Source organism: Mercurialis annua, linkage group LG2, assembly GCF_937616625.2.
Source record: "Mercurialis annua linkage group LG2, ddMerAnnu1.2, whole genome shotgun sequence".
In the NCBI taxonomy this organism is placed as follows: domain Eukaryota; kingdom Viridiplantae; phylum Streptophyta; class Magnoliopsida; order Malpighiales; family Euphorbiaceae; genus Mercurialis; species Mercurialis annua.
Genome location: NC_065571.1, coordinates 45,886,541 through 45,998,308, shown reverse-complemented (window position 1 = coordinate 45,998,308; position 111,768 = coordinate 45,886,541). Strand labels below are relative to the sequence as shown.

Here is a 111,768-nt window from a genome sequence, read left to right as displayed (position 1 = left end):
CTAATCGCCTTTTCTACTCTATAAAAGAAATAGGTGTCTACCCTATAGTAACTAAATTGAATATAATTAAAGCTTTAATTGATTTGAAATAAATTTAGGGGTTGTTTGGTTCAAGGTTGGGAGTCGAAATCGGAATGGGAATCAGAATGAGAAGGAATGAGAATAGAAATGATTTTTTCATTTGTTGTTTGGTTCAATAAATTAGTGTAGGAATGAAAATGAATAAATTTTGTGAAAAAAATTATTTATTATTTATTAAAAAAAATTATTTATTAAATTTATTTCTTTTTAAAATATTTTTTTATTTTTTGAAAAAAAAATATTTTTTATTATTTTAAATAAAATTTTTTAGTTTTTAAAATAACTATTTGAAAATATTTTTTTAATAATTATATTTTTTTATTTATTATAAAATATTTTGTTAAATTTTTGATTCTTATTGGAATGAAAATTTCATTTTCATGGGTGAGGAGAGGAATGGGTGATTCCTATTAAAAGGGTAATAACATTCTCATTCTCTAATACATTTTGACAAAACAAGTATAAACAATGGGAATTATTCATTCACATTCCCATCCTCCCTTTGTTTTAAGACGAACCAAACAGCCCCTTAGTTTATGAAATTAATTGAAGATTTAAACCTGTAATAATATAGTTTATTTGATTTAAAAAAAGGTGATTCTTTTTTGCAAAATTCTAAAATTAATTTATGATATCAAATAAATTAAGAAATATTATATGTATTTATTGAAGATTTAAAAATAAGGGTTAATTATATATAAAATCACCACCTTTACACGAATTTTCAAAAATAACACTACCTTTACAACGTGTCAATTCAGGGCATCACCTTTCATTTTTTTTCAAAAACAACATGGGCACATTTTTTGATAAAATTTTGCTGACTTGGACACCCAATGAGAGTGCCACGTGTCACGCCACGTCAGCAAAAATGCCACTAAAAATGCGCCCGTGTTATTTTTGAAAAGAAATGAAAGGTGGTGCCCTGAATTGCCACGTTTTAAAGGTCGTGTTATTTTTGCAATTTCGTGTAAAGGTGGTGATTTTATATGTAATTAACCCTAAAAATAATTCAAACAAGTTATTCTTTCAAAATCGAAAATCACTCATTCACTTTGAGCTAAACTTCTTTATAATAATTTTTCTTCTTGTCGAAGTGTTCAATTTGATGGATATGTGTCCCAATTAAGGAAGTGTGAGCAATGGTTTGGCTCAGCAAAAGAAATTTTTCAAAATGACTCATTTCACTTTGATTTGGTTTTTAAAAGATTTAAGCATTAGAAAGTATTTTACTTTTTTTTTTTTTTTTTTATGTTTTCACCTTTCAAAATCATCAATTTTAGATAATTTTTTAATTTTCAGTTTCACACTTATTATCGTCTGTCAATATTTGAATAGAACAAAATTCAAATTACATTTTATAGTACTTCATATTATTTAAATTTATATTTTTATTATAAAAAATTTAAACCTAGCTTGGCTGGGGAAAAGTTTTTTCGGGTTGATTTACATGTAAAATAGTCGGAACCTTTTTTTCCACTCAAACCAAATCGAACCGACCAACTGAATTTTTTTTACAATCTTAAATCGAACCAAACCGAATTTGTCGGTTCGGTTCGGTTTTGCACACCCTTAAACTCTGTGGTTCGCATATTCAAGTAACCAAATAGATAAAAAAGTATTTTTATTATTTTTAATTATACAAATTTAATAAATCGACTATTTAAACTCATTTGATATTAGTATATTTTATCAAAGTATTGTTTACTTATGCCGAACAAATTTGACCTAAACTTTTTTCATAAATAAATTCATTTTGTTTAATTTATAAATAAATAATAATTGTTTGTATTTTTTTCAAATTAAATTAATTAGTTTTTTCAAAGTTAAAATAATTAAAAATCAAAATATATTTCCAACAATATAAATGTTAAAAAACTTTAAAAACTAAAAATCTAACCCTTAATTTATGCAAAGATGAGTAAATTAATATAATATAAATTATATAATGAAATTTTAATAGTGCAAATAAAATAAATAATTATCATTTCTATATAATGTTTTAATAAATTGCTTTAAAATGTGAATAAACATTAAAAAAAACAATTTGATCGATACAAACGACACATCGCATAGTGGCCTTTAGTACTTTAAGTGGCAAAGAATAATTATAGACATCGGAAATTTCTGGGAAAGCAGCAAAGTACTTTAATCAATAAATTAATTACATCTCCAACCAGTGGCCCGCCTTTACTGCCACCATAACAAACGGAACTTGGACAGGATAATTTTGAGGAGTCAGACAAATTAATTTTTTAATAGTAGTCTATATTTAAAACTTTATCGCATGTTTAAAAAAATAATTAAAAATCAATACTTCTTCTATCCCGTTTAAGAAAGGATAAAGTATGTTTTCACATATTTTAAAAAAGCATTAACTATTATAATATTTTCTTATTTTACCCTTATTTATGTTAGTGTTGTATTTTGTGTATAAACTAATATTTTTTAAAAAGGAAAATTCATATAAATTGGCACAAAAAACACGATATGACCTTATTAAGTGGGACAAATAAAAATGAGATATGTGCCTTCTTAAATGGGACGGAGGGAGTAGTATATTCCTCCGTCCCAAATTAATAGGAGTTTAAGACAAACACAAGTATTATGAAATTTAGTAAATTTATGCAAAATGAATAATTTTATAAAAACATACCACACTTGTCCTTATTTAATGCAGTGTTAACTTTATTTATTAGTGCTTTTCCTCTCTTTTTAATGTAATATAATATAATTAATAAGGGCATATATGTCATTTAAGTATTTAAGCAATAAATTACTGCCTATAATTTGAAACAAAAAAAATTCAAAATAGTGCCTATCAATTTGGGACGGAGGAAGTAAGTAATTCTGCTAAATCCTCAACATCTAGCCTAAATTAATCTATCCTTAAAAGAAAAAAAAGTATTAATCATTCGGTAAAATCTAATTTAATATTCCCTCCGTCCCGTTTAAGAAGGGATATATGAATTTTGCACAAATATTAATAAAATAAGACAATAATTTACTTTGTCATGTCTATCCTTATTAGTTAGTATAGTTTCTCCTAATAATAGGATAAATTTACTGTAAATTGAGTTGCATTTAATGCATATTAAAATAACTAAAGGGATAAAAGTGGAAGTTTAATATAAATTGGCACAGAAAACATGATACGACCTTCTTTGATGGGACAAATAAAAATATGATATGTCCTTTTTTAAACGGGACGGAGGGAGTAGTTAAATTTTTTAAAAGCATTGCTGAAATTTCAAAACTCTAATTCATTAATTTCTTCCATAAAACTCTTCCTCTTCAATTATTAAAAAAACAATTACTATTATAATAAAACAACTAATGTTATTAAATTGTATACCTACTGAAAAAATAAACTATTCATAATTAGATAACAAAAATTACTAGTTAGTAATATATTCCTTATATTTTAATAGAATTGTTCATTTTAAAAAAAAATTATTTTAAAAATATTATCCATTTTTTAAAAATATGTTTTTTTTTAAATTATGTATAAATATAAAGTGTACAACTCTATTAACACGTATGAATTATAAATTTTTTAGTCCCCTGGCCTTCCAATTAGTATAATTATTGTTTATAATATGAATTGATTTCTCGAATAAAAAAACACGCGCTTTTTTTTTGGAAGAAAACAATTTCATAAGTAAAAAACACGCGCTTAAGACCGTCTTTTGGTCTCACCATAGAGACACTTGTTGCTTGTCCTATCCCAGAATGTTTTCAAATTTTAGCTCCGTCTAGTAACGGACCTAACGGTAACCACCGCTGCCACGTCCTTTCCTCTTCCCTCCATATCTACTTTTTTTCTTCGATTCCTCCATTTTCACACACCTTCTGAATCATCAAAGCACACATTTAATTTATCAGTCCCTAATTTATTTAATCAAAAGTACAACATGGAAAAGGAAAAAGAAAATAAAATTCATCTATCATGTCACACAATATTTTGAAATGAGATTGATAATTTAGTTATACTGTAACTTGATTCGATTGATTAACAAATTAACAAAAATGTGGAGGAGCTTTTTAATCAAACACGTTTTGTCCGCCGCCTCTCCGCCACGGACGGCGCCTGTGGTGGCCACTGTGACTCATCCGATTCGCTGGTCAATTCAGCAACCTAACTGTTACTCTCTTTTTAATTTTAATTTTTCGTCCGTGTCATCATCTTCGTCTTCCAATGGTGAAAAGAAAGCGGACAGTGATGAAGAACAAGGCGGCGGCGGTAGTGCGACGGAGAACATAACGTGTGGGGAAGTGAAGAGGCTGATGAGGTTAGTGAACGTGGAGTCGTTGAAAATGAAGCTGGGAATGGAAGGTAAAGAAATAATAACGTATTCGGAACTGATTAAAGAATGTGAAAAAACAGGAGTAGCTAGATCTAAAGAGGAAGCGATTGTGTTTGCTCGTGTTCTTGATGATGCTGGTGTTATTCTTCTTTTTCGTGATAAAGTTTATCTTCATCCCGATAAGGTATAATCGAAACCCTAAATATCTGATGTGTGGGGCTGTAAACATGATTGATTGATTGATTTTTTTTTGTTATTATTATTGCTTTTATTGATTTACCTTTCCTTTTCAGTTTGATTTTGCTGGCCCTCTTTGCAATTTGGATTAGTGCCTTTATGCGTTTGCTTTATTGAGCTTGTCATGGGATTTTCATGTCTGCTTTTACTGTTAGTAATTACTCCTATAGGTAGAGTGAGATTAAATGGAAGCTTTGAGTTTATTTAACTTAAGACGTCGGTAGAGGGGGATTTTACATGGGACTTTTTCACTGATTTACATTGTTGCTTACCGTAATCTGAAGTCTGCACCTTTTGTTAGTATGAACTCTGTAAAGCAAGAAACTCAGGTTTTTCTTAATCTGAAAAAATTTCTCTTTTTTAAGGATGTTTAGTGTGTTGATATTTGATTCAGTTCCTTGATGTTCTTTTGTTAAGTATTCTGTTTGAGGAGTCTGTATGCTTTTCCTTCTAATTTTACTTTTCATGAAATCAAAAATGCTCATTCACCCACTTGTTTGCTTATTGAATGACCACCAATCATGGAATCAACCATGTTCCAAGATAAGGACCATACAGTTTTTCTTTTGAATGGCTTCACTGAATGAAACATGCGAATCACATTTTAGATAAAGTTCTGGCTTATGCTTTGTGTATTGGAATGGGAAACAGTGGAGGGATTGTGCTGGATTACATGCTATCACCTGCATCAGCATTCCTTTAATTTCCTGACTAGTTTGCCCATGCGGGTATTGTCAGCTTAAGAAACTTAATGGCTGAGTTTATTCTCTTTCTATCGCCTACTTGTTGAGATTTGGGATTTCTTTTTGATAGGAAAAAGAAATACTAATTGATTTTTATCTCTTTCCAAGTTATTTTCACCAGATAAAACTTGTAAATAGAAGTAAGATGTTTAGCAATATGCAGATTTGCATTAATCTTTTTCTTTGATCACATTGTATTTCTTGCTTGTGTTAAGATCACTGGTCTAACATGCTATTATACCTGTATTGCGTTTTCATGAATTTCTGATTTTTCTCAAAGAAGTGAGCACATTTAGTGAATGAAATTTGGACAAGTGTTCTTTATGTTTCTATAATGACAGTTCAAAGGCTGTATATTATTTTGTATCCTTGTATTCTGAGTATCATACTGTCCAGCTTTCCTCCACTGTCTACACATACTGATATGGATGTTTGTTTAATAAAATTGGCGCATTTCTGGCAATACTTTATACTAATTTTTGTGCAAAGAAACAAATCTACCTTGATTTTTGATATCTTTTTTTCTAAGGAGAGCACCTTGAAAAATGGGTGCTCATTACTCATTAGGACAAGGGTCATTTCTGACCGTGACTGCCACTTATAGATCATCTTAAAACAATGTATGCTTGTTCACCACTTGTCTTACAACATTTAAGGATTTAAACTGTTTCAATATTGCTTTATTATGGCTTTTGGGAAAACTAATATTTTGGAGGTCTATATGTCTTACCTGTTGTGGACTTCAACATTCAACTCAAGCACATAATTCTGTTTGAAGTGAAAAGGACTGTATTATTTACCCTTTTTTAATTGGTCATACAATGTGACTATATATTGACAGCTATTGGCTATGAGTACATTCAGTTCAATATATGTGTTTTTCTTGCCTCAGTACCACATTATTTGATCTCATAAGACTAAGATACACACTGCATTTCCACTACTAAGTTTGGCCAAGGTAGGAATTGTGGTTTTTTTGACAAATGACAAGGTGTTTTTTTGGCTGTTATACACAGTGAAGCAGATAGAAAATGCAACTTTGTGGTGCAATAAGCTGATTGAAAAACAATAAGTACAGAGTTATTGTATGCAGCTTATAGTAGTTTAATTTTTTCCCCAACTTTATTATCCAGGTGGTGTGATCCTTCTGCTTTTGTGTTTGTATTTATACTTTTTATTAGGTTTATGTAGCAGGTCTGATCTTAGAAAATTATGTGTTTCCATTATTTGAATAAGAACTAAAGATCTATGATATAGCTTTCTGGCTTTTCCTGTTTATTTTTTTCTATTGTTTATTTATCATTTTCTTCTTTTGATTATTGAAACTCAACGATTGTGAATGGACTTCACCTCTTACCTTTTCATGATATTCAGGTGGTAGAGCTAGTTAAAAAAGCAATGCCCCTGGCGCTGATGGCTGAAGATGACCCGATAAGGGAGGAGCTAAGGACACTACAAGATTGTAAAGAAAACATAGACATACTAGCACATAAGCAGGTTCGACGTATTCTTTGGGGTGGTCTTGGGTTAGCTGTGATGCAAATTGGACTATTCTTTCGACTAACATTCTGGGAATTTTCATGGGATGTAATGGAACCTATCGCATTTTTTTCCACCACAACTGGCATAATTGTAGGTTATGCCTACTTCTTGATCACTTCAAGAGATCCAACTTACCAAGACTTTATGAAGAGGCTGTTCCTCTCCAGGCAGAGAAAGTTATTCAAGAACCAGAACTTTGATGTTGAGAGATTTAAGGAATTGCAAAAGAAATTAAAGACACCATTGGATGCCAATGCCACTATAAAAAATCGAGTCGGAATGGAATTGGAGCTTGAGGATGCCATACACAAAGACTAACTTTTCTCGAGCTTAACCTAGTTTTTGCATATTTTATCAGAACCTTATAGGGTAACCTTTACAAGTCCCTCCCATTTTCTTGAAGGTTGGGCAGACATTTTAACTCCTGACCGGTATACTGAGTCTACCTCTCAATCAGTGGATACTTGTTATAACTTATAATGATATGAAGGGCATTAGGCAGGGTGGCGGGTCGCCTCCCTAACGGCTTTCATTTTCTGATTCCACTGTATTTCTATTTTTGATTCCTTGAATCATGTTGTAATGCTACAGCAAAATACTCTTCAAAATTTTGACTATTGGATACCGAAATTTCTTTGAGGGGACCTTGTTCAATTATGAATTATGGTTAGCATTGATGGAAATTGATGTTCTCAAATTGCGGGTTCTACACTGAAAATAGTCTTTCTGTTCATGTTTGGTATCAGCAAAAGAGGTGTAAATGGTTGTAATTGAAAGTTTGACGCCACCCACTTTCTAAATTTATTTTAGCAATTTATATCTATATCTATATTTATACTATAATTTTAATTTAAAATTGATTTATAATTTTAGTAAATGTTTTTTTATTAATTAATGTGGTTTTCCGTGGCCGGATTGGTTTCTTTGATTCAATCTGTAAAATAGAATAGGTTAGAATGGTTCGTACCTGTTTTGGTCCGAATACACTCGGAGCTTGAGGATGCCATTCTCTTTGATTTGCTGCTGCTATATTACAACGTGACTAGTGCAGTCTTGGAAAATCGTTGGCATTGTTAAAATGCATAAAAAGAATTCCAGAATCATAATTCTGGCAGATCATTTTCATCAGAAATAAACTGGTTTTTTATAGAGAAAGTCTGAGCAAGAGCCTCCTTAATCTGCTTCACAAGATTATTCACAACTTATGGTGCATTTATACATCCATGTCCAGATTCTTCATTGTACTGGATTCAAAATAGTCGAGAAACCGAAAGAACTACTGATCCAAGCATTAGGCAATAAAGAAATGCCAAGTATATTGTTGCAAAACTACTCCAGGATGCAATAAATACAGCTCGATCAGGCTCTATTTCCACTAAACTCTAACAGAAGTACAAACTCAATTCTAGGACAAATGAAATATTTAAAGTGATTACACAATAGCGATAGTGAGGCTATTACGACAGAGCGCCTAGATGTGTGGCTAATCACATTATGTCACTGAATACTCCACTAGCTGTCCCTTGAGCCCCATCACCAGGTCCACGGACTATTAGTTGTACCTCATAGCGGTGAACACTAAGATTGGTTACACGGAGAAAGAACATAACACAATAGATTACGATAGTGAGACAGAAATTCTCTGTATTTTTCGTTTTCTAATTTAAATTGATTTAAGATGCTTAACGAAAGTTTTTGCTTACGATCACCTTAGTAAACTTTCTTTTACATATCAAACAATCATCAGGAAAACGATAGAACTATGTTAACATTCTATAGAGTCCTTAAGAGTATGTTTATCGGCAACAATATACCTAGGAGGGTAATACTTGAAAAGACAGTATTGTACGGATATTGGAAAGTTATCGAGATTGGACCTTATATATCTATAGTTGCGTATGTGCACATGTATATCTGTAATAAAGAGAAAAGGAGGGGAATGTTTTGCTAATGTGAATTGTATTCCGTTTTTACGAGTGATCTACTTGATCAATCACAGCTAGATAGCTTCAACTATTCTACTAACAGCTTTCCGCAGATATCTACGGGTGAACTTATGGCTACAAAGTTGCTGAAACTAGATGATTTAAAATGTATTCTGACCATTGTATGAAATTATTATCCTATATAAATGCTGGTTTGGTTCATAATTCTGGTACTTTAAAAATATGCAGAGAGTGGCAAAGCATGTACTTAAATCCCTAGCATTCTCTGCCTCTTATCTTTCCTTAGCCATATCTTGATCAAATTTTGGTAACTCTTCAGCAGAAAACAACTATCTTTAGAGTCAAGACTTCAGAGTAGGCTAATTTTCATCAAATGGCAAGCTTTCATATGGTTCCTTGTTGAAGGGGCTAACAAGATCAAGTGCATAATAGCTCCCAAGTTTCTCCATATGTGATTCAATTTCAAAAAGTTTTTCAGCATTGCGCGATGATTGATGATTTAATTTCCGTAGAATATCCTTAACAATTCCCTCTACAATGTCAAATTCCAACCTGTAAATGTGAAGAAGGATAATAATAATAATAATACAATTATAATGCAAACTACAAATACATATAAAGATACAGATGCATTTATTACTTTCAATTTTGGTAGTCAAAAAAATGGAAATATATTGCAGCAAATTTTAAACCTAAAAAATGAAGATATGAGAAGAATTATGTGTGCACTACATTAATGATTGATTTGCAAATTAGAACCGCATGTATAGGAATATTAAATGTAGAAATATGTGTATGTAAAGAAAAACAACTCGATCTATTTAAATGGAATCCAAAACATAAACCAAAAATTTAAATTGAACTTGATTACAACTCTTGACTGAAATTGCAAAACTGCAATCTCAACTGACTCAAAAAAAAAAAAAACTACAACCGGTAAAACTGAACTGAATGGAAACAAAAATAAAGATCTAAAAACATAATAAACATTAAAAATATTATATGATCTAGACCATCAAATTAGATGATGGCTCATCTTGAAGCATGAATCTCCTCCAATACCAATGGTTCTTCCACACTTGAGACATTTCTTCAATTGGTATGTTCTTAGTCTCCGGCAAGAAGAAATAAATGAAGACGGTCATCAAAAGAACGAATACGGCAAAGAAGATGAATAGCCCAAACTTCATGGTGCAGAGCATGGCCAGGAACAGCTGAGCCACCAAGAATGTGAAGATCATGTTCACCGCCACCACAACGCTCTGCCCTGTTGATCGAATTTCCAATGGGAAAATTTCACTCGGCACTAACCATCCCAATGGCCCCCATGACCATGCGAATCCTGCTACGAAGATGCAGATACAGATCACCACTACGAACACATACCATGTTGGTAAATCCGTCACTTGCCCTGCCGTTCCGAATTTCAGGCCGATCAGTACTGCTAGCAAAGCCTGAAAGATGAGCATCTGAATTCCACCCTCGAGAAATAGAAACCTTCGGCCCCATTTATCAGTTCCATAGATAGCTATTGAAGTAGCCACCAAATTAACTCCACCAGTAACCAATGCGGAAAGGAGAGAAGCGTTACTGCCTAGTCCAATACTTTGGAAAAGCACAGGGGCATAGAACATCACCACATTGATGCCGGTGAGTTGCTGAAAGAATGGGATGAGTATAGCCATTACAAGATGTGGTCTGTACTGTCTCTTAAGAAGATCTTTATATGAATGTTCTTCTTTTTTAGCTTCTTTACAAGCAGCGACCAAATCTTGATATTCGCATTCTATTTCGTCGTCGTTTTTAGCTCCGCGAATACGCTTGAGAATTTCCTTAGCTTCTTTATCCTGACCTTTCTCTAACATAGAGTTGGGTGTGTTAGGAAGAAAAATAGCAGAGATGAAGATGAAAGCAGCAGGAACACATGCCAGCCCAAGACACACCCGCCATGCTTCGCCGTTCGTCATTAGCTTGGGAGTCACGTAATTCACCAAATTAGCAAAAAATATACCAATTGTTATGGCTAACTGAAACACATTGGTGAACAGACCACGGCTTTTGTATGGAGCCATCTCCGAGACATATAGCGGCACCGACTGAATAGAGAAGCCAACACCAACACCCAACAGAATACGACCGAGAATAAGCATCCAGACAGCTTGAGCAGCGGCATTGATGGCTCCTCCGGCCAAAAAGATCAAACCACCGAGCATCATTGAGATTTTGCGACCGAGTTTTCGTGTGACCCATGATGCGGCCAAGGAAGCAAAAAGTGCAGCCAGGTACAATGAAGACGTAAACAAAGTAAGCATATGGTCATTGAACTTACAATATTGACTGGTAGAAGTATCCAATGCTTCCTTGTGATAAACCGAGGGAAAGAATTTAGTGAGGAAGGGAACCATAGTGGTAACACCACCGGAGATTCCGATGTCGTATCCGAAAATAAGACCACCCATGGCAGCTACAACGCAAGTAAATACAGCGTGCCATGTTACCTTAGAAGAGTAGTTAGGCTTATGATCATCACCCTTACCACTGACAGCAGCGCTAAGAAAAGGAGCCATTACTTACAGAAAATTTTGAAAGCAAATTAGAGAACTGAATGAATTAAAGAGAAGGTTACGATGGGTTTATATAGATACAGCTTTGTCCGTCTCCGGTTAGTATTCTAAATTCCTTTTCCCTTTGGTTTTTGTACATTGCGTTACAAGTAATCCTAAATCCAAATTGATTTAACAACAAAACCCTCGTTAAAAGATCATTAATATAACTCAAATTGAATGTCATCTTGGGTATTAATAAAATAAAATATTTAGTTAGATTAAAATTACTTAAATATAATATAATTTAAGCTATTCTAAAAACAATTTTTTTATAAATTAAACAAATTTATATTTGTTACTTAGAAATATCAAATATACAAAATTTAAATTTATCAAAAATAAAATTTAAATAGAATTTAACCAACAACATATGCGTAAACATAGTAAATAATTTTTATGTAATTCAAATCATTGAAAAATTATTTTAACTAACATATCTAATTTAATTATAATAATATTATTTCTTAATTAAATTAATAAAATTATATTTATAATTTAATAATCACGAATTTATTAAAAAGATTTGAACATCAAATTATAATATCATATAAGTCTCATGTATCCAACAATCTAATTTATATAAAATTAAACTGTATAACATCCAATTAAACCAAAACATTTTGCTTATATAATCAGATTGATTTTTCAAGAAAACAATTTACAAATATCAAATTTTTATAGCAAAAAAAGATTATATACACCATATATAGGTACATATTTTGGAATGTCAAATAAAAAAGGAAAAATTACAAAAATAACCCCAACATTTAAGGGTTGTAACGAATCAAATCCTATCGGATATTTTATAATAAAATAAACCCTAACGTTTAAAAATATTTCAAAAATGATACTAGGTCAGAAATAATGTCAAGAAAAAGTTGTATCGGCTCCCTAAAAATTTTGTAACAAAATCAATTTAGTCTTCTACTCTACATTGAGGGAGCCAATATAACTTTTCTCTAATACTTTTATTGACATGCAAGTGTCATTTTTGAAGTTGTTTAAATGTTAGGGTTCCTTTTGTTACAAAAAGTTTTATAGAGTTTGTTTCGTTATACCTGTAAATGTTGGGTTTATTTTTGTAATTTTCCCAACTTTTGTATACAAAATCAAACCGAACCAAAAAAAATCAATTTTTTATAAGATCAAATGGAATGAACATAGCCAAATTTTATATTTTTGCAATTTAACCAAACCAAAAATTATCAGTTTTTTCAAAACTGAATGAACAGCAATTTCAAAGACTTTTTTTAAAATCAAATTTAACTAGTCAGTTCAATGAATTTTTTGCTCGGTTATATGTTTACATTAGAAAATCACTAATTTTTTATGTTTAAAATAGAACCGAAATAAAAAAACTAATTTTTCTATAATATAAACCAAACCTAAAGTGAATTTTTTTTATTTTTTTTTTCAAAACTGAATGGAACCGAAATTTTAAAAAAATGAATGTGTTTTTCAAACCAAATCAAATTGGTCTATCCGGTCAACTTTTTGCCTGGTTATTTTAGTTCGGTTTATACTAAGGGATGATGACAAAAGTACCTAAAATTTTAAAAATATTTACAAAATTAATTGTGAAATTTGTTTATTTATAAAAATATCGGCTGATTTAAAATTAATTAAAAAATTACCAAAAAATAAAAATTATTTACAAAAGTGCGATGTATATAATGTCGGTATAATTATGGTATGATTTCGGTATTATTAAAACTATAAATCAGAGAATTTAAAAATAGTATTTGGTTTATTATTGGTATAGTTTCAGTATATTTTTGGTTAATTTTTTTATATATTTTCTAGTTGATAACATACATTTTTTTATATGTATTTTTCACTATAGTTGGTAATAAACTAGAGAATTTGTATATTGTTAGTATAATTTTAGTATATTGTTAGTTTAATTTTTAGTATACTATATGATGTAATGTTGGTGTAATTTTTATCTAATAATAAAATTTCAGTATATTTTGATGTGTATACTCTTAGTAAAATTTTGGTATATTATTAATTTAATTTTTAGTACACGATTTGATGTAATTTCGGTAAATTTTTATTTAATATTATAAAATCTCAATATGTATAATGTTGATATAATGTTGTTATAAAGTTGGTATAATGTTGATATAATGTTAGTTTATTAGTATACTGATATTATACCAACAGTATACACCGTATGTTTGTAATTTTTTTTCATTTTTTGATATTTTTGTAAATATTTTTAGGATTTTTGTAAATGAAAAATGTCAACATGTAGTTTTGTAATTATTTTTATTTTTTTGGTAAATGGTGTAATTTCCTCTACTAAACCTTAACTAAAAAAATTAGCTCGAAATCAAAATCAAACGAGAAACCCAAACCTTTTATAGTATCAAAGTTGATTAGAATTGAATTGACATCTTTTTTCAAAACCAAACTGAACTAATTTTTTTCAAAAATATCGGCTGATTTAAAATTAATTACAAAATTACCAAAAAATAAAAATTATTTACAAAAGTGTGATGTATATAATGTCGGTATAATTATGGTATGATTTCGGTATATTAAAACTATAAATCAGAGAATTTTAAAATAGTATTTGGTTTATTATTGGTATAGTTTCAGTATATTTTCGGTTAATTTTTTTATATATTTTCTAGTTGATAACATACATTTTTTTATATGTATTTTTCACTATAGTTGGTAATGAACTAGAGAATTTGTATATTGTTGGTATAATTTTAGTATATTGTTAGTTTAATTTTTAGTATACTATGTGATGTAATGTTGGTGTAATTTTTATCTAATAATAAAATTTCAGTATATTTTGATGTGTATACTCTTAGTATACTTTTGGTACAATTTTGATATATTATTAATTTAATTTTTAGTACACGATTTGATGTAATTTCGGTAAATTTTTATTTAATATTATAAAATCTCAATATGTATAATGCTGAACTATTTTTTTTTTCAAAACTAAAGTAAAACAAAAAACAAAAATTCTAAGTAATTATTATTTTCAAGTCAAATTGAACTACTCGGTTTGGTCTTTTTTTGGCTCAGTTATTTTGATTCGGTTTATATTAAAACTTAACTAAATTTGTTTATGTCAAAAATTGAACCAAATTGAAAAATAATTTTAATAGAGTTTATTAGTTTTAAATGTTCAAATTTTGGTCACATTGGCCAAAATTCATATTATTAAAATTTATAATTCCTTTTTGCCTTCCGAACCGAATCATATATATATATATATATATATATATATATATATATATATATATATATATATATATATATATATATATATTGATTTCAGTCGAACTAGTTAAACCAAAATTTGTTTCAAACAATACAGACAATGACTTAGAAATTGAAATAACTAAATTTTTGAATTATTTCAAGTCTTTAATTTTAAATATATGAAAATTGGTTTGAATTTGACACAAAACCAAATTCAAATACTATAAATTTTGTAATACGAATAAAATATTTGGCTTAAATCAAAATCCAAATTTAAATTCAAATTCACGTCATTCATGGACTAAACCAATCATATCATAACATCTCATTAAAATGAGGGTATCCTTGTAATTTCATTTGTTATTTGCATACACTTTTGAATAATGATATTACAAGAATACCTATTTTAATGAGGTGTTATAATATGATTGGTTTAGTCCACGGATGACGTGGTGGACTGAATCTACCTAAAAATCAATAATCTAAAATATAATTCTCATGTATACAAAAATTTTGTCATAAAAGTAAAGAGCAAATAACAAAATCAGTATTTTTAGAAGACCATAAAATAAGTTACTCTCTCCAGTTCATATGAGAAATTGTTTTGGTCTATTGGTTACTTTAGCATTTGAAGAGAGTATTAATTGCTATTTTTTCAAGTTCGCTCCCAATTAATTTATTAAAAAAATACAACAATACAAATAGAAATAATAGTCATAATATTAACAAGTTTCAAGACCGGGATAATTTAATAAAAATGTCTATAAATTAAGACAGTATTAATTACTTTCTTCATTCTTATATCAAAGTCATGAAACAAATATTATGAACCAGAAGGAGTAGTAAAAAAAAAAACTTTCCCAAATTAATTTGATTTTTAGGCAATTTTCTCTTGAGTTTTACCTATGGCGACATATCAAATTATTCATTTCTAGTTCTCAAATTGAAAGAATCACTCATATCCAACATAATCTAGTGTAAGGACATACTATTTGAATATAGATTTTTCATTGTTATAATAAAAAAAGTTAAAGTTGATTAAGCTAGTACTAGTAATAGAATAATCTCTCTGAATAACATTAAAAACTCTTTTACAAAAAGGTGCATATTCAGCAATGAAAAGACACATGTACAACTACTCTTAATGATATAATGCATCTGCTTATTACAAAATCCTATACAGATCGTTCTTTTTATAAATCATGAAGTCACCTTCAAGGCTACTTAATAGATCAATCAAAGATTCCTCTTTAGTTCCATTGAAGTGCTTCAGAATATCAGACAGTGAAGCCTGCATTTGCAACATAAATCAGAAAACAGACGGATAGCTCCGGCTGATAATAGGCTTATTGATCTATGTAAATGCTTACTTACCCCTTCGTCACAATTCTTTAGCCAATCTAATACGGAAGTTTCTGTTGCCTCCAACATACATCTTTCATCTGTTACGTAGATTTTTTGGCGTTTTTCCGGGGAGCACATATCTTCAAAATCAATGGGTTCTGCCTTTAGTTCTTTGTTCTTAATGTCATCAGCATTTAACGGACTTGAATTGCTAGGCGGCGTTACTTCGAGAGACATCCCACATTTTTGCATTGTCAGAAAAGTCTTGATGTGCAAATAACTTACCTGATATTGTTAACAAGATTTAGTTTAGTTTTGACTTTGAAGCAGTCCGTATACAAATATGATTCTTGTTAGGAAAGAATAAAAAGATGCAATGAAATTGTGGAAAAAAATTGCTCATCAAACTTACATCTTCTGGTAATTCATTTTTAATTGGTTTTAACTTGTCTGTAGAGCCAACCTTTGTGATGGCACATTGAATATCCAACGAAGCTTGACGTGTCAGTCCAATCTCACTACAGAATCTGATCCAATCAATCCCATATCCTTCTTGAGCAGCATCCAGAATATAGTCACAAACAGTTTGCTCTTTTATAGGTGCTGATCTACCAGGGAAGTTCTACAAATAAAAATATATAAGATTAAAGCAGAAAAAACAGTTGCAGATAAAACGTTTCTGAAGGTCTTCTGTATACTTACTGCTATTCTATGAACTGATAGCCCATCTTCATGCCACATTTTCCAAGTTTCAAACTTAGCTGGCGACAACTTTCTCTGGTTATTGGGTATCGCATGTACTTGTTTGGTATTAGCAGCTGTCTGTAAACTCGCTTCCCCATCCAAGGCAATATTTAGCTCTTGCGACAGCTGCCTAATAGATTGAAGAAGAAGATCTCCATGTCTAGCAACAAGATGCTGCATCAACATTGAATTCCATATTAGCCTAAAAAATTATAGGATAATCTAAGAGGAAAACAGTTTTTATTCTTTGACAATTTTCCTGATAACATATTTGATTCTATCAAAAATGTTACTTTAAACAGAGGTGATAAAACCGCACTTCGAACCATTGTGATCTGTGTCAGACATTCCTCTGCTATAGCAGATTTTATACCCGCAAGAATCAGTAGCTAACTCATACGAAGGGCACTTCTATGAACCAGCCAGTGGCATCCTACTATCATATGAATCTCCATATTAAGCACATGCAAATACTCAAGCAGAGCTTCACAAACAAAATTTAACCCTCTAGGTAGCAAGGGAAAAAATCTGTGAGCTATGATATTGATTGTCCAAATTGAAGGAATACGGAATATTAATAAATATATGCATCCATACATCTAATTTCTGGTAAATGAAAGACTAGATAAAATAAAAAACAGAAGTAAAAGTAATAATTATTTTTGTTGCAATGGTTTGTAGTTAACATACCTGGTTGACACCCTCAATGTTTGCTAGCCTAGCTTTGGTAGACGGTCTTGTCAAAGCAATTCGTTTGATTGTTTGATCACCACATATAGCATATCTACAAAAAAGGGAACATTCAACAGGAACAAATTGCATATGAAATTTTAAATGCCAATTAAGCTGTTTATAGTAAGTTGTAGCCTTGATAGCAAAACAAAACCTACGGAGCAGTTCCAATGCTACTTGCAAGCTTAATTCTCTCTTCCAAAAGCTTTTGATAGAGTTGTACCTCAGCCTGAAATAAGAAAAATAACGCAAATCGTATAATAATTAACCAGGATATGATAAAGGGATGCCAAACAAAATGCAACCTAACTAAATGAGTAGATTTATGCTCAATTACTGAGGTTCTAAAGCATCCAAAGCTACTAGATAGTACTTTAAAAGACAATTGAAGGATGCCAGAAAATAAAAATATGAATAAATAAAAGTAAAGGATTTCCACCAACTGGCCTCTTGAAATGATCCTTGCATGCAAAGGTTTGAAACCTAAGCATTTTGAAGAGTTCAAAATATAAGTTATATAAAGTAGAGAAGGGTGACAGAGGAGAGGCAGTTTTATGAAAAAGAAAATACAGTTTAGAGCATCTTCAGGTGCCTAGCTATATGCAAAACTATATACACTCCTTGACTCTGTCATTGAGCAACAGGTCAACATATCATGCTTCAAGAATAATAATGGAGAAAAGCATATTTTAACATGTGTATACTCCTTGCATGCTCGTCTAATTAAATTTGGACAAGCTAAAATGTATACAAGTCCAGAGAGATAGAGACACTAAATAGATCATAAGTTGGTAATTTCATGGGGCACTTTCAAATAAAATTAATATCTTGTGGCGCCAGTGCATTAATTCTAGATTTAGCATCAGCCTAGATGATAAACGCAGAAACCCAGGATCAGATTAAAAAGAAAAGAAACCTTTATTTACCAACCTCCGAAAAGCCTTCAGACTGCAAAGTCGCCAAACTCTTAAAATTTTCAACTGTGTCAGTTGTGGCTTGATTTTCTTCATCATCAACCATTTGATCAGTTAATGGCAACAATAGTGGTGGTTGATAATCAGTCCTGGCAGAGTTAAGATATTGCTCTCCTTTGGTACCAACACTGATGCATACCAGAGTTTATTCATATCAGTTTCCTTATGCGAATAAATAAGGGATGCATTTTCGCAAATGATCACCCACACACATCAGAAAAACCTAGCCTTGAATCCCCATTTTGTGGCTTAAAATGTTCGGTGGAATGGTTCTACAATATGGTAACATAGTTTTTTCTAAAAGAACTATTGGTTCACTAAATCATCATAATGAAAATTCAGGTCAAGATTTTTACAATATATTTCAGACGAAGTGGTCGCTTCACTCAGCTTGCTTAGGCAACACTTTCAGGCCAAATGAATTTTAGCTTATAGTTGTTAGAATAAAAATACGTTACACATGAATAGGGAAAGATAAGTTTAGCTAAACCTACCTTACAAATTTATATACATCTCTAATTGTCTCCACCAGGTAACCTGCATCAAGGATATGATTTGACAAATAAGATAAATTTGATTTTGCCATTCAAAAGATAACCAATATAGGGCATGATTATTCTCAATGTTCGAACGAACATTGCAAAGGAAAAACCATTGGTAAAAAAGAAAGAGAGAAACGTATTTATTTTCAACATGAAATCAGAATGCAATGGCCAATAGAATTTAATGAAGAAAGGATGTAGTATAATCCTTAATGCAGTTATGATATTAATATAACTCTTCGACTAGGTTATCTTGCATCTGTCACTAAAACTACAGTATCCAGTGTGCTAAGTTACCAATTACGATCATTATTTCTGAATCAGTTCTATGAACTAAATAGATTCTTGATAGACATATATTATTCATGAACTCGCATCCTTATTAAGTCATCAACTGTTTATCACAAATAATTCGATGATTTGCAGCCACCATAGTTTTTGATTGCATATGCTACATAGAGTGTCTCATGTTCTGAAGCACCTAACTCCAGATTGCAATGACTTTCATTCGAAAAACCTGATAAGTTTTAGATATGTAATCCATAATACTCACGGCCACCAACCAAATTCATTGAATGTATTCAAACTTTTAAAACATGTTCTTTAACTTATTATGTCAATGGAAATGAATTGAAGATGCACCTTAATTAACTTAAGAGACAGAAAACAGTACCCAGTCAATAATCTTTAAGTGAAGTACAACAAGCAGGTAAATATCAGACCATGTGGTCAACTGGCTACAGCTATTGTACAACCATAAGTACACAACCAATAACTCAAGGCATGCACAACCAAAGATGACTAGTATTCAATTCTAGAAGTTGTAAATAATTTTCAAGTCTATCACTTCAAATTACCATGGCAAATTAATTGGTTAGCCAGTGCTTTCCACCAATTTGATGAGTAGCCTTTCCCAAGTCCATGAAGTGGAAGCTTGTCAAAATGCATATCAAGAATTTTTTTTGCCTGTTACAAGAGAATGCCAACTCTTCAGCAATCATCCATGCAAGGAAAAAGCCCTAACAGACAATGGATGGAAGCTTAAACAAAATTTTGATAGATTAACACAGGATTTAGAGTTCTAAACATTTCCAGGAAAGGCAGATATTTCATCAATTGCTAATTATATGTTCCCACATTACTGAGGCAGTGACTTTAATCTTCTCTATTGCTAACCAAAGTCCATCAGAGAAGGAAGTGGTAGATAGAGTATCATGGTATTATCACTGTCCGTGAGATTCTTCTGTCTTTCATAATTTTCCCCACCATATGGCCTTTAAGTGAAAGAAGAAAATGAAGAATGATTATAAATCAATATAATGCGCTACTTATGACAAATTTGGAGGGAGAAAGGAAAAGAGGAAGTGCATTTTTTTTTCATCAACTGCTCTGCACTAAGAATTGATAATCGACATTCAGATAAAACACCAATTATTCTCAACAAAGTAATAACTTACTCTAGACCCACGAAGAACTTCTATTGGCGTATTGAGGCCCCAGTTACCCCTACATGAAATGATGCAAGCCATTAAAAGAAACGCTTCCTTGGATAGGTCACGCTCCCTTTTCGACTCCGTACAGTTATCACAATTTCCTGCATATAGAATGGCAATCAATCAAATAACAAAAGCAGTGCAAGCATAATACAATTAAAAAAATAAATCAGACTAATGTAATTAAAGAAAAGCCAAACCACATTTCTCGGCTGAAATAATTTCCCCAAAGTACTCGAGCAAAAACTTCCTTCTGCAAGTTGTTATTGTGCTATATTTCTTTGCAGTCATTAAAGACTCCATAACTGCTCTTCTCTGATTTTCCTGATGAAACACCGTGCGAAATTACTCCATGAGAAAACAAAAGAAAATAACAGAATTTTTATAGTAGCTTCTTGTACGAAAGAACATGCAGTGTAGAAATTTCAAATGCCTGCCCGGGGTGCAATTTTCAGAGCAATACCAATCAGCATTATTGTAATAAGCCACAAATGAGAAAAAATTATAAATAGTTTATACAGACAAGAACAAAGTTCACATACTGTCTTCAGTTCTCCACAATAGAAGTCGCCTTTTGCAAAGTCACTTCCTGTGTAATAAAGCCAACAGACAGAAGGTATACCATCTCTTCCACATCGTCCACTTTCCTGGTAGTACGACTCTAGACTCTTTGGACAACCATAATGTATTACTTGTCGTATGTTTGGTTTATCAATGCCCATCCCAAAGGCAACAGTGGCAACCATGACATGCAGTTCATCTCTTATAAATGATCTGAACAATAAAAGAGGATCCACTAAGACTAATAAAAATCAGTTCCTGGTTAACTAATAATGGAAAGCTACTTCAAAACTACAAGGAGGTCAAAACCTGTGGGACTCCTCACGAGCATTTTTGCCCATCTGGCCATGGTACATTCCAGCCCTAATTCCTGCCTGCTGAAGTAACTTGAACATCTGAGAAAAATATTAAACGAACAAAGGTTGTTCAGGAGTTAGGCAAATAAATCACAAATTAAAAGAGAAAACATGTAACAAATACCCATAGCATGAAAGAGAAGTGAACCCATCACACAGATATATCACCCCTCATACAGTATGGCATCCATATAGTATCTTGGCACAAAGACATCTATCAAGTATTTAATACAATACAATCAAAAATAGAGAAGATTGTAATTAAAATATATCCCCTATTTTTCTCCTCCTCGAATCAACAAGAAAAGATTGAGTACAAACCTATCTTAGTAGCTAATGACTTAAAATAACTTCAGACACCATTCTCTCACTCACTTGGCTTTCTCAACCCGCATTTACAAATCACAAATATCCATACGTGCATTTGAAATTTCTCCAGTGTCCAATCAGACCCATAATCTTTCACAAACAGGCCAGACCATTCTCATTGCTGGCCCAGCAATAAAAGCATTGTTTTGTATGCTAACTGACAGTCCCCCATCAATGCCGTTTTATTTGAAATCTCAGATGCACTCCTCTACCAAGAATTGAGGGGTGAAGGCCTTCCAAACATTAACAATGTGGCAATTTTATATTGCATCAAAATTAGCTAGATTATTCATAAACAAAGATGCATACTTCCAGAATGCAGACTGCGATTATTACAAGAATGAAAAAAGGAGAAGTACCTCTGCTATTACAAGAATGAAAAAAAAATTACCTCTTCAACATCTTTCACTGTTGTACAGTAAATAATTGTGGAGTCACCATGTGCTGCAAATTTTGAAATATCTTGCACAAGCCCATTTGTGAAATGGGGACCTCGGTTAAAATGTTTGACGCCATAAAACAGATTGTTGCGATCAAATGAGCCAATGGCAACATAAGGATCATTCAAGTTTAAGGAATTGATGATGTCGACTCTAACCCTGAGATTGTGCGGGAAAAAAAAGGTAAAGAGAGTAATTAATATAAAGGCCTCATTACTTAAAAAAACCTCACTTTGTAACATTTTTTCGTTTATACCCTTACGTAGGAAAAAGTTCATTTGTACCTTTTTTTTTGATTTTTCGTTTTCATCTCTACCCTAAAATTTAAATTTTTGACAATTAAATTAATTAAAGGATGAAAACATTATAAATGATTAAGAATATTAATGTTTAATTAGAATATAAGCTAAGAGCATCCACAATGGAGTGCTACTTTTTATACTAAATTTAGCATGAAAAAATGACAAAATGCTAAATTTAGCATAATTTTTAAATTTTAACTCCAATGCAAAATTTTAAAATAAATGCTATAATTGCTTACTATGATAATTATTATTATTATTTTTATTATATTATAAAAATTTAATCATATGTTTTATAATTTTTTACAATATACTACGACCACGTACAGAAGTGATGCTCTTCGGCTTGGCAATATGGAGCAAATAATAATTATTTTTTATTTGATATAATAATGAGTTATTTTAGATAGAATTGTTATGTGAATCAATAAATTAAAAATAAAATATTTTAATATATTGGCGTGCGGTCTAAAATTAAAAAAATTAATCAATCGAGATCGTAAAAATAAAAAAAAGAGCATAAAATTTAAAATAAAAATAAACAAAAAAACAACGCAGAGAAAATAATAGTAGAATCATACTTAAAAATGAATTTTGATTGGTTGTTCAATTTTAGCATATGCTATAATGAGTGCCAAATTTAACATGCAATATAGCATATGCTAAATATAGCATGTAGTATAGCATTGCATTGAAGTTGAATTTATGTCTCAATGTTAAATTATAGCATTAGCATGCCAATTTAGCATTGCATTGTGGATGCTCTAAATATAAAGGATCATTTTGAATAATTTTTCAAATAAAAAGAGGTCAAATTAGCTCTTTATGGTAGAGACGAAAATGAAAAATCAAAAAAAAGGGTACAAACAAACTTTTTCCTAGGTCGGAGTATAAACGAATAAATGTTACAAGGTGGGGTTTTTTTAGTCTATATTTGAAAAAGTTTTTATAAAATTTGCTATAATAACAAAATTCAAATTTTAACAAAATTAAATAGAAATTTTCTTAAAATTTCATGATTTGTTTTTCAATTATAGGCTAATTTATCATAAAAAAAAGTCAAGGGACTAATTTTTTTTTTTTTTATCAAATAGATCCTTCATCTTTTCTATTTACTACTTGGAAACATAGTTACCAGATTCGCTCTCCCCCCCTAAGTACCGCGTATCAGTTCGTACGTACCAGTTCGCGGTTCTCCGGCGACCTGATTCGCCTTGGGACGCGTATTGATTCGCCGGAGAAATGGTCTGATTCGCCGGCCATTATTGAAGTTCAAGTTGCAGGTTTTAGGGTTTTTTAATTGAAGATGAAGAAGAAAATAGAAGATGAAGAAGTGGTTCACGTAATAAATTAGTTATTTGGACTTTTACTTTATCAAATGGTAAGTTTTTGGGCCCATTATCTCTAATAAAATGGGCTTTTTAATAAGAATCTAAATAAGAGAAAAGGATAGGTCTTTTTTCTAAGTTAAAATTTCTTATTTAGTAAGCAACTTAACCTGACTTTATATATTTTCAAGGACAATTAATATATGTAATAACTAAAAAACGTTATTTAATAGTTAATATGATATTTTAAAGCTATATATGAGTAAATTAGAAATATATTATTGACCATCGAACCCATAATATTATTTCGGAGTACCGCGTCCCGAAAGAGCGAACCGAAGAGTCCTACCCCCGGAGTATCGGATTCCCCGACTACAAGCGAATTGAGTACCCGTTCCCGTACCGCGAATCGCGCGTACTGCGAATCTGGTAACTATGCTTGGAAATAATAATCAGGATTCGCAAAACTGAAGGACCAATCCGGCAAAACTATTTTTTGAGATATTTTTGTCAATTTGATCATAGTTATGGATATATAAAATCATTGTGCCTATTAATAACATTATCCAGTATAGATCTAAATTGTATTACAAAGAAAACTCCATTGTTCAAGATCACTTCACCACATTATATTCATAAATAATACTCCCTCCGTCCCGTTTAAGAAGGGACAAATGAGTTTTGCACAAAGATTAATAAAATAAGACAATATTTCATTTTGTCATGTTTACCCCTATTAATTAGTATGGTTTCTTCTAATAATAGAATATATGTATTGTAAATTGAGTTGCATTTAATGTATATTGAAATAACTAAAGGGATAAAAGTGGAAGTTTAATATAAATTGGCACAGAAAACACGATATGGCCTTCTTAGATGGGACAATTAAAAATAGGATATGTCCCTTCTTAAACGGGACGGAGGGAGTAGAATGTAAAAGGGTATCCATAACTGAATAAAGTGTAGAAGTGTTTATAGTGAAGACATGAAGTAATTAAAACCAAAGGAAATGCCATTATAGTAGCAGTTTAATGACGAGAATTGAGAAGATATCCTAACAATTGAAGGCCATAACTTGTACGGCACATTAAGCACAAAGAGCACAAAACGGCCAGGTGTGGCAAACACTGGCTCACTGGCAAGTGGTGCGAGTGCTAACTTATGAAAATGTGTAAAACCAAACAAAGACTGATGTTTTCAATTCTCTAATAGCTAATAGTAATAATTGAACGCAAAAATATCCAAAATCTCCAAGTAAAACATGAAAACTACAGAAAGATATACCACAGAAATTAGTTCAACACAGGACATCTATACAAAGTAGATAGTTGTACAAGGCCACAGGCTATTCTCAAGGAAAATAAATTTTCCTAAAATCCATATGCATGCAAAAAAGAAAAAAAAAATTACAAAAAAATATTATTCATCCAATCTGCAATTTTTTGTGAAACACCCCCAATTTCCAGACACAAAAATGCTTGTCCTTGCCTCCAAACCAAATGCTGTGCTTCTCATGAGCATTTCAGAAGTTAATTTGAATAAATTGCATGTTTAATTGACAGATATTACCATCCACTGGTTAAAGACAACTCAGAGAGGCACAAGCAGAAAGTTATGAAAACTAAAAAATAGTTATAATCTTGACAAAGATAAATAAACCACAAACCAATTTCACTCTTAAAGGTGCATGTTGTGTACCTAAGTATGCCTCAATGATGGAACCTAGCCTGAGACCATCCAAGGCGCATGAAGGGCTTTAGTCTGGCCTCAGCCCTCAGATTACTATGGTTATCACTCAAGAGAAATCATACACTTTACATATGTAAATGTAAGAAAAGAAAAAAATGCAAAAATAGCAGTTACTTTAATGCATTAATTCTTCCTTCATTTTCTATCACACAACCGAATGCGCATAGGAGATGAACAGAAAATGATACAGAAAAGAATTGGTACTTACTTTGCAGTAGCAGTTGCAGTTAAGCCCACAAATGGAACATCTAAGAGAACACTGCGCAACTTGTCTAACTGCTTGTATTCCACCCTAAAAAATATAATTGGAGGATTCCAAAAAAAAAAATGAGCAATACATATATAAAACTAGTTGGGATCTGAGTATCATTAAACTGAAAGGTGAAACATAGAAATCCACAAACAAATGAAAATCTATTGAAGAATTATATAGGAGGCACGCCATTTTGGAGTCCAAACAGAAGTCATTGAACTAAGGATCACTTTAACAAAAAATAAAAAACTAAGGATCACAAGTAAAGTGACCATAAATTTAATAATATTTTAAAGAAGTAAATTAAGCAAAGAATAAATGGACAAAAAGCAACATACTACCCATTGGTATAAATTAACAAACCTAGTGCTAATCAATTGAACAGAATCTTCACATTAATGGTTAACCACTAAGAGACAATTCAGCTTAATGCATGGCTCCATGTGTTTAATTAAATAAAAGACTATAGGGAATGAGAATTCATTTACCCATGACCATCTAGTAATGCATTGCATAGTTGTGTTTTCCTCTATAAGTGGTCTAGACATAAATTCACATTTATATTAGTGAAAAAACCCAATTTGTGATGTAGCAATTAAGTGGGTAGTACATCCTTAAGCCCGCTGGTTCCCAGCAATTAACCATGCGATTTTAGTGAATGGAATGATCTCAGGTGCAAAGGAATTGTCAACTGCAGAATTCAGACACATGTGCCAAGTTGTTGTCCGTCGTGAAACGCCTCTTTAACAGAACATGAGAAGGGGCTTGGAAAATTCATATGTGGAGCTAGCATACTTGAATCATTTCTCTAAGACTAACTTAAAGTTGCAAGCCACACCTTGAAAAGAATGGATGTGGATTTACAGTTGTTGGCCTTCTAAGAACAACTCCAGACAATGATTTGAAGGACCAAAAACAACTCCATCACAAGTCAGTAAAATCTTGACTTGAGGAAGTAGGCAAATAGAAAAATTGTTCGTCTTTTGCACGATTGCCCAAGACTAGATTAATTTAGTGCAAGTGTCCATGTGGAATATAAGAGCAGAGAATGCTATTCTTACTTCCATTCAAAGCAACAAATGTGATATGAGATACAGAACAAAGATGGGGAGAATTATTTCTGTATATCTTAATTCCACAATAGAACACTAAATATATTCCACATTAGACCACTGTGACACATCTATATATACACAAAGTATCAATTCTATTATAGGAAGGTAGATAAATAACACCATAATTGATTCTTATACTCAATCTTTACAATATCTCTATGAATAAGGGGCTCTAACATGGTTTAACACCTGAACATTGAATAGCAATACAAATGGAGGCATCGGAGATCTTACATTCCTGCAACATACTGAACAATCTAGAATACTCATAACATAACAAGAAAGAAAATGAAGGTCCATATGTTAGAGAAGGCCAACAGTTATTGGCTGGTCGAGCAATGTTTTCACTAATTAACCAAGTCTTTATTTTGTAAGGGACTAGTTACTCTTCAAGGGTACATTAAGCTGATGTTCCATGAAGAAAACTGGATAAAGGTTAATTAGGACAGCCTATCAAGTAATGAGTGTAGGGCAAGTTTTGAAAGTGTGATGTATAATTGTATTAGTCGAGTTTAGAATGGCTATTTCACTTCTCCAGCTCCAAGGAAGAAACTACCAGCGCAATTGATGAGCTCAGCATTGTTAGAAGAGGTCGGAAACTTGCATAGCAGCTACAGTTCAGTAAACTAGTTCCTGAATCAGATGCTTGGAGGCTTTTCAGTAGAGTGAATTTCTTCCAGCAGGTCTAAAATGCAAATAAACCTCTGGAAAAATATTCAAAAGCTGCATCCAATGAGTTAGATTATCTACTGAATGAGGGAACTCATGCAGAATATATTACCATGATGAGTTAGTGATTTTCTATAGACATTTAATGAGATCAACATAGTTTTAGGAAACTGACCTTGACTTATGGTACTACACCTCATAACAGGATGACACTTTCATTTTCTTTAGCTTTAATAAAATTTTCTAAAAGTTGATACACTATTTTAGACATGAAGTTGGCACATGAGTAAACAATCAATCCCACCTCCTTAAGAGGTTAAAGACATCAACAATGAGGAAAAATGATAACAGCATCCAGTTTGAAGCAAAGATGAAAGTGAAGTTTTTAACCTGAAATTATGACCCCATTCTGATATGCAATGTGCTTCATCAACAGCGAGCAAACAGATTCCCGCCTTAAGCAAATTTGACCAGAAGCTACAGAAAAACAAAATGACAAATTCATATCAATCTCAAGATGGATGAAGAAGATGGGAAAAATGTTTTGCAATCAATGTCCATCAAAAAGATGTGGAAGAACATGAATATCTCATTACTTTCCACACTAAAATACCACTCACTATGCAACCACCTGTAGTTATAAATTTTCTGCATGATAGTAATAAAATATGATCTTGAAGTCATTTTCATGCTTTCAAGAGAAATAATTAAATAAATTTAGAGTTTTGACATATTACCATAGTCATTTCTTACATTTTAAAGATATATATATATATATATATATATATATATATATATATATATATCTTGCAATTTTACTCTCTTTGTACTATAAATTCCATCTATTAGAATTTGATACTTCTAATATAAAAAAATTATTACAAACAATTTGCAGTTTGACATATTACATTAATCGTGTTTTAAAAATACACTAAAATATCTTTTAATCAAAATAAAATAAATAAATATATATTTATCCATATCATCCTTTCATCAAAAAATTAAAATACTATGAAATGTATAAAAATAAATTTATCAATATTAGGATAAATTCTTAGGTAGACTTTATCCACCACGTCATCCGTGAATAGAGTCAATCACACTAAAACACATCATTAAATATGTAAGAGTTTCATTAAATGAAATTACATTAGAGTCATCATTTTAATGATGTGTTTTGGTATGATTGACATTTGACTCTATGCATGGATAACGTGGTGGACAAAATCTACCTAAGAATTTCTCCAATATTAGATATTTTACTTTTTCTTTCTAAAATTTTATTTTCTTATCTTTTTTTTTATTTTTTTATCAAAATATAAATTCTTTAGTTTACTATCTTTTCTCATCTTTTTATATTACTATAATTTTTCTCATTTTTCTATATTTTTTTATAAAAATTTGTACTTATGTTAATATCATTAATATATACTATAAATTGTCAGATGACATACCAATTATTATCAAAAATGCGAAAACAATGATAAAAAATCTCTCTACTATTTATAAACTTTTTTTACCATGTCGATTTTAAAAATCTAAATGTATTGGAGAAAATTTAAATGGTGGTAAAATATATAATATATCAAATAAAAAAATTGACCTGTATAATATGTCAAATTCCAACAAGCAGTGACGAATCTAGACCGTAATTTGAAGTAGGGCACAATTCAATTAAAAAAAAACTAAATATTATACTCTTGAAAATATGCACTAAAATTATTCTATTTTCTTAAATTAAGGTAGTGCATTTTCTATATGAAACACAATTAATTAACCTATTTTGAATGTAATTTTCTAGTAAAACATAATTGGGGTAGGGCCCAGGCACAGCCTGGCCCTACCCTAAGTCCGTCCCTGCCAACAAGTCTCTAATATTTTATTTATCTTAACTTATAGTTGACTAAACAAAAAAGCTAATAGAAGGCGACTTTAGTATACTACTGCAAAATAAAATAAAAAATATAATTTCAGAATATCTGAGTCTGACTAGCATAATATGTCACACCTCAAGGGATTTAAATAATTACCTCATAAAATTATCAAAAAAAGTGCAAAAAAGTACTGAGAGACTTTCAAATTCATCAAACGTAAAACCATAAATGCATGTTTATGTGCAACCATGTTCCGAAAAAAGGGAAGATTGATTAATTTATGTGACACATAAAAGTTCATGAATAAAACAATAAGCTGCATGCTTGAATGTTGCTGCATGATATGTTTCAACACCCCTCCATAGTATAAAGTTCATAACTTCATATTAAAACTAACATAAAGATACCTGGCAGGAAGGGAGCATGCCTTTTCAGGAGTAACAAATACTAATATTTTAATTAAATGGTGGTAAAATATATAATATATCAAATAAAAATATTGATTTGTATAGTATGTCAAATCCCAACAAGTCTTTAATATTTTATTTATCTTAACTAATAGTTGACTAAACAAAAAAGCTAATAGAAGGCGATTTTAGTATACTACTGCAAAATAAAATAAAAAAATTAATTTTAGAATATCTGAGGCTGACTAGCAGAATATGTCACACCTCGAGGGATTTAAATAATTACCTCATAAAATTATCAAAAGAAGTACTAAGAGACTTTTAAATTCATCAAACGTAAAACCATAAATGCAAGTTTATGTGCAACCATGTTCCGGAAAAAGGGAAGATTGATTAATTTATGTGACACGTAAAAGTTCATGAATAAAACAATAAGCTGCATGCTTGAATGTTGCTTCATGATATGTTTCAACACCCCTCAATGAATAAAACAATAAGCTGCATGCTTGAATGTTGCTTCATGATATGTTTCAACACCCCTCCATAGTATAAAGTTCATAACTTCATATTAAAACTAACATAAAGATACCTGGCAGGAAGGGAGCATGCCTTTTCAGGAGTAACAAATACTAAATTAAAATGACCATTTTGTGCTAAATTATGGACGGAGTGATCAGTCTGGCCAGTTCCAAGATATTCAGCTCTAATCCCCTTTTGTTTCAGAGACATCACCTAGCATATATAAATAAACAAACATTAGTCTCAACCCGTAAATTGTAATAACAAAACAAACTATATAGCAAACTAAACATCCAACGAAAATTAAAAAGAGAAAAACCTGATCTTGCATTAAAGATATAAGAGGACTTATAACTACAGCAGTCTTTCCAACAACCAAAGGAGGAACCTGGTAGCTGTTAACATTACAAATAATTACAATAGAAATAACAATTATTAACACAAAGAAAAGAAAAAGAAAAACATTTGATTCTACTGGAGTTCAAAGTAGAGAATTCTCCAGAATTGATTAAGATTCCACCTAGGTAGCACAGACACGGACACGGGATATTTGGACACAGACACCGCGAAACGGTCTTATTTTAAAGTTTCCTATGTAAAAAATGAAGTTTTGTGTGCGAAACGTCAGGTGTCCGAAACATTTCCAGGGACATGATTGAACAAAGTGTCCCTGTTACCTAGGGTTCTACCAATAGGGAAAAGCTAAATTATATTTGAAAAGAGCAAAATGGAATTTTTGTTGTTGTTTTACCATAAAGATTTTCCACTGCCAGTAGCCATAACTACTAAACAGTCCCTTCTCTCTAAAATTTTCTCGATCACTTCCTTCTGGTACGGCCTAAATTCAGAATACCCAAAATATTTCTGCAACCAACAAAATTAATAATAATTAAAAACGAGTTAACTGTCACATCTATACACACAAATACAACAATTTATTCAGAAAACACAAAATATTAAGTTTCAAAATCAGCTATCTAATATTACAATCAATGATTGGGAATCATACCTTGAGAGCGGGCAACATTTTTTAAAATAATTAATGTATTTCTCTGATTGGAGTGAAGACGAACTGTTTACTGTTGATTGAATGGAGTGCTAAAAAATATCAATCAAAACCCTCGTTTTTATTTGTTAATATTCCCGCTCTTTTCTTTGCATTGGGTTTAGTTATGGATCAAAAGCTGAAGTCCAGTGTAAAGGCCCATTGGCTATTTTACGCAATAATTTCATAAATACATCTTATTTACATTTTTGTATTTCTCTTTTATTCTTTATCTGTCCAAATTTAAATTATAAATTCATATGAGAATTTGTGAATTTGATTAGTTCAAAAGAAAAAATAATATTAGAAAATTAGAATTTGTAAATTATATATCCATAAATAATCGACACGGATTTATTTTATCCTTCCAATTTGGTACAAAAAATTATAAGTGTTTAAATTTTTTTTGACAATAAACCCACAACTCAATAAAGTTTCATTATTTTACGTAAACTTCCCTAAAGTAACCCATCAAACATACATTTAGCATATTTATTTTTAAAAAGTTTAAGGTAAAATGATCAGATTTGCCAAATTGTGGATATACTTGCTCAAAACAACCAACTTGAACACTATTGATCTTTTAAACTAAATTGAAGGGGTGAAATGAACTTTTATTGCATAAAGAGTGTAAAAGGGAAACTATCTTTTTAATTCCTCCCTGTTTAAGACAGCAATGCACATAGCATGATGATAACACTAAAATATGCTGATACAAAGAACATACCACCTACATTTGTCTTTACAATGCCTGGCTACTCAGCCATGAATCCCCTGATTACATCCAGACTAATCGAACTAAACCCGATTGATTTGGTTCAGTTTGAAACATATAATATTCTTAAAGAAAAGTTCGGTTTGATTTTAAAAATAAAAATATAGGACCGCATGCACACTTCCAGCAACTCATGGCAGGAAACTATGTGGAAGAAAATCAAGTAATTCATTTTTAAGAAATGTTTTCAACATATAAACATGTTTCACATGCATGATATTTTCTTGAAAATAAGCGAGCTTTGAACTCATTCTTGATAAATCTATAGGAGCAGGGATCTATATTCATCTGCCTCTTTAGTCATCTCCTCTATACTTCTGTCCTTCCTTTCCTTGTCTAAATCCAGCTTCTCTTTTAATTCCTTCTCCTTTTCGTCGATCTAAACAAGTACCAACAAAATCTTTCTAAAATCACTGCTGAAATATACAAAATTTAATACAAATTAAACAAACGTTCTAACTCACTGCATCGTAGATCTCATCATTGTTCTGAAAATCGCCACCTTTCCTCGGAAGGATGTGGATATGAACATGAGGCACTGTCTGTCCTGCTTGGGGTCCATCCTGGTACATTGACAAACCTTGAGTTGTTATTTTTCACCTGTTACGTGAAAACTTCTCGAAATCCTATGTTTCGCAATTTCATTTTCATTTCCAACAAAGCTTATAAAAGTCCAAAATTTAATATTCATAATCTACTCTGGTAAAAAATACTGTTTACCCATTTCACATAATTCGTTTTATGACAATTCACATATCTATATTATCTTGAGACAGATATGTTTCTAGCTTATAGTGAGTATCAAAGTACCAAAGGACTTTAATAGCTAGTCTTCTGCATAAATTTGATGCTTAGACAGCAGTAAAAACACTTTAAAAATTATAAATCCAGAGAGCAACTCTATTTAAAAATTAATAATGGAGAATAACTAAGAATGAATTCATCTTCAACTTTACATTCAACACCAGAAACAGAGTAAACCCGTGGATAAAAGAACATGTCAAACGACAATGTGCAAGAATATCTTCTTCATTAAAAAAAATGAGAAAGAGAAACAAAATAAAAATATGGGAAAAAACATAGCCATCTTTAATTGTTCACCAGATAGAAAAGAATTCTATCTACAGTATCTGCTTAAGCACAACAGTAGGCCAAGCACACGGTAAAACAAAATCAAGTACAAAAATATACTGAACACAACAAACAGTGGACCAGAAAAAGGCGGACTGTCTGACCTGGATTGTTAGTGTAAGTGATGTAGCTTGGTGGTGACTCTCAAGGCGATTACCAACTTTCTGTGCCACAAGCCACAAATCACTTATCTCATCAGCAGTGAGATCAGCAAAACGCTTCACTTCACGCCTTGGGCAAACAAGCACATGTACATATAGTCAAGCCAACAAAATCGACTGCAACAAAACTGAATGCCTAAAACTGTTTCTAAGTGTATATTTCCTGAATAAATTGAATTAAATCAGCCTACTGAAAATTTTCAAAATTAGAATTCAGAATAATCACAGTGCAATTTGATCATCAATACTGATATTCTCCTGTCCTTATTCAAAGGCTCAGTGAATATGAAAATATGTACTTTCTTCATATACTTTAAAGAGAATAACTGGGGCGGTAGCATGAAGTTCATAGCAGCAATTTGGTTGGTGTGCTTAAAGATAGTCTATAGCGTCACAATAGTTCGCATTTAAGGTTGTCGGCCAATAATATTATGTATAATCATTTGTGTCACTCGCTAGCTGAGTTCATTTCCATGTGCATAAATTTTGATCTAGTAACAATGAGCTCAAAACGCCCATACTTTGACCATGACTATTAACCTCAAAAGAATCTAAACATGACCCTAAATGTCAACATAATCTGCAGAAAGAAAGGAATTGGTTACTCTCATATTTTCATGATACCAACTGATATAGACAGGGTTAGCTTCCCAACAGCCATGAATGGTTTCAAATTCCATGTAACCTATGGTGATATCATTGCATTTTAATTGCATCCTCCTCCTCATGGTTTTCTAGTTTTCTATTGATTACACAACAGAAGTATGTCAGCAAGACTAAGAGCATGATGCACCAATCAAACACATCTATGCTTCATTTTTAAAACAAAATTGAAGTTGCAGTAAATCCCAACAAGTACATTGAAAATTTGACAGCAAAAGGATATGACCTGCAAAGCAAAAGAGAAATGAATCATGTAGTCCAAAGGAAGAATAGCATACAGCCAGAGAATAAATCAAAGAAATAACAAAACACCAAATCTGCTTAGGTTGAACAGAATAGGTAAAATCATTTAAAGAAAAGTTCAAAGCTTGTTTTTCTTTTCTTTTCTCTGTATTGCTTTCATTCGGATCACGTCAACGAGCAGCTTAATTTTCAGCAACTCATCGGCTAAGACCCACTAAGTTGTACATTCTAGATGTAGAAATTTTAAGAAAATCCTTTCAATTTCGTATCAATCATTTCAAGTAATAATCTAGTTATTCTATGTTATAAAGCTGAGATCCAAAAAAAGTTTCGAATACTATTCAGCCAATCAGACTCTTATAATGTTAGCATATCGATTCAGAAATTAGGTTGAATTAGAAGAAACCCAAACATAAAAACAAGTGAAAATGAAGAATTCAAATGGCATCAATCAACGAAGCAAATATGAAGAGAGAGGTTACCAGGAATAACAGGACGAAGGTTGACCAAAGCATAGGAAAGAGGAGTTGAGTAAAACACTTCTTTTGGGTCTATTTTGTACGGACCAAACACGTAGTTTTCTGTTGCCATCTGCATTCATATACGTTACCGTTACGTGATTAAAGATTCAATCATTTGAAAAAAAATCTTCAACTGACTTACCCTGCTGTTTGCGGCAGAGAACAATCTAGTTGTTGGTGCTGCCAGACGAGCCAGAGAAGGAAGGAGGAGTAGCTTTGATCCCATTTTGCTTTGCTTCTGTAATTATACAAAGTTTTTGTAACCCAGCCAAACCAAAAAGACAAACCCAACCCAAACTGAAATGTTAAACCAGTCGGTTATTAATCTCATATAACCCAAACAAAAAATAGCTCAGTTTTTAAATATGTAAATGGGTTTGCACTTTTTACATAATTTTTTTTAAATGTTTGGAAGAACCATATGACCTCTTTTTCTTTCAAATTTAAATGGATAAATTAAAAACAAACATGCATGACAGATTCTAAACTAGAACCATAATAACCAACAACAACCACATACAAGAGCTAATCGTCAAGAATAAAACGGGTATGCAAGATTACAACATAATCAGTCCTGAAAACCAAAAAAGACCACAACTCACTCCCACAAAGAACATAAAAAGAACATAAAAAAAATCCACAATAAAAAGAAAAAAACAACCTAATTTTTAAAAAAGTCCTTATTATAGTAAATAATTTTAACGGAAATATATATTCCATTTAATTATAAGACTTCCAATAGTTATCCCTTAGTCTATCTTTGAAACGGGGAGCTTATAGTATCCTTTTAAGTAACTAGTGTCGCTTCACGTGTTTCACACGTGGCTCGTAGTATGACTCGTCAAATATTTATTAATACATTAATCGACATTTATTTATAATTTATGATATAATTTAAATTTGTTATAATTATACCAACATATTTATATATGATTAATATTAAATTATTTAGCTACGCACTTGGCTAAATAATTTAATATTAATCATATATAAATATGTTGGTATAATTGAAAAAGGGTTAAATGGTGGGGTTTTTTTAGTAAGGGTTAATTCCTAAAAAAATCACGAACTTTCTACGAAGTTTCATTTTAATCATGATCTTTAAAAGTTTCCATTTAAAGGCACGAACTTTCATTTTGTTTCAAATCTATCATTTCAGTGTATTTTTGTTGACTAAATTCTTCAATAAACCATTAATGAAAGACCCAAATTATAAATCGACATTAAATCTTATTATCTTTTAATTAGAGTATATAGGATTAGGAATTTTTGCTTTGATAAAATACATCGGATTTTACTTTGGCGATAGATTTGAAACAAAATGAAAGTTCGTGCCTTTAAATGACAACTTTTAAAGTTCATGATTAAAATGGAACTTCGTGTAAAGTTCGTGATTTTTTTAGAAATTAACCCTTTTAGTAATTAAGCCTAATATAAATGTGTATGATTCATAATCAATATTAAATTAGTTAGAGATTATTTGAAAGTTTCAATGAATATATAAGTTGGATTAGAATTTTAATTTGATTAATTAATAATTAAAATAACATTAAAAATATAACCAATTATCAAAAAAATATTAAATCTTTCAAAAAATTAAACCTTTCAAAAAACATATATTAAAAATATAAACATAAACGTGCATGTTTCTATTCGTATTTTATATATAGTGTAGATATTTAGAATAGACTTGATAACTATTAATAATCTAAATAAAAATTAGCCATATGCATTTTAAATGAGTCTGTTATGCTCTTATCTTTGTTTTGTTGTTGCACCGCATCTACTTCTTCCGAATTTAAAGATGTTTGCTGCACATAAAAAAGAACCCAATAAAACATATTAATAAAAAAACAGAGCAATGAAATCAGATAAAAGCAATAGAAAAAAAAATCTATAAATGAGAAAAAGTTGATAAATTGGCACTCATTACTTACAAGATACAGTGTATTAAGGATATTGACATTTTATTAACCAATAATATAGCTATTTTTTAATTAGTTAATAAAAGAATCATGCGAAGCGATGCCAATTGAAGAAATTCTCAACCATGATATTGAAGAAAAAGAAACGGCACCCGAAGGCGAGACGAAGAAACTGGAACTCAGCACGGAGAAAAGAGTGAACCTGGGAGTAAACATGAACCCTAAAGTTGAAAAAGACATCACGGCGATATTGAAAAACAACATTTGGAACGTTCACCACCAAGGCTTCGGAGATCGTTGGAATAGACCCACAAGTCATAACTCACGACCTGAATGTAGCAGAAACGGCGAATCCAGTCAGACAAAAGAAGAGAAAGTTTTCCGAAGAAAAACAAAAAATAAGAGCTGAGAAGGTGGAAAAACTCGAAAAGGCTGGATTCATCGGAGAAGTCCATTACCCCGAATGGGTAGCCAATGTTGTGATCATGAAGAAAGCGAACAGAAAAAAAAGAATGTGCGTAGACTACTCCGATTTAAACAAGGCGTGTACCAAAGATAGCTACTCGCTACTTGATATCGACCAGCTCGTGGACTCTACCGCCGGACACGCAATGAATAGCCTAGCAGACGCTGCCAAGGCTATCACCAGATACAAATGAAAGAACAAGATCAGGAAAAAACATCATTCATCACCGGGGGATGAACCTACTGCTATACGGCGATGCCTTTCGATTTGAAAAACACAGGAGCAGCATATCAAAGACTCATGATTTTCATGTTCAAAGATGAAATAGGAAAGCGAGTCCAAGTATATGTGGATGATTTAATCATCAAAAGCGAGAACGAAGAAACTCACGCGAAAAAACTGGAGGAAACATTCAAAATGTTAAACAAATTTGGGATGAAGCTGAACCCAGACAAATGCATGTTTGGGGTACGAGGAGGAAAGTTCCTGGGATTCATGATATCCCAAAGAGGAATAGAGGCGAATCCATAAAAGATTAAAGCAATTATGGACATGAAGGCACCTCGGAACATAAACGAGGTTCAAAAACTCAATGGGCGAATCACTGCAGTCGGTAAATATCAAATTCACCGACAATGCAAAAGTTGACAATACGGTTATTGACGGTTTCGAATAAAAGAGGAGATCTTTGGGTGATTGATTTAAAAGGAAGTTGCAACATCATAGCAGAAAATTATTCACAACACATCATTTGAATTTGAATATTTTAACTCAAACAATTAACTCCGAATAAATTTTAGATTTCGAGAGAAATTTTCATTAGAAGTGAATATCCTCATTCAAATAAGTGAGAAGTTCTCCAAAACAATTTCGTTATTCCTCTCATCACAAAAAGTATCTTTCAAACTTAGTGCTGAAAATAATGGGAAATTCTAACCTAGACCCGGTTTATGTGAAATTCATGGACCAAGCCAATCATATGCTAGCAAAATGTAAAGTGAGAGAAAAATATGTTATATTTATAGCATTTGATTGGCTTGGTCCATGAATTTTTCATGAACTGGGTTTAGGTAAGAATTTTCCCAAAAATAATACAGTGGTTTACCGTTTACTGAAAAATTAGCATATAAAGCAATTTTTTTTCATAACAAATTTTATATTCAAGTTATAATTATTTATTCATATCAAATTTATATAATTATTAACTTCACTGAAATTTGATGATGAATTCATGCAATAGTTTCATATTTCATCAAGGTAAATTAACAATTACATAAATATGTAAAAATGATGATAATTAAAAGAAAATAATGAATTTTTAAAAGAAGAATTCGGAACAAATGTATCGTTATTGTCATTATCACAAAGGCATCGTTCAGTTTAAAAAGGTGTTTTTGTACTATAAATAATATTAATATTTAATTAAAATATAAACTAAAAATTATTTTAAATAAAAAGATGTTAATTTAATTTTTTAGGATAAAGATAAAATATAAAAATTTAAAATATAAATATAATTGAACTTTTTCATAAATTATGGTATAAATAAATAAAAAATTATTTTTAAATAAAAAAGTCCATTTATTAATAGATTAAACAATTACAAATGTATAAGGTTGATCCTGGTTCTCTTTCCCTGACCTCTTCCAGTTTTCCAAACCCTAAACACAGCAGCGCGATCAAGGGAACCTCTATTCTTTTCCCTAACCTATTCCAGTTTTCCTAACCCTAAACACAGCAGCGCCGCACGTTCTTCCTCTTCATCTGAATTTCGGTCTCCGATTGCTGAAAAAAGGTAAAAAAAAAGCATGCCTTTTCCAAATTTTCAGGCGAGCCTCGACTGGATGGATAGTCTAGACTGGATGATGGTCTAGAGCTGACAGCTTTCTTTTTGTTCGAACTTTTGGATTTGGATTTCTTGATAGTGATTGATCTTTTAGGTCGAAATGGAAAACAAGATCGAAAAGGTATCGGATAATAGACACAAAGTTATGCCTGGGCTTAAAAGAAAACGAGCATCACGATACGCCACATATTTTGCTCGAGCTTCCAGACTTGTATCACCCGATTGGCCTGTTGTGAATTTTTCAACCCATAGGCGTGGGAAGCAACAGCGACTAGCTGGGAGCGAACGCAAACTTGCGAGCTGTAGGTATCATTCCAGAAGATCTTTGCTGCGGTGTTATACAAATTTTGAGAAGACTCGGGTGCCACAACGTCTTATGTTTTATCAAAATGGTGAGTGGAGGGACTTTTCCCAAGATATCGTGGAATTGGTTAGAAAGGATCTGCAAGAGAAGAAACCAGTTGTTGAGGTTGATTTGAAAGGTCACCGTTATGTGCTGGATTTCTTGCATATGTTTGGAATGGACCGGAAGACGGGGTTACAGGAACCAATTGCTTGGATTGATGAAGCAGGTGGATGCTTCTTTCCAGAAATTTATATCGATGATGAGGAGCCAGATGAGCAAAATTGTGCAATTGTTCAAGAGCCTATGAGTAAGGAGTCTTATGGTCCCCATGAGATCAAGCTGCAGCTTGAAATTGACATTAACGGAGTGGATCGATCTAAGTTAAAAGAGTGCAGCGGGGAGTCAAATGGACTCGTCAAGCATATTCAAATTGATCAGAACCCTACTAATGGCAATTATGTTGTAGAAGTGGACGATAGTTGCAACAGGATGGATGATGAAAGAGTTGATGAAAGAGTTGAGGAGAATAAACATGTTAAAGCAGATTTCGATACTGTAAGGAATATGTTCCTTGCAGGCATGGGCTGTGTTGGTGGTGCTGACATACTTGATATTCATCGCTTCTCTAGCTCTTCGATGCAAATACGGCTGGAGCTTTTCCAAAAGCAGATTGAATTAACAAAAAAGTGTCGCGGTGATGCCAATGTTAGATACGCCTGGCTTGCTGCTTCCAAAAAGCTACTGTCTACTATCATGCTCTATGGGCTTGGACATTGTGGACCTTCTACTACTAAGTCCAAATATGGCATTGGTGTTCATCTCTATGCAGCAAACTGCTGTGACGCCAGGTTGGGATCGTCAGTCCACAGCTTTGTGTTGTTTGCTATTAAAATTGTCTATTACTGGATGTAGATCATATAATATTGTGTTGTACTCTCCTGCAAGTGGTTATCCCATGTGCTTCATATTTCTTTTCTCATAAACTCAAACCAACCTAGTCCTCCCCTTCTTGTAATCAAGTCAAGACCGCTGTCCTATGACAGAAGTGAAACTGCCCAAATTAACTTACCATGACTGTTTTAAGTGTTTAAAGCTGATTATAGTCGTGCTGCCCAAATTTACCTGTCATTGCTTGTCTTAACCTGAGTGTTTAAATTTGATTATAGTCTGAGCAAGCAAACCAAGAGGCTACCCCTTAGTGTAGTCAACTAAGTGCTTAAATTTGAAGGCTTTTTGTTTGTAGTATGCTATTTTCTCTTAATACTGTTTTGATTTAAATACAGTGCAAAGTTCTGTGATGTTGACGAAAATGGAATACGATACATGGTGCTTAGCCGAGTAATAATGGGACAAATGGAGCTTGTTCAGCCTGGGAGTTTGCAGAGTCATCCTAGTAGTGAGAACTTTGATAGTGGCGTTGATGACCTTCAAAATCCAAGACAATTTATAGTGTGGAATATGAATATGAACACCCACATATATCCAGAATTTGTTGTTAGTTTCAAGGTCTCCTCTAATGTTGAAGGTGATATGCTATTCTTCTATTGGTTTCAGTTTTGAAGGATTAATTCATCCTCTATTTATAAGTACACATGCACACTCGTAGTCATGAATATGTCTATATATATTCACAAATGAATGGGAGCTTGGAGACTTTTTATACTGCGATTACTTGCTATTCAAACACATGTCATTTGCTGGATGGAGAAACTATTAAGATGTGCTTCCCAATCTCCTTGTTTGCTAATTGTTCAATCCACCATTCGTAGTCCATCTATTTTTGCTTGAGTTTTATTATATCCAAGATTTCAATCATCACTCAAGCATGCTTTATGGTGTCAGCTGCAGATGTTGTACAAATACAAGAATTTCTTTATTTGAAGTGTCCTTCCTTTCTTTTTGACTTCTAGATTTGGATTTCTTGTTCCTACAGGGTTTTTAGTTGGAAATGACATTAAGCATGCTGTTTCTGGCATAACAGTGTCATCGCGAGGGCCCCATTTTAATTTGGCTATGGAGGCCTCAAATGTTGATCTGAATCTACCAGTAAAGTCCTCTGTTGTTGATTTAAATTTACCAACAGAATCTCCTGTGATTCATTCTGTAAGCATTCCAATTTATTTTTGCACTTTTGCTTCTTTAAGATTTTTTGGCTAGGTACTTTGCTTGTATTTTGACTAATTTTGTCTTTTACATTACCAAGTGATGCACGTGTAATAATGACTAAGCGGTAGCTGCTTGAACTTCTGTTTTTCTCTTTATCAAGATCTATTGGACTTGATTTGTTAAGCACTTTTGGCAAGACTTCGTCTGAGGTTATTTTGCAGCATAACAAATGCATTCCGGAAGCAGGGCACTGCGAATAATGAATGATTATGGTTTTAGGCATTAATAAATCTAAATAAATTTACATTAAAAATGGTATCCCTTTATGGATGCTGGTTTAGCGAAGGGACAAATTGCTCGTTTACTTTTTTTCTTTTCTAGTTCAGCTACAGCAGGAGGTTTTTATTTTAGGGGTTTGGGTTTTATCTATTGCTCAGTGTGCAATGCATATTTATATTGGTGGTACTGGTTCAAATTTGCTTAGACTCCGAACCTTCATAATTTTACAATTATTTTTTTGTGAGAACAATCAGGTTCACTGTCCTTCTTAAAGGAAGTCAGTTTTATATTTTATATTAGTATCTATAAAATGAAGACTCAGACTTCGCCATCTAATTGCCCTGTGGTTGCAGTTGGAACTTTTTATTTTTCCATGCATGTGATGTAAATGTACTAGCTACAAATGTTATTGATGAGGTTCTTTTGAGGCTGTTAGTGTCATATGTTATTGCTATTTTCTATCATTTGACTGTTAGCATTACTTAGGGAAGCGAAAGCCAACCACTCTCAGGGGGATCTCTAGAGAAAGCTTCAAGTCTAGGTTCGAGTAATATGAAGACTCCCAAATCTCCTTTTATGCCGTTTCCTATGTTGTTTACTGCAATCTCAAATAAAGTTCCCAGTAAAGAAATGGAACTTGTACTTGCGCATTATGAACAGTTCCAGGTACATTAAATGTCATGTCATCTTGTTGCCTTTTGTATTAACTTCTAAAGAAGTACTATCTTATTTTTTGTCTTTATATTATATCAGGCCAAGAAGATAAGCAGGGGAGATTTTATTAAAAGGCTAAGACTGATAGTTGGAGATGCTTTGTTGAAGTCAACTATAACAAGTCTTCAGAGTAAGGTATGGCTACCTCTGCACGGAATTTTTTTTCAATTGCACTTTTTTTTATTTTTCATGTGGCGGTGGTTTTCTTGATTCATAATGAGAAGAACTTGAAAGGAATGAAACATTTAAAGAAAAGCATTGCAAACCAGAACTTTGTACAAAAAAAGTTTTGATATCTTTCAATGGTTATCCGTTATTGGCATAGTTATTAAATGCGAAAGGCGACCCGAGGCGATGAGGAGTCCTAAAGCCTGAAGCGCAAGTATTTTGGAAAAAAGGCGACTAAGCAAAAAAGATTTTATATATATATATATATATATATATATATATTATGATTTATATAGACTTAAATTAGGTTAAATTTAAAATATTAAGTTAGATATTAGTGGCTGCTGGCAGCAGCCTTTTAATGAGTTTAAGATAAGTAAAATTAAATTAGTTAGGTTAAAATATGAAATGGCTGCTGGCAGCAGCTATTTTAAAGAGTTTAGGTTCTTGTGAACTCTAAAAGGCCATATAAATAAAACACTATTTAATTAAAAAAAAAATCGGGCCAAAAGTCACAGAGGCTCGCTTGGACGGCGCCTCTGCCATGAGGTGAGAGCCTTTGTGATCGCCTGCCTTTCGGGGGTTGAGGCGACTAGGCCATTGCCTGAGTCGCCTCACGCCTTAGGCGCGCCTTTAATAACTATAGTTATTGCTTCATCAAATAAACTAAATATATATTTCTGCTCATAATCTCACTCATTGAAGATGAGGGGAAAATCTGTCGATGGCAGCTGGGATGTCATGCTGTGGCTCAGATTGGTGAGGGGTAGCACACTTCTTCATTTTTTCCCCCAATGTGGGATAGTGAGAGTAGCCATGTCTTTTTAGATAAGCAGAATTTAGCTCTGTAACACTTGGGATACTCTTGGTTTTTCTCAAAATGCTTTAGTGCCTTTGTGCATGAAAAAGTACAATGAAACTTTTTCTGTTGCATGAAATTTAGATAGTAATATAGTATAGATGTTGGACAATGTCTGTCATTAAAAGTTTTGCAGAGGCAGGGATTTTTTGTCTAAATGACAACCATATTGATATTTTCCAAATTGCACAATGTATATTGTTGGTTAAGTAAAGTTGAAAAAAGTTCAATAGTTCAAGGCTTTACTGAAGGCATTGTTGAATTGAATGTTAATTAACTTTTAAGCTAAAATTATTGGTGGGATTCCGCCTTGGGAAGAGTGCTTTGGTTTTTCAGTGCAGATTGGTAGAGTTTAAAATTTCTTCTGTAACGAGCTTGAATAATTAGCTGACTGACTTGGTCTTATTAGCGATTTCCTTCCAGCTATTATATTGAGCAGTTTGAATCTGAAGTCAAGGAATGAATGTAGCTCGACTCTAATTACAGGAGGCGATCAGAAGTTGAAAGAGTTGTTTCCTCTTTCACTATCCAAGAATGACTGGATTACGTCTGTTGATTCTGTATGTGAAACAACTTCAATGATTTATTACATGGTTGGTGCTATAAATGTGTCAACTGAAATAATTTGTTTGATTTGGTTCCTTTTAAGGGCATCGGGTTCATTACAAACCAACTCTACCCTAAATTCTTAGTAGTTGCTAAAAAGGGCACGCGTCATTTAGCTAAAAATGAATCAGCGTTGACATAAAACAATTGCAAAGTGGGATTGGGATAACATCGTTTAAATCATAGAACAATAAAGAATATGTTGATAAAGCTAGAATTTGGAAACAAGAAGATTACATTTAGATAGAAATAATATTCTTTTTTAATCATGTAGGTTAGAAGAAAATAACTGGGGATAGCATAGAACTTATTTTTAGCTTAAGCTGGTCTACTTTGTACCATCTAAGTCTTTCTTAGAAGAGTGCCCCTACCCATTAGGCTTTAGTCTAATGTGGAGGATTCTATGGTGTTCGTGCTGGATCTCAAGTTGAAGTCTCAGCATTTCCCTCCCAAGATAATATAGGAGCAGCCTGTTCTACATTGTACCACATAAGGCGAGAAATGTTTTCTTTTGCTCTCTTTGTGCTCAAGAAATCCAGTACTAGGTGCGCCATTATGAAGTATGAAATTGTTTACTTGACTACAACAGCAGATTGAAGGTGGAAACTTTTTGGATTCATGTCGTTCAATATAAAGTTTCTTTTTAGCTTGTCCGGTACCAAAGTTATCTGGAGAGATCTTACTCTGGTGACTATTGGAAAATTTCTTGAATGTGATGGTTCCATTCTCTACAAGGACTTCTGCTTTCCAAAATGTTTCTAATCCCACTCATGCTTAGCTATTTCTTCTTCTTGTCCATTTCATGTGAATAATTTACATTTTTTTAGCGTGTAACACGTGAGAATCTGAAGTAGGAGAAAGTGTTAATTGCAGCATATGTATATCCAATTTTAATATCTTGTAAGCTTCTCATGTAAGCACATGATATTTTTTTGTTAAAAATGTCGGGAGATAATTGTAATTGTGGTCTTTTTTTGTCTCAAGGAGATGGAGCAAGCAGAATACTCGATCGGCATCTGCTAGCTTCTCTCCCTGATTCAGCCGCAAAAAGCAACAATTTTTGGAATTATCTTGATTTCATATGACGAGTGTTCAAGGTATTCAGGATTTTCTTGACTAGTTACATCCTATATCGGTACCTTTGAACTGTTCTTCCAAGTTATACTACTCGATAAAGTCCAAGATAGATTTTTGGGACATTTTTTTATGTGCCAGCTGTAATTTCTCTCTTTCTTCTTTAAGGCTGCCTGTGATGTAGTGGCTGTCTTTGGTGCTGATTACAGTGCTTCCACAGCGGCTAATTAACATCTCTTGTTCATCCTCTCACCTGTTCAGCATAACCCGGTGTCTCATCTGATTTAGTTTCTCAAATTGACCCATAAATCTCCTTGTCTTAATGACCGGACTCCGAGGTCATTTTAGAATTTTGTATATAGATGTGCATCTGTTGTTAATGTTAAAGTCATCATAAGTCATACACTTGCAGTTGTGCCTCTTTTTTCGAGGTAATTCTAAGGTGTTAGAGTCTGAGCCACAGTCATTGTTTTTGTTCGGTATTTTGTTTGTTCGTACAAGAGAAATACTGTATGCGCGGGCTATGCCAGTTGGAAGTTTGTGGGGGAGCTGTTGAACATAGTTGTTCCCACTTGACTGTTGTATTGTTGTTGGTAATTTAATTTTGTTTAGGGCTGATTACTATTATTCTCACCAGTTTAGGTCTGAATTACGGTTTCTTTCCTCAATGAGTTTTAAAAAGTAACTATTTACCTTACATTTTAGTTTTCTTTCCCTAAAAGCGCCCTTTATAAGGAGGCTTGGGTGAAAGTGGAAATTTTCAAAATTGAGAGGAAACAAACAGTAATGCAGACTTAAAGTTATAGTAATTAGCCCTTATGTTTATTATTATTGACGTAAGGTTTGCTGGCGAAATGCAGGTGGCATTCAGGTTTGTGGTTGAGACGCCTAAGCTGAATGTTTGAGGATGAAAGTGAGCATCAATGACGGGGTTGAATGTGTCGACATGAAGTTGTGAATAATAATATAATGGCTCTCTCTAGGTTAATGTGTGTCAAGTAGACTGGTAGATTTCTTTTATTTTCTGTGACTTTTTAACTGTTAACAATTGATTCAACAATTTGCTACTTCATTATGTATGGTTATGCGAATGTCTTATCTTAAGTGATACTATTACCAGGTTGAAATTGTTGTTTCTTTTAGGAAATATTCATCCACTTTTCTTCTCATTTCACTTGCTTCTCAATCCACTACATCAACATATTTTTTCCCTTTTTTTGTTTGACACTTGCATTCTCACATATATTCTCTTTTTAATTTTTCTCTTGTATACATTAATGCTTTCATGATTTAATTTCTTCCTTTTATTTATTGATATCTAAGAGCATCTCCAATGGTACTCTCTATTTTAAAGAGCATATTTTATAAAATAGAGAGCATCTTGCATATAAAGAGCATATTTTTTAATTTTACTCCAGAGACTCTTTAATATAATGTTTTATTCAATAAGTATTAATTTTTTTTAATTGTGTCCCATTTGCATTTTATTCAAATTGTTTTGTTGTTCTATTTTATTTTAATAAATTTTTAGCTGGGTGTTTCATTAGGTTTTGCTCCAGATCATTATTTAATAATAGGCCTAATTACTTAAAAAAATCCCACCTTAATTTTTTTTTTCGTTTATACCCCGACCTAGGAAAATTTTCAATTATACCCTATTTCGGGTTTTTTGTTTTCAACTCTACTCTAATGAGTTAAATTGGCCACTTTTCATTTGGAAAAAAGTTCAAATTAAACCTTCCTTTTTAACCTATATTCTATATAAATGTTAATATTATTAATAGTCCAAAAACACCTTTTTCCTTAAAAATTCAACTAAAAATAAATATTTTTATTTAATTTATTCAATAATTTTTAAAATGTTAAACAAATGTTTTTTACGAAAAAAATTTAAATTTAAATTATGCCGCTAAAAAATAAAATCAATTTACAAAAAAAAATTTAAATTATTCCGCTAAAAATTTATTTTCCGAAAGGCGAAAATCGATCGTTCTTCAAGGAAAAATCGACCCGTCGGGTCTTTTCTTCATGGAAGAACAGATCCGACGAATCTGTTAAACAGATTCGTCGGATCTGTTCTTCCCCGGCCAAGGCCACGGAGAAGAACAGCTCGCTAGGGCCGGAGAAGATGTTCTTCTCCGGCCAGCTCTTCTCCGGCCATGGTGGCCGGAGAATAATTTAAAAAAAAAATTAGAAAAAATTATTAATCATGAGGATGTAACTGAAACTTTTTAAAGTTAAATGACTTGTTTATATTTTTAAAAATTGAAAAAGATAACATAACACCTTTATATTTAGTTATTTTTAATGATTTTATCATTAGATTTATTAAATTGTCAAAATTTAAAATTTTAGGGTAGAGCTGACAATGAAAAACCCAAAATAGGATATAATTGAAAATTTTCCTAGATCGGGTATAAACGGAAAAAAAAATATAAGGTGAGGGTTTTTTAAATAATTAGGCCTTAGCAATAATAACTATACTGTGAACTTCCCACTATAATACAATTTTTCTAGTAAAAGCAAATTGAAAAGAGCCACCTAAAGCAGAACTCCTTAACCCTGACAATCCGTCAAATACATCAATATTACCATGATCGTCATCATCACCATCATCATAAATAATCTTATCAAACACTAGCAAAGACGACGACGTCGTTTAAATATCAAGTCATAATCCGATGATAATGATCGTTGCTGCTGCTGGAGGTTCTACTTAGGTGGACCACCGAGCACATCGTTAAACAGTGTTCTCACTTCTTCCACTACCACTACCAAAACCGCCAGTAACTTTACCGTCGAAATTCAGACAGGATCTGAGACTGAAACTAACGAAAGAAGAGAAGTGAATCCGGATCTGAGGTGGTCCATTGGAGCAGATTTACCTTGTGGTTCGAAACTGAATCCATAGAGTTTTCACTGGTTTTTGAAATTGCGAGAGGGTGAATTACAAAATTTGAGATTGAGAGAGAAAAAAAAGCGACTAAGCGAGTATCTGTAATTTGCTATATAATCAGAGTATAATTATAAATACTTAAAGATAGAGAGTATAATTATAAAAAAGTTAAAATTGTGACGTAATTTTATTAACTTTTCTGTGTTGAGGTATAAAATCCTATTTTTTTTTTAGGTAAATTCCTAAATTTCTCTCAGTTTTTCTTTTATCAAATTTAGGTCCTTAAGTGACTACCACGTTAGACAAAAATATGATTATTTTAGAAATTGGCTATAATTAACACACAAACCTCCAAAACATGTAAATGAGGTGATTTTGATATATTCGGTTAGAATTAACCTTAAACATAAATATTTAACCTTTTTAAGACATTAGGCCTCTCAATAATACAAATAACCCAAGAAACACAAACACGATACGAAAAACTAAATATTTGAACACGAACACGACAAAACAGTATGTTAAAAATCAAATTTTGTGTTCGAAATGCCACATAAAAAAATAAATTTAAATATCCAAAATTTTAATGAAATTGACAAATATATCATGAATAAATTTGTTGACAATTTGGTTTAGCAAGTTCACATTTTAATCAATATATTCACGAAAAAATTATTAAAATATGAAGAATGTAATTAACAAAAACAAAATAAAATTTATTATTTTTAGTCATTTTAATAGTAACTTAGTCCATATTTTGTAGAATTGTTTTATAAAACTATCCATTATGACAAATATATTTTAATAACAACATACGAATTCATAAAATTAGATAGATAATTCCATAATTTTTTATGATTTTTCTCCGATATAGAATAATTATCATAAATAATTTCTTAAAATTGTATAATTTTTCTTCTTTTTTAGAATATTTTATTATTAGCAATTAAATCCTTCGTGTTTTTATTTGATATGATATTTGCATATAAATAACATAATTCATAAAATTAACATATCAAACTGTTGAACGTTTTTATTCACAATTTAATAGGTTAATTACTAAAAAACAATTGATCTTTATTTTTTTTCAATTACTCTGACGTAGAAAAAAAATTATATCATAATTTGGGTTTTTATGTTTTAGTTGTACCACAAATTAATTTTTTTGACGATTTAATCAGATTTTAAGGATGAAAACATTCAAAACAACTCAATTGAAGGATTATATCATATTCTTTTTTATTTAAAAATTTAAAAATAAATCCTTCATCTTTAAAAATGTTCAAATAAGTCCCAAACAATATTTTAAAATTTTTATTAAAATATTAAATAAATTAAAAACCACTTCCGACCCCACCATTGTCCACCGTACTCCTCTAATTTTACGCAACTGATGTCGTTCACCGTAAATACCATCAGATCTTCCTCGAAGAATAATCTGTTCTACAGGAAAGAACATGCCCAAATATGTTTGTTCTTCCTCAAAGAATTCTGGTAGTTTTTCCGGCAAAGCGTTTTAATTTGTTTATTTAGTAAATCAATTTTGTTTTTATATTGAAATGAACTTATCAAAAATTAATGAAATTAGTGTTGTTGAAAGTTTAGTTAGAATTGAACTTTTCTGAAAATATTTATCATTTTAAGATATTAAGTTTTTCTGAGAATACTTATCTTCCTCCGTCTAAGTAAAGGTAGAAAAAAATAGTGTTTTCATAAAAATTTAAAAACTCATTAATCATGCTTATTTTACTAAACTATTCCTACAATACCTTTTAAAAAGTTAAGAGTGAATCATTATGAATCCACTACATCAAATGCTTACACATTAAAATTATGAGGATGATTTGATAATTTTATTTTAAATTAACAATAAATATGGCTATTTTAACTATTTTTATAGGACAAAAAAAGTGATCAATTTTTTTTTTATTTTTATAAGACAGAGAAAGTATTAATATTCTTAATGTTTTCTGAGAGGGAAAAAATCAATTTGTCTAAAACAAATAATTAAAAGAATAAATATAAATACCAATAATGAACTTTAGATGTTATTGTCATATTGTGTTTTATTTTTAAAAACAAATGAAATAAGTAGAAGGTATAAAAAAAACCATTCAGGTTTTTCAAAAAATAGTATATAATTTTTTTAAAGATATTTAAGCCCTTGATATTTTTAAATGGTGTAGATAAACCTGTTTATTTGGAGGGAAAAAAAGCATAGAAATAATTAAATTTTAAGGGACTAAGTGTTCAAAAAATAAACAAAAAAAGGCTTAAATGTCGTTTTTAGAAAAATTAAATTGTTTTTTGCACCATTTAAAAATATTGAGAGCTCAAGTGGTCCAAAAAACTTAAAGGGCTGATGTGATTTTTTAAAAAACTTAAAGAATTTTGTTATATGTTTAACTAATAAAATATAAATTATTGAAGGCAAAAGGCTCACTTTAGCCTCTGAAGTCGGACTGAAAAAATTAATAAGCTACTGAGATTGAAGTCTGCTCACTTTGATCTCTAACGATGTCCAAAATAGTTCATATCACACCAAAAACTTAACTCTGTCAGTTTTTCTGTCAAGTGATGACGTAGAACGTATGGACAAAGTTCAAAAACATCGTTAATATTTAAAATACTTATCAATTTTATATTTATAAATTTTTTAACAATTTTCACCCTTTTCTTCATTTAAATATCAATAATTAAAAAATACTTAAAGTTAACATACTTATTATAACAATGTAAACACAATTAAGTACTTCGAACCCTAATTAAACGCTTTAAAATCCAATTAAATAAATCAAAATTTAAATAAAATCAATTAAAATTAAATTTAAACTTAATTAAATTTCAAATTTAAACCTAATGAAACCTAATAATAATAATAACAATAATAATAAAAAAAAATCACCGGAGAAGACGAACAGGACAAACTTGTTCGTCTTCTTCGGCTGTTCTTCCGCATGGAAGAACATCATGATGTTCTTCCATGGAGAAGAATAGATGAGCAGATGTGGTTTTCGGCGGGTGCTTGGGGATGGGTGGATAAATTAGATTTAATTAGTTGGATTTTGAAGCGTTTAATTTTGTTTCGAAATATTTAATTATTTTTAAATTATTTTAATAAATATTTTAATTTTAAATATTTTTTAATTATTGATATTTAAATGAAGAAGGTGGTGAAAATTGTTTAAAAAAATTGAAAGTATAGAATTTGTAAGTATTCTAAACATTAAAGATTTTTTTGAACATTTTTTCTATGTGCCATGTCATAATTTGACAGAAGAAACTAACAGATTCAAATTTTCGGTATGATGTGAGCCGTTTTGGACAACTATAGAGTGTGAAGTGAGCCAAACTCGATTTCAGGGTCTTATTAATTCTTTCGGTCCAATTTAAGGAGTAAAAGTGAGTCTTTTGATATTATTGAAATAAATTAAAGCAAATTACTATAACACCCCTCACATTTGACATAATTCACAGTTTAGTCCCTCTTGTTTGAAAATCAAATTATATAGCCCCTCACTTTTGATATTGTCAACGATTTAGTCATTCCATCCATTTTGGATGTTAGTCAACGAAGTTAACGAAACTATATGGTCCTCCACTTTTGTTTTTTTCAACGATTTCACCCTTCACTTTTGTTTTTGTCAACAATTTAGTCCCTCAGTTTTGATAATTAATTTATCCATAAGTCTCTTGACTTCGTTGAATAACACTAAAAATGGATGGAGGGACTAAAATATTAACGGAAGTAAAAGTAAGGGGCCATATAATTTAGTTTTAAAATAAGAGGAACAAAAGTGTGAATTATATCAAATGTGAGGGACTTCATAGTAATTTACTCAATAAATTATAGTAGAAGATAAACTAGATAAGATATCTTATATGCATTTATTCCTCTTCGAAAGTACTCCAGGCTTTACATAACAGCAAAACCCCCATCAACTAACAATACCAGGAAGAAGAAGAGAAGCAAGAAAATTATAGAATATGTTAAGTGTTGCAGTTGGGTCATCAGCTACACAGTGTGGCTATGGAAAAGCCTCCGTTCAGCTGCCACTAACCTCACATTTTGGATCAAAGTCGCCATTTTTTCTTTCTATGCCCGCAAGACCCAGTCCCTCTTTCAGGACTGCCGTGGCTGCTATTGACTCCAATGACCTCACTTCCTCTCCGCCAAATCCTCCTCTTCAGGTTTGTTTTTTTATTAACTTTCATTTGCTTATTATCGTATGGAATTGGTTGGTGTTTATCATTGAATTCGGAAGTAGCCGATTTGGGATCTTGCTGTCAAGGTTTTTTAAGATAATTAAATGAACTTTAATAATTTTCTAGGATTGATGTGAACTGTTGGAAGTGGGACATATTGATTGATTGCGTGTGCCTGCACAAGCATTATTAAGCCTCTTCACTTAGTGCCAATTGGTATACAATGGGGAGTCTTGACCATTCACTCCATTTGAAAATTGAATTATTGGAATTTGGTCCGGCCCACATGACATGTTGTGAGGGGGAATTGGTTGCTCGGCCTGATCACGCTACACATTTTGAATGTTCTTTTGGAAAGAATTAGTGTGCTGAACTAAAAAAATTGGAATGCGAACCTGCTTGAATTTGTTTCTGGGAGTTCATTTATGTATGTTATGCTATTTGTTCTTCTGATTTTTGAGCTGCAAAAATCTAAATTTGCTTGATTGTTTTAACAATGCAGGAACAACCCAACAAATACTATTTTCTTGTTGCAAATGCAAAATTCATGTTGGATGAAGAGGAGCATTTCCAGGAGCAAATGTTTGAGCGCCTCCGTCTGTATGGAGAGCGCAATAAAGAGCAGGACTTTTGGCTTGTGATTGAGCCTAAGTTCTTGGATAAATTCCCAAATATCGCCAAGAGGTTGAAGAGACCTGCTGTTGCTCTTGTCTCAACTAATGGTACATGGATCACGTAAGAACACAACTCATCCTATCTTTAGTTTCTTATCGGCCTTTATGCTTCAATGTCTTGATATTAGATATCTCTATTCACAGCACATACCTCAAAATTGCGTAATCTGTACATTGTAGTATCTCATCCTGGTGGAGATATGTAAATGCTTGCTTGTGGCTGCTCGGCATAAAACCATCACTTCACATTCCGTTAATATCCAACAGTAAAGATTAAAAAAATAGGCATTATAATATCTTTAAATTAGTTTCTGATGGTAACAAGCAGTCATGAGCCTTTGTTAATAATCCGGTATTTCTAAGCAGATTTTTTCTTACCACTCTTGTTGCCTAAACCTACAAGACTAATTGTGCAGTTAAAAACCAATATAGAGGTAACCATTAAGCACTTAGATCAACTGGTACGGATAATTTTAGGTTACTGAAAGGTCTTGAGTTTGAGTGTTAAAATTTGATAGAGATAGATCTTCTGTTCCTATGCTTCTGTCCGGTTCAAATCCAAATTAGTCGATGCAAATATGGTGATCAGATACTAGTGTTTAAATTTAAACTTTTAACAAAAAAGTTTCTGAGGTAATGATCCAATTATGTCGACAAATTAAAATGATCTATATTGTGGTTGTTTTGTGTTTGTTATAAACCAATAGATTTCAATGGTATGAATAATGCTCGTGAAACAACACTTCAACATGGTTAATTTGGCCAGTAGATAGATGTATCTAGTCTTGTAAGCCGTAGTTGGGCAAGCATACCTTACATTTTATAGTCTTAAGCCCAGAAATACCATCAGTTTGGATGTTTTCCTTTTTCTGGAAAGTATTCGGCACCTTTTCCTTTGATTACTTGGTTTTAACAAGCTTGTTCAAGTTTTTCACTCTTTTTGATGTTGGTTTATTGATTCAAATACTGAGTCTGCTGCAAGCAATGTCCAGTGTTCACAGACAATAGTTTATGCATGTGTGACGTCTTTGTGCCTCATATATTTGTTACTCTGCCATTGCATCACATGACAGATTTATGAAATTAAGACTGGACCGGGTTTTAGCGGATAGCTTTGAAGCTGCCACCCTTGAAGAAGCACTAGCCTCAAATCCTGCCACTCTAGAGTTTGAGAAGCCTAAAAATTGGACAGCACCATATCCGAAATATGAGTCTGGATGGTGGGAGACCTTCTTACTAGCTGCATCTAAAGAACCGAAAGTATAAAAGTACGTCTCTTTTTCTCAACTCTCCTCCCTCCGTCCATTCTTGTTTTTTTGTTTCTTAGTTTTTAGGTCACCGAGTAATTTTCCGATGTAATAGTAACTCGCAGTTTAAGCTGCTGTTATCAGCATGCAACTGAGTTAGATGATTAGATTTGTTGGTTGCTTCACCCGTTTCTTGCTTGTAATCTTATTGTGTATTTTGAATAGAATGCAATCACCCAGTATATCTTAAGTGAAATGAGTAATTACCTTGGAATCTCCATGGATTCTTGTTTCAAATGTGTGAAACTTCGTCATTCACAGGTTTTTAGCCGAGTACTTACGAGCTATGTTGCACAGAAACAACGAAACAGAAAATGGCCTAACCGTATTCATAAAATATAGGTTATAAAGTTTTGGATTTGCTGAAGTATTTAGAAACGGAACTCCGAAATGCAAGACTCGACAAATTTGAGTGCGACATAGCTTTGGAATGTGGTAAATTTACTCGCTTCCAACGGGGATAAGAGTCCGTTTACTTCTCACAAAGATGATAAATTGTGCTAGTTATCAAATTAAATCTTCCATGAACAAGTTACAAATGGTTGAAAAAAACAGCAAAGAAGCACCTAAAAACTGTTATGCAGTTTCTAATGCTTCTTTTGATCCCTATGAGAATTGATTACAGGTATCTTCTGAATAACCTTCTCATCCAAAACTGCATACTGCTTACTCATTTCCATCCATGCCTTTTCAGCATATGTATCAACATCATCTTCATTCTTCTCATACATAATTGGCACTGTCAGCATCATCAAAAACACTGCACAAACCATGCCACATTGCTTAATTTTAGGGCTGATTACTAGGCCTAATCATCCATGTTCGACTTTTTTTTGTTTATATCCCAAACTTTCATAATCGTCAAGTTTACCATATTTTTCAATTTTCAGTTTCATTTGTATCCAATTGTTCAAATTTGAAATTTTTTCAATTTGAAAAAGGTTCAAATATGTCCTTCACATTTGACACTTAGTCTAAAAAAGTCCTAAATATTTTAAAAAGTATTAAAAATTGAGACCATTTCAAAATGAAAGACATTTGAAAAAACACGTACATTTAAAACTGAAAATTGGAAAAATTGACGATTTTGAATGGGATATATGCAAAAAGTGTTGAAAAAGTGAGGTAATTTTGGATAATTAAGCCTAATTACTATAATTTTCGTGAGTTCACGTCTAAATTGTTATCAATTGAAAATAAATGCGGACCTAGATAAAAAAGGGTGAGAAAGTTGCACCAACTGCTAACAACAGAGATGATCCACAAGAAAGAAATAACCTGAAAATGAAATGAAATTAAAATCCCTTGTTAAAGGATGGAAATGGAAAACAGGGTTGGTCTTACTCTTAAGTCTTACCAACAGAAATTTTTTCAGATCCTTCCCTGAAGCTACATCTCTAAATGTTGTAAATGCCCTGTTTATTTCACCTCTCACCCACAGAAGAACAGTTACAAGCAGCTCCTCCGGCACGGTAATCTTAGGAAATTCCGGAGGGGACCTAGAAAGGAAACGAGAAAGCTGAACTCCATAACTAGCACGAAAACGGAAATATTCAAATTGAAAAACTGCTGAAGTATTTTTTGGGTTAAACTTTTTCAAATGTAGGATTACTTACATATTGAGAAAGGAGGCTAAATTGGACCATAGGAAGAGAAGTGAAAAAGAGAGAATAAGAGAGTGACATAGAAAAGTAAGCAAAGTGTAAGCAGCACATTCAAAGAGCAGCCAGATCACTGTGGCTGCACCAAATACACAGCCTGATGATTGCTTGTTTCGCCATAGTATAATGTCAGCAGCTGAAACCAAACAAAAATATCCATAATCCATGCAGTTGTCACTATACAAATAAGAAAAACTTAATCAACCATAAAAGAAAATTGTACATTTTCCACCACCAAGAACCAAATGGAGAGGTTTCTGGCGGCCGAAGAGACGATTCTTGCGAGCGGAATGCAAGATCGCATGGCTATCAGTTTCGGAATCAGAGGATGAAGACGACGACGATGAATGTTTATCATTTTTAATATCCCGACTCTGAATTTCATCAACCAACTGATCCTGAGGATTGATACCATCTACTGATTCCTCTGCCATGTTTGGAGTAATAATGAGAAATTAATGAATAGTTTGTTTGTTAGTTTGTGTGTCTATGTTGGGAGGTTTGGTTTCTGTTTTGCATGAGAAAATATGATGCCACCATATTCGCTAAGACTTGGAAGCTCTTCCTTTTACCTATTCTTTGCTCATTTCCAATTTCTCAGCTTCGTTTTACATGTCACCATGTTCATGGACAGGCCAGTGAGAGTTCAGGCCTAGCCCAAGAGAACTCTTGCTTTTCTTATTACAAATTTTATAATTTTTTTTATTGTTTATTTTGATAATTGGGGAGTGGAGACCGCTTGTGGAAGGAATTGAATTCACAATCTAGCAGTTTGCTGCCTAGTGTTTATAGCATTTGAGTTATAGCTCATAATTTTTTTTATAGCAAATTACTATGTCACCACTCATATTTGACATAATTTATAGTTTTAATCCCTCTTATTTGAAAATCAAACGATATGCCCTACTTTTGTTTCCGTCAACAATTTAGTTATTCTTCCATTTTGGTGTTAGTTAACGAAGTCAACGAAACTATATGGTCATCTATTTTTGTTTTTCTCCACGATTTGGTCCCTCATCTTTATTTTTATCAACGATTTCGTCCCTCATATCTGAAAATTAATTTGCTCTTAAGTCCTTTAACTTCGTTGACTAACACCAAAAATAGACGAAGGGACTAAACTGTTGACCAAAACAAAGTGAGGGGCATATTATTTAATTTTCAAACAAGAGGGATTAAAATGTGAATTATATCAAATGTGAGGGGTCTCATAATAACTTGTTATTGTTTCATATTACCTTTTTTTCTTTAAACTGAAAATTATTTAATGATATTTTTAATTGATTTATATTTAATATAAATTTTATTTATTTTTTACTATTGAGTAATATCTAAAATATTTATTAAAATATAAAATATTGATTTAAACTTTTTCCGGTAAAAAGAGATTAATTTAGTATTTTGAGGGTGCAATTGAAAAATAAAAGGTAAAAATTAAACAAAATTGGATATTTTACAAAATTAGGGTGTAATTGAAAGGTTAAGGATGGAGAGTTTTTGGAGGGGATTAGTTTTTTAAAAATAGTTTGGCCTTAAAAAACAATCAGTCATAATTAAGATTTAAAAACATTAAGTGTCCAAATGAAAATAAAGGTAAACATTAAGGTCATTTTTATAACTTTTCCATTTTAACTTCAAACTAGAAGTAACTAAATTGAATCAAGAAAGGGAAAGAGAAGAAGGAAGTTAGGAGAAAGAAATGGAAGCTGTAGCAGAAGGACTATGGGGATTAGCAGACAACGAAGAAAAACAAGGATCCATAGGAACAGCACTCAAATGTCTGGAAGCAATTTGCCAAACCCAAGTCTCATTCTTACCAATTATCGAAGTCAAAACCCGTCTCCGCATTGCCACTCTTCTTCTCAAACACACTCACAATGTCAACGAAGCTAAGTCCCACCTCGAAAGATCTCAATTGCTTCTCAAATCCATCCCCTCTTGCTTCGAATTGAAGTGCCGTACTTTCAGTTTGTTGAGTCAGTGTTATCATTTGGTGGGCGCTATTGCTCCTCAAAAACAGACTCTTCTTAAGGCTATTGACCTTACTAATTCTACTTTTCCAGAGTATGTTTTGTGTTTTTGAGTTGATTGTTGGGTACCCTTTTGGAAGAACTGTAGTAAATTTACTGACTTTTTTGTTTTTGGGTTTAGGGTATCTGTTGGATTATGGTCTTGTAACTTCAATTCTCAGCTGGCTACTGCTTTGATTATTGAAGGGGATTATCACTCTGCTGTTGCTGCTTTGGAAACTGGTTTTTCTTGTGGGACTCACATTAATTATCCTGAATTACAGGTTTGTTCTTTTAATTATGCTTTTGCGTTGTCCGCACGGGTTTAGTCTAGTGGTCTAAGCCTCACCCATCTGGGCGCCATGGTCGCTGGTTCATACCCCAGTTACCCTCTTTCCAATAAATAGAGTGGTATGGTTGGGACTGGGCTGTGCGTCATTATATCCCGGATTTGCCAGGTTTTGGGCTTGCGGGCGGTCCACATCCCGTGGGGTTTGACAGTGATCCTGGGTTTCGGCTCAGCGGAGTGAGTCTTCGTAACCAAAAAAAATTAAGCTTTTGCGTTAAATTTGTGTAAAATAATGTTATGCTGCGTTGGTTTTTGTGTCAGATGTTCTTTGCAACTTCAGTTCTACATGTTCATCTTATGCAATGGCATGATAATAGTTTAGTTCAGTCTGCTCTTCATAGATGTGATCATCTCTGGGATTCTTTGGGTCCTGAAAAAGTATGTTTCTTTTTCTCCTTGTTTGGTAATGTTGTGTTTTTTCTTGGGGGTTGTTAATCGTTGAGATTAATTTCTAGTTACTTATAGTTGGTTGTTTTGTTGTTTAAAGCGAGAGAAATGCTTAGGTTTGATGTTTTACAATGAGCTCCTTCACATTTTCTATCAACTTCGTACTTGTGATTTCAAGAATGCTACTCAACACGTCGACAAGTTGGATGCTGCTATGAAGGCTGACTTACAGAAAACGCGTGAAATTCAGCGTCTAAACAATGAACTTAGCGCCTTAAATCAAAGTCTCTCTAGGCCTGGCCTATCCAGCAGAGACAGGTCATTATTGTCTATGAAGCATAGTCAAATTCAACAGCAGCTTACAAACATGACTATATCCACATCATTTGCTGAGCAGTCGCTGGAACCTGCATATTTCGGAAATGCAAGTCGGGCATCACAAGATAAGCTAATTCTGGCACCACCTCCTATTGATGGGGAGTGGTTGCCAAAAAGTGCTGTCTATGCTCTAGTTGATCTTATGCTGGTTATATTTGGCCGTCCAAGGGGGGTTTTTAAAGAGTGTGCAAAGCGCATTCAATCTGGAATGCAAACAATCCAAGGTTGACCTTATGTGCTAAGATATAGTTTTGTTTCTTTTCTCATCGTGACATTCACTGAATTCTATGAAGGGGTTGGATTATCCGCAGGAACTCTTATTCCCTAAATTTAGTAACACATTTTGTTCTCTATCATCCATGTTGGAAATTCACATAACTCTATTGTCCAAAAAAATTAGTAAACCCTTTTTTGCTTTATAAAACTGGACTTCTCATATTCGTCAATTTCAATTGTTAGCTTTATGTAGGTTTAGATTGCCTCAGTTCTTCGATGTTATCATTTAATTATGTGCTCACATTGTTGAATTGTAGCTCTTATACGTTATGTAACCCTTAGGTATTATAATTTATATCCATCATTTATCATAACATTTGCAAACATAGATTGGTGTCTTACAGTTCAGAAATTTGATACTTGTTTTTTGTTTTTGTTTTCCCAGCGGAACTAGTAAAGCTTGGAATAAGAGACGGTGTTAGAGGTTAGCTTATTATTTCGTGATGCTTTTGTCAAAATGTTTTCTTTAATTTATGTTACTTAGAGTTTTCTGGTACTTCATTTTGGGCAGAAGTGGATTTGCGGCACTCTGCTATCTGGATGGCTGGTGTCTATTTAATGCTTTTAATGCAATTTCTTGAAAACAAAGTGGCTGTGGAGCTCACACGGACTGAATTTGTTGAAGCACAAGAGGTAAATGATAACATTATGTCTCCTCCAGGGATTGGTTTCTTTCTATATTAATCAAGATCTAATTTTTTTTTATTGCATTAACTTTCGCAGTAAACATTTAAATTGTTGTTTTCATCTTGATTAACTTGTATTCAACAAGAATTGTTGCTGCATGCCAAGCAGATAAACTCATTGAACTGGTTACATGTCACCAGAACGTAGGATCTGTGGAATTTAAGCTGTTCTTTTGCATAGAGATTTTGCTTTAATGCATGGTTGACTATGGGTTTTTCTTCAAAGTATTTGAATGCACTCCAAATTAAATTAAAGATCTTATAGTATATGTTCCTGTTTTGAAAATCTGAGGTTCACGCCATTAAAGTGAATTATACTGGAATTTATTTGTTTTTTTTTCCTGCTCTTGGTCTTTCGAGTGTTACCTGGCTATCTGTCTGTAATTATGAAGTTCAAGTGCTAAATATAGTATTCATATATTCAGGCATTGGTACAAATGAAGGATTGGTTCCTTCGCTTTCCAACAATTTTACAGGCGTGTGAGAGTATTATTGAGATGCTAAGAGGGCAGTATGCTCATTGTGTTGGGTGTTATAATGAAGCAGCTTTTCATTATATTGAAGCAGCTAAAGTAAGTTGTTCAAGTTCTCATAAATATCTTATTACAGATAGATCAGATACCTATTTAGTTTGCCAGTTGGGTGTTAGTGTCTGTTCTGTTAAGCAAGTTGATGTGCATTTTATTAAATGTTGTTAAGCTTATGGTTTCTAATTTCTAGCTAACAGAGAGCAAATCAATGCAAGCTATGTGCCAAATTTATGCAGCTGTGTCTTACTTTTGCATAGGTGACGCTGAATCGTCGTCACAGGTTGAGTACTTTAAGCTTCGTAGGATTTGAATTTTATTGACAATTGAACCTTTATTTGAAGCTGTCAAAAGCTGTTTCTTTTTTGAAATATTTCTCTTTCCATACAGGCACTTGATTTGATCAGACCAATTTATAGAATGAAGGATTCATTTGTTGGAGTTCGAGAGCAAGCAGGTGTCCTTTTTGCTTATGGCCTTTTGTTGATGAGGCAAGATGAATATGAAGAAGCACGGTAAATGCGTGAGATCTTGGTAACTATTTAATTTTTTCCATGTCATCATTCTGTGCCAAACCTGGAAGATGCTCGACTACCAGACAGATAAATATCAATTCAGTATGCTCTCAATGGTGTTCTTGATGTGTCTATTCGCACAGTGTACTCACAATCTTTAAAGTTCTGTTTGTTTTACTTTGCATGTTGGTTTCCGTATTTTGTGTTCTGTGTCATTCTTTCTTTTCCATCTTCGTTAATATCTTGAGTAGACCTAGACGATGCATGGAAATTCAAAATGGACATCTTATTTATTATGTGGTCTACAGTGCTTAAGGATAGCTGGCCATTTTGTAACTTGATTAGCGTTAGGTTTCCTTGATCAGGAAACAAGACAGAAGAAAGACATTGCATCTCTAAAAGCAAGATACAAACATAACTTAAAAGGTTTGCTTGAAGAAATGTTTGTATCACTAAGAGTCATATGCCGTATTTACAAAACTGAAACTAAAAGCGTGTTCTTGAAGAAATGTTCACAGGCAATGAATAAAAATTACATTCATGGAATCTGCATATTCCTATATCTTCTTGAGCTTAATGCGTGACTGTTATGCAGTGCTCGGCTTGCTAAAGGCTTGCAGATTGCCCATAATAGCATGGGAAACCTTCAACTTATTGCTCAGTTCTTGACCATCCTTGGACATCTGGCTCTTGCCTTGCATGATACTGTACAAGCCAGAGAGATTTTGAGATCCTCCCTCACGCTAGCAAAGAAGCTTTCTGACATCCCAACCCAGATTTGGGTGCTATCTGTTCTGACAGGTATGGACCATGCCCTTCAAGCTTTGATCACAAGTAGATTTTTTTTCATTCTTAATGTGCATTTATTATTTGGGACAATTACTGTCACCATTGTTGGACAATCTGTCATTAATTAGCCAACTAAATTGGTTTATGTTTCTTTGTCCACAATCAATTATATGAATTGTCCAAGTTATAGCCTGGTAGTCTGAAGATATTATTCACAAAGTTCATGTGGAACTATTGGCGTACTCATCTCTCTCAGTTGTGCTGCTTTTTCTGCTGCAGATTTATATAAAGGATTAGGTGAGGTTGGAAACGAAATGGAGAATGAGGAATTTCGAAAGAAAAAGTCCGATGAACTGCAAAAGAAACTTTCTGATGCTCATTCATCCATTCATCACATTGAATTGGTAAGCCAATATTTTTGAATTCCTTACTTGTGACCTTATGACAAAAATGAAAAAGCAAGTTAACATCACATCTGCGAAATCCCTCTGCTCATGTTGGCCGGCACTCACTATCTATTTTCCGCTTATTCTCTAAACAGATTGACATGGCAAGACTTGAAGTTAAGCAATTTCATGAGTTTGATGTCAAGCGTGCCATGGCAAATGAGTCCATGAAAGTCGATTTAGACATTCCAGAATCTGTTGGTATATCTACTCCATTACCAACTTCTTCATCTAGACTACTTGATTTGGATACTCGAAGACGTGGGAAGAGAAGAATTTAGGATCTAACTTTCTAGGCTTCTGTTTATATATATATATATTTTGGCTGATAAAGCGGAATGTAGGGCACTTTAGGCTTGTTCAAGACCAATGCCAGCACTGTAGCCGATCTAGACATTTCTGGCTAGAGACGGTTTCCTTGCACTATTTCTCCACACTGAATGTGTTCGGCCTCACCCTCTGCTGTTATTGTCAAATGCAAATCATGAGGACGTATGGCAAGAGGTTGATGCTGATGTGTGTACAACTTTGGACCGGATGATCGAGTTTGAAGTCATTTTGTTGTGAAAAGTGGCCATTGTAAACTATATTGAATTGCTAATGCTACAGCTGCTTAGACAGAATAGATGTTCCATGTAATGTAATCAGTAAAATTAATTAATCTTTACAGAATGTAGTAGTTGTACATTAACAATTGGTGAAGTATACTTTTCGGACTTGTCTGATTGATAATTCGTTGTTTTTTATCTTCATCTCATCTTTTTCTTCTTCAAAAATTGCAGTGAAGGTCTTGAGGTACTGGGAAAGATTAGTCCACCAGCAAAAGATTATGCTAGCTATGTCTCTGCAGTAAGTCCTGCGATTTCCCTGAGCGGTTTCCAGACGACCTTTCTCCTATACAAAATTGAGTCAGAAAAACTCGAAGGTTAGTTTATCAAAAACAAAACATGCATTGCAAAATTTGCATATGAATGTTCATCAGAAAGGTACTTTTACCAGTTTCCGCATTCAGCAATGACACGAACATTTGGCCGAAGTGAGGGAAGCAATGCAAGAAATTGTAATTCAGCTTTAGATAGGACCTGAACCAACACATTATGGTCAATAGTATCAATAGTAGAAACTAAGCGTGGTTTGTGGATTTTAACATAAAATCACCTTGGCTTCAATGACCCAGACAACAAGTCCTTTGGCATCCGGAGGCAAAGCAGCAAGCCTGTAATCTACTTCTGGTGGATAATACCACCTTACTAATGGCTGTTTCCCTATATGTGCCTGTAAAAGTTGCAACAGTGGCATATAGAAAATTCTACCAATAGTAAGACTATAATTAAACTAAAATCTTTTAAACCAAGCTAATAAAAGTGAAATATTTGAATTTTTTTAGATTATTGTGCATGTGTATATATAATGCAATATCTTATGTTTGAACTTACAGGGCAAACAGGATGAATCTTGGTAAGAGTTGTCTCAGGATCACCAAGGCCGCGAGCAGAAAGGTCAAGGAAGTAGTACCCTTGGTACTTCAGCTGAATCTGGTACCGACCTTCGTACCCGCCTTCATGAGGAGTATAGATGGCTATGGCTTTATGCTCTTCCACATCCGACAGCCACTGTCCTAAATCAAATTTCACCAAATCTCCACCTATGAAATCTTCAATCCCGATCCCACTACACCTAACTACCGCAACATTCCTTCGTTTGTTGCTGGATTTTCCCATTTTCAGTCCGAGCAGCTTCAGGTTTCTGTTTCCTGCCATTTTTGTTAGCACGCTATAGCTTGTTGAGTTTTGCTGATGGAGATTGGCCCTGGTTGGTGAGCCCACATGTTGCAGGCAGGTGGCTGCAGCCATTTGCTTGAGAAACAATTAATGGGTGGTGAAGAAGAAGGTCATGAGAATGTTATGAGAGTTTGAGTTGGACCAAGGAGAAGTTTGTCTGTGTGGTTTTAAGTTGGATGGCTGAGAAGTAGATAAGAAGAGAGCTTTGGACACTTCAAGTCATTGCTATTGCTATCACTCATGTCGCATTGCATGATGCACCAATTTTCAAATGCCATGCTCAACAATAGTTATCCCTTATTTGCTTTAGTTTTACTATAAATTTATTTTATTTATCAATAAATATATTTTATAATTTAATTGTTATAAATATAAGTAACTATGAAATTTTAATAATAACTTTTTTTTATTAAATTAAACATAATTAAATTCAATTACTATCTCAAAAAAAAAATTCAATTACAAACAAAACAAAAGTTCATATGATTTTTAATATTTATTTGAATCAAATAAGTATATTGTTACCATTCTTGTCATAAAATAATTTATTTTTTTAAGAGTAGATAAATGGCATGTTCAATTAAAATCAGTCTATTAAACCAAAATCTATATCTATATACTTATATAATTGAGAGGACCAACGGAGCCTTCTCATTGATTCTCACCAAATAAAATGTTCTGGTAGTTTCCAATTTTTTTAAACTACTTTTATTTTAATTGATTTAATAATCTATTTAATCTGTAACTTAACTTAATTTTATTATTTTTATAATTTTTACTATATTATATAAAAAGCTAATAGTTATTGAAGCTTTATCCTTTAGTTTAAGATTACTACGCAATACGTGTTTATTTTCTAATAAACTACTTAATCAGTGTTTATATAGAATAGAAACTTCATTTACTGTTAGTTATAATTAATACAACTTGATGAGTTCGTACATTATTTGTATGGTTCTTCATGTGAATTATTTTTATGATATGTTGCATCATTCTATTTTTATTTGCAGGGAATAGTGGGTTTTCTTTGGAAATTGGACATATTCCATGGATTACAATGTTTGAGGTATTGTTATTTTATCACACGCAATATTTATTTATACCCTAAAATAACATATGACCAAACTATTGAAATGCGATTTATTTAATTGATTTATTTCAATTCAATTACAAGTATGCATTTGAAGCCTACTATCACTTAAATCCAATAGTGTGGACGATGTTATGCGGTTTGACGATCCCATTGATCTGCAAGAATGGCAAAATGGATGTGGGATATACAAGGAATTGCAAGGTCAATCGATCCCGAGGCTGAAATTTATGCTGTGAATAGAGAAGCAAATTTTCAAATGCTTTTAATGGAGGACAAATTCCAGAGTTGAGTTTATGGACGCCTGGTCTCAAATTGGCAGTGTTGTAAGAACTATAACTTTGCAAAGGTAATCATTAATTGTTTTGAGTAAGTCAATCCGTAGCCTAAATTAGTTTGAGAGCTAATATTTTGGTAGTAGCGATCATATCTATCATAATGTGATTGTATGCTTTTTGAATTCCAGAGATGACGACGTTCGATTTTGTTTTGTGTATTGACTTCACTGCTTGTGATTTGAGTATCTCTTTAAGGTAAGAAAGTTTGTTGGAATAAACTCTCAATTGCATGTAGAGCTTATTTTATCCTCTTGCCTAATGAAGTAATGATCATGAAGCATAATGACATATACTAATCTTATTTAGTAGGATTATTGGAAACTTGCTGCATGTATTCTGTAAAAATTCAATTTTAAGTAAATTGATTTATTCTTGCTATAGATGTAGCAGAACAAATCAAAAAAGAAAATTGAATTTGTTGAAAATAAAACCTCTATTTGTTTATTATTAGATCTGCATTTTTCATGTGTACTCCTTTTTCATTTTTAGTTCTTTGATATCATACACAAAAATGAAAATTTTAGAAATTATTAGTATTTGTAATTAAAGAAAAAAATGAAAAATGAAAAATGAAAAGTTAATATTAATATTCATTTTATTTAAATAAATTTTATTCATCAAGTTATAATTGTAAAAACAATTTTTAAATTATGTAACAAGTAAATGATTTATCACGAATTATTTTTTCAAAAAGTACTTTTTAAAAATTTATTTTGTAATGAGTTTCCAATTTATGTAAATTTCATGATCTATATTTTATTAAATTTTATTTTATTTAATCTCAAGAGCTAATAGTTGGAAAGTTCTCTAAATTAAATTTAAAGCACTAAATTATGTTGTCTTCATAATTTGCAATTTTTTTCACACATGGAAGAAGTCTTTATAACGACTCAACTGGTATATAATAACAAAAATGCTAACTATTTTCTCTCTTTTTTCCCTTATCTTCTAATACTGTCCTTTGTTAAACCATTTAACATATTCTATCAAGGAAATTTGGTATATAGTTAAATAATATAATTAAATATTTAAAAAACAATAAATTTTTTTAGTTTAATAAACATTTATTACTATGCAAACTCTCTCATAACTATTCTATTTTTATTTTCTAATTTGCTTAGACAAAAAATTAACAAAGTGACAAATATATAAAGTGACGGCTATAGAATTAACTAACATGTTTCCACTATAAAAAATTAAAAATCGGTAAGTTGTCATATACTACAGATACAGATTTTCAAACAAGTCAAAACATACAAAAAAAATTGAAATCAATTAATGGGGAGTAAAAAACAATAGATAGACCATTAAACAAAGTATCTGAATTTACGAAAAGAATTATAATATAAAATTTCAAATTTTTTATTTCCTTTTAATTATACTAATTTAAATTATCTATAAATTCTGAAAGTTCATAAAAATCCTAATAATAGATGAAAGGGTTGATCTCATCAAATAGCACCAACTTTAGCTTTTTTTCAATTTAAGCCCAACTTTTAAAACGTCTGATCCATTAACCCAATCTTTCTAAACTTTTCATTTTATAGCCCAATATGAATAATTTTACGCTAAAAAACAAAATTAAATAATAGTTTTTTTTATAATAGATACAATTAAATATATAAAATTTAAATGAATAATTTATTCAAATTGGGTCCTAATAAATACTTTTAGTATTAATTATTAATAAATAAATAATTCATACAAGCTAAAAAATAAAAAATTATAATATAAAAGTTATAAAATAAATAATTTATAGAAATTAAGAATTCATCTGAATAAAAAATAATTTTAAAACCAAATGCTTTTTCAAAAAATTATTGATTTAATAAAAAAATATTTAATAAATTAAATAAATATTTTATAAATATTGGTAGCTTAAAAAAGTTGAGTTTTTGACGAATATTATGAAATATTGAAAATCATGGTACTAGATTCATAATTTATTATAAGAACTGATTGTAGTCAAATTTTAGAGGACGTACACGAATCATTGAAGAGAAAAATAATCGATTCTCAAATGTATTATATTATTGGACATTATTTTTAATAAAATTATTATTAAAATTAAATATTTATCTGATTTCGCGTAAATACGCGGGTTTACGACTAGTATTATATAATTGAGAGGACCAACGGAGCCCTCTCATTCATTCTCACCAAATAGAGAATTCTCATAGTTTCCAACTAAATACTTAATTTAATCTTATTTTTTTAATGATTTTAAATATAATACTTATCTTTAAACTTAATTCATACTTTGTTATTGCAAGTTAATACGACTATACAACTTGACCTTGTGTATTATCAGGGTGATTATTTTTACAAAAAAACTAGAGGTGGCAAATGGGTGTTCTTGGGCGGGTTTGGGTGGGTTTCTTTGGGTTTGGGCATTTTTGGGTTGGGTAATTTTGGGTCACAATATTTTTGGGCAGTTTTGGGTTGGGTAACTTTGGGTTGGGTTGGGTCATGAAAACCCAAAATTACCCAAAATATAAAGTGAAATACTTGAAATCTATATTTGAGATAAAAAGTTCAAAATAAAAAATACCAAATTAAATTTTTTTTAAAGAAATTACTTTTCAAAATATTAATTTTCAGAAACAAATATTTTCCGGGAAAAAAATAATTCTCCCGAAAAAATAATTTTCTGGAAAAAATTAATTTTCCGGGAAAAAAATAAATTTTTCGAAAAAAATAAATTTTCCGAAAAAAAATAAATTTCTGGAAAAAAATAAATTTCTGAAAAAAAATAAATTTTTCGAAAAAAAAATAATTTTCTGGAAAAAAAATAAATTTCTGAAAAAAAATAAATTTTTCTAAAAAAATAATTTTCTGGAAAAAAAAAATTTTCCGAAAAAAAATAAATTTCTGGAAAAAAATAAATTTCTGAAAAAAAAAAATTTTCGAAAAAAAAAATTTTCTGGAAAAAAAACAATTCCGGAAAAAGAAATTTCTGGAAAAAATTATTTTGAAAAATAAATTATACAACTTATAAATATTATTTTAAAAACTCAAATACTCTTCATATTGAAATTTGTTTGGACTTAATTTCACCCATTGGGTCATTCTTATAAACCCATTTTAGCCCAAAAAATTTTGGGCTAAAATGGGTTGGATCAAAAATTACCCAAACTTTTTTTGGGTGCAAATGGGTTGTATTTCTTTGGGCGAGTTGGGTTGGGTGCTCGGGTTCGGCATCTATTTGCCACCTCTAAAAAAAACGACTGCAATATGAATTCTTTTTAGAGAAAATTACACCATTTACCAAAAAAAATGAAAATAATTACAAAACTACATGTTGACTTTTTTCATTTACAAAAATATTAATAATATTTACAAAAGTACAAAAAAATAAAAAATAATATCAAACATACGGTGTATACTGTGGGTATACTGTCAGTATACTAATAAACTAACATTATATCAACATGATACCAAAATTATACCGACATTATACATACTGAGATTTTATTAATATTAAATAGAAATTTACCAAAATTACATCAAATCGTATACTAAAAATTAAATTAATAATATACTAAAATTATATCAACAGTATACCAAAAGTGTACACATCAAAATATACTGAAATTTTATTATTACATTAACATTACACCACATCGCATACTAAATATTAACCTAACAATATAATAAAATTATACCAACAATATACAAATTCTCTAGTTCATTTACCAACTATAGTGAAAAGTATATATAAAAAAAAATATACATGTTATCAACTAGAAAAAATCTATAAAAATTTATAATCGATATACCGAAAATATACTGAAATTATACCAATAATAAACTAAATATTATTTTTAAATTATCTGATTTATAGTTTTAGTATTCCAAAATTATACCATAATTATACCGACATTATACAAATCGTACTTTTGTAATTAATTTTCATTTTTTGGTACTTTTGTAATTAATTTTAAATCAGTCGTATTTTTGTAAATAAAAAAAGTTTATTGGTACTTTTGTAAATATTTTTAAAATTTTAGGTATTTTTGTCATCGCCCCTTGTTTTTATGCTCAACAATTGTGTCATAGCTCATATGAATTGCTTTATCAAACCCATTATTCACTTATGTCCAAAATATAACTAAACTAATGAACCTTTTTTTGATTAAATTGATTTGTTCTTGCTATAGATACGACATACATGCTTGGAGATGTGTTATAGAAACAAATCAAATAGAGAATTGAATTTGTTGAAACTAATATTCTTCTTTATTCATTATCAAGTATGTATTTTTCAAGTAAATTCTTATTTTATTTTTACTTTTTCAATATCATACAGACAAATGATTGTTTTTTATAATATTTTACTATTTGTAACTTTTTTATAATATGTTTTATATAATTACTGATCAATTTGAATTTTTTTATAATTTTATATTTGTAACTTTTATAATATGTCTTATATAATTACTGATTAATTTTATTTTTTATTGTTGAATTATTATTTATAAAAATTTAATAACAATTAAAATTTATCTGTATGAAGTAGTTATCTAATTTGTATCAAATTTTGTCAAATATATTTTCTATTAATATCGTATAAATTATAGATATTTACTTTTATTTTCTTGATTTTAATTATAGAAATCTTGCATCTACATAATTTTTAAGCCATTTTTGTTCAATTTTAAAACTCTCAAAATATATTTTATTTGATTTATTTTTGAGTGTTCAATTCACATGTTAACCACACAAAAAAATTACTGATATAGAACTCATAATCTCATATACACTACTAAAAAGCAGTGATTTAGCGACGGATTTTACCGACGGATGTAAAATCCGTCGCTAAATCACTCTTCCTGACGGAATCAGCGACGGATTGAACAATCCGTCGCTAACCCATCAGATTTAAATGGCGGGAGCAAGCCCGCCATTTTCTACGACCACTTTAGCGACGGATGGTTCAATCCGTCGCTAAATGTAGCGACAGACACCGTTTCACTTAACCATGCTTAGCGACGGATTGGTCAACCTGTCGCTAAATTTAGCAACAGATTGAACAATCCGTCGCTAAAGTGATCCGTCAACGAAACGCACCGTTTTGTTGACGGTTAGCGACGAAATTTATTGTTTTTAGCGACGGATAGCAACTTAAAAAACCACAACGCCTTCCCCATTTCTATTTTTTTTTTCAATTTCAGTTCTCTTTTTTTAAAAACCACAGCGCCGTTACCTCCCATTCCCCGCTGGTCCCCGCCTGTTCCCCGCCGTTCCCCGCCTGTTCCCCGCCGTTTCAAGCGTTCCTCGCCATTCCCCCTGTTCCCTTCCCCATTTCTATTTAGCGACGCCACATTTGCCGACGGACAAATCCGTCGGGAATGCATTTCCCGACGGAAAATCTGCTTTTTAGTAATGATATAAGTTGATAGTCATTTAATAAATCATTATACATAAAAAGAAACAAACTAAATTGAAAGAATAAAAGAGAGAGCTAGAAAAGAAAAATAAAATAAAAAATGAAATATTTTATTTTACTTTAATAAATTTTATTCACCAAGCTATGATTGAAAATAAAATTATAAATTATGTAACAATTTAATAAAAATACATAAATTAATGAAATTCAAAATTTAGTTTGAACTGCATAAATTAAAAAAACATTTACAAATGAAACTAAAACCATTATACACGTTTATAATAGAAAAAGAACATCAATTTTATTAACCATTGCAAAAGAACTATTTCATACAAACATATTTGATGAAGAACATAATATATAAAAAGTTATGATATTGGATTCACATTTTATTAAATTAAAATAAAAAAACTACATGTAAATTTCTGAGGAAATAAAGAAAAGTTAGGGGAGAGAAAAAAAATTAAATTTCAATACAAAAAGTATATAAAATATATTATCAATACTTCAAAACAATTTATTATTAAAATATTTAGAAAACTTATTTTGTATATTATATTTTCTTTGAAATTGTGTATATTAATGATTGAAATCAAATTGTTACTTAAATTAAATACTAATTTGATTTTGCGCAAATGCGCGGGATAACGACTAGTGAAATTAATATATGATAGGAATAGGCGTCATGCCTTCTTATGGATGTGTGCACTTTAAGTGAAAACTATATTATGCAATAATTTAAGTTATATTTGGTTTATACAATGAAATATCATGGAATAAAATAGCTAATTGATAAGGAATAGAATAGTCATTTTTTACTTTTTAAGAGGGAGTAATTACTTAATCATGAAATAGCAATTCTATGAAATAATTTATAGAGAGATTTTTGCATGAGTTTTTTTTGTTTTCTCATTTCATTTTGATTATTATAGAGAGATATTTTTAACACATGTGAGAGAAATAATCCATCATATTAGCAAAATTTTACACTGTATAATATCATTTGATTTGTAACTTATTGATTTTTTTTGTCAAGACAATTTTTTTATTATCTTTACTTAAATTAAGAATAATACTTTCTATTTTTGAAATTAATTACGAATAGAGAATTGAATCATTCCATCCTTAAAATTCTTCATATTCGTATAATATCATTTCATTCTACTTGAACTTGACCTGAAATTGATCTAAGTTCGGGAGTAAAATGAACTTTGTTACCCAAAAAAAACTTCACCATCCTCTTAAAAATTAAAAAACCGCTTAAACCCCTCAAAATCTTAAAACCACCACCGTCGCAGCCAATCACCTTCAATTCGATCTCCACAGCCTAATTCTTGTTTTCATGTCAATTATTTTTCCCACTCGCTTAATCACTTGAATTCAACAATTATTAACCAATCAAGAACCACAATGCTAGGAGCAACCGCCCCTGCTTCCAAATTTTTCCGATTTAGGGCTCGACAATTCATCCTCCTCCGCAAACATTTTTACAAACCAAGCTTCTTAACCACTAATAATCTCAATTCCAGTCATCTTCATCACAGCACCACCACTAGATTATACTCCTCCGCTCAATTTCAATGGAGACGCCATCCCAATGTCAACGCCTTCCTCTCCGATTCTTCCCATTCAAAACCGCCACCGGTTTGTCAACGACTTACCTCATTTTCATTTTAATTATCTAATTTTGCTTCCTTCTTTTATAATTAATTGAATTCTATTTTGTTCAGCGTGCAATGATAAACGCCAGCGTTTTGTTCTCGACCAGTGGACCTGAGAAAAAACCTAATCCGGCAACCATCGTGAGTAAACCGTTAGATGACAATAAGCAAGTTGCGGATGTGAAGATTTTACAAACTTTGGCTAGTTATTTATGGATGAAAGATAATTACGAGTTTCGCTTACGAGTTATTGCTGCTCTTGGTTTTCTAGTTGGTGCTAAAGTTTTGAATGTTCAAGTTCCTTTCCTTTTTAAACTTGCTGTTGATTGGTTGACTACTGCTGCCGGCAATGCTACTGCTCTTGCTTCTTTTACGACGGCGAATTCCACTGCCATTGCTCTTTTTGCTACTCCTGCTTCTGTGCTTATCGGCTATGGAATTGCCCGCACTGGGGCTGCGGCTTTTAATGGTATTATTCTGCTGTGTTTTGTTCTAATTGGCCTAGTTTGGAATTAATTGTGTACACGAATTGAAGTGGAATTGTAGCAATTATTCCAAAAAAGGGAATCTATTGAATAGATTTGAGTTGAAATGTAAATTTTGATCTTATATCTGTGTGAAACTACTACTCTCTTGCAGAATTGAGGACTGCTGTTTTTTCAAAAGTAGCTCTAAGGACAATTCGTCAAGTTTCTAGGAAGGTAAAGTATTAAGCTTTAGTATTGATTTCAACATGCTCACGAGGCATGTTTTTTTATCTAATTATACATTTCAGTTCCTTTGATTTAATTTATAATGGTGCCATTTTAAAGTGCAGGTGTTTTCACATTTGCATGACTTGGACCTCGCATATCATCTTAGGTAAGTTGCTCATAAGATACGCAATGCCAATGTTGCTTATATTTCTGTTTTCAATAACAGACTTATTCTTTTTCTCTTTTTGATTGCATATGGTAACTTTCTTTCCAGTCGCGAAACTGGTGCATTAAATAGAATAATCGATCGTGGTAGCCGTGCAATAAATTTTATTCTCTCTGCAATGGTGTTCAATGTTGTACCAACTATTTTGGAGGTAGTGCTATACCTGACTTTATGAGCTCGCATTAATTAGATTTCTGATCTGCTGTCTATAATAGGTTATATTTGTTTGTATTTGACTCTCCATTTCTTGATCTGAACCTGCAAAAATGACATGTCCTTGTATGTCCAATTGCTTCCTTGTTTTTAAAAGTTCATGACAGAAGCTTTAACCTGCATTACTTTTAGATATCTATGGTATCGGGCATTTTGGCATACAAGTTTGGAGCCCCTTTCGCTTGGATCACGTCGCTTTCAGTCGCTGCGTATGTTACTTTTACATTGTCTGTAACTCAGGTAATATTTTTTCAGCCCAACACTTTCTTATGCACATAGGTTCTTAAGAATAATTGGGTACAAATGCAATATTATTTTCTTTCCCAAGTATGCAAAGGGGTTTATCTTCATTTTCCTTATGTTGCACATGCCTATTAGGATGATTTTAAAAAAGAAATGAGAACAGAAATGCATATCATGCCAATCCGTTGTATTTATTGGTTAATGATAATGTTATGATTGATACTCACAGTAGATACGTTCATAGTTGTTAAAAGCGCGCCTAAGGCGTTAGAAAAGCGCATAGCACAGGTGGTGCGCCTCAGAAACACCTGAGGCGACCACCTTCATCCAGGCGCGCCTCAAGCGCGCTAAAGCAACGTGGCGATGTCTGCGAGGCGCAAAGCGCAGCCTCTGTTACCCGGACACTTCAAGAAAAAAAAGAGGCGAAAAAGAAAATAGAGGAAGAAGAAGAAATGGCCGACATGCGGCGCTGCTGAAGGAAGAAGAAGAAGAACAAGTGGCGGCGGCTCTGTCTAGGGTTAGAATTTGTGAAATAGGTTAGGGAAAGAGACTCAGGTTCTCTTAATATCTTAATGGGCCTCTCTTTTTCAGCCCAAGACCAACCACAAGGGCTTTATTCTATAATAAATGAGTTCTTATAATTATCACAAATGGTTAACTTTTCAAAATGACTATTCTTTTTAATAAAAAGGGCCAATTTAGCTTTCTAAATGTAAATTAAAAATATGTTTAAGTTCATAAAATAAAATTTAAATGTTAAATTAGTAAATAGAAAATAAAAAATCATATAAATCTGTTGACTAGTAAAGGTATATTTATTTATTTAACTACAAATTAGATATTTTAAATTTATTTACATATATGCACCGAGCTTCACTCGGGTGTGCGCTTTTTTTGCGCCTTGCGCTTAAAGCTATATAGGACCCTTTGCGCTTCACGTGCGCCTTGCGCTTTAACAACTATGGATACGTTGCTACCTAAATTACAGCTATAGAATATTTTGGATTTCTCATTTTCAAACAATGGATTTTTAATCTCATTTTAAGATTTGGGTTATCTGTTCTCTTGAATATACCAAAAAAGTCTAAAAACAATTTTCATTCATGCAACAATCTCTCGGGGCTCAAATCCTGTGCTCAAGTAATTTTATCCTTTCCTTAATTTGTTGGAGAAAATTGAAATGAAAGAGGATAAGTGTGGGTTTAGTTCAATTCCTATTCGACAGTATCCTATATTTTTGGAACTCTGTTGATCTATGTTTTATTGACCTGTCCTAATTTTCAGTGGCGGACAAAGTTCAGGAAAGTCATGAATAAAGCTGATAATGATGCCAGCACAAGGGCCATTGATTCCCTTATAAACTATGAGGTGAGATCTAGATTTTCCTTCCTGGATTATTTTGGTATTTTTTCTGTTTGTTTTGATGTTCTCTTTATTGTTTTCTGATCAATGAGCGCCAGTTCTTACCCGCTTGTTAAGGCTTCAGTTCTTTACATCTTTTCCTTCCTCCTTTGTACCTTTCACTAGACTGTCAAATATTTCAATAACGAAGCTTTTGAAGTTGACAAATATGACGAGTTCTTAAAGAGTAAGTAATTTTTGCATTCTAATTTTAGCTTAGCTTGTTTTTCCTTTTTCTTTTAATTGCTTTGTAAATTTTAACCATGAATTTAACAACTGCAAAACTGGAAATTAATTTGCATTTCTTGAGGTATTCTTGATGATTCACAATAAATAGTTTATGCTCATGATTTGATATCCATGTCATTCATCAAAAAAAGGTCTAGGTTGCCTTATAAATATATGCATTTTGTTGGCCCATGGCATGATGCTTGATATGGAACAGCTGCATATTAGTGATTACGGTGAAGCTCTATCTGGCGATACTTGTTGATACTCTTCTATTACCGACTCATCTCAAATTATTGATATGGCTCGACGATTTGATAGAGATGCATAGTGATATGACATAATCATACCCTTACATGCGTATTTTTGTTCATAAAAGGACTTTGAGCTCATCAGTAGGATACTTGCCAGACTTGTAAATTCCCCATAACAGGATTGCTATTCTCCCACAGCTTAACCTTGATTCAATTAGATGCATTTTGGTTACCTTAGAAAATCAGCAAAAATATCTTCGAAACTATATGCATATGATTTATAGATTGAGTTTTCCATATTTACATCATTAAATATATGTTATTATGGTTAATTGGTTATCATAGGCAGCATAGTCCTACCGCAACATATTCTTAGCTGCACATTTGTGTGTAGAATTGTATGGAACTCTCTCCTTTTTTCTTAGTTCCTATTAATGCTTACTTGAAGATTGAATTATACAACTATCCTTGTATGGGCAAATACTTTCTCCCCAACACCTCCAAACTGGGATCTCATGTACGAAAAAGACTAGTTTTCATTTTTTACACAATTAAGTTGGTAATTTTTGGCAGGAAAACTAACCCGCTTAACCCAAATTAAGGTTGCAAAAACATGTGAGTTTATAATATACAGGGGCATACACGTAATTGAACTAATTGTTACAGCTCTTTTTCTGTTTTTAATCCATATTGGAGGGTCCCATAGTAGCTTGGATTCTTTTTTTCCTTCCTTTCCTTGTATACTTCTCTCTTCCAAAACTTTAAAATGATAATTTCCACCTTTATTATTCTTTCTTTCTTTTTTTCTTCTTCTCTGAATTCCCTCTTTATAACATGTAAACTGTTTACGCTGTTCTCCTTCTATTTACATTGTTTTATGTTCACTTATTTCTTTCAACAGACAATTAAATGATGACTATTTTTTTCAGGATATGAAGATGCAGCCTTAAAAACACAGCGAAGTCTTGCTTTTCTCAATTTTGGCCAAAATGTTATATTTAGCACAGCTTTATCAGTAGCAATGGTTTTATGTTCTAATGGGATTATGAGTGGCCAGATGACAGTTGGCGATTTGGTAAAAACCTCTTTATACAATTAATTGATGTGAAGCTGTACATTGGTGTTGAATATGACTACATAATCAGACAATTTTTAATATGTTAATATAAATGTGCAGGTTATGGTAAATGGACTTCTCTTTCAGCTATCTCTCCCACTCAATTTCCTTGGCAGTGTTTATCGTGAAACCATACAGAGTCTGGTTGACATGAAGTCTATGTTTCAACTCCTTGAGGTACTTTTCAATTAACTTGCTACAACTTTCTTGCAATCCTGGGGGAAAATACATCCTTTTTCTCCTTTTGTCCTTTTTGTCATCTCGGAGGACTGCTTTTATATTCTAAACTGATTTCTTATTCATTTTTTGTTTGGGTGATTGCGTCAAAGAATACGATGCACAAAAATATATTTTCATAGTTGCAATAATTGATGAGTTGGAGTTTTCTTTTTACATATCTTGTTTGGCACTTGATGCATTATATCTCGTTTAATGGTTTGTGCAGGAGAGAGCTGAGATTAGAGACAAAGACGATGCAAAACCACTTAAGTTAAATGGGGGCAGCATTCAGTTTGACAATGTAACCTTCAGGTATGCTGCCCCTTCTTTTTTTCTCTCTTTATATTACTCGCACTGCTCCATATTTAAGTTAAAATGGTTTAGTTTGCAGGCTAGTCACAATTATTTTGTGTCAACTGTTTACTTTTTGCATTAATTTCCCAAAGATTTTAGAAATGTTTATGCAATTACTACCTACATGTGGTGCCAGCATCATAACAGGTGTAATTTAAGGCATTTAGATATGAAATATGGCTGCAAAGTTTAGGCATGGTTAGCATTATTTTGAGCCTAATATCTGAAGTTCCTTGCTAGAGTTGCTTCTGAAATCACTGTCTGACACGTACACCAAGGATCTCTCTATTGTCTTTCTATTATGAGATGCGATTAGTAAAAAACTGGTTATGACATTGCTGGACAGGTGTATGATTTTTTAATATTTTGATTTTGCTCTCAATTTTATGTTTAACACTCTTCTGTCCAATTATTATCTCTCGATTAATTTCCGATAAGCAGCAAATGGAGCCTTAAAACTCTATCACACTAATTTATGCTTAATCACTGATATGTTTGAAGTATACTTCCACGCTTTTGAATATTAAATGGTTCTTGATTAGTGAAGTCTCTGGTGCCTATATTTTTTATTAACTGCTCATGCCATGAAACTTGAAACAGTTACCTGGCAGAAAGAAAGATTCTTGATGGCATATCATTTGTTGTACCAGCAGGAAAAAGTGTGGCTATCGTTGGAACCAGTGGCAGCGGTGAGGCTCTAATTTATCAGAACTCCTATCACACTGTCTGCATTTGCATCATTTTCCTGCAGAACAATTCTCTACGAGATGACTCATATATCTTCCTTCATGTCCGGTCCTTGTTGCTGGTTATATTTTTCTTTGGTGTGTTGGAGATATATGAGAATCCCAGAACAAGAGATAAAGTGAAATCAAGTGACATAGTGATTGTAGAAAAAAGTCTATGATATCTAAACTTTCAAAATGCTTATTTGGACCCTACACTTATACTCTTTTTGGCATTGGATCCCTACACTTTTATTTGTCCATATTGAGTCCCTTTAAATTTTACAAACATTGGCCCTTTGTCACAGAAGGTGTAAATGATGTTAATCTAGATCAGAAGTTTGTGAATTTTCTACTTTTAAATTTACATTCTTATTTTTTATTTTTTTCAGTTAAATCCTAATATGTATATATTTTTGAAAATAACTCAACTGAATTTTTTTATCTTTATTAAATTTAAATTCTTAATTTTATTATTTTAATAGTATAATTCTTATTTTAATTAAAATCATATTTATTTACTAACTTTATAAACGTTAACTTAAGAACTATTGAAAATCAAGTAATTAATATTTATTTTTAACTATCATTAATTTTTTTTTAAATTAAAACTATTAAAACTCTTAATATTATTTTGTAATTAATGTTAAATTAAAAGTGTTTTATCTATTTTTTTTAAAAATTAGTAATACATAAAAAAAGTATAAATTTGAATACTTTCCTTGTTATTTAATATATATGTCAATTTTCATAATAGATTTATAAGAAAATAAAAATTTATAAAACCATTAATAAAAGTAAAACTGAAATTAATTTTTTATATTCTAATTATAAAATTAATAAAAATAAATTCAAATTGTTAAAAATTCTAATTATAGAATTTTTCATACTTCATATAATTGAATGGGATATATATTTTAATATAAGTTTCAAATATTATTTATTTATTATATGTTCAAATTTATCAAGATTTATCATTAATTTAATTAAAAATATAATTAATTTTATCTAACCATCACAAATAATTAAATAAAGTATATTATCAATCCTTTTATCTACACAGAATTATTTATATTTTTTTAAAATAAAATAACTAATGAATATTTTAAAATCACTAATGCAATTTAGTGTCAACAAAAATAAAGAGTAAGGATTAAAATTTTAACAAAGTTAAAGTATGAAAATGAATCTAAAATACATCCAATTTTCACTAACAGCTCGTAAAGTGCGCACGATTAGTTTTTGTGACGGCATGACCCAATTTTAACAAAATTAGAAGTGTATGGATTCAATTTTGAGAAATAAAATTGCAGGAACACATTGCCAAAAATGATAATATTGTAGGGATCTAAATAAGTGGTATGCCTATAAACTTTGAAGAACTGTCTCTTTTGCTGGCTAGTGTAACACCATGCTGCTAATAAATTGCAAAAGACAATTTTGAGGGAAAACATAAAAATACAGAGTGAAAGACATGTTTTAATATTACACTCACATTAAGTAGTACTTTAGGTCCTTTTAATAAAAGTAGTTCTTTTGGACTTGCTTTGAAATGATTGTTTTCTTCACTGCATTATTAATTGATCGAATTCTTATTGCTTGCAGGCAAGTCGACTATCCTCCGATTAGTATTTAGGTTCTTTGATACGCATTCTGGAAATGTAAGAGCTAAACTTCATTGTGTATGGCATCATTAAATTAATTGAACAATTTCTTTTTAGCATTTTAGCTTTATTCCATGTGCATGGCAATTGACTTGTTTTATTTTCAAACTAGTGAATCAATTTCTAATAATTATTCACACTTAAACATTAACATGGTATACTTGTGTGCTAAAGATTTTAACGAATCATAACTTTAAAATTTTATTTAGATTTTTTGTATGAAAAGTAAATAAGTAATTTTCTTTTTAGAAGAAAAAGTTATCAATATTAACTTGAGTAGTTCTTATATAATTATTCGAAAATAAATTATTATGTCATTGTAATGTAATCATTTCAAAATTTTATTTTTTTAATTGTTTCATTTTTTTCTTTATTTTTTCCTCATTCATTGTGTGTAATTAAATACTTATAATTCTATGTCCATACAAAAATCAATAAATCAGTAGTAATAATTATTTATCTGCTATTTTTTATTCTGTTTATCATACAATTTTACTATCCTTTTAAAAATAAAATCCATCATTCCTTTTTAAATTGGATTAGGCAATCACCAGTTAAACAGTGCAATTTAAGAATCAATTACGAAATGATTACTAAACCTTATTTAGAATCCGAGAGGATTGTTAAGTAGATTTACATGTCAATAGACCCAAAAGATTTCTATATTGGAACTAATTTGTTTTGGTATATAAGAATTTTCTATTTTACTCTGAGACTGTTTTCATGCTGGAACTAAGAACTGGTATTTGTTTTTTTAACAGATAATGATTGATGGTCAAGATATACGAAATGTAGAATTGGATAGTTTACGGAGGTGTATTGGTGTTGTCCCACAGGATACAGTACGTCTTTTCAGCAATTCAAGTGTTCATTTACTCGATCTCATAAATTTGTCAATTGATCAACTGAGCTTTATTCTTCCCTCAATGTGCAGGTGCTTTTCAATGACACAATATACCACAACATTCATTATGGCTGTCTTTCTGCCACAGAAGAGGAAGTGTGTCCTCTGACTTTTCACTCTTCATGTTATGAAATGTTGGTTGTACTTGGTTAATTTGCTTAACACCTATCTGCTTTTCAGGTCTATGATGCTGCTCGACATGCAGCAATCCATGATACCATTATGAACTTCCCTGAGAAGTATTCTACTGTTGTGGGGGAACGAGGTCTCAAGGTGAGAAGTCTACAATTAATAAATTGCGTGGGAAGGTTATGCATGTAACTTTTTGGAATCTGTATGGGAAGGTTATGTGTGTAATTTTTTGGAATCTGAATGGGAAATGCAATATGCAGTAAAGAGTGGATATTTTGCTTGCAATTCTCCATGAACAATCACTGCATTGTTTTCTTTCAGTGAAATTTTAAAGTTTTAATTATCAAAGATCTTTCTTTTCAGTTGAGTGGTGGTGAGAAACAGCGTGTGGCATTGGCTCGTGCATTTTTGAAAGCACCTCCTATACTGTAAGAACCCCATATTTGTTCCTGACATAATTTATGCTTTTTCCTATTTTGCTGAGTTGGGTGTTTTGCACTTCTCATGATATCCATTAAAGGTAGCAATATTGGCAGTCTAATTCAAATAGTTCTGTGTATCTTTTTGCCTTGCTTACCACCTACCAAAACGAGTCTGTCTCTTGGAAGGCTGCATGTAGTTTTTTTCCCTCAAAATATTCCTTACTTGGTAGAGCAGTTAATAAGAATTGAGAAGAAACTGCAACAAGAGTTATCTATTTATAACGAAGTCATATGTTTTGAAGTTTTACTTTGTGTTTCATTTAGGGTTAGTGTCTTATTGGTATTCTAGAATACAAGTGCTAGGTTTTAGGGAAAGTTTGGATCCTTCAATAATAGTAAGAACTTGGTTGTGGCTTTTTCTGCAGGATAACAAATTTAATGGTCCTTTTTTTACATATTGGTATTCAGTGATTCCAGAAAATAATATTATACCCTTTAAACATGTTTTCAAACATACATAAGAAATCATGGAGTCTAAAATTATCATGTCTTGATAACTGTTTTGCATAATGATATTCAATAACGAAATGCTCCAATTTTTTTATGTAATTAGGAAAATTAAAGTTTAAAAAGTAGCCATGAATTCCCAAATCAATCCCTTCATGCGCAATTACTTTTACTTATTTTCCCTTTTATATCATACCTAGTGTGTAACTCAAATGTTTGTTTAGTAAATTATCTACCAAACAAGAAATGGTTAACCTAAACAAATGAACCTTTATTTGTCGCCAGTGCTTAAATTTGTTTATAATCTATTTATGGACTTTGCTTAAACTGTATAAACACTTCTTTTTTCTCCCAATATGGATGTAAATCTAGAGTAAAAGTAGGCGAGGATGCATTTAGCCTTAGAATGACTTGCGTTTAATTTTCTAAATCACAGACAATAAATTTAAGTCTTCTTCTGGGTTGTGATCCTATGTTTTGATGAAGTAATCTCCATGGAAGTTTTTGTGTATTGCTCCATACTTTGTTTTGATCCTGTATTTTTGGACAAATCCCACAAGGACAGTATGAAACTTGTGTAAACTTCACTGGGGTGCTCTATGAAAATTGCTTTCATCCATGTTATGTTTCAAATATTGTATACGATGTCTGGATTTTTTGCGTGTTTCAGCTCCTATGTTTAGTGTTTTGATAATACATGGTTTAGGCATCTTGACAAACACAACGAATATGATATTGTAGTCTGAGCAACCTATGGCCTCATATATATTGCTCCTATGTGTCCGTTGCTTTTAAGGCAACAACTTCAATCTAATTTAGTTGATTTTTGGACCACTATCAGAATAAGGCACTAACCATTAAGAAGTGAATAGAACAGAGGTTTAAGGACAATACAACCCTTTTTCTTTGGCAAATGCAAAGAAAAGGTGGACAATAAAAAGACTGATGGTCTTTTTGAGAGAATCATTTGGTAGAAATGAAAAATTCTCTTCTGCTTGGAATGATTTAAGGATGAGTATCTAGTGAAGACAGCATATGCAGCTAGAATTATGATGTGTGGTGAATCTCTCTGAATATTGTCCACTTTAAACGACTTACCAATTGAGTCATTGTAGTTTCCTAATATGTATGACGTTGTGTGGTGGATCTCTCTGGATATTTTTTTAAATATTATAGAACTTTCTTTAAAGCGGTTATTTTTCTTTTGAAGTTTGTATTTGCAATCTTTGCTTGAATCTCTCTCTTAGAAGTAATGTTATAATTATGATAATCAATATTCTTACTTTCCATTCATTATATAACTTACCATCTTAAACAAAATATTTTATATGCATCCTGTGTCTACTTTGTCCAACCATCTGTTCACATTGAAGAATTAAATTATGCATGATGTTTATTCCATCTTCGTTTTATAAATTAATTGGTTTGATTTCCCCAGGTTGTGTGATGAAGCTACGAGTGCGCTGGACAGCACAACAGAAGCTGAGATATTAAGTGCACTGAAGTCTTTAGCCAACAACAGAACTTCGGTTTTTGTTGCTCATAGGCTTACAACTGCAATGCAATGTGATGAGGTAAGAATTTATAAATCATGTAATGTTCCTAAAATGATGAAGTCTAGCTTATAATCATTCAAATAAATCTCACTGTAGTAAAATCTTGAACACACAAAAAGTAAGAGCTAACTCGATCCCTAAAAGGAAATCCTAAACTAATACTTAACTGTTTTTGAATAGTTAAATTTCTAAATAATATTACAGTTTAAAATTCTACCTTTAGATATTTCCAATAAGAATTTGAATTTATGACTATTTAAATCAAAAAAAAAAATTCTGAATAATCAACAGTTGAAAAAAATATAACCCTGTGTTCTTGGGTCATAGCAACTGAAAGGGAATAATGAACATAACTTTTTGCTTCTTATGTCCAAGTTTAAATGCAAGTAAAATAACTTGTAGCTTTCAGTGTTGAAGTGCTCTTCTTCATTGTTAATAGGAAGATTAGCTGGTTTTGAAATCTCTATTCTTTTCTGTACCGTCCCTCTATGATCCTTTTTCTTAAATTAAGTTCTCAAGTTTTTCTGCCTTAGCACTTGAAGCTTTTGATTCTTTGACATCTTTTTTTCCTTTTCATGTGCGTACGCATGTGTTTCTCTTAGAGCTACTTTAACTTTAAGCCTTGTTGGTATCTGCTATAATCTTCGTAAAAGTCTCTCTAAGACTACGTTTAGACATTTAGTTTGACTACGTTTAGACATTCAGTTTGACTACGCTTTGATCCCCAAAATTTTAAATTTGAGTACACTTTGTTCTTCAACTGCATATGTTATAAAATATTTTAGTCCCTCAAAATCATAGACTATTTGTCAGCATTCATAAGACTAAATGTTCTAATGTTGATACAAAAGGGACTGACATGTACACTAAGCTAAACTTCAGAGATGTTTTAGTAAATAACCCAATATTCTTTAGATCTTTTCTTTTTTGTTCTGTCAAGCTTCATGTACAACCATAGTTCTGTAGTAATTATATTATGTCAATCCATTTATATAAAACTATAGTTTTGAAAGCATTTATATTTGATTTGAAACTCTTTCTTCGATTTCTTTTACTCCTTTGATGTGCAAATATGCAATATCGTTACAATGTCTAGATAAGTTCTGGTAAATGTTGGTACTTCTTCCAGTTTCTGATAATCTTATAGTTGGAAACTGATTATGATTTCATGATAAATTTGTTATTTAAAATCATAGATTGCCGGATGTTTATGTGTTTGCTTTATGGACATGATGAAAGTAGGACGGTACAAAAAAAAAAAGAATCTTGCAAACATAGTTTTGCAATGTTAAGCAAAGGTTCAATAAAATTTACCTATATATCAGAAAATAAAAAACTGAAGGGGAGTAGAAGAAATTGATCTTAAAATATTGGTTGTATAAACCTACACATTTTTTACTATAACATCAGCATATTTAATGTTTTAACATTCGACATCAAATTAAATTTAATATTAAGAATGAAAAGTGCTCTTCGATTAATTGAAAAATGATTTGAGTGAATATTGATTAGTCTGGCTGGGTTTGAAAGAATACCTAATGGTTTGGTTGACCAAAACCACGAGAACATCTACCTATGTTTAACCGTTGATTGATTCTCCAATGCAAATGATTTAGTCATTTCAAGTACACTTCATTTTTTAAGCACCTTAGCATTGATCTTTCTGTTTGTTTTCTTACCCACGTCATATAGTTACACAATCTTCCATTCCGTCAAATATGGTTTCAGATAATAGTTCTGGAGAATGGGAAGGTGGTTGAGCAAGGACCCCATGAAGTTCTCTTGACCAAGCCAGGAAGGTATGCACAATTATGGGCACAGCAAAACAGTACTGTGGATATCATTGATGCAGCGATTAAAGTGGAAGGGTAACTGTTGCTATCATATTCTCCTACAATCCTTCCACCTTCTCTATACCACATGTAGAGAAATATTGGCTTTCCTATTTTATTAAGGAAGCCTGTGAAATGAGGCTATAATATCGATCAGTTGATCGGTTTATTATAAGCAGGTTGGATTATTTAAATGGTCATCCAAAGTGGCAACATTTATTATATCTGGAAGAAAGGAAGCAATATGACCTTAAGTAAAAGACATTTGGAACCGAGATAACGAAGAGATGCACGTAAACCTCCATAATTTGGCCAATCACATAGATCAAAAGCCAAAGAAATAATGTACAACTATTTTTTGTCCCATGCCTGTTTGCAGGTGTTAGATTGGATGAGTTTAAAGAAAGAACTATTTCTAATCATTGTTGTATAGTGATTATGTACCAAAAAATAAACAAATTTTGTATCATTACATAATATTTATGTATTGTGAAGTTTGTGTCATTTCAGAATTGCCGGTGTTTGCTTTTGTGCGACTCCACCCAGTAATGGCTTAATAAGATCAAAATGCTTCTAACCTTCTATGATATAAAGTTGGTTCGTACATTCCATAATCATCTACCGTGCTTCAAATTGAGAGAGCAAAAAGAAGCTTTCGTAATTGGAAAAAGTTTGCTTGGATGCAAGCTTTCTAGCCTACAGGTTTAGCACTCAGATATAATACGATGTGCATCATTGGCATTTACTGTGCTTGTTATTTTTGGTTCAATATTTAGATCTTGCTTGCTTATATATGTTGCCCCTTTTAAATTGTATTGTTTATATTTTGCAATTTATACCAAATTATGTAGAGTAGTATCTTGCATTTTATACCAAATTATGTAGAGTAGTGATTCAACGTAGCCGTTTCGGAAAATGGCTTAATTTGGTAATTTTATGTTGTCTATAAAGACATTACCTAATGCGCTGGCATGTGCCAAATGTGTCAATTATTTCACGCCGAGCCAAATAGGAAGTTACTGGCTCTTGAATCACCGTACAGTTGTCAAATTGATCGTTCCACGTAACACTTACCGTATCACCAACTAGGGTGCCCAGGATCTCAATTTAAATGCATAAGATCTCTCATGGGTCTAATGATTTAGTCTAATTAGCTTTCCGGCTTATCATTTTAGGTAAAATGGCTGCACAATAGGAAGAAGGAACGGAGAATTTTCCAGTTTGGTAGATAATCCTATTGTGTTGAATGTTAGTTTCATTCGTTTCCTTGCTAACGGTAAGAGAGTCAATTTGGTAATAGGCTTCATGTGATTTCTTTGAACATAACCTCTGCATTGTTTGTTTATAGCACACTTAATTGCATTGTTTCTCTATTCTGTGTTTGCCTGGATTTTCTTCCCCATATCCCCTCGGCTTGTATGATCTGTTTTTTATATTTTTTTTGTTATGTGAATTTTTCAACATTGTTAAATACTGATTTGATTATTGAATTGTCTTTATCTTTTGTAAATATCATGGTATGCATTTTATGATGATAGATGTTTGATTCTGGTTGGACTAATTAAAAAAGACTTTGAAGACGCTGAAGGAAATCTAAGCTAAACAAATCGAGAAGGTTAATCCTTGAATTTTTTGAGTTAGATTTTTTGTCGAAATGGAATTTAGATCCTATTGACACAAATGTTAGTTCTCTCACAAAATTCATATGGATTCTAATGGGTAGGGTCTACTCTTTTTTTGCCTTTTATCGCATTTAAGTGGGGCCGCTCTTTCTCCAGCAATATGCTGAGGAAAGGCGAAGGCAGCAGGCCCTACCGGTGGTGTAGCTATCCTGATAGTACTTTTTCTTGATGTATTTTGCATTCTCGTAGCAGCATAAGCATGCACATGTGTGTCATATAGAAGTGATATCAGCTCTATTTGGTGTTTTCTCGGTCAGCACTAGCAGTGACATCAGCTGATATGCAGTTGACAAGAAATGGATTGCTATATATAAAAAATTTCCTCCATTAGATTATTCCTGTTTTTAGACTGGAGAAGTAATAGTAGCAGTAAAATCCAGTTTTGAGCATGTGCTTGCGCTTGAATGTCAACGATCTTGCCATGTGCTGTATGCCCATATTTCATGATTATAAATAGAATAAAAAAACCTATTTAGTTATTCATGATTTTGATGCTTCTCTGTTTGAGGTATCTCCAGTAATCATCAGCAGTAATTAGTAGTTACTGATTAATATCCATTAAGAGTACTAATAATCTACAAACAAAGACGAGAAAGGACCGAATGACAGGATATAGAAGGAGTGCTAGAATAACAGAGTTGGAGGAGAAAACACGTATACAAGCTCTTCAGAAACAGACAAGTGATGCTAGCAGTAGTCAATCTCCACCGTCAGCTGCTAGAAAGAGGGGCCGCAAATGCAAAAGTCTGCAAGCAGTTGTAGTTAATTCTGTTACTACTCCTCATCAGGTCTGTGTCCTTCCCTTCATTTTGTCTTACTATTTTACTATGTATTTGTTGTCCTTTAGCGACGAGACTCTGCTTTATAAGAGTCAATGGACGGTCCTCTGACACAAGTCCTTTGTTTACTTGCTGACTTTCTCCAAATATTTGTCTTTATACTCGAGTTTTTTGAGTATTTTTTCTCTCTCGTACAACGACTTATGGTTTATTTTACACGTCGCATTATGCATGCTTTTCATCTTCATTAAGCATGGCAATCATGTATTTGGAAATTTGGCTACTATTGTGTAGAACTAAGTCCAACAATGCAAGTTTTCCATTAAGTCAATTTCTGTATGACCTTTGTTTATTATCTTCTGTCACCTTTTTCCTCCTCTGTCAACTCCTTCCATGCTCAAATCAGAAATAAAATTTGTTTTTTAAAATTATTAGTGATCTAGTCCAGTGTTTCATTTAATGTAATCATTGACGCCTGCCTCCATTTAATGCATTGTGAGTTTCTGCTTGCTTATCTTCATAAATTGCAAATATGTCTCTTTTTGCCTGTAAAGACGTATTTACTTTCCATTAATAATGACATTTTGCTTGTTGACTTTGACTTTGCAAGTTGGACAATGTGTTCATAGTTACATGTTCGGCCGAAAACAAAAAATTATCTTATGCTATGCATGCTTGAACAGTATTTCTAATGTCTTTTGAGAAGTATTGCATTGCAGTTTTTGAAAAATGATCTATTTATTTTTATATAAATAGCAATCTCTTATATACTTTTCCTGTATAATACTTATGTTTTAGTATGTTACTTCTGTTGACAAACTTAATTCTTTCACTGTAATATGTTTTTGTTGATTTATGTGTCTAAGGATGTACTCCCTCTGTCCCATATAGGACTCATTGTTGTTTTTCACACATATTAAGAAGACAAAAACATAATTTTTTTTTCTTGTTTTGCCCTCATTAATTGTGCTTCGAAATTATGCATGTCATCAATGGCATTGTAAATGAGTTTTGCTATTAACATAAGATAAAGGTAAAAATGAGAAATTATGCTAAAAAGGTACAATGAGAATTCTTAAGTGGGACATAAAAAAAATGACAATGGGACTTCCTAAATGGTACGGAGGGAGTATATGTTTTCAAACCTCTGGTTCCTTACATTTAGTTTCGAACAGGAAGAAGGTTCGAAAAATGAAGACATTGCATTTAATTCTGGTGAGCCTTTAATGCGCAATTGATTCGTGTATCTATTTCTGATTAATTTAAATTCTCTCGCAAGAGAAAATTCTGATTAATTTAAATTCTCTTGCAAGAGCAAATAGAAAACTCATCTTCTCCACAATGGCTGCCAAAGAAAGAAACACTGGAATTTATACTTGACATATTGCAGAGGTCATTAGTATCTATTCTTTAGTTTTATCGATTGACTTGGGAAAAAAACGTTCATGGAATAGCATATCAGTATGAAAGTTATCTTACCTTAATCATTCTTCCTAATATAGGAGGGACACTGAAGAGATATTCGCACAACCAGTTGACCCTGAAGAGGTTAGCAGCATGTTTCCCTTCATTTATCATTCATCCGTGAGCTCTCAAACAATTTTCTCATTTTATATCCACTGTAAATACATTTGGTGTTTCTATCAAAGGTGGTTGATTATTACAATATCATAAAAGAACCGATGGATTTTGGCACCATGAGGGCTAAACTTCAGGAAGGACTGTATACAAGCTTGGAGCAATTTGAGGTTTGCTCTATATTCAGAATTATTTTTAATAACTACATTATTTCTTTATCTGCTGCTTTTGCTCTAATGCAAATCAATTCTTGCACTTTGTCCATTATTAAAATTATGAGATTTATATCCACCAACTTGAATATTCTGTCAAGAATTCTCTTACTAAATTTTGAGCTTTCTTATTCTGCAGCGAGATGTATTTCTGATATCTAGCAATGCTATGAAGTTTAACTCTTCAACTACAGTGTATTATACAGAGGTAGGCTTTTTTAGGTTATGTCAGTAGGATGATTCAGGAAGATATTACTGTATATTCATTAATATAGAATTCCTTCTATGCAGGCTCGAGCTATAAGTGAATTGGGTCAACGTCTTTTTCATTCTTTGAGAACTGAACCAGAAAACTTTCAACTGGAATATTCACGCACACGAAAAAGGACAGGCAAGAAAGCAGAAAGTGAAGCTGGATGCTTAAACATTAAGTCTGCTAAACCTGGAAGTGCTAAAAATGATCAACCTCTCAGGAGAACTACTCAACCATTTCTTTCTCCACTGTATATGAAGCCCTACACTGGGCAAACACGCAACGGAATTCTTCCTGGTAAGAGATGTACAACTTCTGTAGCAAATTTATGGTACCCAAGCTCTTGAATGAAGTGAAATTTATCAATTATATAGAAATAATCATACGACAATATGTATTACTCATATTTTATCTAAGCATGAAAAGAAGTCATTATCTGATTGAAACTAACTATTTATTAATTGAAGCACCTTTATGTTTGTTTTTCCATAAAGTACACTGCAAGTAATACTGTTACTGCAATAATAGGACCTTTGCTGATGTTTTTGTTCTGTCAGATTAGTTCTAACAGAACAGAATACTTTTATCATTAACAACTGCATGGTGTCAGTTAGAGAATTCCAATTTATAAAAAATAATTACAATAAGAAGTATACTATTATCAATGGAGTAGCAACAGAAATCTGCAGAACTTCTGTAATTCACGTTTAAATGTTGTTGAAGGTGTTGCACTTGATAGGAATGAATTTATGCTGTACATTTATCCCTTGGTGGTTCACCAGAATATTCTTTTTCTTCTCTTTCCTTTTTTGAGAAATAAACACAATCTATTCTTTTTTCTGTTCATAGTGTCAAGAGATGTTAGGAGTTTAACTTCATCTGACACTGAAAGGCGTGCAACGTATATCTCACCGGCTTCATTTGGCAGAGAGAATGGGAAGATAGTTTCGGCAGTTTATAATGCACCAAAATCACTTACCCATGTAAGTTTTGTCTTGGAAAGCCTAGCATGTACTGTCATTCCTGTGCATGCTCAAGCCAGCATACATTTGGAGTTTCACACACCACTTGCATAATCTGCATGAAACTATCAAATGTTTGGATGCTATATACAAAAGAATTGGTGTCAATATTTGAAGTATATGCAGAAAAAGTTACTTGCTTTTATTTGCTTTAATCTCTGACCTTTTTCGGTACTTGTCTATTGTTCATTTAAATTCGTCCTGATTGATATGGGTGAGTGCTTCAGGTTAATCATTCAGGTACTTCATATGTGGATAGTCTGTTGCGATTTGTCAAAGATTTAGGGCCAACAGCACAAAATGTTGCCCTAAGGAAGCTCACGAAATATCCAATTGAAGCTCCAACCAGTCATTCCTGGGTTCCATCACCTTTTGGCAGGGCTACCAATTACCCGTTTCCTACAACGTCTTCCCTTCAAATTCCTGCAAAGCTGAACATGGGTAGTAATAATAATCAATTTCCTTATAATTTCATGCCCAACCCTTCTGCTGCTTATAAAGGAAAGATGGTCTGCACCGATGAAGGATCTAGTGCTTTTGGAGGAGAATTGATCCCATCTCATAATAGTTTAGGAGCAAGTCCATATGCTGCTAACAGCGGGCTCATTGACTATAATTTGCTCGGAGAAGAGGGCGCTAACACAAACACAAATACAGGTGCTTGTGTTTCCACAACAGGGAAAGCAACTGGCACTGCTGAGAGTGCAGACCTTCTTATTGCAACTCTCATGCAAATTAGTGACGTACAAAATCGTGCTAATATTGCTCCATCAGGTACGTATTACCCGCTTTCTGGAAATGAAAATTTGTTCTCGGCTGTATCACCTCATATCAACTCAGAGACGCAGACTTGGATGCCAAATAAACATTCAGAGCCAGTCTACTCACATTTTTCTAGTGGTAGAGCCGGAACCTCTATTTATTGTAAGGGAGAAGGGTCAAGTAATGTGGGTCCTGCTCCATTAAACCAGATTAACAATGGGGCTCGATCATGGATTCAAAGTAAATCCTCAGAACCTAACTACTTGAATTATTTAAGTAGTACAAGAGCCGCTGCTGTATTGAATCAGATTAACAATGGGTCTCAATCTTGGATGCAAACCAAACCTTCCGAACCTAACTACTTGCCTTGTTCAAGTAACAGTAGAGCAACTACATTTTTATATCCAAATGGCAATGGGCCAAGTAATGCTGTTCCTGCTTCCTTGAATCTTATCAACAACGAGTCGCAGTCATGGATGCAAAACATACCTTCAGAGTCGACCTGCTTGCCTGATTTAAGTAGTAGCAAAATCACTGCTGCTTTATATTCGAGTGGAGAAGGATCAAGTAGTGCTGGCCATGCTGCTTTAAATCAGGTCAACAGCGAGTCAGAGGCTTGGATGCATGATAAACCTTTGAAGTCGACCTTCTTGCCATATTCAAATTCTAGTAATGCCACTGTTTCTGCATATCTCGGAGAGGGGTCAAGTAGTGCCGGTCCTGCTGCACTAAATCAGATTAACGATGAGCGTCAATCATGGATGCAAAACAAATCTCTAGACCAAACCTACTTGCCTTGCTCAAATTTTACTAGAACCGGTGTCTCTTTATATCCAAACGGAGAGGGGTCAAGCAGCGCTGCTCCTGCTGCATTAAATGACCAGGTTATTCTTCAGCCGGAGGAGTGGAAGCAACAGGCGCTGTGGGGTCTGCCCCCGATATGCGATCTGCCCGTACTGCAAACCCATGTCAACGATCAGGTTCCATTGATGCAGCCACAACTGTTACAAGTTCCATCAGCTCAAGAAATACCTTTAATTAATACAATGAACTTCCTTGGAGGAGTTCATCTGCAAGGTCATCAAGCAGAGTCTTCTAATGTTCAGCTCTTGCGGAACGCTCGACAATCATTATTTATGGATAACAAGCAGCCTGATCTGGATCTACAACTGTAAGCTACATGTTTACCCTGATTAAGATATCAATTATGAACTTAGTATATTTCTTTTAAAAATGTATTGATGAATATTGTCCCAGGAAGAGTTTAAATGATAATATCATTTGGTTACTTTGTTAAGGCTTTTAGATCAGACAACGATTTGATTTAGGCTTTATGAAATTCATGATTGACATTTGCAGCACTAAGTTGGCTATAATGGAAGACAGTATTTTGTTCAACTTTATGAGATTCTATGAGTTCCTCAATCTGTTGCAAAACAAGTTAAATCTAGATATTAAAAGCTGAACTGTTTTCTGTGATTCTATCCTTGTATATCTTCTTGTGCGGAGAGTTGGAATGTTTTGTTCAAGCATTAGCTCCTGATAAATCACTGAGCAATTAGGATATTTAGGTAGTCCGACTGACTTGAAAAATAAAAACAAAAAGAGGTCGGAGGAAGTTTTGACTCATTTCGAGGTTTATGTTAGTAAAGATAGAAAAGAAAAAGATAAGCGAAAAGAGTTTAATTAGGATTTTATCTTAAAGAGAGTATATATAAGTAGGTTAGATAGAATAGGGTTTTGCTAAATACCGTCCTAATTTTACTAATTACCGCACTAATTTTTACAATTTCGACCTTTCATCAAAAACTGAAAAAAAAAACACATTCTCACTCTATTCGAATTTCAAAATCGCAATGACCGGTAACGCTTCAAATTCGTCGGGATTTGAGTATCAAGAACTGAAATTGATCAGCTTCTCTCGAGGTATTAACATTTTTTTTTTATGTTTTTTAATTAGTTTTTTACTGTTTTTACCTGCCGGATACCCCCGGATCGTATCCGGCAGGTGCAGAGACGTCCCTCGGAACGTCCAAACCAACGCCGGCGACCGTACGGCGGTGGTGGAAACGTCCCCTTGTCCCCTTTTATATTTTTTATATCTTTTTAAATATTTTATAAATTGATTATTAATATATATACATCTAATATTTTGTTTTTATATTTATTTTACAGGTTCAATTTGAAGTTTTTGTCGATGACGGTGTCGATTACAGTGCGTAGTTTCATGTCGAAATTAAGTTATAAAGCGACGTTGAAGCAATTTAGTGGGCGAAACGAGTTGCCATTCGTATAGGGTTTAAGCTGGTTATTCTTTTCTACAAAAATGGGGGGACACGAAAGCTTTTAAGATGTTCCCAGGGTGAGCAGTATAGAGGATCGTTCACAGATTAAAAATCCTCCGGACAGAAGAATACGAAAACGAAAGGTGCAAAATCCCCTCTCGCGATTGTGGTGCATTTGAAGGGAGCTGCATGGAAAGTCGTTGTGAAACCCGGGAATACGAGTATGCACAACTATGACTTGACTGTCTATCTTGAGGGACATCGTCAGATGAATAGACTGAATCCCGCGTCTAAACAGATTGTGCGGGATATGAGCACGGCACAAGCTAAGCCGTGTGCTATATGGGCAGCCCTGCAGGAGAAAAATCCATCTGACAATCCTAGTAGAAGACAAATTTACAACTATAGAGATAACCTGATGAGGTCGGTTTTTTAGGGTATGAATGTGGTGGGCCAGTTTTATCATATGGCTTTTGAGGGCCGTTATGTGCATTGGACGCTTGCCAATTCGGGAAACCACTAGGTTGACTCACATTTCCTTGGCGCATCCAGATTCTGCGAGGTTACTCTGAGACTACCGATGGATCATCGATATGGATTCCACCTACAAGACCAACAAATACCAGATGTCTTTTTTTGAGATTATCGGGATGACTCTGTGCAACAAAAACTTCATTATTGCGTATGCAATTATAAAGGATGAGACTGAGGAGAGCTATAGCTAGGTATTCGAGAGACCCAGGCTCTTGATTGACGATGATGTCCACCCGACAGCTATTGATACTGATCGGGAGTTAGGGCTGGTTAGACCAGTGAGAGAGGTATTCGCACGTGCTTCTCATCTACTTTGCATGTGGCACATCAACAAGGATGTGGAAGACAAAGTTTACAGACTATTTGGGTTAGACAGAGGCTATGCAGAAGGATTCAAGAACGGAAGGTGGAAAAACATTATTCAAGCTCCAACAGAGACAGAGTATGAGGCGGTTGTGATTCTCATGAGAAATCGGACTAGGGGTTTCCCAGTTGTGGCAAAATATGTTGAGAGGACATGGTTGGTTCACAAAGAGAAATTCTACTGCGTGTGGATGAACAATGTGATGCATTTTGAAACACCACTACATGTAGAGTGGAGAGTGCACATGCTCAGCTGAAGCAGTGGCATAACTCTAGTAGCGGTGCACTGGATACAGTGTGGACGAAGGTGGATATGGTTATACAATCACAACTCAGTGAGATTCGGTATGTTACTATCACACTTAATATTACTACTGGTGGTACTTAATAATTGTCTCTCAGCAAGACGTCGGGCGAATCATCATCTGCCCAATAATGTCGCTCAGCAACAGCCGCAGTAGTCCTCGTCCGGTCTCTCCCTTGTCGTAGTGAGGCGGTCACATTACGAACCCAGTTATGTCGAGCTCCCGACCCCTCAATATCCATAGATATCAGTGGACTCTTTTACCAGGCTGTCTCTGCATTTACCAGTTTAAAATAATATTAGTTAAATAACATTATTTAAATTAAAAATTAAATTCAACTAATTTAAGCTAACCCTAAAATACAAATTTACCAACAAATTATTTAATTTATTAATTAACTAATTTACCAAGTAATTTTTTAATTTATTAACTAAGAGCATCTCCAACAAACTCTTTAAAAGAGTTTTATTCTTTATTTTAGAGAGTTTAGCATTAAAATAGAAGTCCAATGGACTTTCTATAATACAAATTTTAAATAGAGAGTGAGTTTGGCTCTCTACATGTGGAAAGCCAAATTCACTCTCTATTTCTTATCTCTTTAACATAATTTCAAATTTAAAACACATGGATTATATTTTTATTATTTAAAAAATATTTTTTAATTTTTTTCTCACCATAAAATATATAAAAAAGAAAATTATAACAAAAATAAATAAATATAATAATAGAATAAATTAATTTTTGTAAAAAAATATAGCAAAATGTTATATTTTAAAGAGTCCATTAGACTAAAATTTAAAATTCTACTCTTTATATAAAAGATGCTTTTTATTTTTAAAAATATGCTCTTTATAATAGAGATTTCCATTGGAGATGCTCTAACTAATTTACCGACTAATTTTTTATAATTACTTTAATTTAAAAAAAAATTAAAAAATTCCCAGTTGGCGGCGACGACGTGCACCACACAGGAAGCACGTTCCCTGGGGACGTGTGGCCTGGGAGCCGCACGTCCACAGGGGACGTGTGGTTTCCAACCGGACGCGTCCAGATCGAAACCACATGTTCGGCGGAGACTTGCGACACAGGGCCGGACGCGATTCGGGTTGCATTCGACAGCAAAACAATTCAAAAAATCCAAAAAAAAAAATTAAAACAATTACTTACTAGTTGTTCCCGTCCACTTTCTCGGTTAGAATCTGATATTTAGGCTAAGAATAGTAATTCGTTCTTCGGGTTTGAATATGAGTTGAGTGGGTTTGAATATGAGACTTTTAGGTTTAAAATTGGTAAATGATAGAAAGGTAACACGTCGAAAAATCAGGGCGGTATGTAGTAAAATCAGGGCGGTATTTAGCAGTTCACTAAAGTTATTTGAAAAATGCTAAACACGTCGAAATATTTTAAAATACTAATCTTTTAAAAGCATGATTCCCTATATGGCAGGTGATTGATTCCCAGACGCGCATGGAATTGAACCTTGTTCACTGAAGCCAGTTTCCTTAAAAAACTGAGATCTTCAAACAATCAATCCATCATGCTATCAAAAGAGTATAATCACCATATCAAAAGAGTATAATCACTCATTCGAATTGCTGTAAGGAAAATGGAAAGAAGAAGAACTCAACACTGTTTTAGAAAGAATATGTGGAAACAAGGAGAAGAAATATTTAAGAACAAAAGGGAAAATTGAAACACAGCGCTAGTCTACATATGATATGCAGAAACAAAGGTAACACATAGGAATAAAGAAGGAAAAAAAATAAGAACAACTGTTTTATAGACAAAACAAAAGGGAAGATTAAAACGGTCAAAGGAAATTGGAAAGTTACATTAGAAAGGAAAAAAATAATCATGACGAACAATTATAGATAAAAACGCAATAATGAGGATTGGCAAAGGAAATTCTACTGCCTAAAATGATAATCAAGGAAGTAAAAGTGCCAACCCTAATCGCAAGTCTAAAAAAGAAGGCCCATAAATAAGTTAAATTTCTTTGCAAATGCCCAAGAAAAGTTACAAAGTAAAAATGAAGGAACGATCACTTTCTTATATTTTTAACCCAAAATATATGAAGGCAGCGTGATACTTAATCTCAATCAAGTGAACATAAACTCAACACATGATTCATTAAATCACTACTTTAGAAAAGAAAAGTTTAAATCAAAGAAAAACTTCAACCTCATACATGAATATACGCATGACACTTAGGGGGGGACTAATGATAATCTAGTATTGGCGAAGCAACCTCTATGTATATATCACCAACTCTAGCAAAACAAAGTCAATTATAGGTACATGCGAATTTCAATCCCGGAGTAAAGAAGTCTTAATGTAGGATTGTATTATGTCTTATCCTGAACCTGTATCACCAAGGAAACAGCCGAGATTGAGGCATAAATGACATTACTTGTACAGAAAGAAAGGAAGTCCATGTTAGTCAAAAGGAACGCTAAAAATTCTCTGACCGAAGAACATACACATACCGTGCCATCCACGCTCCATTCACCAAAATAACTGAAAAGGCCAGCTCAACCTATAATATAAAGGGGCATCTCATCACAAAAAAACACGAGTGAAGAAAAAGAAGTCAACTATATAAATCACTTTATCCTTAAACGTCATGGTACTCCCTTTTGATCTTTAAACTTTCTCTTCTTACTTTATTCTTCTTTTTCACTAAATACTTACTTGAACGTTAGAATGAGCATCCAAAAAACCTCTTCTAATGTTCTTTCTAATCGCGTTCACTATTCTCATGTTCCCGAGCTCTAGTAGTTCACCCTCCTATTTTCAGTGATGTATCAATATCCATTGCAAACACCTCTTATATTGCTACGATTTGAAGAATCAATGAAAGCACATTTTAAAAAACTGGCAACACGCTCTCCATAGGTTTATCGCGCTCTCCATAAATCTGTCCTTCAACGGTCTTCTGACACGTGGAAAATATATGTGTGCCACGCTCTCCACAAACCTGTTGGAAGTCCCAGAATGGATTTTTAGATTTTAGTTGGAAGACTCCGAGAAAAACCATGAGTGTTTTGATATGTTCCTACACTAATAAAGATAATTAGAATATTCATAGTTAATTGTCCAAGTCAAAATAAAGAAGTATGAAAAGATAAAGGTCCAACAATATTTATACTTCTTTTTGGTGTTATACAGTTGTCCACCTTTTGGTTTATTTAATACTTATTGGGGATCGTACTTCTGTCATTACTGCCTCGATGTTTTTGACGGTTTATTGCCTATGTATCCTCGTCTTCTAGGGTTTTAGCTTGCCGTAATTAATGGTAATTATTTAATTTTGGTGTGAAAATTCTTAGAATGGTTGGCAGCTCTGCCTTTTGGATTTCGCCATTCTCTCTCTCTCTTCTTTTCTTATAAATAGATATTTGGCCTTCTAATATCTCTTGTATCTTTTTTTTACCTCTTTTAGTTTTTTTATTTCATTGCTGAGATCTTTTCTTAACCCTTGTCTTCTGTTTTCTTTCTTTTTGGTCTTTTTCTACATTGTCTTTCACTAAAATGGCAAAGAACATTTTTGATGCTATAGACGATGGCTTATTGCGTGACGATGAAGTTGTGGGCATGATTCAACCCATGCTATACAGTCCCTCAACACCCTTCGTGACCCTTAATTCTTTATAATGAGGATATCATCCCCTCTGATGTATTTGGGTATGCTTTTGTGAATGTTTCTCCTTCAAGGTCACTTTATCACATGGTGAAAATTTCGAAACAAACACAACTTGAATTATTTACATCAAAACGTTGGATCGATTTCCTTAAGTCCCAACCATTTGATTAAATTGTACAAGAATCTAATCAATTATGACAAGTCTCGATTTTCAAAGTCACTTTATCACATGGTGGAAATTTTGAAACAAGCACAATATGGATTATTTACATCAAACCGTTGGATCAATTTCTTTAAGTCCCATTTGATTAAATTGTACAAGAATATAGTCAATTATGACAAGTCTCGATTTTCAAAGTCACTTTATCACATGGTGAAAATTTTGAAACAGGCACAATTTGGATTATTTACATTAAACCATTGGATCGATTTTTTTAAGTCTCAACCATTTGATTAAATTGTACGAGAATCTAATCAATAATTACATCTCTCGCAATTTTGTTCTACAAATAATTTGATAAAGAAGTTTGGGAAATCATATACTTCCATAGTAAAAATACTTACTTCTTCTTACATTAAAAATGAATTATAATATTGGTGGTTCATCATATCAATCATTTTCATCTAATGATGACGATGATGCATTTATAAATAATTGTGTTACACAACAACAGACAAAGAAGAGTTGATATCTCGTATGATATGGAATAATAATAAAATTATTGCATACTATGAACAACAAATACAACAACAACAATCATTTTATCGCGATGCAATTCCAGGTCATATTGTGATAAATCGAAATTGTGAAGTGGCGGATCAGAATCTATTCAATGATTATTTTTCAGATAATCTGATGCTGAGGATATATTTCGACGACGATATCGAATGTCTCGAGATTTGTTCCTGTAAATTGTGGAGGCAGTAAAACAACATGATTCATACTTCCAACAACATATTGATGCTCTTGGTAGACATGGTTTATCAACTTTGCAAAAAGTATCAACTATATTTCGAATGCTAGCATATGATCTACATGCATATGCAACTGACGAATATGTGAAAATTGGCGAATCAACGACAATTGGAAGTATAAAGCGTTTTTGTCGTGCTATTGTGGAGATTTTTTCTGACAAATATCTGAGATCACCAAATGCTAGTGACATTGCTCGGTTACTCCATATTGGTGAACAACGTGGTTTTCCTAGAATGCTGAGTACTTTAGATTGCATGCATTGAAAGTAGAAAAATTGTCCTACAGCATGGACGGGACAATATGCAGGTCGTTGTGGAAGACCAACAATTATTCTTTAAGTTGTAGCAGATTATGATCTATGGATATGGCATGCTTATTTTGCTAATGCCTACTAATAATGATATTAACGTATTGAAGTCGTCACATCTTATTTCCAATTTAACACAAGATTTTTCTCCTGCTGCTAATTATGTTATTAATGGAAAAGAATATAATATAGGTTATTACCTAGCTGATTCTATATACCCAAAATGGTCTACTATTGTACAAACTATTCATGAACCACGTACTACAAAAAATAAATATTTTGCCATAAAACAAGAAGCGTGTAGAAAAGATGTTGAGCCAGCATTTAGAGTTCTACAAGCACGATTTGCAATTATCGTATGACCGACCCGTTTTTGTAAAAAAGATGTATTGCATGATATAATGACATCTTGCATAATAATGCACAATATGATAATCGAGGATGAACACGAATTAAATGTAACAGTAACAAATTCAATGGAAGGAGAAATACCGCAAGTTGAAATGGTATTAAATGATGATACTCGATTTGAAGAATTTCTTGCTCGCCACAGACAAATCAATAAACAAAAATGCACACCTTGTTTTTCGTAATGACTTGATTGATCATTTATAGGAGAAATATACTAATGTAGAGGCATGAAGAAGATTGTTTCAACTTTAATTTTATTATTAATATTTGAATGTAATGTGTTATTTTAATTTTAATTTAATTATTTCAATTTTAATTATTATTTGTTTTACTTTTTATAATTGAACATTAAATAATATTTATAAAAAATTAATATTTAATTTATTACTCCCTCCGTCCCATAAAGATAGAAAAAGTATCACCTTTTTTTGTCCCATAAAAATAGAAAAAGTAGAGTTAGTTAAGTCAAAAATTATCAAAATACCCCTACATGCTTATCATAAAACATTAAATGCATATTTTGAAAAGATAAACAAATGAGTTGTAAGTGCTATAATTAGTAGAGTGGCTTTGGGAAATGTACATAACTAATAAAATACAAAGGGTAATTTAGACAAATTATCACAAAATACCTATAAATAACTACTTTCTTAATTCTTGTAAAATGGGTACTTTTTCTATCTTTACGGGACGGAGGGAGTATTATTTAAGCATTGTTAAATAAATTAATAGACGAGGATATATGTGGTTAAAATATAAATATAAATAGTAAATGATAAATGGTAAATGGTTAAATGTAGTAGTATTGAATATAAAAAAGAACATATAGAGAATATTCTTTTGGTGTGAAAATAGGGTAATGGGTTGGAGTAAAAAACAACGTAGAAAACCAAAACTGTGTAAATTGAAACTAATTTTTGAGTTTTGGATTGGAGATGCCCTAACGCCCAATTTTCTATCATCCTCTCAATTTCTCTTTTCAAATCGTAGCACTTCTCTGTGTCGTGTCCGTAATCCTCGTGAAATTTGCAGTACTTGCCCTCATTTTAGATCTTGTTATGTGTATCATTTTCCTGGGCCATGTCACAAGTGTCTGGTTCTCTTTCACCCATATTAGCACATTAGCTCACGTGGTATTGAGTGACGTAAATGTTTGACTTCCTTCTCCATAACTCCCACTCTGCTAATATCTATTGCTATATCTGCCTTCGTGGCACCAATTGTTAGATTATTCTTTAGGAATTAACGCTTCGATGTTCGGTCATGTAATTCTTTCTTGAATGGGATGTTTGCTTTTCGAGGTGGTTACCGTATTTCTTCCTTCTTAAACGTGTCTTGACTCTTTTGCCTCCTTCCATCATCCATGTTTATGCACTGATGGGTTACTGTCATGAATTCTTGGTATGCCTTGGGTGTTTTTTGAACTGCGTTTGTCTCCTAATATCCCTATCTACGTCCCTTTTTTCAGCGCTTGCATAACCATGTCGTTGTTCAGGTCCTTGATATTCATTACTTCATTGTTGAATCGTTCAATGTAAACCCTTAGCGATTCTCCTTCTCATTACCTACATTAGTATATATTTTTTGAGTTCTTCTTTGGCGGGATGTTTGTGCACAAACAACTTCATCACAAAAATGTGGTTTAGTTATTTCCTTGACGTGATTGTCCTTGTTTCAAGGTGGTTGAACCATCGTTATGGCGTGTCGCCTAGGGTAGTAGGGAACGTTTTGTATAAGATGGCATCAAAGACGTCTAGCAGAACCATTTTGTTGTAGAATTTGGTCATGTGGCTTTTTGGACATCTAGTTCCATCAAAGTTATCGAGGTTGTACACTTTAAACCTCTCAGGTAGTTTTTCTAATAGTATGGCTGCCGTTAAAGGCGACTTTCCTCAAGATAGACTTCTGGCGCTGACATGTTGCGTATCTTTATTTCCCGTTAGTGATTGTATTTTTTCTACTATCAACCTTTGTACTTCCAACAAGTTTACCGTGCCCGTTGCTATCTCTGATCGTCTTATCCTGGTTTTGCTGGCAATGTTTCAGAGAGTTCCTTCTCTTGTTTCTCAAATACTATCCATCTCCTCTTATTTTTTCATCTCCACCTCTGCGTTAATTCTGTTGGTCCTGTATTTATGCCTATGCTTTCCCCTATTGCCATCGCAGTTTCTTCCAAGTCTTTTTTTGCGTCTTCTTGTTAAGCTTTAGGACACCAAGGTGCTTATGGCTTCCTTAATTTCAATAGCATCTCGAAAATGCCGCATGGCGCTTTCCAGCGTTTGGTTGAACGTTCTCGGGAGAAAAAGCTAGAACTCTCCCCCACACTTGGATTCAGTGTTCCGTATCCTGAGAATGGTACTGCTGTTCTAGTGACAAGCGGTAGAGGAAGGGGTGTGTACAAGTAGGGCGATAGGCAATTCTCCTTTTCATTCGGCGGAAGTGGGGGTTTTTTCTCTGGTTTCGATTAGTAGTGAGAGATTGTCTTTAAGTGCGGTTGGCGGTGGGATTTTTTTTAATTCCTGCCATTCCGTAATCCGATCAATGAAATTTGTTTATGGAAACTGGTCGTTCCCACAAACGTCGCCAAATGATGGATTCAGAAATGCGGTGATAAAGATCCATCTTCCATTGGGCTGGGACAGATCGAAAGATATAAGTGAGGTAGGGAAACTTGGTTTTTGGACTCACGTTTGCCCCGATGTTTAAGTCAATGGAGGTAGTTTAGTATATTAAATAGGTGCTAAATGAATTAAGCGTCTAAAAACAAGAAATAACACCGTTACCTCTTTTATATGAACTTTTATGTTATTTTCCTTTTCTTAAGGTATATATGCTCCAAAAATCAAGAACTATCGCGTGTTTTTGGTATTTATATGAACTTTTAATTTTGGCATAAAAATACATGAAGTATCAATTTTTTACAATTATAATATCGACACCGATTTGGACATAAAACCGCATTGTTTTTTTTACCTAAAACGGCACTGTCTTTCAAAGAAAATATAAATATGGTTTTATATGCAAAAATTAAACAGTTCATGTACTTTTATGTCAAAATTAAAAATTCGTGTGAAATACCAAAATTACGCGAAAATTGGTAATTTTTATACATTTAAATCCTTTCATGTGAGATTTTATAATATTCCATCGAGAATTATAAATAAAGGTTGTTTGACTTTTACTTTCGCTTATCATTTTATAGATTTATATTTTTTATTAAAAATTGGGAGGGAAAATGAAATATATATTCCATAAAAATAAAAGTATTCGAAATTACTTAGTAAAAATTTAGATAAATAAAAATTTATGAAAAATTACTAAAAATGAAATTTGATATTAATACAAAATAATTTTATAAATTTTTTTATAGTTTTAATTTAAAATATATAATTATTTATAATTAAAATTAGTGACATGAATTTGTTATGCCAATATAAGTATAATTATTACAATTATAATTATGCTTGTATATTAAAATAATTAAAAAATAATTTGCATTTTTTGAAAATTAAATAATATTACAATCTAATTAACAGAACAAAAAAGTAAAACAATAATTACTTATAAATGAAAAAAAGTAGGACTAAATTGGATATTTTTGAACCAAATTAACACCCTTTTATGATGGAGTGACTCAATGTTTATACAACTAAAATTGTAAAGATCCGATATTAATAAAAAAAAAAGTGAAAGAATCAAATGTCAAAAATAATAAAATACAGAGACTAAACCGAATATTTTTCAATCCAAATAAGTTCAATATCTAAAAAAATTAAAAGTATAAGGACTTAATGTTACAAATGAAATTATAAAAATGCAATGTGCATGGAGTCAAATATGAGTTTTACCTACTCAGCAGTTGTGCAACTCTCAATTTTAAATAACTAAATTAATTTGCACCCTTTTATCATATAGTATTAATTAAGCAAGAAAATATTCACTTTAAGAAGTAATATTAAATAAAACGACATGGTATGAAGCAAAACACATGCCTCATGAGTTGGAAGATCATATAAAAATGCAGTTCACCTGTACTTCCATTCTTGAACTGCTCAAGCAAAGCAACTTTATTTTTTTAAAATTTTTTGATCAATAGCTTCATGTCAGTTTTTTAAATATATTTATATATCCGCAAGTACAGTCGCAGAAAATTTAAAACTCTCTAAAAAGGATTTTCTTCAAGAAATCAAGAAAACAAATAATGTTGGTGCAACAAAACTGTACTTTTTTTTGCTTACACATTTAACCAAGAACAGATTATTCAAGGTGTGCTAAGCTTTTAAGTTATTAATTATGCTAGTATTTCTTTCTAAATCTGGCTAAATTATCACATATGATGCAGACTTGATATATGTATAAAATATACTATTAATACTAATATAGGTGTTTTTGATAATTAGACCATTTAACCAGGTCAAATAACAAAATTAACTAACAGAACAAGTCAATAGTAAATTTAATCAAAACAAGAACAATTTTCTTTAAAGAAGGATCTAATAATTATAACCTAATCTAAGTTGCTATCTCTAAGATCTATAATTTTTTATTATTATTTAAAGAGAATTTTATATATTATAATATATAAATAATATTTGTTATATATACTGTATATTATACTCCCACCATCCTATTTCCAAGTTGCTTTAAAGATTGATTTTAAATTTGAAAAATACTTTGTAACCCACTTTCTAACTCGTCTCTCTTAACCCACCATACGCCAAAGTTTTATTCGTCGAATTCCCAATAAAAAGTGTATATCTCAAAAAATAAAATTTAATTAATCGCCTCTTTGACTATCACGTCAGACGGTAAAAAAAAAATTAAAAATGCTGAATTATATAGCATTGCTCTTTAAATTTTGAATAATTTTTTAATTTCATTTTTTTTTTAACTGACTTGGTCATGAGATTCTTCTTAAAATAATGAATTGTAGCATTATTGAAGAGAGAGGGGAATGTAATTATGGAGAAATATAGAGAATAAAAAGGAAAAGGAGAGTAGGATGTGAAAAGGCAGAGAGTATAGGCTACAAGTTCCAACCACACATTTCTTTGCTTTTTTAGACAGAAAACACGAGGCGGTGTATCCCAAACCTTACCAAATCAATAAAGACAACCCACAACCTACATTTTTCTCTTCTTTTCTCACTCATTGGCGGAAAAAATTATTAGATCATTTTCTCTTTTATTAATGGAAAAAATTATTAGATAGATTCACTCCATATGTAAGACTAAATCTATCACATTATAATAGATTATAAAATAGTGGCACAACTATTGCAATAGTATCATTATTTTAATGACGTATCATAATATAATAGGCTGAGTTTATGGATGACGTGGTAGACTAAATCTACCTAAGAATTTTTCCATTAGCGGGTTCTTGTGACCATTTTTTTTAAGATTAGAAGCTTAATTTATGAATAATATCAATAGAGTTATAATACAACATTAAATCATTTAATATTATTTTTAATATAATTAAAATAGTTTTTAACAAAAAACATCAATTGAATAGAAAATTTTAAAAAAACAAAACAAATATTAATGAAAACACTAAAAAAACAATTGTATATCAATCAACAAAGTATTACTAAAATAATCTCTCAAAATAATGATGTGTAATAATGACGGGAAGTATAATTTAAAGATGTAATACTCCACTTCTATTAACATTTTTTTTAATCAACTACTTCTAATAACATAGTGAATAAAGACTACATAAAAGAATTTCTCAATTAACATTAATCCCCTCATAATTGAAACTCGAATACAAACCAGCTATGCACGGCATCACTCGATAACGAGTATTTATCTCACACAACGGATGTGCCACGTCTTTTTTACAACAAGCCAATAATCATTTGCAATAAGGAATCTTTATTTATTACTTATTTTTTTTATCATTAAACATTTGCACATGGCTAACGCCTCATTGGTTTGTAGCACAAATGACGTGGCGCAACCGTTGCGTTGTATAATTATTCATCGATAACAACTAACATCAGGCTCTTAAATTGTCATAAAAATATATATGTCAAAACTATTATATAAATCATTTAGCCTATTCAGAAACTAGGGTTGCCTAGTTCTTCATTTGTTACAAGCAAGCATGCAGGGTAAAAATAGTCTCGCTTGATAGTTCAAATCATGTTATAAATGTCCAGTCTAATCCTACTGCAAGGTTACTTGCGTAGGTAGGTATTTTGCTACTGTTTATCAACTTGCAGTAACTCTATAGTACAATCCATACTTTAAGACAAAGACTAGTCATGTATGGTGTCGGTAATCATACAAAACATATAGACTGGTCATGTTATACAATGCTACGAAAGGACAACAAGTGCTGAGATCATGTATGAATTTAAACGAGTAAAAAGGACAAAATAATATCATTGTTCCATGCCAAATTTCAGCTAAATATACAATTTCTATTAACATAGCTATTGTATCATAAATGTGGTTATAAACCCTTTCAGACCGATGGACTATGAAGGGATTCTAAACCTTAAAACACTCATATTCATGACTTAATTAATGCAATTCATGACTTTCGATGCGCATAAGCTATCATAAATACTTCGGCGGAGATTTGTGTTTGAAAACGCTTTCGAAACTCCAAAACTTTATATTCATAATTTTGTTCTTGTACAAATATCATTTTGCTTTTTTCTATATCAGCATTTCAGTTGCATCATTTTCGTGCAATATGGTAATTCACATGCATGATCACAACAAGTTGTTAATTTCTACCAAGAGTCCCGCCATTGATCAAAGATTTGGACAATTGAGCAAATTATCAAATCGTAAATGTATTAAGATGAAAGCACATGTATTAATTGAAATGGACTGATTGAAAATTTAATTGTATGAATATGAAACAGTTAAAGGGAGCTCCCTTCAGTCCAAGCACAGAGAAGAGGAGTATGAAATTTATCTCCCGCATCATTCACACATTCACAACAGCAGCTACTTGTGCTCTGATTCTACTGTGTTTGAATGAATGAGTCGGCAGATAGTTCAAACCCTTCGCCCGCCCATGAGTGGACTGAAGAGAGCTCTCTTAAACAATTGCCCATGATATAATATCCTACTAGACATTGTTGATAACTTAACAGCACAGTAACTATAATCACCATCAGAGATACCTAGCTAAAGAGATTTTTCGAGGCCGGTTACAACGGCCATGGTGTTTGATGATGCATTTTCACTACTCAATCTAATGATTCTACACGATCCAGGATCTTCTCCTCAATTAATTAAGTACCAATGTAAATCAACTACCAAGCATTAACTTTTTCTTGTCAAGGCAAAATTAAATTAAGTTTTGGTATTGCATGTAAATGTCACAAAAGACCAGGCATATTCATTTCTGATTTTCATTAAAACAATGGTAATTAACCAATCACTTTAAAAAGAGTTCAAAATGGGACATAAAAAAGAGAAGGAAAACAACATATCAGAAAAGCAAGAAAACAGCAGCCAAGAACACTAACAATTAATCCTACCCTTAATCAAGGAAAAGTTCTTAGTCTGGTTAAAAGTAAGATCCTTAATTTAACCTTAAATATCATGTGAAAATTTAGAAGTATAACAAGCTAAATGCAAAAACGGTGCTGCTTCAAGAATTGAAATATTAAATTTGAAAGCTCTGCATGAACCCTAACCCTAAAGTAGACAAGGTTTTCCCATGTCCTGGAATAAAATGAAAGTGACTTGAAGGTAACCCAACTGCTAAAGTAACATAGATCTCTGAATAATCCACAGAAAAACATGAAAACGAAACCAGATTTAGTTAAGAACAAACTCATTGATGACATAAAACCAAATTTGGAGATCTAGCAAAAATATAAAAGTCACCATCATGGTAAATATGCAGAAACGGTTCTCATAATTCTACAAACACAAACAAAAAGATAAAGCTGAGGTCAAGACTTACCAAAGAGCTAGAACTGAGTCTTGATCTGAAACGCATTAATCTGAGTGAGTGAAGGACGATAATGACGAGTTGCACACAGTTTAAAAAGCAAAAAAGGAAAAAGAATGTAGAAATGAAATTAATAGTATTAGCCATAAAGAGAACTGGAAATTAATATATCAGTGAGGAAATCACGGAAGAGAAAAATAATAAATAAAAGAAGAAAAGAGCAGAGGAAGAAGAAGATGAAATGTCGCTATCTCCATGAGAGTCAGAGAAGAAGAAGAAAGAAAGCGATTGAATTAAGATCTCTCTCTACAAATCTGGCAAAAACAAAATAAACTCTTCAAATTCTTTCAAGAAAAACATCTCATTTTTTCATTTTAATAAACAAAACTTAAACTTGTGGGTTTATTTTCTTTCTGTTTCCCTCATTTTCTCTTCTTTTCTCACAAGAAAAGAAAATATGAAACCAGCTCTCTACAGGAAGAAGATGAAGAAGAAGAAGATAGGGTTTGTTTGAACTTTGATGATCATTTGAGGGTTTGTTCTTGTTGTTGATGCTGCTGGTTATAGACAGTGATAATATAATATAATGTTGTTTGTGTTGGGAGTATACTTCACTTTCTTGATTGAGAGAGTAGGGTTTTGATACACAGTAATCGTACAAAAGTAAGAGCATAGATTGATGGATGGATAATAATTATACAGTCATTACTTTTTCTTTTTAAACAAATAAAATATGTCTAAAATCAGACCTAGATTATAAAAGGAGAAAGGTATAAAAAGGACACTAATGTTGCCATGAGGTGCAAAAGTGATCCTCATAATTTTCTGAGGCGCACAAAACGGCCCTTTACGTCATGAAAGCCGAGATCAAAACCACTAGCTACATTCTAAAAAATAGTACACCACTCGGGCTGTGCAAAAACCGAATTGAACCGAAAAACCAAACTGAACCAAATTGAAATTTTAATATTGATTCAGTTTTTTGGTTAAAATGATTTAATTTGGTTTCTGTCAATATAAATATTTGATATTCGGTTTATAATTTGGTTTTAGCGTTTTATTAATCAAACCGACTGAAAAACCGAATAACAAATTAATTATTATTTAAAAAAATGAAATTAATATATTTTTAGTCTTTATTCTTTAATTATACGTAATATATAAGTTAATTTATTTTTTAAATGAATAATTTTACTAATAATATATATATAATTATTATTAGTCAATAATCTTTTAATTTTTCATAATATAAAAATTAAAAAATATTTTTCAAAAAATAGGTTTTAAACTGAACCGAATCGAACCAAATTTTTTGGTTTGGTCCAATTTCAGTTTTGAGTTTTGGCTATTTTTCAGTTTTTTCAGTTCGGTCTACCGAACCGTCCGATGCACAGGCCTATGCACTACAAATAAAAACTAATAAATAAACCAGTATATAATTTTGTTAAATTTAATTATTTTTATGCTTCTAAAATTATTAGGGTTATTCTTACGCTTCATGTCAACACATCATTGTTATTTTATATCAAAAAATTTATTTCTTTAAACTTATATTTATATTATAGAATTATCTTGTAAAGTTTTTAGACAATCTCCTTTAAGTTTTTCACTTTAATTCCTACGCTGGAATTTTTGGTAAAGCGTTCTATTATCCCGATTGATCAATCTTTATGTTTTCTTTGTGATAATATAGAAACTCAGGACCATCTTTTTATTCACTGTTCCTTTGCTTGGAGTATTTGGAATTGTGTGATAGCTAAGTTGGATATCGTTTGGGTAGCTCCGTTCTCTTTCACGGACTTTTTGATTCAATGGAATAATGTGATTCCTTTGAGTCGTTATTGGATGCTTTGGCAAGTTCTCGGCTATCTCATTATTTGGGATATTTGGAAGTGCAGAAATGGAAGGGTCTTTCAAGGTATTGTTCATTCTAAGTAAGATGTGGTTTTTAGATGCTTTATGAGAGCGGCTTTTCTTTTTAAATTTTGTAATAAGAGTTTTCCCTATTCGGGATTGGATTTCTTTAGAAATCCGCGTTATATTTTGTTCCGAGACTTTTGAGTTTTGTTTCCGTTTCTCTTGGCCTAAACCTTTAGTGTGCTTCTTTGTAAGTCACTTCTTGTGCGAAAGCCTTGAGTTTCGGTTTTTTGCCTTTTTTTGGCCTTAATATACATATTATTCATCAAAAAAAAAGTTTTTCACTTTAATGCTTTTACTCTAATAATTATCTATGCGATCCACTTTTTTATTGTTATTCTTTACTATAAAAAAATAGATTAGCTGGTCAATGATCTTTTTCATTTTTCTAATAAATTATCCATTCCTTTTTTCATCATAATCCTCTTTTATTTTTACTAGTGAGTCGCTTTACGTGTTTTACACGTGTCTCGTAGTGTGACTCGTTAAAATATTATATATATGTCTAATTAATAATTATTTTTATAATTATAAATTATAAATTATATTTAAATATAAATATAAATTATCAAATAATTATTGATATAGTAGTTAATAATTAGGAGCAGTTTATCTTATTTATAGAGAATATATATTGAAAATTTTAAATAATAGTTAAATTAATAATTTATTAGAAATAATTTATCTTAATTAAAATTCTAAATGATTAAATAATAATTAAAATAACAGTTATTAATATTAAAGTAGTCTATTTTAGTTAGAACTCTAAACAATAATCTCTACATAGTATGAATTTCTGATGTAATAAAAGAGATTATTCGATAATTGTTTTTCTATGCAGTAATTATAAAAAAAATCTCTAGTTTAATTTTGATAATAAATTGCAAAATACATTACATATTTTAAAAATAATAAAAGTATTATGTTTCGTAAACGTACCAACAATGAATGATTTGATAATTAATAAAATATCCTGAAGAAATCGGGTGATTTGGACATTATTAATGGCTTCGCTTACTCGACTTCTCTTAATTCAATTTCAGTTTTGCAATTTGCGGATGATACTATTCTTTTCCTTCTTTTTTATCTGAATCAGCTTAGTATTCTAACTCGTATCATGCGTTGTTTCGAATTGATTTCGAGACTGAAAATAAATTTTCACAAAAGCTCTATTTTTGGTGTTCATGTTTCAAATTCAGACTTGAATTTGGCAGCAGGTATTATGGGATGTCACATTGATTCGGTTTCTATAAAATATTTGGGTTCGCAATTAGCTGTGAAGCGCGTCTCTATTTCTTATTGGGATCATGTGATTCAGAGATTTAAATTCAAATTAGCTCTTTGGAAAGGTTCGTTACTTTCTCCTATAG

General features: G+C 32.1%; 12 protein-coding genes and 1 long non-coding RNA gene across 17 annotated transcripts; 7 read left to right on the top strand and 6 right to left on the bottom strand.

Moving 5' to 3' along the window:
• Positions 1-3,789: 3,789 nt before the first annotated feature.
• LOC126669840 (calcium uniporter protein 6, mitochondrial-like) lies at positions 3,790-7,549 on the top strand. Its single transcript, XM_050363408.2, has 2 exons — positions 3,790-4,572; positions 6,743-7,549. The coding sequence occupies exons 1-2, from the start codon at positions 4,111-4,113 to the stop codon at positions 7,226-7,228; spliced, it is 948 nt and encodes a 315-aa protein (XP_050219365.1). The 5' UTR covers positions 3,790-4,110; the 3' UTR covers positions 7,229-7,549.
• A 2,165-nt stretch (positions 7,550-9,714) lies between these two features.
• On the bottom strand, positions 9,715-11,447 carry LOC126669654 (sugar carrier protein C-like). Its single transcript, XM_050363177.2, has one exon. The coding sequence runs from the start codon at positions 11,421-11,423 to the stop codon at positions 9,864-9,866; it is 1,560 nt and encodes a 519-aa protein (XP_050219134.1). The 5' UTR covers positions 11,424-11,447; the 3' UTR covers positions 9,715-9,863.
• A 4,290-nt stretch (positions 11,448-15,737) lies between these two features.
• Positions 15,738-31,573, bottom strand: LOC126669773 (uncharacterized). The gene is made up of 20 exons (XM_050363327.2): positions 31,468-31,573; positions 31,210-31,322; positions 30,778-30,853; positions 30,529-30,671; positions 28,049-28,135; positions 25,830-25,913; positions 22,194-22,401; positions 21,387-21,472; positions 21,059-21,290; positions 20,717-20,840; positions 20,481-20,617; positions 19,881-19,989; positions 18,976-19,018; positions 18,438-18,609; positions 17,666-17,736; positions 17,466-17,559; positions 16,734-16,949; positions 16,444-16,653; positions 16,062-16,316; positions 15,738-15,978 (listed from the first exon to the last, which is right to left on the bottom strand). The coding sequence occupies exons 1-20, from the start codon at positions 31,483-31,485 to the stop codon at positions 15,853-15,855; spliced, it is 2,604 nt and encodes an 867-aa protein (XP_050219284.1). The 5' UTR covers positions 31,486-31,573; the 3' UTR covers positions 15,738-15,852.
• Positions 31,574-32,427: 854 nt separating this feature from the next.
• Positions 32,428-35,290, bottom strand: LOC126670141 (bifunctional bis(5'-adenosyl)-triphosphatase/adenylylsulfatase FHIT). Its single transcript, XM_050363810.2, has 5 exons — positions 35,140-35,290; positions 34,957-35,067; positions 33,514-33,660; positions 32,743-32,841; positions 32,428-32,657 (listed from the first exon to the last, which is right to left on the bottom strand). Exons 1-5 carry the CDS (start codon positions 35,221-35,223, stop codon positions 32,541-32,543), a joined length of 558 nt encoding a protein of 185 aa, XP_050219767.1. The 5' UTR covers positions 35,224-35,290; the 3' UTR covers positions 32,428-32,540.
• Positions 35,291-38,994: 3,704 nt separating this feature from the next.
• Positions 38,995-46,513, top strand: LOC126670743 (inactive poly [ADP-ribose] polymerase RCD1-like). Of its 4 annotated transcripts, none has more exons than XR_007638786.2 (7): positions 38,995-40,428; positions 40,864-41,105; positions 41,514-41,683; positions 42,452-42,631; positions 42,719-42,814; positions 44,130-44,266; positions 46,247-46,513. XR_007638786.2 is itself a non-coding variant. In XM_050364560.2 (6 exons), exons 1-6 carry the CDS (start codon positions 39,335-39,337, stop codon positions 46,289-46,291), a joined length of 1,827 nt encoding a protein of 608 aa, XP_050220517.1. In that variant the 5' UTR covers positions 38,995-39,334; the 3' UTR covers positions 46,292-46,513. The 4 variants fall into 4 exon arrangements, 2 of the variants coding, with proteins under 2 accessions (XP_050220517.1, XP_050220519.1); XR_008790208.1 differs by having other exon boundaries at positions 44,116-44,266; XM_050364560.2 differs by lacking the exon at positions 44,130-44,266.
• A 5,662-nt stretch (positions 46,514-52,175) lies between these two features.
• LOC126669943 (uncharacterized) lies at positions 52,176-54,659 on the top strand. Its single transcript, XM_050363592.1, has 3 exons — positions 52,176-52,473; positions 52,991-53,223; positions 54,236-54,659. The coding sequence occupies exons 1-3, from the start codon at positions 52,270-52,272 to the stop codon at positions 54,426-54,428; spliced, it is 630 nt and encodes a 209-aa protein (XP_050219549.1). The 5' UTR covers positions 52,176-52,269; the 3' UTR covers positions 54,429-54,659.
• Positions 54,660-54,957: 298 nt separating this feature from the next.
• LOC126669942 (reticulon-like protein B5) lies at positions 54,958-56,699 on the bottom strand. The gene is made up of 5 exons (XM_050363591.2): positions 56,354-56,699; positions 56,086-56,266; positions 55,827-55,968; positions 55,678-55,747; positions 54,958-55,229 (listed from the first exon to the last, which is right to left on the bottom strand). The coding sequence occupies exons 1-5, from the start codon at positions 56,562-56,564 to the stop codon at positions 55,057-55,059; spliced, it is 777 nt and encodes a 258-aa protein (XP_050219548.1). The 5' UTR covers positions 56,565-56,699; the 3' UTR covers positions 54,958-55,056.
• A 1,079-nt stretch (positions 56,700-57,778) lies between these two features.
• On the top strand, positions 57,779-63,186 carry LOC126667901 (sister chromatid cohesion protein SCC4). The gene is made up of 12 exons (XM_050361030.2): positions 57,779-58,194; positions 58,282-58,423; positions 58,750-58,866; positions 58,976-59,477; positions 59,915-59,953; positions 60,041-60,162; positions 60,641-60,787; positions 60,936-61,025; positions 61,133-61,257; positions 61,853-62,058; positions 62,326-62,450; positions 62,588-63,186. The coding sequence occupies exons 1-12, from the start codon at positions 57,830-57,832 to the stop codon at positions 62,771-62,773; spliced, it is 2,166 nt and encodes a 721-aa protein (XP_050216987.1). The 5' UTR covers positions 57,779-57,829; the 3' UTR covers positions 62,774-63,186.
• LOC126667902 (NAD(P)H-quinone oxidoreductase subunit N, chloroplastic) lies at positions 63,082-64,518 on the bottom strand. The gene is made up of 4 exons (XM_050361031.2): positions 63,929-64,518; positions 63,651-63,767; positions 63,489-63,574; positions 63,082-63,386 (listed from the first exon to the last, which is right to left on the bottom strand). Exons 1-4 carry the CDS (start codon positions 64,343-64,345, stop codon positions 63,329-63,331), a joined length of 678 nt encoding a protein of 225 aa, XP_050216988.1. The 5' UTR covers positions 64,346-64,518; the 3' UTR covers positions 63,082-63,328.
• Positions 64,519-72,260: 7,742 nt separating this feature from the next.
• LOC126666665 (ABC transporter B family member 25, mitochondrial) lies at positions 72,261-85,947 on the top strand. The gene is made up of 19 exons (XM_050359502.2): positions 72,261-72,734; positions 72,821-73,220; positions 73,391-73,452; positions 73,569-73,612; positions 73,721-73,823; positions 74,018-74,125; positions 75,413-75,496; positions 75,656-75,716; positions 76,941-77,086; positions 77,189-77,305; positions 77,574-77,659; positions 78,302-78,390; positions 80,032-80,087; positions 80,852-80,932; positions 81,025-81,090; positions 81,175-81,267; positions 81,490-81,554; positions 83,494-83,629; positions 85,340-85,947. The coding sequence occupies exons 1-19, from the start codon at positions 72,501-72,503 to the stop codon at positions 85,481-85,483; spliced, it is 2,175 nt and encodes a 724-aa protein (XP_050215459.1). The 5' UTR covers positions 72,261-72,500; the 3' UTR covers positions 85,484-85,947.
• Positions 85,948-86,048: 101 nt separating this feature from the next.
• On the top strand, positions 86,049-93,019 carry LOC126666664 (uncharacterized). Of its 2 annotated transcripts, none has more exons than XM_050359500.2 (9): positions 86,049-87,913; positions 89,080-89,119; positions 89,227-89,296; positions 89,407-89,452; positions 89,554-89,652; positions 89,834-89,902; positions 89,986-90,244; positions 90,797-90,930; positions 91,197-93,019. In XM_050359500.2, the coding sequence occupies exons 1-9, from the start codon at positions 87,728-87,730 to the stop codon at positions 92,904-92,906; spliced, it is 2,613 nt and encodes an 870-aa protein (XP_050215457.1). In that variant the 5' UTR covers positions 86,049-87,727; the 3' UTR covers positions 92,907-93,019. The 2 variants fall into 2 exon arrangements, with proteins under 2 accessions (XP_050215457.1, XP_050215456.1); XM_050359499.2 differs by having other exon boundaries at positions 89,218-89,296.
• Positions 93,020-98,749: 5,730 nt separating this feature from the next.
• Positions 98,750-100,100, top strand: LOC126668604 (uncharacterized). Its single transcript, XM_050361793.1, has 3 exons — positions 98,750-98,810; positions 99,536-99,785; positions 99,836-100,100. The coding sequence occupies exons 1-3, from the start codon at positions 98,750-98,752 to the stop codon at positions 100,098-100,100; spliced, it is 576 nt and encodes a 191-aa protein (XP_050217750.1).
• A 6,074-nt stretch (positions 100,101-106,174) lies between these two features.
• Positions 106,175-109,149, bottom strand: LOC130015046 (uncharacterized). The gene is made up of 2 exons (XR_008790054.1): positions 108,494-109,149; positions 106,175-108,306 (listed from the first exon to the last, which is right to left on the bottom strand). It is a non-coding gene; the product is annotated as an uncharacterized LOC130015046 (long non-coding RNA).
• Between the last annotated feature and the right edge of the window lie 2,619 nt (positions 109,150-111,768).

Coding starts and splice junctions, on each gene's coding strand:
- LOC126669942 (XM_050363591.2), bottom strand. CDS start 56,564: ATGGCAGAGGAATCAGTAGATGGTATCAATCCTCAGGATCAGTTGGTT. Junction 55,748..55,826: donor ATCTGAAAAAATTTCTGTTG/GTAAGACTTAAG, acceptor TTTCATTTTCAG/GTTATTTCTTTCTTGTGGAT. Junction 55,230..55,677: donor TCTCACCCTTTTTTATCTAG/GTCCGCATTTAT, acceptor TGGTTTGTGCAG/TGTTTTTGATGATGCTGACA.
- LOC126669654 (XM_050363177.2), bottom strand. CDS start 11,423: ATGGCTCCTTTTCTTAGCGCTGCTGTCAGTGGTAAGGGTGATGATCAT.
- LOC126667901 (XM_050361030.2), top strand. CDS start 57,830: ATGGAAGCTGTAGCAGAAGGACTATGGGGATTAGCAGACAACGAAGAA. Junction 60,163..60,640: donor AATTTGTTGAAGCACAAGAG/GTAAATGATAAC, acceptor TCATATATTCAG/GCATTGGTACAAATGAAGGA. Junction 60,788..60,935: donor ATTATATTGAAGCAGCTAAA/GTAAGTTGTTCA, acceptor TCTAATTTCTAG/CTAACAGAGAGCAAATCAAT.
- LOC126666664 (XM_050359499.2), top strand. CDS start 87,728: ATGACAGGATATAGAAGGAGTGCTAGAATAACAGAGTTGGAGGAGAAA. Junction 89,903..89,985: donor CTACAGTGTATTATACAGAG/GTAGGCTTTTTT, acceptor CCTTCTATGCAG/GCTCGAGCTATAAGTGAATT. Junction 90,931..91,196: donor CACCAAAATCACTTACCCAT/GTAAGTTTTGTC, acceptor TGAGTGCTTCAG/GTTAATCATTCAGGTACTTC.
- LOC126669943 (XM_050363592.1), top strand. CDS start 52,270: ATGTTAAGTGTTGCAGTTGGGTCATCAGCTACACAGTGTGGCTATGGA. Junction 52,474..52,990: donor CGCCAAATCCTCCTCTTCAG/GTTTGTTTTTTT, acceptor TTAACAATGCAG/GAACAACCCAACAAATACTA. Junction 53,224..54,235: donor ACTAATGGTACATGGATCAC/GTAAGAACACAA, acceptor ATCACATGACAG/ATTTATGAAATTAAGACTGG.
- LOC126669773 (XM_050363327.2), bottom strand. Junction 25,914..28,048: donor GAATGGGGTCATAATTTCAG/GTTAAAAACTTC, acceptor TATATTTTTTAG/GGTGGAATACAAGCAGTTAG. Junction 17,737..18,437: donor AGTCTGAAGGCTTTTCGGAG/GTTGGTAAATAA, acceptor TTCTTATTTCAG/GCTGAGGTACAACTCTATCA.
- LOC126668604 (XM_050361793.1), top strand. CDS start 98,750: ATGGCAAAGAACATTTTTGATGCTATAGACGATGGCTTATTGCGTGAC. Junction 98,811..99,535: donor GCGTGACGATGAAGTTGTGG/GCATGATTCAAC, acceptor ACACAACAACAG/ACAAAGAAGAGTTGATATCT. Junction 99,786..99,835: donor TCCTGTAAATTGTGGAGGCA/GTAAAACAACAT, acceptor TGCTCTTGGTAG/ACATGGTTTATCAACTTTGC.
- LOC126669840 (XM_050363408.2), top strand. CDS start 4,111: ATGTGGAGGAGCTTTTTAATCAAACACGTTTTGTCCGCCGCCTCTCCG. Junction 4,573..6,742: donor TTTATCTTCATCCCGATAAG/GTATAATCGAAA, acceptor CATGATATTCAG/GTGGTAGAGCTAGTTAAAAA.
- LOC126670743 (XM_050364560.2), top strand. CDS start 39,335: ATGGAAAACAAGATCGAAAAGGTATCGGATAATAGACACAAAGTTATG. Junction 40,429..40,863: donor GCAAACTGCTGTGACGCCAG/GTTGGGATCGTC, acceptor ATTTAAATACAG/TGCAAAGTTCTGTGATGTTG. Junction 42,815..46,246: donor TAACAAGTCTTCAGAGTAAG/GTATGGCTACCT, acceptor GGCGAAATGCAG/GTGGCATTCAGGTTTGTGGT.
- LOC126666665 (XM_050359502.2), top strand. CDS start 72,501: ATGCTAGGAGCAACCGCCCCTGCTTCCAAATTTTTCCGATTTAGGGCT. Junction 75,497..75,655: donor ATTCCCTTATAAACTATGAG/GTGAGATCTAGA, acceptor ACCTTTCACTAG/ACTGTCAAATATTTCAATAA. Junction 77,306..77,573: donor CTATGTTTCAACTCCTTGAG/GTACTTTTCAAT, acceptor TGGTTTGTGCAG/GAGAGAGCTGAGATTAGAGA.
- LOC126670141 (XM_050363810.2), bottom strand. CDS start 35,223: ATGGGATCAAAGCTACTCCTCCTTCCTTCTCTGGCTCGTCTGGCAGCA. Junction 35,068..35,139: donor TCTCTGCCGCAAACAGCAGG/GTAAGTCAGTTG, acceptor ATATGAATGCAG/ATGGCAACAGAAAACTACGT. Junction 33,661..34,956: donor TTCGTCCTGTTATTCCTGGT/AACCTCTCTCTT, acceptor TGACTATATGTA/CATGTGCTTGTTTGCCCAAG.
- LOC126667902 (XM_050361031.2), bottom strand. CDS start 64,345: ATGGCTGCAGCCACCTGCCTGCAACATGTGGGCTCACCAACCAGGGCC. Junction 63,768..63,928: donor AGATTCATCCTGTTTGCCCT/GTAAGTTCAAAC, acceptor CAACTTTTACAG/GCACATATAGGGAAACAGCC. Junction 63,387..63,488: donor ATTGCTGAATGCGGAAACTG/GTAAAAGTACCT, acceptor AATTTTGTATAG/GAGAAAGGTCGTCTGGAAAC.